Consider the following 125,083-nt stretch of genomic DNA (forward strand, 5'->3'; position numbering starts at 1 on the left):
GGTAGCAGGCAGCATTGTAGAGCATCAGAGCCAAACAAAATGGCTTAATATTTAGCAGGAGTGTAGACCACAACAAGGATAATTTCAACTCTCCCTATGATGCAATTATCAAAAGCACACATCTATCTCTGCTCTTTTACTGTCAGACTTTGTGTCTCTGGACTTAACTTTGCACCCGGTGCCACCAAAACAATTACCTTTTTCCCTAAGTTTTGCACTCCCGAAGGTCAGTGGCAAAATAGGTGAACAGATTTGGACTGCTGATTTCATACAGGCTACTTAAAAGAGACCAAGGCAGAAAAGGCTACCTAAGCACCACACCGAGGGTGTGGTAGGAGAGGTTAAAGTACAAGCTGCCTTTCCTGAAAGCCTGTTCTCTCACCAACTGATGTAATTTCCCCTGATAGCTGGAGCATTAGCCCTCTCTTCAGTTTAAAAATGAGTCCCCGAGGAGCCTAAATTAAAGATGCCCATACAAAAGTGCAGGGCCTGACCTCTCACAGCTGCACCGGGGCTAATAGTGATTCATTGTGCTGCTCCGTGTTACAGTCCAAGGGCAGAACAAGGGGGCAGGGGAGGGCTACGGAGGCATTTCAGGCTCCTGGTTAGCTCATTCATAGACATCTGGTGTCCCGCCTCCTCCTCACGCTTCGGTGCATCCCACCCCTATTGTAAAGAAAATCCACTTCTTTAGAGATCTGAGCTGCTTGGGCTGGACAAAGACCAAAATTAAATCCGCAGCTGCCCAGGAAGAGGCTTTCTCTGTCAGGGGTTATTATCGAGGATATCTGATGAGAGAGCGGAGCGGGGAACTCCCCTCACCTCTGTCAGTTCCAGTTACAGGTTTGGATGGATGCGTGCGCACATATTTGTCTTCCTTCACATAAATAACACGGGCCACTCTGCAGCTGATGTGGACTGTTGTGCCTCCACTGACCCAGTTTAGCTCCAGAGCTTTATGAGAGGTATGTGACCCACTGCACTCACCACGTTTGGCTGGACTCCGTTAGCAGCCTGCAGGAAACACTCAGTGTCACAGGGCAGTGAGGCCAAAATACCCTCATGGCAGCTCCTTCGCCCTCAATGAAGCTGCATCAAGGGTAAATTTAAATTGACAAAGGCCAGGTCCTATTCTCAGTTACCCTAGAGAGAACCTGGAATTGCACCACTAGTTCCCAAGGAGTTATTCTGGGTCTACAGGGGCACAAGCATGAGCAGAATCTGGCACTAAGTTTAAAGGAGCAAAACAAAGAGAGGTTTATGCAAAAAGGAACAGCAGCAGGTGGCACATATAGGTTATATAGCCTCAGGTTTTGAAAGGAAAAGAAACATAAAGTTAATAGAAAACCTTTGTGGCTACTAAATATGTTTTATTCTTGAATCCCCTGTAGAACTGATCAGTCCCACAACTTACAAAAATAGATGCAACAGGTGTTAGTTTGAAGTCTTTTGTGCTTCATATTAAGGGCACTCATGAAAAGTTTATTGTCACTGAAACCTGGAGGAGAAAGCAGGATTACTGTGGAAAAAATTCTGCCCCGCTACACTAGAGCACATCTGAAGCCATTCGACCAGGGGAATTTTAATCTACATCTCAAAAGCTTTGCATATCTGATCACCATTCCTGCTATCTCTGTCTAAATAGCCTCATGCTGGCAACCTGACCTATTCAGTTGGTGGCTGCTCCTTCTGTTCTCTACATCTCGTTTGGAAGAAGATGAGAGTTGTTATCTGATTTTCTCTTGATTCCATTCTTTAATCTGATGTGTTTCCCGTGTTTTCTTGGGCACATCAACTAAATTGCAGCTCTTTAAGACAGCCAAAGACAAGTTGCCGCCTTGGGACTGACTAGCCTGGCTGCAGCATGGGGGTGTGGACATTATGCAAAGAGCAAGATAGGGAGCTGAGAGTGGGATTTCACAGCTGCTGTGGGGAACTGGATGACTGAATCCCATTAGGGTTGCAGCAAGGTTTGGCAACCTTGCTCTTCCTGGCCTCCTTTGAAGAAGGCTCAGCACAAAGCTGAAGTTTAAATTTTGCATGAAGCAAGAGGCACTTTCACTCCCACAGGAGTGAGTACTGCTCATTGCTATTGCAGTAGCTGAGCTGGAGGCTGTGGAAGGATCCCCAGGCACAACTCCCATTACCTTACATAAGGATATAAAGGACTATAAGGAAAAATAAGGAGAATTTCAAGCATTGTCAGAAGATATTATCAGTGTCGGAAATCTGTCCAAATCTGTCCAGGCAAATCAGCTAGAAAGGTAACTGCAATATATCCCTGTACTTCAGAAGACTTGTACATGTTTATACTATATTTAAGAAATACTATAAATCATAAATTATACTATATTTATAAAAGTGATCAGTGTTCTTCAGAGATCCACAGGCACTTCAGCAAATGCTGTGTGAATTACTCATGTGATCTCTTCAGTCACCACAGAAAGCTTGGTCAGCAGAAGCTGGCTTCACTATGCATCGCTAGGGCAGCAAATGGGAAATTCTGCCCCAGTTTGAGAATACTATGGGATTTGGGACAGCAGTAGGCAGTTAATCATCATGTTTAGCCCAAAGATGGGCACTTCCAGACCTGTTCTACACAACATCTTCAGTAATAAAAGTTCTTGACCAATTATGGAATTGTTTTACCTTTAAACTACATTTACTTTGCCAGACCGATGAGAAAGGGCTCTGATGTCTCAACAGACAGGGGCTTCAGCGTTACATCTTGTCCTAAGGGTGCCACAGTTGTGGCATCGTGTCCTAAGGCTGCCATCCGCTGCTGGAGCAGCGCAGGAGGGTGACCAGGCAGCGATGGAGCTCTGCACCCTGCTGAGCCCAAGTGCCCTGGGAAGGTCTCCCACACAGCTGCTTACTCACATTTAGACACAGAACATTGTTAGAGCATCGCAGCAACATGCTGTTTTCTTGTCATTTGTAAGCATGCAAGAGTTTCTTTGATAAGTAAAAAACCTACTTTAAAATGGTTTAATCTTGACTTTGAAAAGAGAAAATTGAGTTGAACTGCCTTGAAATAGAGTGTTTTTACCAAATACTCCTATTGAAAGGAGCAGAAGAAAGCAGGGCAAGGACAGACCCCACAGATCCCTACTGAGGGTTAATATAAGGCAGAGCAATATTAAGATTCTCCACAAGACCAGGACTCATATTAAAGAAAACAATTGTTTTAAATAAACTTACTGGTAGAACCTGCATTAGAGAACTGCCAAAACACCCAACCTTTTTTCTCAATAACTGCAAAGAAGACTCAAAAATACAGACAGACAGAGGTTTCATTGTCAGAAATGTGCAAATAATATAAAAATGTACAAGAAGAATTTCAGCTACACCTAAAATGTTGCTATTTTTGAAAGCAGCTTAATTGGTGGTCTTTCACTGCACTTAAGATCTTTCCCTGGAGGGAATTTTCTTTAACTGCAAGGACTCACTCTGCCACACTGTACTGGAAACAATATGAGAAAAGGATTTCTTCCAGTGGTAAAAGCATTTCAGCGAGCACACTGATGAGGAATGTCTGGGATTTAAATACAGGGAAACCCAGAGCTGACAGCCTGGAACAGAGGGAGATGTAACAAGGCAACTAAAAAAAAAAAAAAAAAAAAAAAAAAAAAGAAAAAAAAAGAGTTAATTACAAACATGTGTAAAGCATAAGGCAAGAAAAAGAAAACAGGGAAAGAATGGCAAGGATCCCATGGCAAAGTGACCGGTGGTGAGCTGTCATGCCCAAAGCCACAGGATGAGGCCTGCAGCATTTATTGCTCACTGGAAGTAATTTTTCAAGTCAAGGAGCAATACTTCTTTAAGAAGGGTAACTGAAGGGTAACTGAAGCCCTCTTAAAACAAAAGTATCATTGAAGAGAGACTAATAAATCACCCAGTGACTAGATTTTTTTCATTTGTAGTGAAGAACTCCTGTCTCAAACTAGGTCGCTGTGTCAAGCCCGCCCCTGTGGTATTAACAAAGCACTTCAGGATGTGTTTATCTCTACTAAGTACAAACTTCAGAGGGACCTAAGCACTTCAAACTGGGTGTCAGCACTTTGGCTAGGAGTTTTGACTTACTGCCGGGAGAGTTAGCTGCTAGCCTGAGCCTCCAGCCCCCCTTTGTCCGTACAAACCCATAGTAAACCCCTGCTTCTGCTTTCTGGATGCAGACTGGAAGAGAGGGAAGGAAAGAAGCTCCTCTGGGTTCCTCTGCCCAAATGCATAGTTAACCCCAGTCCCAAGCATAGGCTTTTGCCCAAACGCTTTAGGTATAGAAGAAGTTTGGGCTCACACTCAAGATACAGTAGAGCTGCACCCTCCAAAACTCTCTTCCTTTTTGCAGGCAGCAGTAATGAAGTTGGCAGGATTCATGTGGTGATGTACATTTGCTTGTTGCATTCTTGATTCCTTTTTGCAGGAATCAAGTGCAGATCTCTAGAGTCAGCCACCATCTCAAGACAAATTTACCTCTAGATTTTGTCCAGCAAATGTTGAAATCAAGGCTGCCTCTAAGTAATTCAGGCAAAAATAACAAACACTGAACTTCACTTGCTATAGTACATCTTTTCTCAGTTCTCTTTTGCCAACACAAGAAAGCACACCTAGTCTTGAATGTGGATTGTGCAGTGAAGACTGTAAGCACTTAGATTTATTTCAGTGCTCTTCAGGAGGAGGATAACTTTTTGTTATGGTGACATGAGAGAAGTTGAAAGGAACAGTAAACAGCACTCCAAAAACTCTTCTTAATAGATGTGTTTCTTTTTATAGTTCAAATAATTTCACAAAGAGGGATTTAGCTCTGTGCAACCATTTGAAACAGAAGCTCTGTTACTGAATTAATTTTATAGGTAAAGTAGTAAATTATACTAGTTCTAATGACTGTGAAATAGTAAACCTAAGGAAACTGAAGAGCTCTGTGAAGGCAAGAGAAAGCAAATCAGGATCTGAACAAAGGACAAAGTAGTAGGACTTAGATTAAGCCTTTACTCTAACTGTTTGAGGTTTGGGGCAGACCTTCACATGTACAAGCGCTGCATCACTGAGCCTCAATAAGTAGAGAGTCAGTATGAGTTCTGCAAGGGGCAGGTCCCTAAGATGTCATATGAGACACACAGTTCTCTGCCGAAAGTATTTGCAGAGCATCCACTACAACAGCAAGATTACATGTGAGTAGTGATCCCCCAGACCAGATGAACAAATAATGAAACCTGTATGCAACCCCTCACCCTACCCTTGGTTGTTCCTGTAGACTTTGGTGAAAGTACACCACTTCTAGAGAATTCAAACATGTGATTTCTGTCTTGCATTATGGAGCTGCCAGCACTTCTGGAGCACTTAGCTGCAATGCTTGAAGTCCTTGATCTTATTCCTTGACCTGAACCAAAAATTATTTTTAAGGGTTATATTTAAGAAATAATACCACTATCTATTGCCAACTGCATTGTAAGTATTCCCTGTCCATACTGAAAGAATGGAGAGAAGAAATAGAAGATTCTTTGCCTTGGGAAGATTTATAAACCAATAAAGTTCCCAAAGCACTGGAAAATGTATCATGGGGCTGGAGGCTGGAAAGCAGTACAAATCTATTCTAGTTAGTACTTGCAAATTTTGTTTTGTAACTGAATTCTTTACCTTCCCCTATCCCTGTCCCACACACAACCACTCCAATGACTAAGGAAATCAACAGAGAAAGACCAGTGTCCATGGACCTTGGATTTTATTGCATGAAAGATGCGATTCCACAGAAGACAGGGAGGGGAAGATGTAGAAACACCTAAAGTTAACATAAAAATATAACAGGTGCTGTGGTTGCCACCAGCCACCTTGGACTGGTGGATCTCTCTGCTGTGCCTTACTGCTTTTGCACACCTTGTCTTTCTCCCTCTTCTTTCTTGATCAGCACCTTTGGGCAGGGCGGTTCATGTCTTTGGGCAGGGAGTTTACAGTGGACACAGGGAGCAGTGACACAAAGGACAACTGTAGCCTGCAGCCTCACTTCCTACAGCTCCACAGCTGAATTTTTCCCTGTGTTGTTACCGGATAACTCAAATGTGCATGTGTGATAATACACTCTGAATGGTGTACAATGTCTCATGGCCTGACTTAATCAAAAGAGGTTCCTCTGAACCCAAAGGAAGCCATGAGGAGTCATCCCACTGTTTCTACAGCTGCTGCAGCTTTAAAACCCCAATGACTTAGGGAGGAGGTACAGGGCTGTTTCCAGTAGTGTCCCCAACCTTTAGTCACTGGGAGGCTGTGACATTCTTCTGGAATGCTGTAATGCAGTTTGATCACCGAACACATTCAACTACAGAGGTACTTTTCATGGCTCTAAGAGGTTATTATCACCTCAGTTAATTATCTGTAAGGATTCAGACTCTGGCAAACCTTAATTATCCTTCCATCAATCTCATGCTCACAAAAGCTTAGTAGGGCTATTTTTAGCAGTAAAAATATCTCCTTCCTGAATGGAAAAGCTGCTCTTTTACTTGCATATCTTATTTTTAAATGTTAAACACATTAGACAGAACCAAGAGGTTTTTTTTCCTCTCTTAGAAACCATCCTAAGAATGTGTAATCCTTAATGGATGTGCTAAAAACAATACCATCTTCAGACCTGAATGTATGATGTTAGAAATCTGGTATGGGGACGAGGCAAAAATTATCAGAATGGGGTGCTTGAAGTCCACATTTAATCCTACAAAATATGTGACTGGGAGAGTGGTTTGGTGCCCAGAGCATTCCAGTGGACAGGTGCCTAAATAAGTCTTCTCATCCAGCTCCTGTTAGGATAGGGTTTGAACCTCTGGGCAATGGCATTATATGCTTGATGTAGGAATAACAACAGCTTCATTCATTCAGAGCACTACGTTCATCGTCCCTTTTGTTTCTAGCTCTGAGGGTTGTGATGGGATCTCTCAAGGCATCAGCTGAACATGTACCAGCATAGCTACTCTGCCTGAAACTCCAGGGGGCTGGAAACAACATTATCGAGGAGGCTGTCCCTCAGTGAGGTGTTTACTCTGGAGCTTAATGATGAGCATTGGACTGTCTCAGTTGTTAGTCTTTTGAACAGAAATAGCCAGTAAACGTGCCCTGAGGCCCAGCCTGCTTCCCCGACACCATAAACCACATTTGTTTAAACCATAAACCATATAAGCCAGTACTATTGTCTCTGATAATGTTCTTATGCTGCTGTGTCCAGACCCTGAGAAGGGAACTTGAAAAATGAAAGACTTGCTCAGTATGGGAAGATCTGTTAGCTAGTAGGTATTCTGGTAAGCAATTCTGATGCACTCATAGGAAAGGAGATGATTTTTTGAGCTTGAGGTACTGGAAATCGTTGCTGGGTATGTTACACATTTTTCTCTGTGCCTTTGGGTGAATTGCTTTGGCCTTAATTTTGTACCAGGAAAGAAAAGAGGAGTGTAGCTACTGACTTCAGTGGGATGTGGATCAGGACCCTTGTCGCTCTGTAATTTTTAAGTTTCCCATCTGTGTGAAAATTTTCTTTTAAAACCTCACTGTTTCAATTTACAGACTTTGAGCACTCCACAGAGGTTGTCTAAGGGAAGCTTCCCAGGCTGCACAGATTGGAAGTATCCTGCTGCCCTTCCCAGGTCTCTGGCTCACAAGCACACCATCTTGCAGGTTTGATCTCACTCCCTTGCAAGAGCATTTTGAGTTTCCAGGGCAGGGAAGTACTCATCAGTAAGGTTTTTTGGCCTAACTGACACCAAAGTGTGAACTATGCAAACACACTCTGAGAACTGCAATATTTTGGTTTTATGCCACTAACAAGGATGTCCGTTATCTATGTTTAGATCACGTTTCTTGCAGTGCTCTCTCTAAACAAGTGGCTCTGCAGTGGCTCTCATCTCATCTGGTTTTGCTTGTGACTTCAAATTATTACTGCAAATCAGTTATAATGTAAGCATAATATTCTGCATCTCCACGCTATGTATATCCTGATGTGAAGTTTAGTGACAAGAGAGAAAAGAGGGGAAAAGAAAACATTATCAAAACTTTGTTTGAAAGTCAGAGCAATAAAAAAAACCCTGAAAGTTTCAAGGTAACCCTGATTCTTTCTCCACTTGTTATGTTTTCCATCCTTACTCATAACTCTAGGATTCCTTCCCAACCCCAACCTAAGCAATATTGACAGGAAGGGATTATCCGCTGGAATTTGACATATTTATATCTAGAGAGTGCCAAAGGAAAGTCTTTCTGAGTGGAACAAAGCCGTTCTTATTTGAACTAGCTTCTTCCTCTAGAATTGTAGACGGACATCAGGGTGAGGCCCAGGAGTTAATTGTGTGATAAGTATTTTCTCAAAACTATTTTTTTCTAAATAGTATACGCAGTAAAATGAGAAATTGCTTCTTTGGCTTTTATTCCTCTCACAGTGAAACTGGAATCACTTGAGAAAAGATTTGTCCCCTTGATGCTAAGCACAGCACCAAGATGCTAAGCACAGCATCAAGAAAATATTTTGAGATGTATTATTTGCATATCCGTGGCAGCCAAGGGAACACCTGCTCCATAAGCTCCAATATAAAAAAAAAAGCAGAGTTCAGGGGTCTCTTTGTCTGAGGTCTAGCAAGCTACAACTGTGATGCTGTATTAACTCTGAATAGCTCTGGGCTTTAGTATTTGCATTATAAATGCAGGAATTATCGAGCTCTGCTCACATAAAGAGATTTGCAAGTTCTTTCACTTTCTGAGTGCATGAGCAAGCACTGACTCCAGAGAAGTTACATTATATTGCAATAAATTGTATACTAGACACTCTGGAGAGGTTTTGATATGTGAGCAAGCAGAAAATACACTTCTTGCTTTGGTGTCCAAGACAGAATTGCCCTTTGAGCATCCCCAGTCAGTGTTAGACCAAGTGGGTTCTTGGGCAAAGGAATCGCTTTGTTTGCTGTTTGACCATCTCATGCCTGGATTTACAAATAATTGTGCACAAAGTCCTGAGAGTAAATATTCTAACTCTGATCTCTGGCATTGGTGCATTTCTGCTTATGGCTGGCAGATGGTGACAATGATTGAAATGCACACAGAAAGGCCAGGGCAGCAGCAATGTGCAAGCACTCAGAGGACCAACAGGGATTATTATTATCTCACAGTGCTAAGTATCACATACAGCTGATATTAAACCCCAAACAGCTCCAGCTTCCCCTTACCTAAACATTTATAAACCAAGCAGGCGATGACACAATAGGGTAATAAAGCAGGAGAGCATTAAACACGGCACACGGGCGGGTGCCGCGGAGGGACCTGGGGAGGGAAGTGGAGGGGCACCTGGCGCCTGTCCTTTGCCAGCCGAAGGCGCCAGGCCGGGCATCTTCCCGGCCCCTGCCCAGAGGAGGAATTCCAGAGGCTCGGACGGGCGGGAGCAGAGCCCGCCCGCCGCCACCGGGGGGCGCCCGCCGCCCTGTGCGGGGCCGGAGGTGGTTCGCCCTTCACTTCATCCCCCCTTTCCCTTCAATCCTCCCTCCACTTTTCCAAGGTCTAAATAGGCCCGGTTGTTCAGTCTCTTCTCTTGGAACATCTTACCTTCGATCATCTCCATTTTTCTCTTGGAGGGTCTCTCCAGCCCAACCACTCCTTTCCTGCAGCACTTCAAACTGGACAGAGATTGCCCTTGGCGGTGCCAAGCCGGGCAGATGTTTTTGGGCTGCGGTGGTGCTTGTACATCTCAGACAGACTTTTTTCCCATGGTCATTAAACTTCTCGGCAGCTTTGTTTACAGTACCAGCTATGTCAAATAAGATGGTAAAAAGACTAAATCACTAATCCATGTTTTAATGAAACCTCTAACACACACATTTAGGCCACCAGACCACCCTTCTTGGTTATTTCACTTGAGGCAGTGGTTGAAACCCCGCTGGGAGAAGTCCAGGCAGCAGCACAAGATTTATCTCCACCACATTTGCAAACATAGCTATTTGGGCAAGCCCTTTCAAGAGTGATCAAGTCCACAGTGCCTCAGTGTAATGGTTCCTCCCTTCAGGAGAGATGAAAATGAAGGCAGACGTTAATGAACCGGCTCGATCAATACCTCATCAATCAGGTGGACAGTTTCAGTTGAAATTTGTTACTGAAACAGCACATTACTGATGAACTAATAATATAAAGGAACATTAGCAATGCATTGTCTTGCTTGAGACCTTCTCTACTGCTTTATTACAAAGTGTAAGAACAACAGGAAAGAGCAGCACTAGGACTGCATGTGCTCTGTGAGCATTTAGGAGGGAATTAGAAAATGTTTGTATTGGATTAAAATGTCAAGCCAGATAAAAAAGCTGAACTTCCAGCCTGCCAAGGGATCCTTGTCTCTGTGCCTGCCTCCAGACATGTCATTATTTATGGAGAATTATTATTAAGTAATTTCAATAGCTTGCCAGAAAAATTAAGTTACTGGAAGTGTAAATATTAATTTTTTAATCTTTGAGATCAAATACAGCCCAGCTGCACTGCTGGCTTTACAGCCTAAGTTCCATTGTCATGCAGCTACTACCCTTTAAAGTCACTTTGTGCCCTTCGCCAGCTTGTTGTCAACATATTGTATCAAACACCTTTAGATGCAAGGGCATGGGTGCTCACCTGCCTTGTTGAGCATATGTATTTTAATAACAATTAGCTATTTCTGTGACTTCAGCCTAAGGAATTGCCAGGATATGAGGATGCCCATACTCCTGAAAACTTTTGAAAGGCAGACATCCATCATGAACCTGGTATCAGTTTATGGGCCTTACAATCCAGCATTCAAAGCTAAGCAAAAGGAGCAGCTTTGGAAAGATTGCACAGGTTCTTGCTGTACATTGTTTCTGTTCTACACGCTTTGGGCATGGAGAAAGTCTTACCAAGGCCTTGCTGGTGGTGTCTGACATGGCACTCATTCATTGCCTAGATCATGTATTTCACACCTCACAACCACCATCTTGGGCTTCCAAGCCCAGTAGTCAACATTGCCACGTTGATCTGACTCAAGCCCCGTTTTCAAGCCTAGGCTTGTAACCATAAGAGGTAAGAGCACCTCCACATTCCCCCATGGCAGCTGAGACCAAATATAGGGCTGCAGCACATCTGCTGCTTCCCCAAGCCCTTTCCTGTACCCCACTGGAAGCATCCTGGGAAACACAACAGTAAGTAAGCAGCGATCAAAAAAAGGTGCAAAGAATATTCCAAATGTTTATTATGTATTAAAAATACTGCAAATAAGCCATACAGTTCATTTCACAGTAACCTAAACAACATTGTTCAAGAACTCGAGAAGTCAACAAAGAACAGTGCAGTTCCAACAGTGACAACAATGGTTACCTTAATGCCATGGGTCCCTCTTCCTTTTCTGTTCGCAGTGGGAACAACACTAGATATGGTTAAAGTATCTCATTTACCTAGGAGAACTCCTTTTTACTGGTGCTGTTCCCACAAGCACATTACTTCTGGGAGGTGCCATTTCTAGGAATTCTTCATCTAACACAGTCAAGGATCTATCTAGTGCAGGGTGAGGTGGGCACAATGCCCATGACCTATTTCCAAGGTATCCATGTGCACACTCCTTTACCAATTCTTTGGAAAAGTTCAAAAGTAAACTTGAAATATTAGAAATCCTCTCCAAAAAGACAGAAACCCAAAAAACCTCCATGACAAAGGGGTTTTTAAAAGAGCATCTAGAGAGTTATGACACTTTCTCCTCACTCTTGGCCATCTCCTAGAAGGATCCTTTGCTACCAATGCCCCAGCCTGATGACAAAAATGGTGACAAGAATCAGGCACCAAGTCCTGAATACGTAACAAGAGTTCAGGTCACTGTCAGCTGTGTGAAAACTTGGAAACGTATATGCCATAGAAGCAATTCTGCTGATTTCATGGTGATTTTCCTTCTCGCGTGTTTTGGAGTGTATTATTTTTGTTGTTACATGCTTGTTATATATGGAACACAACGGGTGGAATTTTGGTCCTTCTCTCTCCTCATTCAAATTTGTGATCATTTTTACAGAGAAATCCTGTATCAAAGACCAAATTAGGCCTTCCCAGGAAAGACACTGTACCCTCTTGAAATTAATCCCATCCTTCAGATGTCCCTTCCAAGCACCGGTCTTCTGCACCAGCAGCTGAAGATGCTGGCAAAGAAGCCTGTTATCACAAAGAATCAACCTCTCCAGTCATGTGGTGGAACCCATCTCTTAGGCCTTAGCCCCAGGCAATGCCACTTACCTCAGACTTGTGTTAGCTCCTTGGTACAGATTAAGGATTCACAGAAATCTAGTACAGCTCAGCTGACACCTGGTAAACTGGACACATGGCTGAGTCCCCAGCTCCAGAAACAGATGAGGTGCTTCAAACGTGCTCCCCACTTAAGTTTACCACAGTAAACAGTTAAAGACAGGGTGTAGTTTTGCTCATTTGTTTCTGAAGCCAAAACATACCAGTAAAATCCTCAGTGTGTACAGCAGTGTGTACAGAGCAGCTGTAGCCCTTCTGTGTGGGATATCTGGTGTCATAGCGTGAAACACCTTCATGCCATTAGATATGTGCCCATGCTAACGAGGCTGTAAAGCCTTAGTTACACCATTACAGTTACAGCGGTACAACTTTATAGAGAAGACGAGCCCTTAGAAACTCAACCCCCAACTAACCCATGTTTTCTTAAAACAGAATTTAAGGAGCAAACAAACAAACAAACAACAAAAACCCCCAAAACACTACACAGAAGAGATATAAAGGAAATAAGCAGAACTGTCTCTATTATTATTCTCATTCTCTTTGGAGGTATCAAATTGCTTTTAAAAAGAGTAAAAAATGGGGCATACAAAAGCTATTTTCCTTAATCCATTATGTGCCCGAGAAGCACTGCTGCCTAAACTTTTTCATGTATTTTTTCTACTTTCACAAACAACCTTTCCAGATCATTCCTCAGGTCATCTATTGAGCTTTTCACAGACTCTAAGTTGTTCTCATTACTTTCTATTTTCACTGAGTAGGCGACTAAACTATCCACTGCAGTTCTTATCATTTTCAAATCAGAATCAACCTGGCTAACAGAAGATCTCAGTTCATCTACAGAGCCTTCCACAGAAGAAAACTTTTCAAGGTAGCCTTGAGAATGTGCTTGACCTGCCTGAAGATTTCCTTGATCCAGCAAAGTACTAATTTGCTTCTGGACATCCTGGAGAGCACCGGAGGATGGCAGGTCACTGATACTTTTCCTTAAGTTTTCCACGTCATTGTACAGCGAGGTCTGTGCTTCACCGAGACTTTTCAGAACATCTGTGACTGAAGTTACATCCGTATTTGAGAGACCCTGAAGGGTACTAATGCTTTGTTGTAGGGTACTGAGTTTATTCTCATATTCTGCCTCCTTAGAAAAGAAAGATTGCAACTTTTCACTGCTTTGAGCAACAACAGAAGTTAGAGACTCCAGGCTGTCTTCTATATGCCTCAAGCGAGACTCCAGTCCTTCACTGTTCTTCCCAAAAGTTTCTAATGCTCTCCTGAAGAGTTCATTATCTTCCCATTTGTTGAGGTCAGCTTTAACTTGCAGTAAATCTTCATCAAGTCTTTTAATGTCACTAGGGAGCTGCATAATTGAATCCTCAGCTCTCAGAACTTTCTCTTGTAAAGCTTTTAATGAAAGGTGCTCAGTGTCCGCAGCCTCTTTGAACTTCTCATGTTCTTGTTTGAGGTTGACTAGCTCTTTCACTTCAGTATACACATCAGACTCCATGGAGTCTATTGTACTCTTCAAGGTCTCTATGTCCTTTTCTTTGATTTTCATGGATGCTTGCATCTCATCAAAAGCATCTTTTAGCACCTTAATTTCATGTTTATACACATCTGCCTGTTCTAGTGAACCAACCTTTGTTTTCATATTGTTGATTTCATCTTGGCTCCTTTGCTGGACTTCAGTGAATACAGCAATGTTATCATTTATAGACTTTGTTAGCTCTGTTAGTCTCTCTTCCACTGTGTTTTCCAGAGATGTGAAGTCTCGTTCCCTTGCATCCTTCACCATGTGGATGCCATCAGACAAGTCTTTCAAAATTTCATTTTGCAGCTTCTGAAGCACTTCACTGATCCGGTTTATTTCACTCTCCCCTTGTTTAACAGCCTTCTCGGTAACCTCCTGCTTCTGCTGCACAATTTTCATCATGGATTCAAATTCTCCAAATGTGGTTTGAAGAGAATGTACCTAAAACACAAATACACCCAGTTAATACCTGTAATTTCATCCTTTCCCTTTTTGTCCAAGATCCTTATAGCCCTTGTTACCAAATGAAATGATCAACTTGCAATCCTTCACGCTCCCTACCTGAAGTGACCCTATGGCATACAGGTATGGGAGGCATAACAAGTCCGGCTTCTAGAGCCTTACAGCTCTATCATAGATACATGTCTTCTTTTGAGGATCCCTGGCCTCACTGACCTGTCACAGATGATCCAGCAAATCCATGTCAGTGAAAAAGGAATTCAAGTCTCCAGACTTTGCATAAAGACCACAAGTCCATAAGGGAGGAAAGGGAGGGGGGAAAAAAAAGCCAAAAGAACATCTGGCATCAGCTTCTGAATATAGAAAAGCTGGGATTACACTTTATCAGGCAATAATAGCAAAGTCCAATTCCTGACCACGAAAAAGGAGTTTCACAGTAGACAAGAAAGAGAGACAGGAAAAATTAGGGGGAAAAGGGAGCTGGGATGGACTGAGGAATGGGAGCAGTAATCATGACATTTTACCGCTCCTAGACACCAATGGCGACACAATAGATCTTTCTTGTTAAGTATTTTTTAAGATAAAAAAATTAGAAAGGCTTTAATGTTCTAAATACTTAGTACTTCATTATTCTCACTCCTGCATACACCCACATGCTCTCAGTGAACAGGGCTCATGCATGTACACAGGCAGAGAACAAAGGCATAGCAGCTGCCAAGGGGCCTGCCTTGCATCTAGCTCAGGTTAACAGAAAGTTGCTACCACCGGATCAGGTAGGCTATTAAACTTCCCAATTACAAAAACTACCTTTACAAGTGGTTTTAGTAGCAGGAAGAGGGAGAACGTCAAGGGGTGAGTGGCCACCACATTCATTTCCTTTCGCATTTAAAGGTAAGATCCAGGCCAGAGGACACATTACTTCATTTTGAGGCCAAGCAGAGTATCAGTCTTAAGACTGATGGGTGTGTGGGTTGTACCTTTTTCAACTTTGTAAAGCAACATAAAAACTCCCACTGGCTGCAACAGGAATCCATCACACAGAAGATACCTCGAGGCTTTGGCAGGATGGCAAGTGCTGAGTAATGCATGTTGCCTTGCCTCACGCTACTCCCTGTGTCTAAGGGGTATATTAATCAGTCGTGCCACATGCACTGCCATGTTTACTGATTAGATACACAGCTGGAGGGGTGGTTTTATTTTATAAATAGAAGTATATTTTATATGGTCATAGAAAGAAATATACAGAGCTGTCTTTTTTTTCTTTGCAACTGAAGGAAGCTCCAGCAGTTCCCAGTCTGACTCTGAACCTAGAAATTATTTTCAAAAGACCTAACAGACTTCCTAACTAGAAATTAAGTTATTTTTATGTATTTTTGCAAAGCCCTGGCCAAATCCTCTTTAGTTTTCATGGAAGTCTACACTGTGTAAGGATTGTAGAGTTTGCCATGAGATTTGCCCTTGCTTCAACAGATCACTCCAGTTTGAGGAATGCCCATAAAGGTGACTTCTTTTTTCCACACTCTTCTGTAAAAAGGTTTCTAACGATTTTACATTCCCCACCCTGGTATTCTCTAGTGCTCCCATACCAAACTAGAAATGAGCTAAGGGGGAGGGGTGGAGAAGGTAGTACTGCTATACACATTGCAGCTGGGCACCAGCCATTAGACTGATTTACCAACATCATTTTCATTACATCTTAGTTGTCATTCTGATTCTTTCCACAAAGAGGTTTTTCTGTATCACTATAAATGGACTTTAGAAATCTTACAGGAGGGCACAGGAAAATTCTCCCCCTCGTATGACAGAATTTATTTTCTTTGATGCGCTCCAACTAAATCACCAAATTTGTATTTGCAAGTAACTATCTTCAACCATCAGTCTAAAAAAAGGCATCAGAAATAGCCAGAACGCTCCACAGGGCCAGGTCTCTGCTGCTATATGACTGACAGAGACAGATCCCATCGCTCCACAGTGGAAGTACTTTATACCTGCTCCTCCACTGCCTTCAGGCAATGCTCATGGTGTAAAAGTTGAAGCTATTCTCCTACACTTCCAGCTGGACCAGCCACTTGGAGATCAGTGAGCTCTGATATAATTAAATTGGTTTTCAAATTAAACCAGCTTCTAATCTGACCTGTCCTAACCAAGAGCCACCAGGGCCCAAAGCAAACCCCTTGCACAAGAGAGGTAAAACTCACAACTCCAAAGCAGGAGTTCATATTCACTACGCAGTGGTTTGTGTGTGCACCCGCAGGTGAGTTTGCCTTTTTGCCACACCTGGCTGGTAAGGTTTGATGCCATAGCCCTTGAAATATTTAACATCGACATAATGGGACATAAAAATGTACCTACAGCTAATGACTGTGTCTTCTCTAACTGGTCATATTGTCTTGTGTTTAAACACAAAACGACCTTGGCCTCTCTGAGAATGGTGCTATGTTAAAGACTAAACTTCCACATCATTTCCTTTCTCCTCGATGTGTAAAGCAGATGAGTTTACATAATGCTTACTCCTGACAGGAGCTCCCTGCAGTCAAAGACTGAAGGGCAAAGCCACACAGCAACCTGCACTGACCACATTCTGCAAGTACAACACAGGATTCTACACCTTTGTAAAGCAATGAAATACAGCCTGGTCTCCTCTCCTTCAAGTACATTCTTCTGTAAAGACAACACCAAACCACAGCAAGCAAAGCTTTCAAGGTCACATCGAAACTCTGTGTGACCTCTTTCGCCCACCTTTAATTCTTGCACTACTGTATGTCTAACATCAGCCACCTGCTTTACACAGGCAAGTAAGTTTCAGTTCTCCTTGAAACCAACTATTTATAAACTTCCTAGAATATAGGAAGTTTATAAATGTACCTATATTTATAGTATATACTCTCCTAGAATATGTAACACGTACCTATGATTTTCTGCAATGACATGGAGATGGAAGGCAGCAAATTGTACCCATTCCTTTGCTTGGAAGGGCTTATATATTGCACATACATCTGGGTTCTATATTCACATATTGTAGTTTTACATCTTGTAATCGCAATTTCTTCCTTCCTACTAACAGTCCATAAAAATGCCTTAAAAACTAGTAAAAAGCAACCTTTGCTAGTTCCAATCATGGCCCTGTCAACAGCGAGCAAAACCCCCAGGATTTAAAATTAGCTTCAGAAACAGCACTATAGCCCTGAATTTTAAAACCCCTTTCCCCCCTTCACACAAGTTTTCCTTTTCCTTCTTGTTGTATGGGAGAGGAAACACCAAGACTGACCCTACAGTCTCCACGTGAGCAGGCTGCTGTGCTTGTGGAAGTACTACCGAAGAGGATCTCTGCCAGTGCCTGCCCCCTCTCCCTGTCCCCCCATCACCAGCCCAGGCCCAAGCTCGCAGGGAACACAGGGAATCTGTATGGTTTGCCATGAAGAGAGCAGTCAAGCTGAGACAAGAATTTCCTTTTCTTTGATCTGACTCAGTCATAACTTTACATACTGCCTTCCAACCAATTTAACTACTCCCTAGACAGGAGCTTGGTTGCGTGTTGATGATATGCATTCATAGATGCCATTTTTAAAGGCTTTAGGCACCCTAAGATGTACTCAGATGGACAGTGCTATTTGTGAAACTCCAGCTGAGAGGCTAGTCAGGGCCTGAGTGAAAAAAATGAGAAGGGAAATGAGCATTTATTTCACTTCGCTTGAGCCACACCCTGTGCCAACAACTTCACAGCTCTTCCAGGGTCCTGGACTGCCTTGGACACTGCGTCTCACTCCCTCGGTCGGAGACAGCAGCAGGAACGTGGGAGGCAGGGTACAGCAGAAGCAGCGCTTCTGGCACAGCCTCTGCTGTTCGGTGAAGCTGACATGGGTTTTGTTTTCTAGAGAGTATGGAGACATCGAGACAGGACCCTGCCGCGTCTGACGGCGCTGCCACATCGGCACATACACCTGGCCGCTCGATGCGGCAGCTGGGTTAAATGACTTTCGGGCCTCGGAGATACAGAATTACGGGCCGCAGGCTCTCTCGGAACGGCAGGTCTCCACCGCTGCCAACACGTAAGCGTGCGGACTGCATTCCATAAAATGGCTTCAGGCCCTGGAAAAGCGAGCTGGGGGCTGCGGCCACTGCCGCGGGGTCCCGTCCCGCCCCGTCCCGCCCAGCTCCGCCGCCTGGCAGGGATTCCTCGCTGCACTGAGGCCACGTTTGCAGGCACGGGGGAAACCGCGGCCCTGACTCCATCTGCCCCTCTGATGCCATGAGAGCATCTTTGAGGGAGCACAGAAGGCGAGAGGAGGGTGGGGGGGGCGGGGGGGAAGCGGGACAGATTTGCTTTCCCGCAAGCCGAGCCATCCGACAGAGGCACAGCTCCTTGTAAGGGGCGAACCCCACGTCCTGCCCCCCGCCCCGCTGAGCAGCACCGAGCGCCCAGACGGTGCCCGGCCTCCCTCCCGCCCGCCCCCGGCGGTGCCCGGCGCCGCGCTACCTTCTGCACCACGGCGTCCAGAGTGCCGGCCAGCTCCTGCCGCTGCCGGACCGAGGCCTCCATCTCCCGGGCGCTCCGCCCGACCTCCTCCCGCAGCTGCTGCACGTACCAGCCGGCGGGCAGAGCGGCTCCCAGCACTACCGCGGCGCCCAGCAGCAGCGCCCAACCGCGGCGGGGGCCGGCGCCGGAGCGGCCCCCCCCGCCGGCCCTGCCGCCCCGGCCGTGCCCCGCCGCCGCCGGCTTCTTCGCCGCCGGCTCCTCGGCGCCGCCGGGCTGCGCGCCCTTCTCGTTGGCGGCGGCGGGCGGGCTGCCCCCCTTCGCGCCCCGGTGCTTGGCGGCCGACATGGCGGGACGCCGCCGCCGTCGTGCGGAGAGCGGGAGCAGCGGGAGCGGGCGAGGGAGGGAGGGAGGATGGAGGGAAGGCGGGGGCGCCGGCCCGGGCAGCGCCGCACTCCCCGCCCCGCCCCGGCCCCCGCCCCGGGGAGCCGCCACGCACACGGGGATGGGCTGCGGGCCGGGCCGGGGGGCGGACGTGGCGCACACGGGGCCCGGAGGAGGCAGCGGGACGGGGGAGCGGCGGGTGGATAGAGGGGCGGCCCCCGCCCCACCCCGCAGTGACAGAGCCTCTGTCGGCCGCGACACCCGGCGCGGGGCTCTGGGAGCGGGGTGCTCCGGGAGCGGGGTGCGCCAAGGCCTCCACTCTCGCAGCCTCCGGCCCCCGGGTGTCCCCCAGCCCAGCCCAGCTTGGTCCCGCTGCTAGTTTTTAGCCCTGCGTGTAGTGTTGGTTGCGTTCCGCCGACGCAACTTGTGTACTGCTGGGTTATGATTTGGGCTGCAATGACTGCAGCAACTCCGGAGTGACTTGAGAGCAAGGCGTGGAGAAAAAGTTCTTTTCTCCATCCGCAACCCTTCCATCCCCCATCCCCCTTCTAGTGGCTGTAGAGCAGAGACTTGGCATGGGGCTGGTCCCTGGGGCTCCCAGCAGCTGCCCTGGCTGGCAGGACCGCTCCTGGCCCGACACCAGCGCCCATCGCTCACGGACGGCTTTGTCCGAAAGGGAGAAGAGGCTCAGCACCGCGAGTGCCCGCGGAGCCGTTCCGCTCCGAGCGTGCTCCTTTTCCTCCCCACGCCTACAGGAGCCCGCTGCCTTCATCTTCCCGACGGAGCAAGTCCCGGCACGGGACAGGATAGGGAAGGCTGAGCAGGCCTTCTCCCTGAGCCGCTGGCTCCAGCTGGAGCCGCCCCGTGTGCGCAGCACGGGGCCCCGCTTGTCTTCTTCATGCTCTCCGTTTTTCTCCTGCGAATAAAGAGGCAGAGGGAGGTGAAAGCTGAGTGATTTGGACATGCCGGCAAGAAAAGGAGAGTAGGGAAGGAGAGAGTGGGGCAGAGCAGAGGGATAAGGTGTTGGTGCAGGAAACAGTTTATTGTGCGTTATATTAATCAGCAGTCAGTTCGGGGGGGATGCATCTCATCGTGTTGCTGAGGATCCTTATGCAAGGGAGCTGGGTGGGCTTGAACCCGCAATTTTAGGGCACTGGTAACAGAGGTATGGGTATGGGTATTTTGCGTGGTGAAAAGGGGAGAACGTGCACTACACCTCTCTTCAGGTGAAATGGAGATATCATATGGGAATTACTTTGAAACGTCTTTTGAAAATCCCACAGATTTTCCAGCATCACAAAGAGCTGCTTAAACCCTTTTGAGAAACTGAGTAGTTGTGTCTTAAACTGTTATCATAGACTTGCTTGATTGTGGAAACTTGAAAAATACAACCGAAGTCCCCTTCTGCTGTCTGTCTACTGCTTTGGACCAGACTATAAAACAGGTGTTAGCACAGAAAAACTTAACTGTTTCAAAATTGCATCTTGAATTCATCAGTGTTGTCCTTTAGCCCAAACTGGCTAATGTAGTGACTATCGTGTAATAGGCATCTGACTGCTCTGCCAGATCACTGATGAGTTTTAGGATGTTTTGGGTCTAGACCCTTAATCACTGATGGCTTACAGGGAAAGATTTTTTTGTGACCTTTTATGTAAAGTTGTCCACACATGCACAGTGCAGGGCCAAGGTGCATCACTTCATCTGATTATTGTAACTAGGTTACAATTCTGTAAGTGAGTCTTAATTTTTACAAGAAAAGACTGGGACATATTTTCTTTTAACCTTAATAGGTAAATTGCAGGCAATAGCAATACAGATTTTTTAATATACTAGCTGATGGAGTAGATTGCACTTGCATTTGCTTGGCCTTCTTCAGTTCTTTAGTCCCTGTGCTGATGTCTCATTCACTGTTCTCTCTGAAACAGGAAGCCAGATTTATCCTCCTGTTCAGAAACTCTGTCTCATAAAGTGCCTGAAAATTCAAAGGAAGATGCATATCGGAAGTTGCTATTTTAGAGTTAATAGAAGATGACTTGCAATTATGTGGAGTCTGCATGTTGCTGGAAGCTTCCGTGAAGCACACGAATCCAGGACTCTGGACCTAAGACAGTGCTGTAACAGCATCCAATGTAACAGAGTTTGTACTGGAGAATCCTAAAATTCTAAAGCCTAAAAGCCTAAAAACTTGAGGCGCTAATGTATTTGTTTCTCTATTTGATTACAGCAAGAAATTAAATCAAGTTTTGTCTTGGAAGACCTTTTCTTGGTCTTTCCTTTAATTACAGTACATTCTTTATATAGAGAGATTACATATAGATATATATATATAAAACTTTAGGCTGAGTATTATTTAGAAACAGGAAATCTTAAAGCTAGCAGGATGACAGCCCCTGATGGCAGCCCGGCCATGGAAATACAGTTCCATTCAATACTTCTGCCAAGGCCTAGGGTGAACTGAACTGTTTGGTCTGTACACGGTGTTCTAATCAGTAACTACCAGAATGCGTTATAAGATGAGAATTTATAGTGAATTGTCTCAGGTATTTTGTCAGCACAATTCTGTCAAATGCACAGACCTGAGACCAAAAGTCAGTAGCTGTAGAGGATGTTGGAGTGACTGCAGGTTATGGCCACTACAACAGAACTGGGTTAACTGATTGCCCTGACCCTTACAAGTAACAGAGAGCTTGCATGGGGTCAGGAGTTGTCTTAAATACATCCCAGAGGTGGCTGGAGCTGATAAGAAGGGGCTTGCACTAAAAGAGATGAGGACCCCTCAGAATACTCGTCTTGCTCAATAGCATGAGAGCAGAAATCTTCAGCAGCAAACAGAGCAGCCTGGGAGGGCTACAATAGCAGAGTTTCCACAGTAAAGATCTAGCCACAGCCTTAGTTGTTTCACACTTTATGAGAAGGGGGATATTGGATTTCTATTTAGAAAGGGCCTAGAAAGGCCAGGATTTGTAGCAGTACCCTAAGACCCAGGATTTTAGCTCCGAAGCCGTTTATTTCAGAGTTTACTATAAGAACTGAGCCATATGGACTGCATCAGAGACAATAATCAAGAGGATGACCAATGTTAAGTATCAAGGGATGTAAATCTCTTTCAGGTAGTAAGGCAGCGTAAGTAACTCATACCATTTCTCCTTCTCCCACTTGGCAGTGACAAGGAAGATGTTAGTGATGTACTACCCAAGGCTTTTCTGAACATGGAATCAATACAAACTATTTCTGACCAAGAATACTATTCTACAAATAGCTTCTCATTGTATTTGACACAGTGGGCAAAACTCTTTATTTCCTATGTACAGAAAGACAGACAACTAGTGCTGAGGGGAGTGTGCAGTAGGAATTTGCTGAGGTGGTAAAGTTGCTAGACACTGCAGATTGGTGTGGTTGGGGAATTTACTGATATACCTTTTTCTCTCAAAAGTGCCAATATTCTGTTTTGCCTCTGTGTGAATTTAAAGCTAAATATTTCAGTGGGGAGAAGCAGCAATTCTGTTTACCTACAGTTATTTCTCCTTGGAATACAGGAAACTCCACAGAAGAACAAGCTGATAAAGCATCCTTACACCTGCCTTGTAGTCTTTTTGTCTTGTCCTTGAGCCTATTATCAAATCTGGGCCTGATGATCTCAGCCAACCCAGAGTCTTAACATCCATCTGTTAGCACTAAAGCCAGTCTGCCTGGCTCAGTTATTAGGATTAGGGCAAAATATCTTGTGACTTCAAGTTATGTTCTCAACTTAGTTGTCATGGGACCTGGCATAAACAATAACATACCTTGCCCTTGCCCTTTCCTCCCACTCTAACCACCAGTTAGCCACATACTGGGACATTTCTGACCTGCAGGGCCAAATGCAGCTGCACGTCTTACCCACTCAGTAGCTGTGTTGCTGTTTGTTGGACAAAGTGGTGCATTAATTGTAGGCTTTACTGTCTTTTAGTAGTGACAGTAAGGAAAGGTTATGAACCAACCTGCTGCAAAGCCTGAGCACAAACTAGTCCTTCATTTCAATTAACAGTGCTTCTGTAGTGAAAGGCCAAGAATTAAAGTCAACTTGAGACACTAGTCAAAATTCCAAATTTGTACCTTTGTTGTGGTTTAATTCCATCTGGCAACAAAGCACCACACAGGTGCTCACTCTCACCCCCCAGTCCCCATCCAGTGGGATAAGGGAGAGAATCAGAAAGTGAGAAAGCTTGTGGGTTGAGATAGAAGCAGTTTAATAATGGAAATAAATCAAAATAATAATAAATTGTAATGAAAAGGAAAATAACAAAGAGAGAGAAATAAAACCCAAGAAAGGCAATTGATGCAAATAAAAACAGTTTCTCACCACCAACTGACAAGTGGCCAGCCAGTCCCCAAGCTGTGCCCCTCTGCCAACCTTCCCCCTGGTTTTATCGCTGACCATGATGCCATATGGTACGGAATATCCCTTGGGTCAGTTGGGGTCAGCTGTCCTGGCTTTGTCCCCTCTCAACTTCTTGTGCACCCCCAGCCTCCTCGCTGGTGGGGTGTGGAGAGAGGCAGAAAAGGCCTTGACACTCTGGAAGCACCGCTCAGCAGTAACTAAAACATACCTGTGTTATCAATACTGTTTTCAGCACAAATCCAAAACACAGCTCCATACCAGCTACTGTGAAGAAAATTAACTACCCCAGCCAAATCCAGCACATACATGCATGTGCTATAGAAGACACAAGGACATTAATCCTCTTAATTGAGCAGAACAAATTTAAAGGCTGTACAGTTATTTTCCTGCCTGACATTGTGGACACTCAGACAATGAGAAATGAGTGTCATTTCCCGGTGGAGAAAATCTCTACAGTAGATAATCTACTTCAAGATCCATATACTGGCCTATAGCTTCAGTGCCTCTGGATCAAGAAGGAATTGAAACCAAAAAGGAGGTTAAGTGCTGAGTACTGCAGTGTCTAACTTATTCTTGGCCTTTGGACTGGAATCTCAAAGCACGTCCTTGGTGCCTCTGCTATGCATGCAGATGTACCTCTCTGATAGCTAGATGGATAGAGAGAGATAGAGAGACAGAGAGATAGACAGAGCAAGCTATGCACTTAAGAGTGGGCTCCAAAACAGCTGATATGCTGAGGGAGAAGGACACTGCTACAGCTGGAAAAAAAGAAGTTGTTTTAAAGCCATCTCTTTCTGTAATCCCATCTCTTATTCCATGATTTAGGTGGTATCCCTGATATACTTTTTCTTTAAAGTTACTCTTTCATAGAAGAAGCTAGTTTACTTTGTGAGGCTGAGGCACCTCTTTCGTTTCTGTGCAAGCTAGGCCACTGAGCATCAGAGGTTTCCACAATTGCCAGTGCACACAGACAGCACACAAAATGGACCCTGAGTCACTGGCCGTGGTGTTTCCGCAAGTACTATTTGTGAAGTTTTAATTTATAAATTAAATAAATTAAGTTAATTAATAAAGCTGCTTCAGCAGCCATCACAGCAAGGACTTGAGTTTTCCCCATCTTTCAAATTGCATTTAAGCAAAAATGGATGTAAAAAATAATAATAATATCCTTGGAAGTGATAACAGTCTTGTACAAGTAAGTCTTCATCACAGTCTTCTCCAAAGCCCTTTTGATCTTCTTTCAGACTGTCGTTGCCATGTGACATCCACAAAGTGGGGCAAAGTGGGGCAAACACAGTTATTTAAAACATCGTCTTCTTTACAGAAGCTATCGGATTAGGCTGTTCGAGTTAATCCCATTTAACGTCTCTGGAGGCCCGGCTTAGAGCGGCAGGGCTGACAGGTGCTCCGCATCGCTGGGAGCAAGTGCTCCCACTCCAGCAGGGCACTTGGCACTTGCATAGCCAAACTCCATTCCCTGCTTTCAGCCCTCGCTTTTATACCCGAGGCGAATGGGATCTACAGGGGGCTTTGGTCTACAGTGGGTGAATACAACGCCTATTCCATATAGGCCACTACGTATGCTAAAGGTTATTTGCAGGAAGGGGAGCTCTGTCTTCAGGATGAGCGAGGCTCGAGTTAGTGAGCTCTTGCCTCAGAGATGACTTCCAGTGTTTTGCCCTCGGTGCTTCCTGGTGGGTGAGGCAGTGGTGGCACGTAGCTCCTGTGACAGGAAGAGATGATGACCCTGACAGGTACTGCTGGCCCGGTGGGTACGTGAAGCTGCCCAGTGCATGAGGTCAGTGCAGCAGTGAGCAAAGTATTTATAATGACCGTGCTGTACTGCCCCATGCTGCGTTCCTCAGCGGGCGCTCAGCAGGCCTCCAACATCGCAGCCATGAGCCAGGCGGGTGAGTAAACTCGTCCCGAGTGGCTCCTCTGAAACTGAGGGGGCGGGGGTGGCAGTGGGGGGACAAGATGGCGGGGGGGGGCACCTCACAACGCCCCCATCGAGAGACTACGGAGACCAGGGCAGGAAAGCAAACTTAACGCTTCTTCAGCAGTGCAGTGAACAGAGATGGGCAAACTCGCCCTGAGGCTGCCCCGTTACCCGCCGAGCACAGGCGCCGTGCCCCGCACCCCCCGACTCTGCGGCTGTCCCCGTCCCTGAGGCGGCGGGGGGGCGGGGCTGGCGCGGGAAGGGGCGGGGCCCTCCCGGGCCGACGGGGCCCTTCCGTAAACACCACCCAGCTCTTCCCCTGCCTCCCCCCGTGCGCCGGCACGGCCCATTGCCAGCGCGGGGGAGTCCGCGGGAGCGTCTTCTCGTGTCACCTCATGTTTCTCCATGCTTAGTGCCTGGGCCTGGGCAGAACGAAGAGACGTGGATAGTTTCTGCCGGGATAGGAGGAGGTTGACTTACGTCCCTTAGGCTAGCTCACCGCTGGCAGGCAGGAAGAGGTGGCGCGCCTCCCCCCCGCCGCTGGCAACGATGGGCGTGCCCGAGGAAGACACTAATAGTCCGGGCTGGGTCTTTAAACCCGGGGGGGCTGTTCGGGGCCCCGGTGAGCGCCGCGCAGGACGGCCAGGAGGGACGGCGGGCAGCGACCGACCGGGGTGAGCAGGGCATGGCAGGGCAGAGCTGCGCCGGCCGGCGGCCGTGCCACGCGGTGGGGTGTCCGGGCACGCACGGGCGCTGAGCCGCGGGGTGAGCCCGGGTCAGTGCTGGCCCGGGGGCTGCCGCCCACCTGTGCCGTGCGGGTGACTGGGGGCGGCGGGCTGGCCACTCGCTCTGCTGCCCCTGTAGGGCACCCGCTGCAGCAGGTGGGTCCCGCAGTTCCTGCCCTGGGTCGGTAGTGCTCCTTTTGTCCCGTGTCTCATGGGCTTTCACCGTCCGCTGGTGCCAGCCGGCACAGGGCACATCCGCGGGGTTCCCCTCGTGCAGCCCCGGTCCGAGGGGCAAGGGCCCCCGGCATCTCCCCGGGACACGGGACACTAGGGGCGGGCGGCCGGCGTCGCCTTCGCTGGGGCTGACAGAGAGTTCTCGCTCTCCGCTTCTACCCTCCCCCCCCCGGGCCTGCCCTTGGAAACGTTGTTTGTTTTGGTCGGCGAGTGCCAAACTCCTGCCTCTGGTAACTATTAAAAACATGGGGCCGGGGGAGGAGACAGGCAGTGAAACAGATGGAGGAAGAGGAGGAGCCGCCGGCTCCCCTCGGTGTCGCTCCCCCCGTCCCGCGCAGGGAGCGGAGCGGGCAGGGCAGACACGGGCTCCTCTCGGGGCTGCGGGCAGGGCTCGGGGACACGAACTCATCCCGCTCTTACCGACAGTTTTTAAGCCTTCCTGAAGAGAAGTCGCTGTTCAAAGGGAAGAGCTGCGGAACTAAAAAGCTAGAGGGGAGAAATGCCGGCTGTAAGCTGTGGAAAAACAAGCAAGTAACTCTTAACAAAGACTCTTTTCTGCTCCTGTGCCGCAAGTGCTGGCAAAGGTGGAGCCAGTGAAAGGGAAACTCGAGCCCAGATGAGATTCAGTCGGTGCCAGGTTGAAGACAGTAAGAATGTAAGCCCAGTAGGATAAACAAAGTTAAGACCTTTATAGTGGTAAAACTAGACTGTGCACTCGTAAGTCCCTGCGTCCATTCACACTTTCTTTGAACAAAGCAGGGCTGTGGAAAACCTTTTCTTGAAGATGGCATCTGAAGGAAAAAACCCAAACTGTTCCAAACAGTCTTTCCCCCCCCCCCAGGTGCTTCATAAAGTAACTTCTCATGCAATCCTTCGGGAATGAAAAGTGTATGTCCTCAATCAAGGATTTTGCAGTCTTGATTGGTTCTAAGTGATCAGTTGGGTGAAGTGGTGACCATATGAGAGCAGGATGCCTTCAAGCATCTACAATTTTGTATTCATTGTATTTTTAGTAAAAGAATAATTCACAACTGTCTAAACAGCAGCAGAAACATGAGAATTTAGTTCTTCATTGTTAACTAGAATCTTGGTGTTGCTGCATTTAGAAGATACTTTTAGCTTGGTCTCCCATTTAGAGTTTATCATTAAAAAACCTGCAATATAGTAATGAAGGCCTCTGTGAAGATACCCAACCTAATAAGAATGTAAACATCAGTAACTTTTAATGCAGAAGAGTAAAGCAGGTTGAAAACGCAGGCTGATCCTTTTAATAGAATAGGTAGGATATTAAGCTTTGCATTAAAACAACAGCCTAATATGTAATACCTAATGAACAACTCAAAAAAAAAAGTATTGTCTATTCAAGATGGTGAGTTACAAAGAGATATTAAAAGGCTAAAGAGCTTTTTGAAGTATTTTACATGGCCATTATACTATTTTAAACTTAAAATTACTTATGAAGTTGGCCATTACTAATTCATGAGAAGCTCTGTGCTGCCTACAAAAGTATAAGGAAAATCAACTCTTCCAGTGTATGCTATAAAGAAAGGACTGACTCAGTTGTCTTTTGTTGTAACTAATTAGAAATGCCTTTTTTGGTTTGTACTTGCCTTTGATATGCTCAACAGCTCTATTTTGCCTAAGTGCTTTAGCTGTTAGGCAGCATATAGAAAAAAAAAAACTACAGTTGGCATGTCCAGATTCTGCTTGTATATTCATGTATGTTTAGTTTGGTGTGTTTATCTTTTAAGCTTAGAATTTAGCAATAATGTTCTGAATTTGCAGCATACACCCATTCTTCCTTCCCATTGTGTTTGAGGCATCCTCCTATGAAATGTATTTACTGTGGCAAAAGATTGCAATAATTTTTGTGTGTCATCCCCTATTGCAGTGTTGAAACTTCTTATTTGAGTTAATCCTTCTGAATTCTGTCAGCTCTGCTATCTGCATGTGTGTGTGTATTGTATATGTATATATATACATACATATATACATATATTGTATATGCAGATATGGTCCTGTACATCAAGATATGTCTTGGGCCTCTTTGAAATGCAAGTATTTATTGCCAAAAAAAATCCTTTTCTGGGACTAGTGTGTAAGGGCTTAATGTATGTAGACTTCTAATTTCTACCTTAACCATTTGCCCTTCTTGGGAATCAAGATTTGAGTGGAAGATGGCAATGCTGACTTGCCTTCATGGCTGGTTTAGTACTTCTCTTAGGAGCACCTTGTAAATCTGAATATTTGTTACCATTATTCCAGTTTTAGGAAGTTCTTGGAATGATGATGTATAAATTGTGTGAGAATTCGGGGGTTTTAATGGTCATTTAACTTCTTCCATGTACTTAACACCGGGACTGAAGCAGTAGACTCATCTTGAAGTGCTCATACTAGGCGAGTGATTTACAAGACTCTTTGTGCCAGTTCACTGCTACCAACGTTAATCAAATCTTTCGATGGACCACATGCAACATTAACCTTTTGGAGGTTAGTTATTTATGTGTAAATAAAGGGGTGTTATACGTGATTGAAGCCTGGAAATATTGTGTTCTCATACTGATCCAGAAAAAAATAGTGGGAGGGTAGAGTGAACTTTGCAGGCTCTGTGGGGTTACTGAGTGATTCCACATCAAGAACCTGGAGTGTGTTCGACAGATGGGTTACTTGTCACAGCTAGTCTCTGGTCAGCACTGACTTTGAGATCTGTAACACACATTTTAATTGAAGGAATAGTCCCTCTTCTGTAGCATTAACTAGTGATGACTCATTTCTAATTGTAACATAATACAATTCCCAAGCCAAAATATCTCAGCCTCCTGGGTTTTTTAGGTTCCCTCGCAACTCTGTCTTGTTTGGTCAGTCCTGTTTTAAATACGTCCTTGTTTTCAGTTGGTTGGTAGAAATTACAGAATTGCTGTTCTAATAAGAGTTATGATGTTAAGGATCACAGGTAATGCTTCAAGTCTCGAATGCACGACCTCTGTGTCCTAGGCTGTCCTCTGTATCCTACTGGCTTCTCCAGCAGGGTAATAAACTATTAGCTGTATTCTTGCTAACAGGATCAATTCTTTTCACAAAGAAACAGCAAGAAGTATGACATAAATAAGGGGCTCAAGTGCATCCTCTTTCCTCTTGGGAGAGGAGGAAGAGTAAACATGCACTTAAGAATTGTTAATCATCTCAATTAACAGGGAAGTGCTCATCAGTGTAATAGCTTGTCAAGTTACAAAGGCCTGTTCAGGATGAGCTGGTACCCAAAAAGTCAAATGCTCTAAGCTGTAACTAGGTGCCAGCATGAAGAGATCTTCATTCTTACTACCTTTTGTCTATCCCAGGACCCCACAATATGTTGACTCACATAAGTACACACAAAGATCATCCTTTTATTGCCAAAAGTGGCTTTTTCCAAGTTCAGCAGATGCAGAGTGCAGTATTCTCTGCTACTGGAGTTGATGCAGTTTAATCATAAATGAAATTATATTAGTTAAATTTGCTGGTGGAAGCCATTGTTGGCTATGTCTCTTCATAAAGTTTACTACAGAATGCTTCCTGGCCATAATTAGAGATGGACAGCTACTTTTGGTATCTGGGCCAAATTCCTTTGGTAGTAATTACATATGACTTCCAGCTTCTCATTTTAATAATATAATGAATATATTTTTTGCTTCCTGTCATACAGCTATTAATCATCTGTATGACACTGTGCAACTGTCCAAATTTTCTGCAGTTGCAGATTATATGCCTGAAAGGCAGTTTCTTTACATAGACAGAAGGACTATGAAGTGTTACACTTCACTGGTGGTTGTCTATGCTAAATATAACGTTAGAGGCTCAGAGTTGCCATTTGACTGAAAACAGAAAACTTATCCACCCTCACCCCTAGGAGGAGTGCTTTTTGTATCTGTGCCATTGTTGATCTTATTCTGAGCACAGACCCACCTAAAGCAGCAGGCCAGACCTCCAGCTACACCCTGTCAGAAATGTAGTATTCTAAATTACTTGCAAATTCTCCCCCTGCAACTTCTGTGTTTGCTTCACAAATGTTACACTCGGTGCTGTCTGTTTGTGGAAGGAAGCTCATTGCTAAACATCACTTGGTGAAGTCAGATAGGGGATGGTAACATCATGAGATGCCTTTATGGACATTGAAAACTTAGAAAATTCTTGCAACAAGCAGTTTCAGGGGTTACTGTGGGGAGTCTTTAATTTTTTTAAATATAACCAATTTACAGACTATCTCTAACATAATCATTAAGGTATAAACAGCTGAAGGTACAAAACTTTCTTACAGAACAGGTACAGTTTGCTGATAGCTGTAGGACTATGCATGTCAAGCCAGATCCTTTCTGTAACAGCTGTAACACATTCACAATATAGTGATGAGCATCTGACTGTTTTGAAAAACAAACAAAAAATGAAGTGTTGGTTTTATGGGAATTGTATTTGTCTTTCCAGGTCTCGTTTACTGTTGCAGCTAAAGGGAATCAGAATGCCTCTCAATGATGACCAGAACAGTGATTCAGACTCTTCACGCCTCTCGGAAAGCACAGCAGCTTCCAGCGACTCGGAATATTCAAGGCAGAGCTTTAACAGTGATTCTTCCAGCAAACCCAGTTCCCCAGCGTGTAAGCCTATTTCAACCTTAGCTGCATTGTGCATAGACCAATAAGGCTAACTTATCTTGTTTCTCTTTGCTGTCATGGGTAGAACCTGGGATTCTGAATCTGTTTAAGAGTATTAAGAGAAAGGCACGGCTTTCTCTCTGCTGTGAAGCAGTGCATCTCCTTGTGTGTGGAACACCACCAGCAGCAGTATCCATGGGGGTCTCCCTGGGCACTCCTACCCTTCAGAAAGTGTAAGAAAAGTGTGCCACCGTGAACATCCTATTCTTGAGCTAACCTTGACTTTGATAGCAGTCTCCCACTCAAACAGATATTGTGTTGTGCAAAGGGTGGGTTTCCTCTGTTTGATCCCTGTGCTTAAAAATTAATTCTGTAACTTACAGATTTGTAATACTATATCAAGTTATATGAATTAATCTCTAATTGACATTTTTCTTTCATAAATATTAGAATCAAATGGAAAACGTACATTTGCACAAAGAAGATAATTTGAGTAATGATAAATAAAACCTTGGTTAAGATGTGGTTCATGTTTGTGTCTGTAAGCATTCTCAGACCATGCAAACTTTTTACATCTGTGTAAGTGAATCTTACATTAAAACAAGTCTTGTTAGTGGAGCTGCAATTGGCAGCAATTGCCTCTTTGTTACCAGTCTTCCAAATACTAAAGTTAAGTGATAGAATTTTGGGGTTTAGAAACTTTGGGAATTTGCCCTTGCTTTCCAATGTAGTGTTTGTTTTGTCGTTACTGCTTGTTTGTAAAAAATGAGTGTAACTTAGGTTCCACAGAAGGTGAAAGATCTGCTGATCATAAGTGAGGGGTTCTTCAGAACCTTCAGAACCTTCTCAACAGGCAATAAAACCGCAAAATAGCCATTATGTGCTGAGAATTATAATGGACATCTGATATCTGTTATCGACCATTCTTTTGATCTGGTAGATTTTACACAACAGTTAATAGGAAATTTGTGGAATGCAAGATCCTGTTTTAAAGGGGAAATAAAGATACCTTAGTTCAAATGTGTAAATACGAAATTGCTTCACAAAATGTTTTGAGGTTTTTGTGGTGTTACCCCTACACACACCCCTGATAAGCTGGGAGTTTCCTGAATTAGTGTTTTAAGAAGATATAAAGACCTGGTAATCTTAGGTCGTTTCTTCTTGAGTCCTAGATTTCAATTAGCAAGCAGTAAAATTTCTGTGTTTCAGTATTTTTCAATTGCACTTATCAACTACAGATACTTGGCTTGAATTGATCCTGTTTATTCCAGCAGCAAGCCCTCCCAAGGTTATTACATTTGATGAACTGATGGCAGCTACAAGAAATTTGTCAAACTGGACTCTAGCTCATGAAATTGCTGTAAATGCAAATTTTTGCATAAAACATGAAGACTTCCCACAAAACAGGTAGGAGCCTGAATTTTGCAAAAAGCAGCATTGGTATTGGGAAGAGAAATGAAGGGAGCATGTTCTGGGAGCTGTGATCCACAGCCCAAGGAAGATGTGGTTGCAGGGCATAATATCTGGTGAGGTGTTTCCCAACAAGTGAAGCATCTAAAATAGTTACCAAGGATGAAAGCTAATTGGGAGTCTTTTCTGTATCTAATTGCCTTACTCCACAGCTTTGCAGGCACGGTGAAACAAATTGTACACAAGGCATTTTGGGATCATTTGGAATCGGAACTGAACGAAGATCCTCCAGAATATGAACATGCTATCAAGCTCTTTGAGGAAATTAAGGAGGTAATCCTCCTTCTCCATGTTGTTTTGTCAGCTTAGGTCTGAGATCTCTTAGTTCACTGAAGGGTCTGCTTAACTTAGTCAAGCCAACACCTTCAAGTTCTTCCTTTTAGGATAAGCCATGGCTTGCATTTGATAGTATATTTATATTAACCAGGAATATGTCCACAAACACACAGTGGCGTGTTCACTCAGCTTTCTCTGCATGATGAGGAGTTGAAAATGATCTCTTTTCACAAAGCTTCACATCTCTGCTAGCCTATTTCCAGAAACATACTGTGAGCTTAGGGCATGAGCAGAACTATAAACATGACTGCACCTGCCTACTTAGACTTCATTGTTTGATTATCACACAGGTAAGCATACAAACCTTCAATCCTGGCACAATGCTAAATCTTCCAGAATTTTGAGTTAGTAAATGTTTGTTTTACAGGGCAGCCTCCCAGCTTTTGAAGGAGTCTAGTTGTGCACTTGCTTTCTGTTTTACTGACTCTGAGCATTTTTGGAGAACTGTACTGTGATCCTTTTAACAGTCCTTTTACCCCTGCTACCTTAGATAATGTTCAGTCTTAAAATGTGGGGTTATAGTCTACATATACTTGACATTAGTATTAAAATCCCACTTTCGTGTGTTTACTAAGTGGTTTGGTTTTTATTAATAAGCTTTTCCTTTTTCTTTCCCTCTCTAATTTAGATTCTTCTTTCCTTCCTGACTCCTGGAGCAAACAGGATTCACAATCAAATTTGTGAAGTTCTAGATACGGATCTTATAAGACAGCAGGCAGAACATAATGCTGTTGATATTCCTGGGCTAGCCAACTATATCATCAACACTATGGGAAAGTTGTGTGCTCCAGTAAGAGACAACGATATAAAACAGTTAAAGGCAACTGACAATATCGTAGAATTACTGAGGTTGGTATTGGGGTGAGGTTTGAGGGCTTTCTAGAGGAAAAACCTCTTCCCTCAAAGAGTTCTGGGCAGTGGAAATGGGGGGTAAAGCCTTAACAAGTGTTAAATTGTGTCAGTTTACATAACACCTGTTCTGACACCGTGGCCAGATTGTGTATCTTACTTTGTAATGAAAGGGGTAGGATACCTCTATGAAATTAGGCAGCTCTGAATATCTAAGCCAACAACTCTTGCAATAATCTGTGCTTCAGAAACTTTTTTTTCTGTCTTGTTCATCCTTACAAAATGAAAGCAGCACATTTGTACTGTTCCTTCTTGAAGTGGTTGTTGCATTCTTTCTCTGTCAGGCCAAACTTCAGGTAAAAGCTCTTTAGTTAAGATCTTATTACTTGAATTTGAGTAAAACATTTGCATAAAAGGGCATAAACCACTGTACTGCTCCTTGGGTACATGGAAATATTAAGAGTAAATGCTGGTTGTTCTTCTGTGGATGTATAAGGACCAGAGCAACTGGTTCAGAAGGATTGTTTATCTTGGTGCAATCAGGGTGACTAAAAGGTTAAAATCTCTTCGTTTGGACTGAAATTGATGTAGTTCCTGAAAACCTTTCTCTTACAGGATTGTAGAATTTAGTGATGCTACATTTGTCCTGTCTCTGTAACTTAGACCAATCCCTATATACACTGCTCCTTCATGTATTCCAGATGATAGGTAACATCTGTTACTCTGAAATACCAATGAAGGAGTTTACTTCTCTTAGAAGTTAAAGTGCCAATGTACACATACTTCACATGTGCTGGTTAAAATCAATAGACTAAATTAAACTCTGAGATTTTAAATTCTTCCTTTCAGACAAATATTCCATGTTTTGGATCTGATGAAAGTGGATATGGCAAACTACACAATTAAAAGCCTTAGGCCATACCTCTGGCATAATTTGGTGGACTATGAAAGAACAAAATTCCAGGAAATTCTTGAAGAAACACCAAGTATGTATTGTGCTATATTTAATTCAAACTTTTCTCTAAAAAGAGGACCATTTAAAGACATGCTGTGGAAATCTATAAGTTGCAGTTAACTTAGAGGAAAACTTCACTTTCTTGTCTCTAAGTAATGCAAAAATTTTTTGACAAGCAAGCTACCACTGGGTGATTGTTTAACTTGCTATAATGTTTATTTATCTGTAGTCTGGGGCACTTTCAGACAAACTTATATTTGCCAAACTGGTTGATATCTGAAAAACAAACAGTGACTCTTGCTGTCTGGATGCAGAAGCCCTACATAAGGATGAGACTTTTCTCTCTTTCATGCACGGCAATTTTGTTGTTAGTCTGAAGTAAACGTATAAAACCAGTTAGCATGTCTGAAAATTGGATGGGGTAGGATCAAGTTTTTTAATAAACAAAAGGCAGGCTCTGAACGAAACTTCTTGGATGATGCAAAGTCAACTTGATCCACTATTGTAGGTTTTGTGTCATATGGTTAAACAGTGTTCAGAAATACATCTTCCAAGAAGAATAAGTAAGCTTGCTAAAATCTGGAGCAGGGGCTTCTAAAATGCACTGAGCTCCAGACAGGGCCTGCTGTGTTTGTGTACACAGCCTGAGGAAAAACTCTATTAATAGCAAATTAAATGCTTTAAAGAGTTCTATTTCCCTTCACCTCTACTTTTCTGTCCTATGTCCCAACTTAAGTGGCCTCTGAAAAACAATGCTTTGGGACCTCAAACTTTGATACTTTTTCTACCTAAAAATCTTGTTTGAAATCTAATATATTATTGCTGGGTTTCTACAAACTAGCTAGAGTATTCAGGTGACCAGTGGAACATGATCAGTGGAAAAAAAGTGAGGGAGGGAATTGACTGAGCTGTTGACTATATTTGAGTCTTCAGAAGTTCAATTCTCTTATGTGTGCAACTCTCTTTTTTTCTCAAGGTAGTGCTTATTTTGATGAAGGCATGCAGTAAATCTGTGCTATTTGCAATACTTAGGTGCCCTGAATCTCACAACAGAATGGATAAAGGAGTCTATAGAAGATGAATTGTCATCTATTTCTGATGAGTCTTCATCGTCCCCTGGTGCTGACAGTAGTTCAAAACCAATTATTAGTCCTACACTGGTGCTAAACAACGGCTACTTGAAACTGTTACAATGGGATTATTGCAAAACAATTCCAGAGGTAAGTGTATTTTGGTGTCTACAGATTTCCAGCTATATGAAATAATTGGTGTAAATAATAATTTGCACTCTTGCTCTCCTTAAATTTCTGCACAGTAAATTTGAAATTTGGAGATTATATGCTACTCCAGTTTCTGAAATTTGAGACAGGCAAGTCAACAACTAGAAAAGAACAAGGTAAAGGTTGTTTTCCCTCTCTCCAGTCATAGCTCACCAGCTCCAACCTAAGAGCAGTCTTGGCTGTGGTCAAAGGCTGGGCCTTATAGTCATGGTACTTGGCTCTCTGTATCTTTAAAAGAACTGACTGTAGCATCCTGTTTTCCTAACAGCAGCAGGAATTCATGGGATTGCTCTTTAGAACAGAATAAGTAAAAACTTGAAGCCCTCTAAAGCAGATATTTATCCTTTCTCATGTTTCAAGAACCAGTGTTCAGTTTTTCCCTCCAAGTCCTGATTACTGACCTCTGCAACTTTCCATAACTTTCCATAAAGCTAGTGTGAAATTTGTCATCAGTCAGGGCTAAAATTTGCATTTGCAGGGAGGGCTTTAGCTACACTTAGGATGGCCTGGCAGAGAATTTACTAAATACGTGGGGATGCTCTTGATGCTCTCAGTCCATGGATAGAATGGAAGCCACCTTATTCTTAACCTTTCTGTGAACGGTTTTGAATAAGAGATGCACACAGGTGTCCTCTGGTGGATCTAATTTGCCAGACTATGAAGTTGCTACCAGCTACAGTTGGATGTTAATGTCCTTGCTGCTCAGTGGAGGGATATGATTAGGATGAACTTTTTTTAACCTAAAATAAGTCACTCCAGTCACATCTCGCTGTGGGAATTACTTATGTTCTTGGTATGATTAACTGGCTTTTTGCCTGTAGCAGGTTATAATATCATTTGCAGAACCTGCTCTGGTGGTTGTCAAGCACAGTTGTTCATCATTATCCGTCAGTTACAAATCCTGGCATTTTTCAAAGGACAGAAATCCAGAAGACTATTCTGTTTGTAACCCTGGTCACTGCAATGTCCTCTGGATCCTCTGAGCAGTCCACATCGTGGGCTGAATTGCTGGTTGCAGGCTTATCAGCAGTGGTGAGGGATGACATGCAATGGCCTCAGTTTCCTCTGCACTGAAGGCATTACTTTTCTTCCCACCACAGGGTTACTTCTGGTATTGTATATAATGCCACTTCATACTATACTACATATTTAGGGTATCTCACCTGCTGTCTCTTCTGGCTTTGCATATTTGTGATTAAAAAGAGTAATGCTTCATGACTACATCCTAGATCTGTCCTTTTCCTGTCTCTCTCCCTCATTGTTCCTAAATGAGTATTATTGTTTCAATTCCAGACTCTAATAACAGATGAAGTTCGTCTTCAGGAGTTGAGAGAAAAGCTCAATCAATTAAAAATCATAGCCTGTATTTCTCTCATAACAAACAATATGGTGGGTGCAGCAATTGTAGATGTGCCTGATTTTGCAGACCAACTGAAAAGGATCTCTCTTCCTCTTCTTGAAGGCATGAACAAGAAGTAAGGCCTTGTTTTTATCACTCTTATTTTTTTAACAGGAAATAGTTGGAAACAATTCTGATGTCATAGCTTGTTATTAGTAGGAAGATACCAAATTTTAATAATTGATGTATTCCCTTTATAATGTAAGTCCACTGTATGTTAGACACATGTTTTCAAAGTTAGATTTTAATAATCTTAATCTTGATGTTGGTGTACAGAATTTGGAGCCTAGTAATAAACTTCATTCATATACTCCTAATATTGGAGAGACTGTGGCAATACATTCACTAAATTGTCTTGCCAATTGCTTCAAACTTGTAGATAGTTCAAGTTACTTGGTTGCCTATTTCTGCTGCTGCTTGCACTACAAGCAAGTCTGATGTTATAAAATAGTTTTCCACTCTGCTTTTTCTCATGAAATGCTATGCACGTGGCCCAGAAAAACACCCAGGCACAAGGGGAAAGTGAACTGGTGCCACTGCTTGCACATTTGGTATTATTTTTCCCCACTATTTGGATCACAATTGGGTCCTTATTTTATTTTCCACATAGAGATTTTCCTATATCTGTAGATGTACATAAATCTGCAACGATAAAAGATAACTTTTCAAAATTCTCTCATTGCAGAGAGCAAGTTGAAAATAAAATGCAAAGGAGACAACTGAGGTCACCTTACAAGCTATGCCACAGAAACTGCAGAAGTTAATGCTTTTCTGTTTCTTCCAGATCTTTTGATTTGAAGGAGGCTCTGAATGCTATTGGTGTCCAGATTTGCAGCAAAGTGAACAAGTCTCTAACTGAGAGAGGTCTTCCCACTCTTAGTGAGGAAATGCAGAGTAATTTAATGGGTCAAATCGCTCATATTGTTGAGAAGAATAATCCTGTCTGTTCCTTGATTGGTTAGTAAGATACTACATAACTGTGTGTTAACTTACTCCCAGCAAGCTTAATCAGCTGTCTAGCTATCTTAAAAGTACTTTCTTACTGCAGTAAAATACTGACTCAACTAAGACTAAGGAAATGTTGTTCACCTATAGATGCTGTTCTTGGTGTGCTGCAGAGCATTTCTAGTCGCAGCTAGAAATAATTCTAAAAGTGCTTGTACAGACAAGCTTTGAGAGCCTGGTATTTTGGAGAAGAATTTGGGAAAATGAATGCTATTCAGTATCCTTTCTGTCTGTACTGGATTTAACTAATATGGAATAGACTCAAAGGAAAAAAACCCACTAGGTTTAATGTAACTTGCTGCAGTAGATTTATGCTGCATCCACCTTGTAGTAGTCAAATTTAAGAAGCTTTCAGTATTGTTTCCCACGGCACCATAGTCTTGGGAAAGAGTTATTGCTTACATTGTTGGATTTTTTTTGCTGTGCTGATGTGCTTACAAAGCAACTATGGCTTCATCTTGCGTTTACATTTGTTCTGAGCATACTTTCTATTCCATTTCAGACAAACGAATCCAGCTCTTCTTGAGAAGCTTGCTTGCTCTTCCAGGTGTCCAGAAGTGTATGCCTACTATGCCAGGAGGCCTTTCTGTAATTCAGGCAGAGATGGAGTTTGTTGGATCTCAGTATGCAAGCATTGTAAACTTCAATAAAAAAGTGTATGGACCATTCTATGCAAACATACTTAGAAAACTACTTTTTCCTGAGGCACCAATAGAGAAAGCAGAAGCAGAAACAGCTGGCAATTAAAAAATGTACCCTTTTTTTTATTTTCCAAGACAGTGGGGAAGTCAGATCTCTAAGAACAGCCTACGCCGGTGACTGTTGATGAAAAAGGTCTTGTAAAATGTATAAAGATAGTTTCTGAGATTCACTGTAAAAAAATTAATTTCAAGGTCATATATATATATATATTTTAAGAGAAAAAAGTTTGTTTAATGGATTGTCACTTGTAATAACCAGCGAATTATTAATTTTCATGGCAAACATTTATTAGGATTTGCAGTGGGAAAAAGCTGGCAAAGTACTTACTGTTTTGCCACCAATAAAACAATGTTGTTTTTCAACTCAAATATATTTACATATAGCAGTGCATATTATGCAATGACAAAACAACTGTAGATAAAATGTACTGTGCTTACATTGTATTTTTGTAGAGTAACGTCAAAGACAACAATTATGTTTCTGAAAATACTTCGAAGAAGAAAGTATAGCATAACTGCTTCAACCAAACCCAGGTTCATACTAGGCCAAGTTTGGGTACTCCTGCAGTTACTGGAACCAGAACTTTGCCTCTGTTACATTAAGGAATGCCAGTGTTATAAGGTGTTTGCAGTATAGCAGTTACAGAAGCAGCATTCACCACTTCAAGTAGGAATCATTGAGAACTTCTCAACTGTAATTGAGGTTAACGATAAACACATAAGAAACATGATGTTGGGGGGGTGGAGTAAATTTCTGTATATAATGTTTATAAGCATTTTGTTTATTCAGTGGAGGTCATACAGATCTTTAATATGTGTATGTACTGACCTTTGATCTTAATGGGTGGGTATTAAGTATTTTTAAGTTAGGTCTTTCTGACCTTTATTCCCAGAAGCACTTAAGGCTGACCTTACAATGTACCACAGAGCACCTCCCCCTTTTATGCCCTCATCCAACAGAATATTAGTCTTTCACAACAGATTCTTAGGTCTGAAAGCAAGAACCCAAATAAACAGTCATTCTTGAAAATGTGATTAGATTCACTTTTATGGAGTCTCTGAGAAATGCTGCTGTTTTCTTCAAATTCCTTTGGAATAGGCCCCAATACTTAGTTCCCATTTAAGGCATTGGGAATCTTGCATACAGAAAATTAATAGGCTTGAAATTGAGAAATGTGGAAGTGAACTTCTCCAAGTTTACACAGGCTTTATTTTGCATATTTCAGATTACTGGGATTAGACACTGCTGGAATACATAATATAGACATGTTCTTGTCTATGAAATTGAATAATTTACTTGAAAATGATATTTTAATATATTACCATATAATAGTCCTTTTAAGATGTCATATATAAAAAACCTCAGTGTGGTACAGGTTATAGCTTGTTTTTAATATTTTATATTACAATCTATTTTTTATGAAGAGACAAAAAAATAACCTGTAAAAGCTTAATGTGTCACACAGATTGTATGTGTACATTACTATGTCTATCATAGAGGTCTAAAAAAAGCTGGGCATTATTAGCACTGTGGTTTTGTAGTCTGTTTTTACAGGATTCTGTACCCTTTATAGTAAGGGAAATTAATTCTAGTCAGTTGTTTCTCAGTGTCCAAGGACTTTGGTCACATGTACATGATATGGAAAACTTTCTTCAAAATGCCTTTTTAGAAAAATTTCAATAGTGCACTTCTGTTCTAACCCTTGTAAAAACATTGCACAAAATAAAGATGAATACATATTTTAAAGGGAACTGTCTCCTGGAAAACCTGAGAGAAAGGAACTCTTAGAATATAATAATTGTGCCACTAGTTAAGTCAGGCTTGCTCACATGAATATGGAATTTTGATATGCAATTCACGATCACCAAGAGAAAAATGCATTTCAAAAGCAGTTAGGGGGAATTAAATCTTAGCGATTTGCTACATCTTGAGAAATACCTAAATGATTCTGAGCTTAGTCAAAAGAGGATTTTGTAACATTTGAAGATGATTGCTAATGCGATTATGAACTTTTTATCATAATACTTCATATACATTGTATTGTACAAATTAATATCAAACTATAGATCTTTAAGGAACTGGGAAAGCTGTCGTACTAGTTTTTACCAGTAAATACTCAAAAAGTAGGGTTCATCTGTGGGTTTTGGTGATTAAGATAACTTGCAAAGGGCATTTTATAGCATGGCCTATGTTTCAAGTGATTGTTTAATGTTTTTTAATGTTTCAAACATGAACATTGCATCTGTTTAATGTCATATGTTGCATGCTGTTTACGCTGCTGTGGCTGAAATGCACTTGCCTCTGCTCTGAAGTTGTTCTTGTGAAACAAGATGCCATTCTGTAGCAGCTTTCTTTGTTAAAAAAACAAATATTTGAGGGTTTGGATGTATTAAATTTTGTTTGTGATACCATCAGTGGTGAAAAGTTATTTATATAAATTTTCTTAAATGCTGTGGATTGTTAAATGCCAAAGGTAAATGACTGCACTAATAATATGTTGTGACCCTTTTTCTGTAGCTTCTCGGGAGTGGCTCAAAGGTAGAGGAGTGACTTTAATCCAGCTGCACAAATAACATTCAAAACAGCAGCTTGCTTAAATCTGACTAATTGGAAGAAGAATGTATTTGGTTTGCATGGCAAAGATGGAGGGGTTGGGCTACAGGGGTGGCTTCTGTGAGAAGCTACTAGAAGCTTTCCCTGTGCCTGACAGAAGACTTGCCACGTACTAAACAAATTTTCCAGACTGACTGTGCACTTTAGGCAGGAAACCAAATAGAATTGGTCTGAAATACTGCCTTTATGTTTAACCTGCGCCTTTATGTCCGAGATGCACAGAGTGCAGACCCAACTCCGTAAATGTTACTCACGTGGAAACTGAGCCAGAGCAGATGTGCGTAAGCACTGTTTTCACACTGCTTTTAAAGCATACTTAGCAATTACTGTATGTGAACTGGCAAAAACTTACTGCCACAGGAACCTGCAGAAATCACTGATGTTTCTCGTTAATCTGAAACTGGGAAAGATGAGTAGTCCCCTATCTGGGATTTTGGTTTCTCTGTAGCACTGGAGAGAGAAAGCAAAAGAGCTTGTAGGTGATCCAGCTACAGCATTCAACATTAAGATCAGAAAAAAGGCAATAATAATGATGATAATAATAATAATGCTTATGCCTCGTGTTGCTTTACATGATAAAAATTGCAAGAAATGAGTTTGTACCCCAACTGCTCTGTGTTCCTCCGGCCCTGCCGCCTCCTGGATCCCCGGCTGCAGCGCCGCGGGGGGCGGTGGCTGGCTCAGGGATTCAGGGAGGACCCCTCCCAACGCTGCCAGGCGCTAAAGCCCCGCGGGAGGAGCCCGGGCACTGGGAGGGGGGGGTCTGGAGAGCCCTCACTGCTTTCAGGCATCGCCCTGCCCGGGCTCCGCGGGGTCGGAACCTTCGGGCGCGGCGCCGGTGCGCGGGGGGACGCACTGAGGAGGAGCGCCGCGGTCCGTGGGTGGCGGGCGGCGATGGAGGCGCTAGGTCTGGGGGCGCTCAGCCCGGAACAGGCGGCGGCCCCGGTCAACACGGTGGAGGTCAGCGCGGGGGGGCGGGGGAAGGGGCGGCGGGCGCTCCCGGAGCGCGGCTGGGCCGGGCCGGGGTGAGGTGGGGTGAGGGGGAAGGAGCCCGCCTGCCCGCGGTGCGGGACCTGCGCTCGGCTGCTGAGGTGCCGCCCCGTCCTCAGCCTCTGCCCGGCCCGTGTCCTACAAACGCGGGCACGGAGGTTTCAGCCCTTTAAATCCAGCTGATTGTCTCACGTGGGCACAGAGAGGAGAGGAGGGCCGAATTTCGAGTCCCTTTGGTTCCACGGGGCTTTTCCTGTAGGAAGAGCACTCCAGGCGTGGAGCCTCCGTGTCCAGGGTGCCTGGCGCTGTGTTTTGCCATGAATTCCTCTACGTGCTCCTGCACCGTGAGCTACAGTGTCACACCACAGCCACGCCGTGGCCGCGTGCTCCTAAATGCTGAGTGTCGGAATTATGAGGTGTTGATGCTCTGTGGATATTACATGTAGTCTCTGCAGGAGCGGAGTGATGCGACCTCAGTCTATGCTGTCTGGGTATCTCTCCTCCCAAGTCTGGGATGGGCTCCCCATGCCGTGGTGAGAGAAGATGGGGCTGATTTAAAGAGGTGTTCCCTGTGATCATTAAAGAATAGAAATAGGGGAAAGTTTGTAGGAACCTTAGCACTCGTCAGCCTTGCTGAATCTTTGTAGGAGTCAGGGTTCTGGTGGGTTTTACGGAAACTTGTGTCTACAAGTGCTGCTCCCAGGACTGAGGTTCTTGCTTGTATTTTTTAAAGTAAAAGTCATAGGAAGTCTTCCCTTCCTAGGAATATAATTTACAGTGTTGACAAAAAAAATGCTAGTTGATCTTAAATGAGGACATAGTAGTAAGGAATTTTCTAAGAAATATATATTCTCACAGAAGTTGCCCTTGGAAAAGGCAGTGTGCTGAATAAATATTATTCAGTGCATCCTGAGTAAATATTGCATAGCACATATGGCTTACTAAGATGATCCAGGTCATTTTTATCCATTTATGTTGGCTTTAGAGAGTCTTCTTTTTTTTTTTCCTAAGTGGATCTGATTTGAAGTAATATTAGTGACTAAAACCCAACAATAATAATAAAACAGACACCTCAAGCATCTGAGGTGTTTGGTTACTCTTTGGAAAGATATTTCAAACTGTTTTTTGTTTTCAGGAAAAATGGAGACTTCTTCCAGCATTTCTAAAGGTTAGTGATACACTCATTTTGTGGCATGAGTGCTTCACCTCCATTCTAACTTTACATTTCCCTCTTCTAGCTTTTGCTGTTTTTCGCTATTCCCAGAATATCTGTCCTCACCTTTTCTGTGGATTTCACAATTATTATTATTTTTTTAGTTCTCTGCAGTTATGGATAAACTCATTCCATAGATCGGTTTCCTTGTTAATTTACTGATTATTTTGTGGACACATCCTCTTAGAGCTTTGCATATTTATATGGCTGTTCTCAATGAACAGAGTATATGTGTAATGGTTCCAGATTATTTTACTGTTTTACTGGCACTCAGAGACCCTATTCATGGTCTTTACACAAGACTGTGGTGTCAGGTTCATGGCCGTGTTTGTCATAGGCAGTGTATAACCACAGATGTGGATTCTGCAAGGCTTGAACACGTTTGTCATCTGAAAGAATTTAGCACAGATCCCAAAGTACCTACAAATGCCTATATCTTAATTTCTACCCTGTACAATTAACGTTATTGAAGCTAATTTTATTTGCTTCATGCATGTATTTTTCAGGTGAAAGGTCTGGTAAAACAGCACATAGACTCATTCAACTATTTCATCAACGTAGAGGTATGTGCTTACCTGGTGGGAAGAGAGGAGCTTGCAGTACTCAGAAAAGGCACATGGTTCTATTTTATTTTTTTTCCCCTCCAGATAAAGAAAATCATGAAGGCCAATGAAAAAGTTACAAGTGATGCTGACCCAATGTGGTACCTGAAGTAAGCATGAAATGATTTCCATATGAGTAGCAGCGTGCATACTATCTCCTGGGTTTGTTGTTGGTTATAAAATGTTTGTAGGCACTTGTGTAGGTATAAATCAGAGAGTATATTCCGTGGCTTATCTCTTATTTGATGCAATGAACAATGAGAGACTTAAAGAAGACTCATGTGAAACAGACTTAATAACCAGCTGTTAACAATACCTTATGTCACCATTATTCTGTAGTTCAGTAATCTCAGATGACAGGTTGGAGTTTCTCTTTGTCTATTTGCAAAGGTAACTTGGGGTTTACTGCATATGCAGGTTAAATTTTAACTAAGTAGACCACAACTCAAATACAATGAGTTACTTTGGGAAGAATCATTGCTCATGATTAATCAGCCTGTACATCAGAAGTTACATCAAAGCAACTTCATTTTTCAGTTTATGTAAAATTTTGCTCCCTTCAGGTTGCCTGAAAAACATTTGGCTCATATTGAAACTGTTTGTATTACAGGTACCTCAATATCTATGTAGGTACTCCAGATGTGGAAGAAAGCTTCAATGTGACACGACCTGTATCACCTCATGAGGTATTAATGTTTGCATCTGTCTTGTTTGTTTGTTTGATCTTGGGAGTGTCTTGGATAGTAGCTGCATATCATTTTATTTTGAGTATGTGCATGCTACGTTAGGTGATACAGTGCCTGCCACCATCACTGTAGAAAGAAGCCTCAGCAATTTAAACATCATGTAATAAAGTTTTTTGATTTAGTTTTTTAATTGTATTTTTTTCTGACAGGTGAATATAGCTGTATTCTGTAGTTCATAGTAGGTGAATTTGAGTGGGTTTCCATGAAAGTAATGAAAAGTACTTCGCTTGCTTAATCTTGTGGCACTCCTTATGGCAAAGCTTAAGTCCGCACACTACAATGTAGTGGTCTTTGATATATTTATTAACTTCTTTTTAATATTAGCCTTGCTGCTGTCTACACCGTAAGTCACTTCAGTCTCCCTTTCCCTTGTGGTCTTCTTTGGGAACATAGATCTGATTTTTTGCTCATATGTTTTAAGTCTGGGTCAGAAAACAAATGTGGAAACTTTGAGCAGAAACAGATGAAAGTTGATAAAATTATTAGAAGCTGCAGAAAAACATTAGCCTTATGGGGAGTATATTTAATTTCTTTGCACTGCTATAAGCATGTAGGTTAGCAAATGGAATAAAGATGCATGTTGGAGAACAAATGCTGCTCTGTCTGAAATCAGAAAGTGTGTTGGTTTTGACTAACAGGATATAAGGTAGCTTCTGTATGTGCAAGAAAACCATAAACTAACATAAACTTTGGACCTTTTAGGATTGTTTTCAGGTATCTAGAGCCTTTCAGTTCTCTTGAGAGATTGCTCAGGAACACAGTATTTCTCTCCAGATACTGTGCTTTGAGATTTATACCACTGCAGCAGAGGTGGTGACAACCTCTTTTTGGCCTCAAAATGGGAACTGAGCTTGGAACTTGCTCTCATTTACCGGCATACAGCCTGTTGTTAACCTCATAAATCAGCTCATGTATCAGATGCTTTTTTCCTTGCTATATCCACTTGATACTTGAAGTTGAATTGTTTGGGGCTTTTTTTAATGTAATCTCAACTACCATGGAATACATTCTGTACTTTGGAGGAGTTCTGTAAAAACAAGTTGTTTAGTGGCTGCTGCAGGATCTGTCTCCAGTGACCTGACTCAGATCTCGTTGGTTCAATGGAAAGCTTTTAGGGCCAGTAACTCAGCCATTGACAGTGCAGTCAGATGTAACACATGACAGTTCATGCATCTCACAAATGTGTAGCTAATGTTAAATCAGTAGATATGAATGTGCACAAAATGCAATGGGGAAGATTTATATGAATGAAATTGCATGCAAAATATTATTTGTGGCCAACAACTCATATCCAAGAACCCAGGTATTACAATGCTTGATTACTTTAGAACTAAAGTGACTGTACATGCAGAAGAAGGCAAAATAAATGCTTCATAGATCAGATTGACCTTGAGTTTAGAATAACCTACTCTTGCATCTCAGATACATCCTCATTGATACCTAATGTAGTGCATCTCTTTATTTTTCAGAGTGCTATCCACACATGAAGGCCATAGTTATTTTCTTAAATAGGATGCTGTTTAGGTCAGGTCAGAGGTACAATTTAAAAAAAAAAGAGCATTGGATACGTATGAGTGCGCCTTTACATTTTGCTTTTGAAGGCTTTTAAAATTCCTTCCCAAAGACACCTAAAATGATCAGATTTTCATAAGGGTCTGAGTCTGTATCAAGTCAGGCCTATCTTTTACCTTGAGGTGTCTGTAGTAAGAAGGAAGGTGATACAAAAATGCAAGTGGTGGAATATTACATTGTAGTTCATAGTTCATATTTTATGTCTCATGTTAAAAAAGCCCACACAGAATCCCAAGGCCTTTTTTTTTCCCCTAAGTAGTACTAATGAGGCTGTCTAACTCTCCCTCTCTTGCAGTCCTTATGGGAGTTTCATGGACTATTCATGCAGATGAATTTAAAGTAATTAGAAAATGGAAATATTCTCAGTTACTTTTAAATTTGATGAAGTTGCTGTGAGCGCTGTGGGACCTAGTTTCTTGCAAGTCACAGTTTGAAAACTGCTGGTGTGCTCAGTATTTTATTACTAGAGAAGTGGTTTACTTCTTAATATGGAGAGAAGGAGCATCCAGTTTGCGATGATTCTTGGGGCATATTTTTCCATACAGTTGCATCTTCAATGCACAGCACAGTCTTAGTTGCCTTTTATTACTGCATAATCAACACACTGAAGGACTACAGAACCATAAATGTGCAAGTCTGAACACTGATAAACCTATAATCCTGGAGCTGAAAGGTATAAAATACGCAGTGAGGTCATGAATGACCTGCTGTGAGTGCTCTGTTGTGTTCAGCAAATGCAATAAGGCTGGTCTTGCATGAAGATATACAATACCTTAAGGGCTGACAACAGAGTCTTAGAGTGAGACTGGGGATCAGAAAGATCAGATTAGAAATGACTGAGCCTTGAGCTATATAATGTCCTAGATATGTATATCCTGCTTCTCTTGCTCTCTGAGGAATTTGCAAACAGATTCTGCGAATCTTTGCAGGAAGTGATTCTCTACTGAGCCTTCTGTAAGTCATCTTTAGAAATGGTACTATATAGTGACATTTGCTCATTCCATGGTGTCTCTCTTACTCTTCCATTCTGTCAAAATTCATATGACAGCACAATTCTTCACCTGTTGAGAGTCTTCATATAGAAATGTCCCTGAGCTGAGCACTGTTCAGACACAGTATGGTTTTTGTGCTGATTAGACCTGTTTGTTTAATTAAGCAGTTTGGAAGTCATGCTCTGCGGTGCTGTCTTCTGAAGACACAGATCTACTGGCTGCTTTTGAAACATCATACTAGTTGTGTTTGGATTTTCTTGGGTTTTGTTTTAAATAAGAGAGTCTGTCAAACATAGTTCAGGTTCATGATCTTGGTCAAGCTTTGCTTTGCTTGATTTCTTTGTGAGGACTTAGAGGACACAGGACAAACACGGGATGTTTTAAAAGAGATTCTTCAGCTTGTAAGTCAACAAATAACAGTATGACTGTTCTCCTTTTAGTGCCGCCTGAGAGACATGACCTATTCTGCCCCCATTACCGTGGATATTGAATATACACGAGGTAGCCAGAGGATCATCCGCAATGCGTTACCCATTGGCAGGTAAGATACCGTATACTGAGCTTCTGGTATTAGTTTTCCTTTAGTGCCATGCTGGGAAGAGTTTTTACTGCAAAATACATGTAGGCTAACCTTACTTCCTTGTTAAAAGAATCACTGAGCAGGCAAATCTTGATAAACAGCTGTAGAGGATGTGATTTTTAGGTTCTAAGATTTTGTTTTGCAAAAACGTCTGATAGTCTGTCTCCTTCCAAAGATGTTGTCTATGATTCTATTGATATAAAACCAAGGAGGGAAATGCCTGAAAGAGTACTGGAGGTGCAAGTTGCATTATTGTAAAATGAAATCAAGCATGTTTGCTTTATAGGCAAATTACTCAGTCTTCCGTACTTAATATGTAGAGATACATCTGTGGAAGTTGGATGGTAAAATCAGTAAAGCAAGCATTAGTCCTGCTGTACAATGTTAAGCTCTCATTTAAAATTGGTTTAGTTAAAAACTACAGTTATGTCATCGGAGTGGTTTTAAGGGCATACATGCAAGAAGTCTTTTTGCTGTTAAAAACTGTTAATACCCAGTTATTATTTCCATGGGAAATAATTTTCCTCATCTGTCCCTAGTATTATGCTGGTTTCCTTTTGCCAGGTGAGTATATACAATGCTTGTTTGACATACAGTTCACACTGGGACAGGAAAGCTGTATGTTCTTTACACTCTTATTTCCATTGTTTGGCAGAGTCACTGATAACCTGTGTGTTTTAGAAACAAAACAAATTTAAAAAAGAAAGCAAAAAAGGCAGTATCTTTGGACCTTTGTGCCTTTAAAAAGGAAAATTTCATTTGAATGCTTAGTAGCATTCCAAATTTTCTGTACTTTTATGCACAGTAACTCCATAACTTTATTTTCCTTTTTTTAGTTTTCTTCCTGATAACTTCTGATATTTAAAAAAAAATTAAAATATCCCCAGAAAGAGAATAAATTGCTATTCTCTGTAATGTAGCAGCAAAATATTTTATTGTGTGCAAATGAAATAAATAAGATACTTTAAGACATCTGTTTCATTGGAGTTTTCAGTAATGGCATGTGAGTACTCCGTTTTGCAGTACCTTGTACTAACTGGTTCCTGCTTCTGATATAAGTAGCCAATGCACTGTTTGTGACAAAAGATTTTGCTTGTTATATGAAACTTATTATCTCTAGGAAATACTTTCTCAGTGAAATGATTGGAGCAAGTAGGTTATCTGCATAGAGCACTGTAGTGACAAGATAGCTTTTTATATTCTGCAAAAATAAAAAATTTGAGTTCATCAATTTTTTTGTAATGTATAAGAATATGAATATAGCAAAGAAATCAAAATAATTTATAAGATTTGAGTACAAGAAATGTAGCCTAATCTTATATTTTATTGAAGTAAAATTGAATTAATTATCTCAGAGATTGTAAATAGTAGAACTCATGAGTAAATTTTGTCAACATATGTCTTAGAAAAAAACACCTGGAACATAGATCTTATAAAGGCTGTCCAAGGAGTGAAATTCTGTAAGGTGGAATGAAAGTCAGCTTTTTTGTAGAAGAGACTAAAGGGCATAGAGGTCTTTTGGTAGACGTAGTGATAAACTGTTTTTATCTTTTGCAAAATACAGCTTTCTCTTTGGAAGTAAACTATGATCTCTTTCAAAAGTTTTAATGAAAATCTGAGAGTGGAAAGGTATGTTATGAAGCTGACTATAAAAGTACACTTTTTAATAATAATAATGGCAAAATCATTGCTAGTTAGTTGTTGAATAAGCCAAATTGAAAGTGAACATTCCCAATTCCCTGATTTATCTCAGGGTGATAGAATAATTTGGGTTGAAAGAGACCTCTAGTACAGGCTCCTGCTCAGAAGGGGGTCAGCTCTGTGATCAAACTGGGTTGCTCAGTGCTTTATCCTGTCAGGTCTTCATGACCTCCATGAATGGAGACTTCCCAGCTTCCCTGTACAGCTTTTCCACTGCTTGACTGCCCTCATGGTGAAGAAGTTTAGCCTCATATCCAGTCTGTGCATCTTTAGTTTCTCTTCTTTTTTAATTCCCTAAGCATTAAATTAGTTTTTCATTTCTTGGAATATTTTTCCACCACATGTTGCGTCACAAAATGCTTGCTGCAGACTTCTGTGCTAAGACACCAGAGAAATCAAAGCTACTACTGGGGAAACTTCATGCTTAGGTTATGTATTAGAGGCACTATCTGTCTGCAGCCAGAAGGTGTCATTCCTATATGGGAAATAAGATATGAACTGGCTTTATCTAATTAAAGCTGGATCTGCAGGGGCATGTTCTTTACTGCAGCCTGTTTTCGGAGACCAGGAGTTTTTGCATGAGTTATCGTTGGCCTTGGTGACTCTGCTTGTCACAATGCCTGTAGTAGCTGCAGAACCTTTAAGTAGGAAGTCTGTGGTTTCTGCTAGTTGGTGTCCAGGTCTCTTTTCAATTACATGTTCAATGAAGTAAGGTGGGTTTAAAGGAAAAACCTGTTGGTTATATCATGCATGTGTTCTAATTACCTTAAACATGTTTTCTCCAGTTTGTTCAGCGTGATTTTAGTTCTGAATTTGACTCTTCTCTTTTACTCTGAATCTAGAGTAAAATTGTAACTGGTTTTCTTGCAGAATGCCTATAATGCTGCGTAGCTCCAATTGTGTTCTTACTGGGAAAACTCCAGCAGAATTTGCCAAACTTAATGAATGTCCTTTAGATCCAGGTACATTTTCACTCATGTTCTTTTTTTTTTTTTTTTTTGCTGTCTGTGTTTTTAGTTTTAAATTATTTTCAGCAAAAAAATACCTCTTTAGTACGTTTCCTGCCACCATGAAGTCATTGCAGAAACTTCTCAAGTGTATGCTTGTAACGAACAGAAATCATCAGGCTTTTGAAAATAGTAAGACATGGTTGAGAACATGGATAGTTTGTATTTGTAGATGAAGTTTTCAACCACAAAAACAATATACAAAAACTTTTAATATTGTATTTTGAATTTTGTATATAGTATTTTATAGTGATTTGTGATATGGGAACAGAGATGGAGTTCATTCATGAAATCTAAGTGGATCAGGGAAGAGTGGAGTATAATGGTGTCCTCCAGAGGGGGAACTCTTCATTTGCTGCCTTTTGTAAATCAAGAATAAAGTGTTACATGGTAATATTTGATATGTACAGAGGAGATGAAGGTTTGATTTTTATCTGCTACTTTTGAAGCATGCACTGGACCTGTGCTGGGTTTGCTAAGGTACAGTGACGTGTGCTAGAGGAGCATTAATAGATACAGTTTAAGAGAGGAATCTAACATGGCTCATGTGCAGATTCCTTATATTGTCTTAGATACAACAAGGGTATTAAAATACATTTTTAAAAGTAATACAAAAGAGGTTTCTCCCTGGAGTGCTAAAGAGAGCAAGTCAATAATTATGGAAGACTTATTCTCCTTATTTGATGTCCTTATGATATACTCTTCTGACAGGCAGTATTTTTACCTAATTTATCAAACTAACAATTCTGTTATGTCTTTCAATAATTATGATTACGTTACAGTTTGGAGGTTTTTTACAGCTTTACTGTGCCTGTGCCTGTGCCTGTGGGTTCTGTTTGTCTGAGTACTTCCCAAATGAAGTCTTAGATCTCAAATACTATATATGAGCCTACCAAAAGTCCTGTTTTGTCTAGTGAAACGTATTTGTAGTAGTCATAAGTTCCACACCAAGCTTGTTCATTACTCCTTTAAGGGAGAATTTACTCTTCTGTTTTGCACTTTGTGTATTTACGGTTTACTTTTTAATAATTTATATTCAAAGACATATTGAAGGAGGCAAGTAAGGCACAATGGTACTGACATGTCAAGTCTTTCTTTTCTGTTGCCTAGGTGGCTATTTCATTGTTAAAGGTGTAGAGAAAGTCATTCTTATTCAAGAACAGTTATCCAAAAACAGGATCATTGTGGAAGCTGATAGAAAGGGCACAGTTGGCGCTTCTGTTACCAGGTATGGTAAATGCCTGCAATTACATAGAGGTAAACTCAAAGCTTTAGAACTTCATTGTTGTAGTTGAAATAGCTGTGTAGGTTTCTTCCATGTATAGTTGAACAGGAAAAAGATGTAGATATTCAATGTCCCTCTTTTGCTACTGTCATTTTGTATGCTAAACATCAATCCCAAAATCACTTAGTGCGGTATTCCCACAAAAATCAGTGAGAGTTGCTCATGTGCTTCAGGATTCACCCCAGATTAGGAAAAGCAAGTTTGAATTTTTAACATAAAGTGCACTTCCTAATTGATGGTGTTTGGTCTCATTTTGCAGCAAGTAACATGAAGTTGCTGCAGTGGAAATTGGATGTAACCTTTTGTCTACCTCTCTGCATCAAATTGACATAAAAACTTTTAAAGGCAAAGGCAGTGGAGAAGGAAACAAATATTTTTGTACTGCAAAAATTACTGAAAATAGCAAGGTAGTTTAAATTTGGCCTTTTCTCAGTGATTAAGTTTTATATTTTGTTTGCCTTCTGGTTGGTTTCTTTTTAAGCTGCATCTGGTATAATATGGTGCTTGTCACTCGAATGTGAGGGCTGTTTTTTCTTCTCCAGAGGCCTCTCACACATCTCTCCTAACTACTTTACTGTTTCACAGTAAGCCTAGATGAGGTTAACATACAACAAAGTACTGTTACCTCATTACTGTTGTTGCAGCGGTACGTGTGCGCAGTTTGACCTTGCTGGTTACATCAAAATTGATGATAAAAGCATGCAAAGATGATTTTGAAAAGTGCAGGCTTCTACTTACCTAACTCAGATATTCCAAATAGTCCCCATCACAGGTGATAATACTCTATTTCTTTGGAAATACAGGCTGATGTCTGGCTGTTTTAATATAATTTTTTAAAGAGGAGAGAGTGGGATTAATTCAGCTGAAAGATTGTTCAAGCCTGCTAAGTTTTCTATAAAAGATTTTAGGAGTCAGTGCAAACATTCTGTTGGACATAATACTATTTTTTTTAACTTCAGTTCCACTCATGAGAAGAAGAGCAGAACAAATATGATTGTGAAACAAGGAAGATTTTATCTGAGGCATAACACTCTATCCGAAGATATTCCCATTGCTATCATATTTAAGGTAATACAGCTGTTAGTTTGGGGGAAAAAAAAAGAGAAGGCAGAAAAAAGCTGTGCCGCAGCTCAAGAAGGAAGATCAGCAGCAGCTCTCAAGTTAACATGTACAGAAGGACTTGGCAGGGCTTAGAGATTGGAATTTTTTTCCCCTGGAAAGTCATCTTTATTGTACAGCAAAAAGGAGAAAAAGTGCTGCGTTTTTCTGCGAGGAGAGCACTGCTGTGCCAAGACAAACGCCTGCCACCCCCTCACTGCCTTGTAAGGTGCCTCTGTTGCTGCAGAAGGTCAGAAGGGTTTTGGTTTGTTACGATTTATGTTGCAAGCTCATGTTAAGGGTCTTTGGTTTTGGTTCCAGCCTGTTCCCAGCTGTGACTTGTGTAGTGGTGAGTAGTTAAACACCTTTGGTTTGGATTCAGGGATATGGCATAGCCATGAGCTCATTTATACACGACTCCCAGTCATAACTGTAAACAAAACTGATAGCCTGTGGGGCAGTCCTGCAATTCTTAGACTTATTCCTAAATCCAATAAGATGACTAGAGTGGCTGCATTTCCTGAGCAGTTTACTTCACCTGTGAAGCCCTGCCTCGATCCCAATACCTCAGAATCCCTGCCTTTTCAGGGAGACTCACCAGTATCTTCAGGGCAGTGAATGCATGGACAGGCATTGTAGCTTTGAGGTGATTTCTGGTGGGACTGACAAAGGGCTGTGAGAGGCATCCTTTTCTAATTCTGGGCAAGAACTGAGGAGTATTGCCCCTCCAGCTGAGCTGGTGACAAGGCTGTGCCTTGACCCTGATTGCCTGTGAAACTGCCAGAACTGCTTTCTTTCACTCTCTGCTTCTCCCTTTCATTTTAATTCACTCAAGGGTGCACACACTGAATGTGTGATCAGTGTGACATAACGATGACTTTTCCCTAGCTGCCCAGCAGGGCCAGGAGCAGGCTGGTAGCTCATCTGTCTGTGGAATCAAATGCATAGACTGCAGCCATGGAGGTTTTGGGTGGACATGCGCTGTCCGGCTGCTGGAGAAAACAGGAGGGCATGGCTCATGGGACTTGTCCTGCCAACAGCTGGGAACTCCTTCCTGTCCTGTGATGCTCTGCTACTGCCTATGGGTTTGCAGCCTGATACACTGCGTGTGCAGAAGGAAATTGGGCAGCAGCCTTAGTGTCACTGTTCGCAGGGAAGGTGGCTTGGGGCACAAAAATGCTGCTGCTTGGATCTAGGAAAAGCCCTCTTTTTGTCTTCACTGTAGTGTTTTACAGCACAGGTTTGTAGAGGTAGTATCAGCTCGAGAAAATGATTTGCCAGGAGAGGGCAGTACGTGCTCACGGCATCCGAACAGTCTGTGCCCGCAGCGCTGATATGTTGGCATCGGCAAGTACAGGCTTGTCAATGTGACCACAGCTCTTGGGCTGGGTGAGAGTTGTAAGAATCGGTTTTCATGTAGGAAGTGATTTGGTACTAGAAAATAGTTTAATAATTGAGTTTAGACTTGAGAAATAAATATCTGTTATCTCTGATGAAGCAAATCTCTTCAAGTTGGAGGATGTTTTAGTGACAGTGTTAAAGGAGGTTGAGAAGTTATTTATGGGCATAAATGCATGTAAAAGTGCCAGAATTAAGTTAAAAACTTTTGTGTTTCATCGAAGTGTTAATGTGGCTCTTAATCCATTTGCTTCAGTACCAAACAGCTGGATTCCACCTTCACTTACAGACTTTTATTATATTTTGTCACCTCGTGCTGGTACAGACAAATACCTGCCCACGTAGAGTAACTGGTCTGGGTTATTAAGTCTGAGGAGATTGTTGTTGGGTTATTTTTCTAAAGCAGGATTTTTCTGACTATTTGATCACCTTCTGACAGTGCTTGCTATAATTATCTATATAGGTATCTTTTACATTTTAAATAATCTTGCATAGTTTTTTATTTATTGAATAAGAGGTTACAGTTTTTAGGAGCTCTTGGCTGTACTGCTTTTTAATTGTTTATGTTGATTTAATGAAGTAGCAAATTAGCTGAGTGTTCCATTCTTGACTGGTACTTAACTGTTCTCATGAGCAGTCATTTTCCTTACCTTTCCTTTAATGACATGAAATTCATGGATCTTCTATCCACTTTCTGTGAGTCTCCAGCTGGAACCTATAGCAGTCACCAGTCTCTGATCTTTTTTTCTTGGGCATTGCTGTGTTGTGGTATTGCTTTGTTCTATTTAACTACTAAAAGCAAGGTTACAAACACAATAGCCCTGAAACTGGAGAATCCCTAAGTTAGGGATCCCCATCCAACCTCAGCTCTCTCTTATTGGCAGTTTTGTAAACAAGAGATTTGTTGGAAAACCTAGGAAAATAATTCCTTTCTGCTGACACCAAGCCTTGGGCATAAAGCATGTGTCTTGTTTTACTAGTAGATGTTCTGCTTCTTGTCATGTAGAGATCCACATCTGCAAGGGGCAGAGTTAAGCTGCACAGACAATCTTAAGTGCTGAAGTTTTGATTACCTTTGAATCCTTGCCTTTTACTGTAGCCAGCTGCATGTATAATTTCTAATTAAAAATAAACTAAGAAAGCAGTGGCAAATACTTACTGCTCTGCATTTCCTCCCAGACCAGCATGCAGGCTCCAAACAAGTTCCACAGACCTCGTGGTTTGACTAAGAAAACAAATAGTTATTGGTAGAGGGCTGCTATGCAGCGCATGGGCCACCTAGAGGGGACAGTGTTGTCAGGGACTCCCTGAGAGTCAGTGGGAGAAAGCTGAGCAATTTTGAATTGTCTCTCTAGTCCCAATAGCTTTAATTGACCTGGTGTTGCTGCAAATCACTTAAGAAATAGATCAGGTGAAGAAAACCATTGTAATATTAGAGAAAAGAAAGCAAGTATTGGAGATCTGTCATCTACTGTGGATTTAAAGCTACTGCAACTGTAAAGTGGAGGTGTACTAATATATCCCTTAGACATATTTGTCAAAAACAAGGGCTGTGAAATACAGAACATTACAAACATCACCTACTGACAGAGCTGACACCTAAAATTCCTAAAGAGCTCCCTAGGCTGCAGCATAAGATCACCCTCATGTTCCAGGCATAAAGTCAGGGAAGACTTAAGGCAAGACCTGAACATATTATTCCCTGGCCTTTCTTTTGGTGAGGAAGCTGTGGGGAGGAGTGGAAATAGAGTGGATCTAAAGGTCCCTTGATCTGGATAGGTAGGGGGACTGGATCATGTAGGGTCACCCTGAAGGAGACGTCTGCCTTGCAGTTCATCTTTATCCATAACTGCAAGCCCGAATGACCTTGTTCTGCTGCTTTGATTTTCTGCCATCCAGACCTGTAAGGATCTTCGGGTTTGGCACATTCAAATGTTTTACAGCCAGTTGTGCCAAACTCATATAAGTTGTGGTTTTGTGAAGTTTAGCACATTGACCACAACTAACTGAAATTTGATAGGCTACAAAAGGCATAGTGTCTGTTCTAGGACAGACTTGGAGTATCTGCTCTTCACATGTGGAGTTGCTAGAGATTTGTAGCTGTGCTAGCTTAAACAATCTTCCTTAACCTTTCTTCTTAGAAGTGACAAAAGCATTTGTGCAGTCCCTATATATGTAAATGCAGTCTTTGGTTTGAAGTAGTGATATAAATTGGACAATTTTGTCCCCAAAGTATGTATTCATTGAGATTTGAAAGGGCTGTTAACTGCCTTGTAATGGGAAACAGACACAGCTAATTTGCTTCCTGCTTACTTTGTAACACTTCTTCATTAGTTAATATAAATACACAACCGCAGTGCTATTTAGGATGTCCTGAGTTGACTTGCAACCCGGGGAGACCTTTGTTTTAGCTGTGCCAGTTGTGCACAGCTCCTGGGGCTGTGTGAACTGTGCATAGTGGCTTTTTGAATATGTCAGGCTGTGAGGTACACATGCTTTACCTGGGGGGCTTGAGCAGTTTTAGGTAGCAGTGAGCATTAGGGGACATGTGGAATATTTGTGTAGTATGTAAGGGTGTTTCTATCCTGAAAAACGTCAGGCTTACGGGTGAGATGGTTTTGCAGGGAGCTCACTACACTGCAGCGAGTTAGAGCTTTTTGAAGGTAAGGACTGTTTTTCTTTTGTGTTCACGATCTTGATTTGGTAGACTTGAGTGAGTCCTGGGAGCTGAAGTAAGTGAAGGTTGCATGCTGCACCAAAACTGGTGAGAGAAGGAAGAGAATTGTAAGTAACCTAGAGGGACTTGAATGTTGAATTTTACGACCTGAGTCACTAGATGAAGAATCTTTAGTTCATGTTGGAGCTATAAGGAGCTGCTCTAGGACCTGCGGCAAAAGATTTGAATAGCAGGTCGAGTTTCATTTTTACAAACCTGTGTTAGTCCTGGAGCTGTTTAGTTGCAGCTCTAGAGGAACAGCTGAATGGTGGTCTTACTGGATCTGCAGGATTATGAGTTCCCATGTCTGTAGTTTCATAGCTCGTATCTTCTGAATTATGAAAGCTCCAGACCAATTCTGTCTGTGATTTCAACCTTGAACTTCCCTGACATCTTTTTAATCCAGTCATCTGCCTGTCTCCATTCTGTAATTTAGCCTGATGGACTGCAGAACTACATTCTAGGGAAGTGCCATGGAAACGCCTAGACATCATCATTAAGACACCAGCTGGGGGAGGAAGAGCTGGGCTCACACTCTCTCATGTACGCTCTCCTGTGTACGTGTGTGTGCACACACAAATATTGATGTGCACACGTTTTGGTCAGTGGGAAGCTCTCTAGTCCTAGGAAGTGATTGGCCCCATTTGGACCACTTTCCCACTTGAACTCAGGATGATCTGAATGTTCTGAGTGCTTGCTTTGACCTGTCTGTTTTATGTCCATTGATGACTAGCCTTGAACCATGCTCTTCAGCAGCCTGCTACCATCTCCCTCCTCATCCTTTAGCTGCCACTGTCAACTTATCCCTTTACAATGACTCCTTCTCCCCTCCCCTGTAAAATTATCCCTTTGTGGCATTGCCTTCCAATCAAAAAGAAACAAGACATCTTGTCTCCTGGTTTGCTTTTATGTTAATTCCCTTTCCCTCAGCTTTGTCCTGGGACCATAAGTGCTTTAAGCTTAGGGCCCATTCCTACCTTGCACGTCCTCAGTGTTTCTGTAACACAAGCAACAACCAAGGAATATTTTGTTGCTGACCTAATGAGGTTACAGGCTAGTTCTGAAATACCTTTTTTGGTTTGGTTTTTTAGTTGTTGGGTTTTTTGGGTTTGGTTTTTTTTTTTTAGAAGTGTAACATCAGGGCCAAATTTACTGAAAAACTAAGTGTTAACATTACAAACTGTCTGATAGCAGCATGGGCCTGTTGCTTGCCCCGTTAGTTTTGCAGGTAGGTGTATTTTTGCATGCAAGTTTGCTCAGGATTGTTGAGATTATAGAGGAGAATAAATAGGTTTACTTTTAGGCTGTCATATCAGCACATCATCTTCAATCATTTGCCTAAGTTTTTAGTCATTACTCATAAATTAATTTCTCCCCATTTGCACATATCTAACAATACAACATATATTGTTTGGTGGCAGATCCTAGCCTTTCCCACTCAGAAATTCAGAATTCTCAAGTGAATTTGCTGCTACAAAGTTCAGCTAGAAAATCTATGCTGGTATAATGAAACATCCTATTCTCATCTTTTGATCAGCGAATCATGAAGTTAGAAAAAATTATCAATCCTCTTTAATTTACTGTGGCTTTCTGTTTTTTAGTGGAAAAAAGAGCATAGTAAAAATGAAGATTGACTTTTTTTTCCACTTGTTTTTTTCACTTATTTTATGGCACAATCTGGTTGCCATCCCATAGTTAACCTGAGGGACAGAAATAGGGTGATGTCGGCTTGCAGTCGATGTGCTTTAGATAAATACATTCGTGGTACATGTGCCTAGAATGGCACAAGAATTTTGTTCTTCTGTAGGCTAAGTGCAATAATTTTATGAATCCAGTTGTCATTCCTAAACTAGTTTGCTGGTCAGCTATTAAGTCCTAGACACATGGAAAAACTACTGTTGTGAAGCTTCCATGCTTTTGTAGACTTTCTTATGAGTCTAGCTCTCGGGTAATGAAGGATTTTGTTAACTTCTCTGCTGAGGTTTTTTAACTACTGTGTGACCTTATTTAAAAGGGTAAGGAAGTGTAATAATACTTGAAAAACAGAGATCTCAACTGCAGTAATATCACATGGGCAAATGCTGGTTCTGAAAAGAGCTTTGAGATCAGAGGGGTAACTACTCAGTGGGAACAAACTGTGATGAAACACGCTTACCCAGTGAAGTAATGGTGTCTTGATTTGGCACTCAGCTCTGTCTGAGATGGTGGAATTGTGATCTGTGCTTTGCACTAAAAGAGGAGTGTCCTTACTCTGTTATGAGCGTATGGTATTTTTTCACTCCTTTTAATTTCTAATAAACCACAAGGTGAAAAGACAAAGTTTGAGTTTAAAGGAACTTCAGCCAATCACTTTGTTGAAAAAGAAAGAAGTGAAAGAAAAAAGAAAAAAAGGAAGCTGGATACTTCACAATTAGAGCAACAGTTTTGCAAGGGAATAGCATTAGCTAGGTGTTAAGCAAAGTGACACTCAATGAAGGCAAAAAGAAGAGAAGGTATTTCTGCGTTTTTGAGGAGAATGTGACTTTTTGGGATACTGCCAGTTTTTAATGAGAACCAGAATACTAGGATCTACATAGGCCATTATTTACAATGGTCTTTGTGGCAGGCAGTTTGGAGAATAATGTGAATGCAAACGTAACTTCCTCACAAAGTTCTGAGAAACATATTATAACTCAGCCAGAAGAGGTTTAGTGAGATTATTCCATTTCTTGGTATGGCAGTGCTCCAGGCAAATGTGTGAAGGGGGGAGCTTTAGCACCATCTGGAATCCACAAAAGCCTTCACTGCTGGCTGCCACCTTGAAACACTTACTGATAGAGAGATTTTTCTAAACCTGTTAAGAGCTTTCTTAGTTTATTAAGCTCTTTTCCGCGGTATAAAGTCTAACAAGGTGTCCAAGGATCAGTGAAATAACAGAATGTCTTTCAAGTGGAATTGTGAAGTCATCTTCTAAATGCAGAGAGCTGCAAAGGAGGCAAATTGTAAACATTTCTCAAATATGATGTGCTACATCACAGTCAGCTGAGTTTGCAGAATTGCTTGTGGTAAGAGACTGTGTGTACTCTTTCAACAAATTTCATCTTCCTTTCTTTATTCTGACTTGGTTTTCATTGTTGCACACATTGGGTTGTTATTACCTAGTTTGTTTTTTTTCTTAAGAAAAAAACCATAGAATTTAACTCCTATCAGTGAAGGAAAAAAATGGCTCCCCAAAAAGTCTGTGTTCCTGCTGCTTATCAAGATTTCCATTTAACTTTCTTCCATAGCTAGAATATGTGCTGCCAGTGCCAGATGGCACAGTTTCTTAGAGAAGAGCTAGCTCTTGCTTAGTAGTAATGCAGACAAACAATACCAAATTAGCATAAGCAAATGTCAGTGAGTTAACATAAAGCCTTGTTATTTCTGTCTTTTCTTCTTTTCCTAGGCCATGGGTGTTGAGAGTGACCAGGAGATTGTACAGATGATTGGCACAGAGGAACATGTGATGGCTGCATTTGCTCCTAGCCTGGAAGAATGCCAAAAAGCTCAGATCTTTACACAGATGCAGGTGTGTCTTTTCACATGGCCAGAGGCCATAAAAATCCAAAGACAGTGGGTATTGACCACTTTGCTGTGTCAGCAGTGGACATACACTTTTGTTTTAAGGTTTGTTTTGGGGGGTTATTTTAAGCTGTGGCTTTTTAAGGGGTCAGGACTTGTCAAACATGAGACTTTACTCTCATTACTTAACTGGGGAAAAAAAAGTCAAAGTCAAGAAAGGCTTTGTTTTCAGAAGCTTGGTATTATGTTTTAATGACCTAAGCCTATATATGACAAGTAGCAATGTCCATAAAATTAGGGTTTTTTTCTGAGGACTATGCCCATTTTTAAATAGGAATTGCACACCCCATTTCTCAGAAGCCCTATTAATGTGGGTATGACCATTTCATTATGAGTAGATGTTCTCCTCCAATTTTAATCTCTTGCATGAAGCCCGTAATAGTAGCCACCCTCTGTCCTGCTAAAGACTTACCAGAGTTCTCTTAGCTCATGTACTTTTTTAAGTAGCTGGAACATGGGCCATTTTTCTGGGAGCGTTTCCATCATGTACATACTAATCTGCTAGAAGAAGCTTTTGAAGATTAATCTTACTTTGCTCTTTTGTTGTAAACTTTGACAAATCTTTCACTGTGTGACGCTGAGTGTTGTAAAGTGAACATCTTTCTGGTTTTCTTCTTCTGGGGCTTTTGAGGGTCAGAGGTAGCTTAAAGAGCTCCTAATTCAGAGTCAGAAGAGTGAAACGGTGATGCTGGAGGAACACAGATGAATGTGAAGCATCCAGGAGGGTAGAAAAGCAGAAATACAGAAGTTATTCTGTGCCAGAAATGTCAGATGAAATTAATAGAGAGTTAGCTATTTGCGGAGGAAGATAAGAGATGGAAAGGATAGTCTGTCATTTAGTAGAGAGGGTAATTCTTTCGCACAGCTTCATGGCTTCACTTCCAGGCAGGACCTTCCTGTGTGGGCTTGGGTAGTTTCTTGACTCTGAATTCTGCAGATTGATTGACAACTGGTAAGAGTAAGAATCCATTAATCACTGTAGAGTACTCCAGAGACAGACGTGGATGCCACACAGTAGCTTTTGTGGATATTAAACAGTGAGTGCTACCTCATGGTTTAATGTCTGAATGAAACTTAGCAAGTACACAAAAGAACCGGAGGTTAAAATTCTAATAAATTAACTAGATGTCTTTTGCATTTATAGAAATCTTTTTTCTGTATCTCTACAATATTCTTTCTTTAATATTGTAGTATTTATGTATTTTCACCACTTTCCGTTCCAAATGTCATCAACCTATGATAAACATGTTGTCTATTTAATTATAGTAAATTGCGTGAATTTTTTTTATTAGCATCACTTACATCTTTGTTGGTTTGCAGGTTGCTTGGAGTTTGTATCATCTGTGGCTGGTGGGATTGCACATGTTGAGGAATAGATACAGATCTCCATATGTGTATATTTGTGTAGGTTACAATTCTGATATTAACTGAGGTTAATTCTGTTTCTTGACAGGCATTGAAGTACATTGGAAACAAAGTAAGAAGGCAAAGGATGTGGGGAGGCCCAAAGAAAACAAAGATGGAAGAAGCCCGAGAACTGTTGGCTTCAACTATTCTGACCCATGTTCTTGTATGTAACGTTCTAGTTTTTTTCTAAACTGGGATACGGTTGTGTAATTATTTATGCTTTGTTGGCAGAGAAAAATGTCTTTGATGTCTTTGTAGCTGAGATAAAGTAAATCATCCTCAAAATAAAGGGGACGACTTGGATTGAGTCAAAGAAATCTTTATGAAATCCTGTACCATTGAACTACTTATCATACTGTGCATTTTTTTTTCTGCACTGCCAGGCAGTATCGGCTGTTAGTTCAGGACCTTCGTGTCATGACCTATACCTTTATTCTGATTTACTTTCATTTGCTATCTGTTTCAAAGTCACTAATGGGGGTTTTTTTTGCATTTTTTAAGAAAATAAAGCTCACAAATCCCTTTTGTAACTCCTCAATCAGCCCAGATTACCAGTGATTTAAATGGATGTGTTTGTCTGAATAAGAACTAAGGAATTGATCTTGAAGCATTGGTGTATTTTTGTTTTGTTGAGGGTTTTTTTGATTTTTTTTTTTGCTTACAGGTGAAAGAATTCAATTTTCGTGCCAAGTGCATATACACAGCAGTGATGGTACGCAGAGTAATTTTGGCTCAAGGAGAAAATAAAGTAGATGACAGAGACTACTATGGAAATAAACGTTTGGAGTTAGCAGGGCAGGTGAGTTTTTGCTTCAGAGCAAAGTGTTGTTTTGGGGTTTTGTTATTTGCTTTTAAAAATGCAGGATAGGGAACATTTGTGTCTTCTCAGTTGAAGTGTTTTTCCTCTCATTTTATTTTTGCTGGCTTTTCTGTGTTGACTCACAGATATGCTTCCCCGATTGAGACTAATAAATTATATCCTCGCTTCTGTATTGCCTCTTTATACCAGATAAAAGGACAGAGCAGTGCAAACAAGGCATCACTTCTAGTTCTGTTGTAACACTGTTAGTGCTAAGAAGACAGCATTAAGATCCATCTTCCAGTGTTCCCCTCTAAGCAGCTGGGTAAGGGAATAAACTGGGAACAAGGAGGTGCCTGCATGCCAGGTCCAGGCTGTCCCATTGTGGAGAACCCAGCTTGTGTAGCAGCTCACAGAACAGCCACTCAAGCCTCCTGTAATTTGGAGCCCATAAGATTGCTTATTTGTTGTCAGCTGCTTTTCTGGCCTCTAGAGTAGCATGAATTAACAAAGTAAGTGGTTCGAGGTTAACTGGAGCAACTGATGAAAGTGGATTGTGTGGACTTCTCTGCTTGCAGAATTTTGGCACTGAAAGTGGTGGAATCAGTAACAAATGGCTGTGAAGGAGGGGAGTGGTTTGAGGTCTCTGACTGGCACCATTCTTCTGCAGAGAGGGTGGCAGTTCTCAGCTATTGGCCAAACTACATTCCCCTAATGCAGTGGGAATTTGCTTATCAGATGAAGGAACTGCATGGATTTTTCCTTGCCATGTGTGGTTATTTGGTTAAACAGTTTGTATTAGGATTGGACTTACTTGCTGTGCTCGGTGTTAATGTAAGTTGGAGTTTTGATATAATCCCTATTTGTTGATCATGATCAGAAATTCAGACCATATACTAAATGCACCAGATTGCAGAAACTCTGCATCTCTGCTGCCCACACCATTTGTATTGGGTTTTCTGTTGCAGCACATGTAAAAATATCTGTTCCTTTTTGTTCATATCCCATGAAAATTCTCATTTTATTGTACTTTTTAAGATGTGTGCTTGCATGTTGTCTCACACTCTTCCTTCCCCCCCTGCCCTGTCCTCCATGCACACATGTGAACACACACACACAGAGCGTGCAGTCATTTTAGAGTAAGAAACATGTGCTTTGCTTCCTAGTTTTCTGAAGAAACTAAGATGACACTCTTGAATGCGTTCCAAGCACAAATATAAAGGAAAAAAGTCTTCCTAAGCTGTTAGGAAAAGAAATTCATTCTTCAAATTAGTATGTTTACTGTAAATCAAATTTTTAATCTTCTGCTAAGGCCGAATATATTTCTAAAGTGTAAGGGGTAGTAAGTGGATATTAGGGCAATATTCTAATGGGATAAATATTTTAAGCTGTAATGGATTTATTTGGTGTCAGGTGTAATGTTGTTGCTGTAGTTCAGTATGACTGTAATCAATAAAATTAGTTGTTGCTTTGTCATTGTATTGTTCTTACTTAACTGGATTAAAGGATTAAAGGAGTTTTTCCCTGAGATTTTTAGAGGCAGAAAGTAGAGCAGGTAAAAAAGTTTTCTGAAAGCTGTAAGAAGAATGCCTCTGCTCACACAGGTGTTAACAACCAAAATAGTTTTCAATTAACTGGGAAGAGGTTTTAAATGTAGAGGGTCATCATAACAAAGCCAATATGTTTCTTTTCTACATCGAGGGGAACTATTCAGGGGTTGTAACACTTGATTAAGAGTAGTTTTTTCTCTCTTGTAGTATTTTAAATTCTCGTTTCAAGCTGAACACTTGAATTCCTCTTTGCCACGTTATTGGTGAAATATTAATTTGATTGGATTACAGACTAAAAAGTGTGGAGATTTTTTGCCAGTTTCTAAATGTTTATGTTTAGCTAAAGTTTCTGTGGATAAAATGGTTGGTGGTGGTTTGTTTGTTTTGGGCTTTTTTTTTTTTTTTTAATGCCAACATGTTCCTGGCATAAAAAATCCTTTTGATTTACAATTTGAATAAAGAAAAAAAAAAAAGAAAGTATTCCCATGCGAGAAGAAAAACATAGCGGTCTAAACAATGTAAAGACATAAAAGGCATTGTGTTTATAAAAATGTGTGAAAACAATAGCTGCTAATTTCACACCCCATGGGACAAGAGAATACGAAATGTGCTTTAGCTTTAGATAACAGAGTTGTATCCACTCGCCAAGCTGGTTTACAGAGCTTTCTCTTAGTCTTTCTGCCACTAGAGGCTCGGTAGGCCAGGTGCCAGCTGAGGTGTTAGCAAAACCTACCGATTTCAGGCTTAATCTTTTCACCTACCTTTTCTCTTTCCTTAATGTGTTCATTATTTGCTAAGCATTACTCTGTTCTTTGTCCTCATTTTTTTTTGTTTCTAATGCAGCTTGCTTTGTATGGGTGAGATATGGAACAGCACCAAAATCCGGCACCCTGGAAAGCAAGGGATTTCTACCCTGTGACAAAAGAATACCGCCTTGACTTCAGAGATTGCCTAATCCCAGCTGTTCTGATAATATAATTAAGGCTGCCTAATGTCTTTAATTTTGCAACCAGTTTGTGTGAAAGGGAGAATTTGGCACTCTAAAGGCTTAAACGCTAAATAGCAATCTCAAGGCGCCTAATTAGAATTCTCTGACATTAAGCTAATTGCTGAAACTGTATTTCAGCAGCTTAACTTCTTTATTAATTTTTCTTAGGATTTTCAATGAAAATCAATTGATGAGCTGTCAGTATTTTTTTTCCTTAAATATAATTTGCTCTTTCGTGCTCCTTTCTGAAGCAGGCTGAAAGGCCTTGGACTAACTATGAAATCCACTGAATATTATCAGTGGCATTCCATCCTTTTTCTTTAATCTCTTGCTCTTGACCTAGATAATGTGGTTATTGTGAGATTCTTCTTTGCCAGATAGTCAGAGCTCTTACAGAGCAAGAATTTGTGAGTGAAATTGGCAAAGTATGACACTTTTCAGACTAGCAAATAGTGGCAAGTTGATGTACTTGGGGTGTAACTCGCATTATTAGTTGAGGGAACGGGAAGGATAGTGTGGCTTTATAATCCTGATGGCATACGGAATTATGACATTTTTGCAATTTTGTGATCAAGGAATCAAATATTTAGACACTTTCTGAGTGATTTTTAAGTGTTCCATTAAATGTGTTGTCAAATGTTTAAAGCTTGCTCAAACTTGTGGAGATCAAATGGATGCCATGGTTTATTTCAAAGGAGTCTAGTTCTTATTTAACAAGACTAACAGACATCTTAAAACTGTGCAGGTTCCTTCCTTTTACTTTTTCCTTACTTTTGAAATGCTTCCCTCATAGTCTAGTTTTTGGAGACTTCAGTGAGTTCTCCTTCCTAATACAATGCTTCATAAAAGATGCTTTTATTTCTGATGGAAATCTTACTTAAATTAACTGTGATATCGCAGATGAGTTGCAAGTGACTGGATTTCTTTTGACAGTGGTGACAGTATAACTTTGTAACTGTTAAGGGTATTATAAACATCAGAAGGGAAAGAAGGTCTGGGACAACTTCCTTTCGTGCCAACATCAGCACTAAAACACCCATTTTCCAGGCAAAATGGCTCTGTTCAGAGTGACAATAGAATTCCATTTTTGTCAAGGGTTAGTATACGGTGTGTATTGTCATTGGTTTTACAATTTAAGTGTTTCTTGTGTCTTAAAAAGTAGACTGTGAAAGATAATCCAGTCTTGCTCTCTGAGAAAGCCAGTGGGAGCGTTTTGTTGCAAATCAAGGGTCTGTCTTGAGCTTCCCGGTGTTATTTGCTGCACTTATATTCTTAACTGCATTTGTGATGCCAATTATAGCTTATAATTTAAGTTAGCTGCTTTACAGTGTCATTTGCCAAATGCTTTGGTCAGCCCAGCTGGGGAATGTAGGTAGAGGAAAGCAAATGAAAGCTAGTGGACAATCCCAATGATAGAGGACTGAATGGTTTGCTTCCTTGTCTCCAAAAGATGAGGAACGGTGGTGACTATGTCTGACAGAGACAGTTACAGTTCAGTTTAATTCTGCATATACAGAAATTAAATGGTACAATTGATTCCAGAATGTCTTAGCTGTGATGGATGAATACATGGGTTGTTCAAGGCTACGATGTATTTGTATGCTGGAAACTACCCTTTCTGGCTTTGGTAGCTACTGCGTTTTTAGTTCTTCTGGCACTTGGGGCTGCTGCAGAGTTGAGTCCCAGGACAGGACTGCTAGGCTTTCGAATTTACCCTGTTTGTTTGCAAAGCTAAGCGTTGTGAACACTTAAAATGTATCATGTAATGCAGATTTCAGTGTTTTGAAAAGCTGTTAGTGTCTGCAAGGAGAGGCTGAGCAAACTGAAGAAGCAAAGCAAATTGGAGAGTGAAAAAAGTCAGATCAAAAACTTTGGTAGCCTTTTCTTTTCATGGCTATTTTAACAACTAAAAGTTATTAATATACATATACAGGAAATAATTGGTTTTAAAAGCAACACTTTTGAACGGTTCTCTTGCTGGATTGTTTTATTTTAACTGACAAGAAGGATAAAGGTAGAAGTATTAAATGTGTTTCCCCTCCCTTTCTCCATTTCCCTTAATCCAGCTGTTTTGTATTTCCAGCTTCTTTCTCTTCTATTTGAAGATTTGTTCAAAAAATTTAACTCTGAACTGAAGAAGATTGCTGACCAGGTAATCCCCAAGCAACGTGCAGCTCAGTTTGATGTTGTGAAGCATATGCGTCAAGACCAGATCACCAATGGCATGGTCAATGCCATCTCCACAGTAAGTGGTTTTGTTCTCATTTTGGTATGTTTTTCACCCTAGTGAAAAACATTATGGAAATGTGCAAATTCTCTTCTGATGAATCTACTGGTTTTTGTTTGAAGAGGGCATCTATTTAACATCCTTTATAGATTAAAGTTACAAAACTCTGTCATGGGCAGGGCTTTTGGAATTCACTGAAGAATAAATAATCATCAAGCCACTTTTATTTCAAAGTGATGTTTTTGTGTTTGTGAAGGAATGGTAGAAACAAGCAAATTTAGAATAGTGATCATTGTATTTATCCAATGTGCTGTCTTTTAGGTTCTACTTGACTATGGTGTGTTTTTTTTATTATTTTATGGATTTAGCTAGGGTCTGGTTACATCATTTGTCCACAAGATGGTTGGAAAACAGCGTGAAAACAAACGGAACCAACCAACCAACCAAAAACAAATAAACAAAATAAAAAACCAAACAGCACCAAAACCCAACCCCAAAAAAACCCCACACCAAACAAACCAAAAATCACTACCTTAAATTTAAGCTCTTTAAGGGCAGTGCCTTTTTATTTTAAAGTTGCTACTGTGAACAAATTTTCAACTTACAGGTTAGTACTTCTCTGCTAATGATACTGAACTATTTAACAGGGAAATCTGCTGCATGCCATAGTATTGAAAAAAAAAACCCTGATAATTAGCCTTTAAATATTTTTCTTAGTTGGATTTCAGCCTGTGTCTGCCTTCTGCTGGAATGGATATTTTCGTTCATGCCAGTGGACAAGAACAATAATAGTTACTTACTTTGTATTTTACCTCAGGCATCTGCTAGAGCAATTTGTGAGATTGTTCCTGAAACCTGTCTACTCGCTTGTAAATTACTTTGAAATCCATGATTTTTTAAAAGAAATTAGATTAGACTTAAGTATTTTAAGAGCTGGTAAAAATTGTGGAACCTAATTTTTAATCTTTGGAGCTCTTGAGAGGGCTTTTCTGCCTAGCATGAAATTAAAGTTTTTCTTTTTTGGTTCTTGTGAACAAAATTAACTCCACGAATTGCATCCAAAGCCACCAGCAGTCTGTAACTTACAAATCCTGGTGTTAAAGCTTATCACTGTTTAATTTTATGAGTGCCCCAAATATAGTTAAATCTCTACAGTGCACGTAACAAAAACAATTGACAGATTTGTTTCTCTAAATGCTGGAGCTTTCTTCTAGCTGGTGCCAGTTTTTCCATTTGGACTGACAGAGATAAATCTGCAAATATTCAATACATATTCAGTAAAGTCTTCCTTCTTCCACTGTCTTTGGACTTTTTTTTACTGCCACATAGGCAGTTAAACACCATCTGCTCTTAAGCATTGAAAAATAATTTATCAGGAACAATGCCCAGTGCACACTATTCAAGAGATTAAGCAAATACTGTAAAAATCATTCTTGGAAATGACAATCTCCAATCTCACCAAAATGCTTCGATGATATTCTCCAAGAGCATGAAATAACTCGGCGGATTCATAATTACACCAGTAGCATGCAAAAGAATTCAGAGCCCTGCTGCATCAACTACGGTGGTGTTCAGTGATATTTCCTGCAGGTTGTCTTCTTACCCTGGAAAATACCTATCCTGATAGAAATTTCAGCATCTGAAGAATCACCTGATGCTACTGAGGGAGCAACTTCCTGTTCACAGGAGTTCTTGATAGGGAGTTCTCAACTGAGGGTGGTCTCACAACTGCCCTGGGCCCATTTTGGTTTGGGATTTTTGGCAACTTTGGAAGGATTCAGCACAAAGAATTTTTTGTAATGTTTCTTCAGGCACCATTTTTACTTCCTTTTTCCTCCAGTCTTTTTGATTTTAGATTCTTATAGGCAGTGAAGAATAAATCACATGCTAATTGAAACTACAGATGCAATAATTTCTAGTGTGAGGAAGAAAATTCTCATTTATTTTGGTCTTCCAAATTCCATATTCTCATAATTCCTAGTCTTTAAAGAATGAAATGATCAGTGAGTGAACCCTTCCCAAGAATGCTGAGGAGATGAACAGGTTTCTTTTGACTGCCTTACCGTTGGGCATTTTGTCTTCCCATTTTCTGTTACAAATTTGAGACTATTTGATAGTCTCTTCAGTAGAAGAAAATAGCAAAATCAGTTGTATCGATGGTGTTTTCTCACTGTTCATCACTAAATGGGATTGTGCTGTTAATGTGTAAATAAAGAAGCCAAGCAAATCACCCTCTAAAAGGCTTTTGGTGTAGTATAGCAAGCAAGCTTCAAATTATTTGTTAGTATTGGGTAGCTGAGTTTGTCAAAAAGGCTACAGGAATTAGCAGAAGGCAGTCTCTGGGGAAATGTTATCTTTGGACTGGCCAGTAACATGGTGCCTGGAGTAAGTAGTTATATTTCAGACAGAAACTTTCTGTACCCAATGACTCAGGTGCTGAGAACTGTATCTGATGTAGATGTCATGAAGGCAAAAATTGTAGTGCCAAATTTCAAGATTACAGTAGAGATTATTAAATCTGCTTGGCATTGAAACATATTTGTGTCCTAGAACGTTGTCTGAACTTTCTTTTCCTAATTAAAACCGCAAGTGATAGTACTTGTGACAGTCCTGAAACATGAAAACTCTGGTATATGCATGGATCTTGCATTTCATACTTGGTGTAATCCTACCAGGGAAGTTGGATAGACCTACTCCACACACACACGCACACACACACACACACACACACACACAAACTCTTCTGTGAGAAGACACATCAGTGAGCCTTTTTTCTCTGGATTCTAAAAACAAAAGACTTCAAGAAAGTACAGAGGGCTTTGATGTCAGACTTCTCTAGCATAAATGCCTGTGCTTCCTACAAAAATAACAAATCACGAAAAAGGCAAAAGTGGAAGCTGGTGGGATCTATTGTAAAAGTGTTACTTCACTCAAAAGACCTTTTTTTACAAAAAAAACCCCAACAAACTATAAAATGAGAACAGAAAATAATTCATTTTAGCTAAATTTGAGTATGGATTTATCTATAAGGGACAGATGAAGAAGAATCTGTGTGTGATTGACTATATAATAGCAAAAGTATCGTCTCATCTGAAACAGCAGTTCTTTTGTTTCAACTTTTTTTTAATGCTTAGTACAGATACACTGTGACTAGGAGTTTATATGCAGAAAGGTAATTAGAAAGTTGTTTTATATAAATGGGCAACATTTGCTTTGCAAAGCTCCTCAGATATCTATCTGTCTAGATACTGGAAAAATTCAAGACAGGGATAAACTGAAATAATTTTTTTAAAACACTTATTTTTTTTTTCTACAGGGAAATTGGTCTCTAAAGAGATTCAAAATGGACCGCCAGGGTGTGACACAAGTATTGTCCCGCTTGTCTTATATATCTGCTCTGGGAATGATGACTAGAATCTCTTCTCAGTTTGAAAAGACAAGGAAAGTGAGTGGTCCTCGATCATTACAACCATCTCAGTGGGGGATGCTCTGCCCTTCTGACACTCCTGAAGGAGAGGTGAGGAATTGCTATTTTGCTTTCTGTGTTTCTTATCCTGAGGAATGGAGACACCTGTTTATTTTGAAGCAGGTGATCCTCCATCAGAGGAAGAATTCTGATGAGGAGGTTTCTGGAGGGGTAGATTATCCTCAGCCTGAAAATACAACTTGTCTATCTTCTGACAACCCTCTTTACATCCTGGTCTTCCTTACTATATTGCCTTCTTTCTCCAGAGTGGGTTGTCTGGAAACAGTTCTGAAATCATTTAGCTATATGAGAACAACATGAGGACCCCCCCAATTTTGCTGCAGAACTACTTGTTCTCTTTTGATCAGAGCAGAAGGAGGGGAGTCCTAAACTCCTGTCCCTTTGTTCTGTAATAAAAGTTCTGTTTTGAAGTTGCAGCATCAACCTGCAATTTTTCTAGAAACATGTACCATTATTTCTTTAGCCATTAGCTTGAGGAACAAAACCACCTTTGTATATTTTACATTAAAGATATCATCCAGTTATTTGAGCCAAACAATTGATGCTGACAGTCTTTGGTTTGTTTTCCTTTTTTTCTCTTTTTTTTTTTTTTTTTTGAATATACTGGAGAGGGGGGAACTCTGAACTTTCTGTGTTAGTATGTAGTCAATATGAACAAGTCTCATTAAGCAGCTGAAATATAATTGCACTGTATAACATATTTGGATCTTTTTTCATTTAAAAGCATCAATGTTTGTGTCAGAACTTACAGAATATTTGGAAAATTGATAGATAGACTGATTTTGTATTTCAATTATGCTGCTGAGTAGCTGTTGCTTTGAAGAGAGAAATACAGCATTATACATGTTTGGATAACTTAAGAACTACAACTTCAGTGCCTATATTTTTTATTATTTTTATTATTTTGTAAATGCTAAAACACTGGAATAGAAGGAATAAAATATGTGTGATGTGTTGCTTTTTTCTTTTTTTTTAGGCTTGTGGTTTGGTTAAAAATCTTGCCCTCATGACTCATATTACTACAGATATGGAAGATGGCCCAATTATTAAATTAGCCAGTAATCTTGGAGTTGAAGATGTCAACTTGCTCTGTGGTGAAGAACTTTCATATCCAAATGTGTTCCTTGTTTTCCTTAATGGTATGTTACTTCTCAGCAGTCTTGACTCTGATTTGTTGCTGACGGAGAGTTAGGCTTCGGAAACCCTCCAGCAATTTTTGGATCACCGTAGATGCCGTTTTCCACGTGCGAATAATTTCCTCTAAATATTTCCTCTAAATATTGGGCAAAGTAGACAGGCCAGATCACGACACTTAGTTGCATGAAGTTGGGTCTTCAGAACTCTGGCTGTAGATGTCTGTAGCTGAGAAATTGAAGCTTTTTTCAAATTTTAGCCCTGTTTTTAAGCCCACTTGCAGAAATATGTACATTTGACTACAGATTTTTTTGTTTCTTCAGACACTGACCAAGGGTGGTGCCATTCTTAAAGTACTTTTAAAAGAAAATAACTGCTACATTTGTAATACATTTATAAATTCAGAGCTTCATTTACAGAAAGTGTTTAGTAATCTGTAGTCTCTATTTGTTTTTATATATATTCATGCACTTTAAAGTGCCTTTAAGAACAGAAGCATCTATTGCTTGCAAAGTTTAGCAATGCTATTCTCTTTAAAATCACCTTTTAAGGGACATGTTGCTTTGTGAATGATTAGAAAAAATTAGACTTTGGAAAACAGGCCTCTCTTCTTTGTTAAAGGGATGATTTGGCACATGTGCTTTGCGTCTGCACGTTTGTGTTTCTTTTACAACTGATCTTGTAGTGTTTCAAAAACAACAGGTACTATGATATTAGATTTCAAAGTACTGACATTTTTATAACTACAACTGTGATTTAAAAATAGCCTTTTGTCAACAGCATCCACTTCCAGGGACTAATACGTAATGTCTGTCACCATGAGTAAGTTCTCCACTTACCTTTGAATTAAGCAGAATTTGTTCTTCAATCCTGCCTTTTCCCAATAACATAAAAGCAGCACTTGACCAAACTGCATTCCTTTGCTCTGCTTTTCTATAGCAGTATGTTAAAGATAAGATTCAGTCAAACCACATGTACCCTCTTCTGTCTTGTTTTATGGTCCAAAGGAGAGTGCAGAGCCAAAATATTGTACTCTTCCTTCACAAGCTCAGTCTGTGATATGGAACAAGATAGTGTTTTGTCAAATGTAGATGAAGTAATACTAAGTGAGGCAAAACAAGTTACTGTTCAATCTACTAGTTTGTGAGTTTAATCCATAATAAAATTTCAGACTTGTGAATGGATTACTTGATCCTGACTTAAACCTGTGACCTAAGAGGGCAGAAAATCTGTTAAGTACAAATCCTTTAAGCTATAGAGACCTTTGTATTGTCTTATAAACTCCCCGAACTGTCATCCTTTGTCTTCTCTTTTGAAGTTTTGTTTAAAATGTGACCATGCTTATGTTTATATATTGAGATTACTTTGGTCAGGTGACTCTCTAACTGAATTTTACTCTCTTGTTTGTTCATCATGCATCAAAATACTTGAGTATGAGCTAGAGTGCCCTGCTAAGATAGCTAAGTTGAGCAAAGTACCTGAAGGAGAAATTATGGTGATGTTGTGAGTGATCATATATATCAAAAATACCAGGATTTTCTAAAATTTCTAACAAGGCAGCAGGACAGTTCCTTGGTCTGTTCTTGGAGACTTTGGATCTGTCTCAGTACAGGTGAAATTGCAGACTTCAGAATTGTTGTTTATTTGTATGCCAACTGGTGAATGGCCACCGGAGCAGAAACATATTAGAAGAAAGCTGGATGAAGCACATAATTTGGTTTCTCAAGCTATTTGGAGATGTGCAGGTAGATGACTTGTGAAATTCTGACAATTTTTTACTTAGAGGAAAAAAGAGCCAATTCTTATACAAGTAAGCAAAGAGAAATTGTACGGCAACTCTTATTATTTGCAAGAAGCAGGAAGTACTTCTATGCATGCTACACATGATCAGAATTTGTAAATAGAATTTTAGATATGCAAAGGATGCACCAGGTATTTATTCTCTTTCTGAATAGGTAACATCCTTGGTGTCATACGTGATCATCAGAAATTAGTCAACACATTTCGGATAATGCGTCGAGCGGGTTATATCAATGAATTCGTTTCCATCTCTACCAATCTGTCTGACAGATGTGTCTACATTTCCTCTGATGGGGGCAGATTGTGCAGGTAAACATCCCATCGGAATTATCTCACTACTGAACTTACTGTAGGCACTGTTTTATGCACTGTACAGATACAAGCAAATTCAGTAACACTTGAGCATCTTTTTTCTCCTTAAATTGCCCTCTTTCAAAACAGACAGGTCTGAAAATGTGCTATATAGTCAAGCAACTTATAAAACAACGAAGTCCAAATATATCCATTTTACCTGTAAACAAAAGTCAAACCAAAATGTTTCTTCTGTCTTCTTAAAAAAAAAAAAAAAAAGAGGGGAAGTAAAATCAATCTGACTGACAACTCCGGTAATGTTCAGTGTCCTTGGAGGAACATTTTGTAACTTCCTGTAAAGTGAGAAACAAGCAGCCACTCGTCTGATATACCATGAATGTCATATCACATTTTAGACTGAGAAGCTGCCCTTTGTCTTCAAGGGCAAAACTTCTGGTGCAAAACTTCCTCAGGCATGTATACTTGTTTGCTGTAATACGAAGAAGTATGTCTCACAATTTTGGGTTATTTCATTGCTTACCCTTAAGTAGGTAGGGAATTCAGTAAGCCTGTAAGAAAGGTTACCACCTTGAGATACTTGTGGTCTTTATTAGATAGAAAGAGTGCCTGAGTAACAGTCGTGTCACGGAGGAAAGCAAAAAGGAATTGGCTGGCTAAAATGAGAAGGAGGCAGAAGATCATGTTGATTTATAGTAGCAGCTAGAGACCCCAGTCAGATTATGACAGCACTGTGCTAGGTTATTTACAAGTAAAACATCTCCAGGCCCAAGTAATCAGCCTAAAGAACAAGGCATAAAAGTTGAACAAAGCAGAGATTGGGAGAGGCAGAATGAGTTAATGAATATATACGTATTTTAACATGGACTAGCTGTGTGCGTATTTTGTATGTTCTTTAACGAAGCAGTAGTCACAACTGCAGGTGGCATTCCACCTTATCCATTAATTGAATCTCAGAGCATGCTGAATACAGTTTGAGGCATGCTAGAGGCTCTGAACTAATAAATGTACAAACCATCAATTTATCATACCGGGTCAAGAGATCCAGGGTAGGGGCGTATTCAGTGGCAGAGAAGTCATTTTCCAGTCAGGGTTCATATCAGCCATTCTGTAGTTTTGGAGATGCAGCAAAGCTTACAATGTGTAATATAAAGATAAGGGAAATCATGTAGATTTTCAGGAGTTTACCAAGTTTACTTTGTGGCACCCCTCACCCTGCAATTGTTCAAATACCCCTATTAACCATTTTAAAGTGCTTATGAGTCTTCTAACCTTATTTAGACTTTAGAGGGGACTCCACAAGTATCTTGTAGCTATTTGCTGCTCTTTATAAAAGCAACTTGTCCAAATAGCAACAGCCCTTGAGGTTTCATTCTTGCATGCCATCCTTTGTGTCAATGTTTTTGTTTGGTAAAGAAGCCTTCAGAGATCCATGTGCTGTTGAAATTTATGGATTCATCTGAGATCACCCTTAGTAAATGCCTGTACTTTACACCATGTAGGTAACCACAAAATGCATTCTCACATGTGGACACTTGAGCACTAACTGTTCACTCAGTGTTCTGTGAAGTCCGTGCAGTAGCCACAGTACTTAATGCCATTCTTAGCTTTGTAGATTTGGAAATCTCTAGTCTTTAAAGCTGTCATCATCTGTAGATAAAACTTAAAAAAAGGTTAGTTTAAAGATTTAAAGGGGAAAAAACCAGCTTCTACCTCAACATTGAAATCTTCATTTTTCTGGTACTCTTTTTAAGTACTTCATAGACAATATGTCAAACCAAGGTCTGAATAAATACTGATTGTATTTATGGGGATTTATGAGTTAAAGATGAATAAATTTTAAAAGTAATTTATATAATAGGTTGTGCATAGGTTTTTAATAGAAGTGTAAATTAAGTTACTTGCCTAAGTATTTGCAATGACAATCTTTTTTTATTTGCAGACCTTACATAATTGTCAAGAAGCAAAAACCTGCAGTTACAAACAAGCATATGGAAGAACTGGCTCAGGGATACAGGTACACAACTCAAGTAGACCATATTCATCTTCAATAAGTAAATACTGTGTGGAAATACTTCAGCCAGTCAATATTTCACAATTTTAGGGTTAGCTATGAAGAGAACAAGTCTACTCTCCTCTATATTAATCATTGCTGTAATGGAGATTTTCTGTTTAAGTCAAATTAAGTCTGCTCTTCTTATTTTGTTACTGCTATGAAATTTGGTGATTATACAGAATAAACACTTTTGACAGCCTCATCTTTCTGGAAGTGGAAGACCTGAGGCAGTGTCATCCTTCTCCTGACTGAAAAATCAAATACCTGGAGGGAATATCAACTTGACCATCCTAAAACAGGCACATTCAGAATTAGTTTTAGAAGTTCTTTAAAATTCTTAGTTTGTGTGTTTGAAAAAACCACGCACAAAAGTATTTAAATTTAGCTCTAACTAAATTTCATGAAACCATCACAAAAACTTGCATGATTACCCCTATATTTTCTTACATTTATAGAGATGATGAGTGCATACAGGAAGATTTCATTGCTTGTTCAAATAAGTAACATTCGTCAGTCAGACTGTGTGAAGCAGTGAATGGGCAACAGGATTACTTTAAAAATACATTTTTCTTTTAATATGTAATATGCACAGAAATTTCCTGTAGAAGTATTTATCTGGTTTAACTTTACATATTACATTTCTTTAATATATTTACTATGATTTTATGTTTGCAGAAATATAAGACAGTACTTCTAGTGTAATTTTTAATTTATCTGTAGGAATTTTGAAGACTTCTTGCACGAAGGCCTCGTTGAATATTTGGATGTGAATGAAGAAAATGATTGTAACATTGCACTATATGAAAATACAATTACTAAGTAAGTAAGTATGCATTCAGACACTGACACAGGAAAAACTTTCATAGGGTGACCCTCTGAAATGCAAGCATATAAATAATGTTACTGTTTTCACATGTACACACTGCTCCCTGCGAGTGGTTGAAACCACTCCAGGTGAAAGCTAAAGAAAGTCTGTTCACACACATCCTAAATTATCTACAGGATAGTTACAATAAATGATTTTGGTTTTGGGAGATCTGTTCCTGCCAGTAACTCCTAAAACTGTGGAATAGTTCAAGATTTATCCTTTTTTTCTTTGAATATGGCTTCTTTTTTTTTTCATTCTAATCATTGGGCTGCTCATCATAAGTAATTTTATACAAGAGGTACCCAGAAAGCAAACGGTTCCACATGTTAAATGATTATCTTAGCATGTCACGATCATTGTTTGGAAATTTCTCTTACATCTGTACAGCAACTCTAGACAGCCACCTTACAAGAAAAGAGATAAGGGAATGAGACCTTCCCTTTGACTGTTGGATGTATAATAGGCCCTGATAAAAATGTCTCTCTCATTCTGTGTATTCTTTACCACATGTGTTAAAAACATTTTTGGTATGTGATTTTCATTCAGAAAGATTTCCAGATTTGTTGTGTTTTCCACATACCTGAAGGACCTGGTGGGTTTTTTTCCCCTCTGATTGTGATTAAAGAGCCCAGGTTAAAGGAAGAATTTTTAAAGTATTTTTAAGTCCTATCTTTTTAATTATTCTTTTAATGTTTCTCTGACAATATCCTGTAAACTGAAGGCTGTGTATGAGATGTTAGAACTTATCTCCTTAAATGTTTGATCAGTAGATTTATGCAGAAAATACATTTTTCAAATAATCTGTCCTGGTCAAGTACTCCTGGAAGCCAGTGGGAATATATCATTGATTTCAGTGGAGGTGGATGAGACCTTCAGTTATCTTTAACCTTTGCCAGATGAAATGCATTAACTCTGCTAATTAAATTGCGTTGCTCCTGCCCAGGCTTATGAAGACTTTATCACTTTAAGAACTTACTCTTGCATGCTCTTGACTGACTTCTATATACATGAGTAAAGATATATGAATAAAGCACACACAATTGCTGTCGTTTGTGCCAAAATTAAATAATTTCCACAGAGCACCAGAGCGGAAAAATTTAAGTTACAGGACACCTGACTCAGCTTGGAAGGTTAATGGGAGTGTATCCCATGAAATCACTGCTTAGGCAAAAATAAGAGAAGACAGTGAACTCCAGTGGACTAGTGTGAGGAAATGACTCCAAAACAACTGGCAAAAAGTTGGGAGATTCTTGTATTGTCCATTTTGAGTTTAGCTTCAATGCTTGTGGCTAACGTGCCATAAGTATCTGAGTTGCATCGTATGAGCGCATTACTCCTTGTGTTTGGTAGTGATATTCCCTACATCCTAAGTAGTTGATTTGTCCTCCCTTTCCCCAGATGACTGTTGCATTTGAAACGGCAGGACCTTGTGGTACAACTTGTCTCCACTATTGTGAAGTATCCCGTTAACATTCCTGCTTTTGTAATGTAGACTTTTTTTAGCTACAGTATCCTCTCTTTACTTTTCCAATCTAATTAGGGGGATTTTCTTTGAAGGATTTGACTCTATTTAATGCATTCAATTTCTTCCTTACACATCTGTAACTCTGATTTTCAAACTCACAAGGTTGCCTTCCTTTCTTGGGCCCTTTTCCAGCAGTGGCATTTTTGTCCTGCAGAAATTCAACTGCTCTGTAAAGTTTGAAGGTCTCTCATTACCACTGTGGAATACTTCATAAGATACCAGAATCTGCGTGTGTTGCATCATCTTTGGTTGAAATAGGATTGACCTCAATGGAAAAAGACTTATGTTGAATATCCTGTCTGAAATATGTAGTTCCATGCACTTGTACTTTCTGAAGAGATTGTTGAACTTCATATCAGTAAGTCTTAATTAAGCCTCTTGTTTTATTGTTCGAGAAGTGTCAGCAGGTCTGTGAAGTTCTACAGAATGGGGGAGCAGTCTCTGCTTTTAAGTTTGCTACTGGCTTTTGAGACCATTTTGCTATTACTTGACTGCAGTTGGGATTCTACCATTTTTTCTTAAGACAGGCTTTAGTTAACATGGCTGCTTTTTATCAAGTGAAAGAAAATAGTGACTATTCTCTGCCTAGCAGGTGATTTTTAGGTTGCTCAGGCATATTTGTGATTTATAAAGATTTCTAGGACTGATAGAGGGTTTCGTTGGCTTACTTCTCAGGGTTTCCAGATTTTTTTTTTTCACTTTTCAGATGGCATTTTTTTTCCAGTAGTACATACATTGTTTATGTAAGTTCCTGCTGGCACTTGTCTTAGACCTGCATGTACTTGTGGGTAATTCCTCAGCCTTTGTGAGCTTATAGTGCTGTCATAATAGAGATTTTGCCAGTCATTTCCTTTGCAAGGTTTCAAAGTTTAGTAAAAAAATGAATGTGTTTAAAAAATTAAAAGGAAGTCTTCCAAAAATCTTCCAAGAGAAGTCAAACATTAAAGATGGGATTTTCAGAATGCACTGGGTTTAGATGTGTGGGAGAAGCAATGTATGCCTAAACCCAAGCTCTGTGTAATAAATCCAGGACATGAAAGATAGGCTTTGAATAGGTTTGGTTATAATTATCTGTGTTTCATAATTCCCCATTTCCTAGTTACTTATCTTGATTTAAATTCATATCTGCTGCAGCCAAGTTTTATTGTACACTTCATCCTTAGTTATTAGTCACTCCACTTGCATCCCAATGCTTGCTATGATTTAATTGTCTTTATTGAGCATGGACTTTCTCCCGTGAACCTCATGCCAGATAGAACAAATTTTGTCATCTCTCAGTCTTTACTCCTTTACCCTTGTCTTTTTACTTCTCATCTCTACTGTCTTTTAACAATACAATCACTTCCAAAACATTTGCAGAGCTTTTCAAATAGTGTTTCATTATGCCGTATCAGCTGTGGCACTAGGTCTGGTTTGGACACAGATGTTTTCCCTTTAACTGATGCTATATAACTAACCTTGGAAAACCAAAACTACACTTCTAGTGTTTTTCAATACCTCACTCTGTCTTGCTCTTCATTCCTCCATCTCCCCAGCAGATTTCTGGATCTCTGAGGTTAGTAATCTAACAGGGAAGATTCTCATTACATGAGGAGACATTCCTTAAGGCGTTTTAGGTCTTACTGTATAAACTGATATTTTATTGTCTTACTGAGCTCTCTCAGATTGTTGTTATCTGGAGGCTTTTTTTCCATGATGGAATAAACCCTCAATTATTTGTCCTTCATTTCTTTTCATATGGAAACACTTAAAGTCAGAAGAAAGTTGCTGTTGGTTTTTTTTTTAAATAAAAATAAAAATCCCATAGTGAATCCATATCTTAAGGTCCTACTGACTTACATGTTCCTGAACAGAATTGGAAGTATTATGAGATTAAATTCAATAAATTCTACTTGTTTGTTCACAAGCCTGCCATAATCAGTACTCTTTCTTTTAAGGGATACAACGCATTTGGAGATTGAGCCTTTCACACTTCTTGGTGTCTGTGCTGGGCTGATTCCATATCCTCACCACAACCAGTCCCCGAGAAACACTTATCAATGTGCCATGGGGAAACAAGCCATGGGTAAGACTTTATTTTTTATTCCTTTTTGAAGTGTTATATAGTTTTTGAAGCTATGTAGCAAAAGTGACAAACAGAGAAATTGTTAACGTAAAAGCTATGCTAGAAGAAGTAAAAGAGCACTTCTTTACCTTTGAGGAAAAAAGAGTTTACCTCTGAAAGTTGGAAAAATTAAAATGAAAAAAATGCCAGTCAGTTTTACTTATTGAAGACCATATCTGCAGATCTTAAGACTTAAAATAAAAATCGGATAAACTGGGACACCTGCTTTTTTTGTTGGATTTTACTGATGATCATCATGACTTTGGAGTTTTCGGCATAGCTGCAGGATTGGAATTTTTTCTCTTTATGCTGTGATGTACTGTGTGTTTCCACACAAAAAGATTTAAAAAGTGTACTCACAAAGAGAGACAGAGCAGAGATTGAGGAGCATTTCCCTGAATAGTTGAGTAGGTGACCTAAAAATAAATATATAAATAGTTAATATTGACATCAGAGAATAAGAAGAATTGAAATGTGAAAGAGAGTGATTAGTTACTTGAGCACTTTCTGCAGCTGTAGTTTAGATTTTGGACTTTTTCTGTTTTGCATGAAGAGGGCAACTAGTGCCTCAGCAAAGTGACTGAAACAAAATTAATTTCCTCTCATGTAATCTGACAGTGTCGTATCTGGTCACTCAAACCCAACTGTTCTGTAAATTTGCTGTTGTGGGTAATTGACACCAGGTAAGTTCTAATCCTTCCTTTAAAACACAGCTAAAGTAGCATTAAAGTGTCCAAGTAGTACGGCCCATAATCAAGCCAGAGCAAGTCCCACAAAGGACCTGAGCAGTCCTACATCGTTCACACAGCTGTATTCAGACTAGTGCTGTACTTGCCGCTTTCATGTCTCGTATTGATGGCTTGCTTGCAAGTTGAGAGCTACAGTAGCACAACTTTGTGTCATGAAGAAACTAACACTTCAGTTGGGTTTACTAAACCTTTTGTTTTGTTCTGTGTGTTCAAAACTGAAACACTGCACCTTTTGTGAGGCTTCTTCAGCATAATTAATAGCAAAGTAACTGCCTTATGCTGAACTATCATGTTCAGTGCATCAAAACAGCAGAAAATAGCAACAGATGTATGTTCTCCCTTTAAATTAAAAAAAAAAAGGGAGGAGGGGGGGAAGAGGAGCAATGCAATCCTTTTCCTTACAGTTCTCCCCTGTCCCATTATCTTTCCCCCACCCCCGAGTCTCTATTTTATGACTATTAGTCTCAGAAGGTTTGGTTAGTTACCACACACAGTTAAGCAGGATCAGTGTGTACAGAAAGCCAATTCAGTATCTGTGGAGTTCTTTTGTAGTTTTCTGTGTGAAGGTTTTTTTCCCCGTTTTGTTTTGAGTGTCATTTGCAATTCATTGTCTGTGTTTTCTGAGGTTGGTGTATTCAGCTGCTTTGACCCTAGGTCTTGCACATTTAGCTCCTTGGATACAATCCTCTGACGTTCCTGCTGACGCGAGGAACACAAAAGCCATTGAATATCTTGAGCAATAAAAAAAGCCTTTGTTTCAGTTTGTTATGACAAAACACCTGACTGAAAGAATAAGCAGCTAGATAAAAGTATGTTTTAAAAGTTGGCACATGACTTGAGCTATATTTTGCTCTGTCTGAAGTATCTGCAAACACCTGAAGCTTTTTTAATAACTGTTTTAATAAAAGCCACCATAAGTGGCAATATATAGGGGCAGAAAAGATTTTCTCTACACTTACTGACCAAATGAGATCTAGGGGATATTCCTGAAACATTGCACATACTTTTTTCTCTTATTTTTATGAAGAGATGCTTCAAACCCTCACCTTTAAGTAACCATCCACCTTTTGTGCTTTCTTTCCCCACACTGAAATTGCAGAGCAGGTCTTGGTCCAACATGTGGAAATTGATATGTGAGACCTCTGTGTCACTCCCTCAGCTGTCAAAACCTGGGGGAATGGAAGGAACCCTGGGGTTCAGACTGGGAAAAGAGAGCCTTGAGCTTCTCAACACTGACCCACCCCCTCTGACTACATCACAGGGCTGTGCCAGCAGCTTTGGACAGTCTTTGCTCTTTTTTGAGCAACATTAAGCCAGGGAAAGGTGTGAAAGCACAAGTAAATGGAGAGTGGACATCAGAGCTTGCAATAGGGTCTGAAATCTGGTATCCCTGACAAGTCCTAAAATATTAATTTTTCTTTAGGGTAGCATTAAATGTCCTGAAAAATACCTCCCTTTCATGGGTAGATGAGTGATCGTCTTGGATGCGCTTAGTGAGAAAACTGGATTTCAGTAATATTAAATTGAAATTAAATCCCTCACTTATAGCATAGATAATTTATCATATGTTGCAGGTTGAACTGTAAGACTGAGGGGAAGCTAGGTGGCAAATACAACAGCAGCTTCAAGGACCTCAGTTGAGTGTTGACATTTCAGTACAAGGTTAACAGTTGTAGCTTAAAATCTCAGAAGTATTTAAGATTAAAATACAAGATGCTGTACTGTTTGCATTCCACGTGCTGCTAAAATAATGCTTAAGAGAATCAAGGGCTTCTACAGTTAGGGAAATAGTTTTAAATTGATATTTTTAATTCCATAGAAAAATAGAAGGTTTTACACACTACCTCTGTGACTGTGAAGTGTTGTGATATTACAAAAAAAAAACAAAACCTCTTACTGTATCATGTACATTCTGCTTTGCTTCTGTGAAGTAATAGAACCCTTTATATACGGCTTTGCCTTATGCAGAATGTGTTAAAATTGAGTGGAGAAGAATAATGTGCTTCAAGGAACTGAGGGCTGGTGGTTTTTTGGTCTTTGACACTTGTGAAAGGTTTGTTGATGGACTGAGAGCCAGAGTCCTCCCAGATTTTGTATGGCTATCCTATAGGCAGAGAATCTAAACAACCTCCAAGCAAAAACAGCTGTTGCTGGTCATCACAGCTGGATCTGGGTGCATTGTGGCCACAGCTCTGTTCTGCCACTGCTCTTTGAGGAGTGTTTGTGCCCTGTGACAGTCTCATTTTGACATCTCTCCCTGGTAGCAGGCACAGACGTGCTGAGGCAGAAATCAGCCAAACTACTTCCCCCCATTTACCCGTAATCTTTTTAACTTACTTCTTAATTTTTATACAGTAAAAGGAGAATTACTAATGTTTAACATCCAGATCATTTAGTACATGTACTGTGAAAATCTTTCTGAGCAGAGTTGGAGCTCCCTCCACAAGGTTTACTACAGCATTTAAAAACTGTACTTCTTCCTCTCTTGGTTTGTGCTCATATAGAAGGACAGAATAGTAGAAAATCCGTGGTGAAAACAGGGAAAACACAGAAATACAGCAATTCTTTTCTTGGCATGTGCAGTAATAGCCCTTTTGGCTCAAGTAGGTTGATTTCTGTATCCTTGTTAATTGTGACTGTACAGTTTAATGTTGCTGTAAGTAATACACCAGAGAATTGGATTAACACTCATTTTAGCTGGCTGTTTGTTCTGGTGTGTTCCCAAAACTTTCTGCATCAGAATAACAATGCCTCATTTATGCTAAATATCAGTAGATAGCATTTTTATAGTGATTACCTCACACTGAAGAATGATCAAACAATACTTTAAAAGAAAGAAAAAGTCTGACAGGAAATGGAAAAAAAGGAAGGAATGCACACGTGCATTCAGAATATATCAAGTATTGAGAAAAGCAAAAAAATTATCTTTGTTGTATTCAGGTCAACCTTGTGTGTTTTGCTTTAACCAGGGCTAATTACCAATGAAAAAAATTGGTTCTTGCTGTTGGGATAATTATAAATGCAAGTCATTGTGAGCAGGGTTTGTTATGGTGAACTTTAATTATACTTTACTTTTCCTTGGCTGTTTGGCTGGAGCAAACAAGGGCTCTGTTCTCTCAGAGAGAAAACAGAAATAAAGCTGGTGACTTCCTTCGTTTCAGTGCCCACACAGAGGTCTCGTCCCAACACACCAGTCCTCAGAAGAGAGCTGCTGCTTTATTTTAAATAAGCAGATTGTGGTTTAAGGCTGTGGTTTGTTAGCCCAGTTTAGAGAGAACATTATTTGTATAACCATTAAATCCTAGCAATTAGGAATAATATATAACATGCTTTTTTGGCTAATTTATTTCACTTGTACTCTTGAATCACTCTCTAACTAGTTTCTTTCCTGCTAGGATATCTGTCATAGATATATATATTTATGTTTTCCATTTGATATGGTATTTGACTCCTAAAGAATTGCCTGAATACAGTTTATTACTGAGTCTCAAAATCTCAGTAATGTCAGTCTCTCCTGTCTCCTGAACAGTAGCAGTTCTCTTAGACTTATCTGAACCTCTGGTAAAAATATGGGCTTTGAAATATGTGACACATCTGCAGAGAAATAATTTGCATTACCTGAAATATGTAAAGGTGTCATCTGAAATCCTTGGTTTGTAGGAGACTTACACAGATTGTTACTGGGCTGTAAAGGACAAGTTTAGCTATCTGGTGCTCCAGACTTCATCATGTCGTAGCATCCCCAACCAGTGAACCATAGCAGGTGCCACATATAACCATCTCAAAGGAGAGAAGAATTGCAAGAATTTCAAAAGTGAGGTTTGGCATGACTTGCTCTGGAAAAGATTTTTCTCAACATCAGGAAAACGTACCTATCTTTGAAACATTTAAGATGAGCTTTACAGTAGACAACCTATACTGAAAGCACACAAATTATTCATTCTAGATGCAGAGGGGAAAATGGTTTAAACCTTTAAGTTCTTGATTTGGAAGTAGATTTTCCTGTCTGTATACTGGGAAAACCAGGGTTTTTTAATCAAAGTACAGTGAAAACAGTGTCTAATTGAATTCTAAGAGAATATTAGAAATAGTAGAGCCTTCAGATAGTGGGGTGACTGCAAAGATATTCAGTGTTGATGAATCCGGGCCCTACCAACTTGTGTCTTACTGGAGACAAAAAATACTGTTTAAGGATGATTAATTTTCTTATCCAAGACAAAGACAGAAAAGCAACTACTGAAAAGCAAGAAACAAGTAAAGCCTGTCAACTCTACCAAATTTTTCTTGTCATTTGAAAAAGCTGTTCCTGTGGCTTCAAATCTACTTTCCAGAACTAAAAAAAAACCAGGTGTGGAAGAACCTGCTGTAACAGTTCATTTTCAAACAGTATCTGTTGAGCTGTGTCTCCATTCTTATCCTTGGGAAGGATAGACCTGTTGTGGCTTAGGAGAGAGAACTTAGTAGCAAGGACAGGATAGATAAATCTTTGGAAATGCCCATAATGCTGCCTGGTTTTAGAGATTTGATTTTCTAGACATTTTATGTAAATACAGGCATTTGGAAATTGCAAGTAGATGCATATGAAATGTGAAGCTGACTTCCCCTATGGGCAGATTTGTGTTCAGATGTGCTCTTCTTCAGATGTGAACTCTTCGTTATACACTGGCTACTTTGACCTTTCCAAGAAAGCAGCCAGACTCTGAAATTGCAGGAGAAAATAGAAAAGCCTTTGAAAGACTTACATTCTAAGCACAAGTACTGCAGAATATTTAGCGCTTAAAACTTTAAAACAACTTCTCAGACTATAATTTCTTAATTGCTCAGAGACATAGCATAGTTGTGGTACAGCAAACTCTAATAACATACGATTGCCTTAACTTTTGTTCTGCTACACAACGGTTTATGTTTCCCTGCTGGGTGTTAATTATTTTTTCCTCAGATTTCAGAAGACGTTTTGGCAGTCTGATGGGACAGGGCCAAAAATTTCAGTCTCAAGCTGGGAGGTCTATACAAAGGGTTGAATTCTGAACTGTAAATTTAAAATTAATTTCATGTAAAAAGACAAATATATTATGAGTGAACTTCTACTGTAGTCCTTTTAGCAATGATGCTTCTAACTTCAGAAAGTAAATCAGTCTTGGCTACTGCTAATGGTATGCTTTGTTCATGCTTTGTCACATTCTAACACAGGCTACTGTTGAACTAATTATTGCCCAGAAAAAGGAAGGAAATATGATGTGGAAGATGCAGAACTTGATCTACAGTTTTCTTGAACTCAGTGATAGTCTTTCTATTGATTCTCATGAAATTTTGGATCAGGTCTCTGAAACACAAGTTCAACTCCACAAAAAAAACCCCCACTTGTGGATATGAGAACAATAAAAGCAAACTTCCTACTTGCAGTATTTGGTGTCATGATTTAAAAAAAGTCTTATTTGCATTCAGTCAAATGGCTTTTATTTTTTTGTTGTTGTTATTCTTTCTGATGCTTAGGTTTTCCCTTTTCAAGAAAAACTAAATAATTCTTTCTGGAAGCTTAAATGAAGAAACTACTTACATGTTTATTTAAATATAATAATGTAAAGTTGTTTTGATTTGGTCTCTTTTATAATTTTTTCCCCTTCTTTTCTTGAAGAATTTCTGTGTGCTTTTAGTTAATTTGCATTTAGGTAATTTTTTGGCCAAAACATTTCTAGAAAACTCACTAATGTTCACATACTCTTGTTTTTCTCTTACATGCAGGTACTATTGGATACAATCAAAGAAACAGGATAGATACTCTTATGTATCTCCTAGCCTATCCACAAAAGCCAATGGTAAAAACAAAAACAATAGAACTGATAGATTTTGAGAAACTGCCTGCTGGACAGAATGCCACAGTGGCTGTGATGAGCTACAGTGGTTACGATATTGAAGATGCTCTTGTCTTAAATAAGGCCTCTTTGGACAGAGGTAAGAACCATCACTTCTTTCCCACTTCTCTAGTGTGTGCTCTAATACATATTCTAATAAACTTGTTGTCTTGTAGTGCTATCCTGTAATAACTCTTATTGCAGTTCTAAGCATTAGATTTCCAGTTCAGAAACTGAATTCCAAAACTCTTTCAAATGCTTTTGTTTGTTTTCTGTGTGAATAGTGATTGTAATTCCATGCTTGCAGTAGTGCAGTGAAGTTGCCGACACTCAAATAGACTTCTGAGGCCAGATATTATAAGAAAAAATTACTAACTTCTGACCTCAAATAAAAAAGCGTAAATACTTAGCTTACAAAAAACATAAGGTATTAGTTAGTCTGTTCTGTTGGGCTTGCTTTTTAGATGGTTACCTGAACCTTTGTTCTTTACTAACAGAGAGGTCTCATTATTTTCTCCAGTAACGTAAGCAATAGACGAAATTAGACTTGTGAATATATTTAGGAAAGGAATAGAACCCGAGGCAGTTTGTGTTGTTGTGAGCTTGGTGCTCTGAAGGAGCAATTGCAGTATTGCCTACTTTCTAAAAGAAAATAATAGTATTGTCCAAAGCAAAGTAATTCAGCATTTATTCAGAGTTAAACTAACAACCCGCTTCCTTAAAAAAATATCAACTCTGCATCACAGTGTATTTTAAGTAAATGTACATAAGCACCAAAAAGAAGGTTAACTGAAACCCATGTGTGCTCTCTCTCCACACTTTTTCAGGGCTTTATGTTAATGCTGCTGGGGGTTGGAGAAGCGTTGCCTGAAAACTTAGTCTCTCTTCTCTCTCTTTTCTAAATAAATTCCTTTGAGAGCAGACCCAGTGCAGTGATCAAATTGGTTTTAGTTTCGGGTGGCCAAAATCAGATTCTTCCATCACTTCATTCCCCCCCCTCCAGTTCCCTTCCTCCTAGTTGCTAGGCAGCAATAATAGTATTCCTAGACATGTATCTTTGGCATTAATGTCTGCTGCATTTAATTTATGCCTTCTTTTCTAAAACAACAACAGACATGATTTAAAACTGAATGTTTTCTGGTAGACTGGTAACATTTACAGGGAGAGCTGTGGTGCTTGTCAGGAGTTGCTTGACATAATCTAAAAATATAGATGTACTGTATGTGGCCATAACCATCTTTCAAATAAACTGAATTAACACAGAATTACTAGAAAGCCTTGCTCTTGGTTGTCTGTAATTCTAAATGTGATTAAAGTCTTTGGTATCATAATTAGTTGCTGTACTTGGAGAGAAATTCCAGAGATGCTACTTTTCTCATCTGAAGCCAAAACCCCCTTATTTTATAACAATATATGTAATTCAGAATTCTTTCACTTGGGGAAAAAACAAGTGAGTAATGGGATGATTATGTTAAACACTCAATCAGTACTTTCCTGGTAGACTAACTTGTGTCAGCCACAAACATGAGTAAAAGTTCAAGTTTCTTAGAACTCATGAAAGGAAGAGGTGCTATTTTTGTCCTGTTACAGTCTCTTCTCCTATGTTTGGTCTCACTGGGGACCGCCAAAGGTAAGAGAAATGATGTGTGCATGTGTGTGCAGAGATACAGAAGCAGATGAGCACAATTCAAAATAGGACTGTAGTCCAGTGTCTAAAAAAAGTAGCATATGTGGTCTGATGTTTAAATTGTTAACCACTAGGTATCCAGGTACAATGTTATGCATATTCAAGCCAATGAGTAATCTAACTAATTAAAAAATATTTTATATTCTGTAGCTCAGTAGGTGGATCAGCCTTCTTGTTTGTGTTACATTTTAGGTTTTGGAAGGTGTCTTGTGTACAAGAATGCCAAGTGTACACTGAAGCGCTACACAAACCAGACATTTGACAAAGTTATGGGTCCAATGTTGGATGCAGCTACCCGGAAACCAATCTGGCGCCACGAAATTTTAGATGCTGATGGTATCTGCTCTCCAGGTATGTCAAACTGCGTGTTCATTCATGGCATGTTCAGAATCTTAGTAGAAATTAATGCTCTGTTACTATTTCTTGTGCACCTGGTTTTACACTTAGTGTTTTGGGGTTTTGTCGTGAAGGTTGACAGTATTGTAATGGAAAATAAGAAAAAGGTCCTGAAAGCAGTGTGGTACCAGTCATTGGGGGGGTGGTTTCTGCATTAGAAAAGGAAGCTTTATATTTAAGTAGAAGAGTCTTTAACAGTGAGAATCTGTTGAAGCATTAGAGCTTGTATTCTTATATCCCCAAACTGGCAAACTTTTAGTACTGTAGGTTTTGCAAGTTGTCTCTCATGTTCTGTTGTTTGTTTAAGCATATAAATGGATTCCTTGCTACTTTGATTTCATGCATCAAAATTTCCTAGCATGCTGTCGGTTAATGAAGTTGTTTGAGGAATTAAAACCGTGTGGTTTTAACACTTTAGAAAGATGTTTGGAGAGAGATAAGAAAATAAATACAACTACATTTACATAGGAGGATAGGTGTATAACTTTCCAATGGTAATGGATTTGAGAAGGAATCCTCCCATACTGTCATCCTTCAGTTAGAATATGGCTAAATAGATCTGCTGAGATCCAATAAGAAAGGTGTTGTAAAAGGCACTAAACTTAATTCCATTATAGCTACACTATTGGGTCAATTTTGCTCTTTAGCACATCACAATGGAGCTTTCAAAGTTAATTAAGAAAAAAAAAGGCAAGAATCTTCTGAAGTATTAGGGTAGATAGGACTGGGTTGGACTCCAGACTGAGACTGTTGTCAGCATGTGGGTAAAAACCTATTTGAGATGTTTCATATGGACAGAAGAGGCACATACTGAAGTTTAGTGTAATTTTGTGAAGAAAATGGGAGGTAGGTAAGTACTTGGTGTGAAGTTGTTGTCACTGGGCATGTTACTGATTTGTTTTCTATGTGAGGGGCAGGATAAGGGAATGGAGTGGGAAAAAGCTATGTATGACACCAGAATGAATAGAAATATGTAAATGCAGGGAGAGATTGATGTCAGAAATTTAGATGAGAATTTCTAAAATTTGTTCATTAAAGTGTTGCTTGTTAATATTCTCCATACTTAAAACAGATGACTTCAGGTATTTTTTGTGCAGTCTTTTGACCAGGGTATGTTGAATAGCTGTTCTCTCAGTGCACCCAGCATGCAAGCTGTTCTGTTTTGGTTTACTAAAGAAAGCTAGTTTAATGATTCCCTTACCATACAATATTTAGTAAAATAACATGGCATACTTCCTGGGCATGTTCCTCCCAGTTTGTTTTGCAGCTTACAATTTTTTTTAAAGCTTAAAATGTATATCTAACACAGGTAACCAGATAGGGTTTCATGGTGCTTTTTTTCTTGATCTTTGTAGGTGAAAAAGTAGAAAATAAGCAAGTCCTTGTGAACAAATCTATGCCAACTGTGACCCAGACACCTCTGGAAGGAAGTGGTGTGCCTCAGCAACCACAGTACAAAGATGTGCCAGTAACGTATGTTGCAACATAACTTGATAGTTGGGGAAGATACATGGAGGAAAAGTATCTGGGAAAATACTAACTTCTAGAAAACTCAAAGGAATAAACTTCCCTCTGCAAATTAGATCGAGTTCTCTAGGCCTTGATTTTTCAGGGCCTTGGTTATTCTCAGAAGTGTGTGGCCACTTACTTACTCACTAATAAGTTAGATTCTGACACTTGGAACACTGGAATTGTGAAGAGAGGGAGAAACTCTCCTGAAGATGGATGCACAGAGAGAGGTATCCGTGAGTAGGTTTGCAGGAGAAAGTGAGGAGAGAGGTAAAATAGTGGAAGAGGGGAGAGATGTCACTCATGATGAAATGACGGAGAAACGGGAGAAAAGTAGGATGAGTGGGAGGACAGAGAACATGTGTGTACTTAGGGAGGTGGCACATGTCCTCCATACTGGCTCCCACAGAAAATGGCCAGCGCTGACTGGTGCTCAGCCTTTGCCTTGCCAGGCAGGAGGCCGGGAGATGGAAGTCTTCCTGTCTCAAGGGCTGACAGTCTGCTTATTATGGCCATTCCAATTGGAAAAACACCAGTGAATGGGAAAGAACAATCAGTAAGAGGTTTTCCTATCTTGTCCTGAAAGAACCAGAAAGGGCTTCTGAGGTGTGAGATTAAAATTTTGCATTAAATGTAAAAATAAATAAATAATGAAAGGCTTGTCACTGTTTTGTCAGGAATAGCCTTGACAGTTTGGTAAATTAGCAGAGAGAAAGGCAAGCAAGTGGTGCCCAGATCAGAAAGGCAGAAATCGCTTTGCTGTACATTTTTTTTGTTTCATAAACAATAGAAAACTCTAGGTTTACTACACGAGCTTATTACTAAGAAGTGAGGAAACAATATAATTTTGTTCTTAAATATTCAAGGTGTATTTCTTAAACTCCCTTCTTCAATTATAACTCTATATTTAGCATTTTTTTGTTTAACTGAAGATCAAGAAATTTAAAATATATAAGGAAGCTTTTGCTGTCAAGAAGTGCCCATGTGACAAAAAAATATACCTTGTTCTTTACAGGCTCAGCTTAATTCTCCCTTAGTTTCTGTTGTATCTCTTGAACCTTTTATTTTCCAGAAACATACTGTACTCTGGAACTTACATGTAAATTTATATATGGGTAGCAAAGATTTTATATATATATATATATATATATATATACACGTAAAAGTTCCAAGATTACAGTTTGGCCAGAAGCTTACCAATACACAGATAGTTGTTTGCAACTTGTGTTTGGTTCATCGAAGTAAAACTAATGTTTTTGGCTTCTTCTACTAGCTACAAAGGCGCCACTGACTCTTACATTGAAAAAGTAATGATTTCATCAAATGCAGAGGATGCTTTCTTGATCAAAATGTTGCTGAGGCAAACTAGACGTCCAGAAATTGGAGATAAATTTAGCAGTCGTCATGGGCAGAAAGGTAAGCTACACATTTAATAAAAATAAATTCATGTCGAGTGTGCCCACTATACATACACAGTATCATCATCGATGTTTTCATTGATTGGTTCAGATCATCCTCTCTGAATCTCAAAGGGTTGAGAGGTGTGAGAGGGGTGTTAAGAAAGAAATGACTGAAAACAATCTGACTATGACTGATTTAAAAACATGCTTTAATCTGATTGGTCTTAGTGTGGGGACAGGTTTTGACATGTTCTCATCTCTCTGTACACTTGGAAAAATCTAGATTTTTAGTATTTGCAGCATGACTTTCTGCCTTACAGTATGTGCTGTGCTCTTACCTGAATGTTCTAATCTTGTTACATTTTTAGGTCTTATTTTGGTTTGAGAAGATTGATTGGTCTCTTGTCAAATGTGGTGGGGAGGTAAAGAGTTTGATATTACCAAATCCTTTTCACTGCAGCACATACACCCCTTGTGATCCTGCCTTAATAACTACTGCAATAAAAACTTACTTCCTTGCTTTGACTTCTGAGGAACTGGAAGCAGAACATTGAGTGTGAAGCACACTAGCCTCTGACATTTAGTGAGATAAGTATCTTCTAGCCTGTGTGGAGAGCAGAGGGAAGGAACTGAGGAAATAACGGGACATGGTTTAGATTTGAAACTCTAATACTTAAAACTAGTTGTAGGTAATGAACTTTGCAGAAATACATCAAATTGCAGTACTAGCTAAGGGGCGTCTTGCAAACCAGCTGCCCTTTTGTGAGCAGTGTTCTCTTTGTCGGAAGACACATGGGAGAGAGTGTTTTTTGTTAGGAGGAACTCCCCGAAAGCATCCCTTTCAGCACCTTGTGACACAGTCCCACTCCTCTCCCAGCATCATGTTGGGTTTGATCTCCAATTGATTCACCAATTCATTTGTTATGATCCTGTATTCTTGGAGCAGAACCAAAGAACTGTGTGAGCAAATATGCCCTGGAGTCAGCAGAGATCTGGTACTTGCCAACGTCCATATGTAGATCTGAGGCAATGATAAGAGATGAAACTGCAGCATATGTCACTAGTAGACAGACCGTATGCAGCTCTGGAGCTCTCTTAAATGAAGCTTAAACAGAATCACCTCCAGCATATTTAGTGCTTGCGTGATTGAAAGAGGTATGAAGAGTGGTTGCTTACAACTGACCCCAGGCACAAGCAAGAAGTGATTCCTATGGAATGTGACATTTTTATAATGTTCCATGCCACTGTTCACTTCTTTACTCATGTCTGTAGCCCGAAGTCAAACTTGAACTCCTTTATGACTTTCCAGGGCTATGGAAGTACATAAGCATCAGTGGCAATGAGATGGCCAGGTGTAACTGAAGTGAAAGACTGTATCTCTGTCATGAGATGCAGAGCTAACCACAGTAATCCACATTTCTACAGTCTCCAGGTTAGGTGATCAGGACATCTACCCAGAGCAAACTTGTCAATTAGAAGAGATAAAATGGGTGCAGAAGGCAGTAGTTGATCACAATGTCAGCTGTTACCAGGTGTTGCCTCAAATTTGTGTGTTATCTATAAGACTAGTGAACGCAGTTTTTCTCCACCTCTCTCCAAGGTCACCTGTACTTCACAGTGTCTTTCCACAGACCCACAAAACTGGTTCTTGAAACTCTGTATTCTCAAGAAATACTTCCATTGTTTCTGTTGTCATTAAGAAATAGAAACTCTTCTGATGCACATTGAAACATTTCTCCTGATTGTATTTTTAAGATGGCTTTTGATCTAAAAGTAGGAAGTTATTCTCACTGAGTGTCCAAGTGATTTGGAAACCAGTACTGTTGAAGGTTTCAAAAAATTAAAAAAGCAGCAGTACATTCTTGACTTTCCTTATAAAATTCAGTCTAGTTCTTAGCCTTATAGGATAGTTTCAGTAGGTGAGGAGAGAAAGATCATTAGCTTCAGAGGCAAACAGAAAGAGCTGAACAGTTGCAATGATTCAACTGCCCTATTCCTTCCTTTTCTCAGGGAGGGTCCTCCTTCAGGAAGATTTTGTGTAGAGTCTCTTAAGTACTTCTTTAGTCTGATGCACAGTGCAGTGCTTAAAAGCCTATGGCTGCTGTTAGAGCAAAGCCTATTTCTTGATATATTTTGAGCTTCACCTAATTAGACCTTTCTCCTTAGAAGTGATAAGCAGCATTTTATCAGCAAGTTATTATATAACAATACAGTTGGTACTCTGCAGGACAATTTTTCTTACTAGAATTAAAAAAATGCCAAATCCCTACAAATTATATTAAAGAAGCTGCTTGGTTAATCATGATAAATATGTATGGGGATTTGCATGAAAAAATTAAGCAGGTTAGGTTTTTCTCCTCATTTGGGCTATTGATGTGCACCTATTGAAAGAATTAGTTGAACAGAATTTAAATGGAACTGATTTTCATATCTCTGAAAAAATTAAGAGAAAGGATGCTCCACAAATCTAGAACCATCAGAGAAGAGAAAGTGGAAGAATGACAGAAGGAAACAGAATTGTGTCAGGCAGGCTGCAGTATTTCTTTAGGGTGCAGAGGGCCTTCCATACCACTAAATGTACAATAAGGCATTTCACAGTCTAGAGCAAACCAATACCTGTGGAAATCCCATGGTCATGAAAAACAATATCCTAAATGCTGCAGGGAACTTTGAGAGCACCCATGATTAGTCTGACATTGCATCAGGAACATTGCAGCTGTTGTGTTACAGAGTTTGCAGGCATGTGCTTGTAGCTGTGCAGTACATCAGTCTGTAGCAATCCTGTGTGAGCAGGGGAGTGATCATATTCTGAATTATTACATTCTACTAGGACACATAGCCTTCCTGGTAGTAAACCTCCCAGTTCACTGGCTTGTATTGTGTTATGGGAAAAGATGTTACAGTAAATGGGAGAAAGGAGAAATAAAGATAAGATACCTTTGATAGATACTAAGAAAAAATACTGACAAGAACGGTTCCCTGTTTTGCGACTTAAGTATACAACAAAGAACCAAATACTGACGATGACAAAACTGGAGAAAAGGTATGAAAAGGAAAGAAAAAAATCTCCTTTGGTAGCTGTTTAAAATTATATCTAGTATCAGCCTTCTCTGACATCAAACCGGGGAAGGATCAGTCATAACAGAAGAATATAGACAATCATGAAACAGAAATCATAGTATTAACAGTTTAACTTTTTCCATTGAGAGAATTTTTAATTAGCCCTGGATTCTTCTCTCATCTTTGTCTGAATGCAGGTGATTACCACTCCAAGTTTAATTTATGAGTGTTAGCTTTAAGCCTGTTATAGGGCCATTTAAACCCATGATGAGCTTAAACTAACAAGTACCATGGTTCAGTGAGAAGGAGAGAAAGCATATTTCTATCTGCATTGTTAATCTTTTTTGTGAAATATTTTTATTTTCTAGAAGGAATGCATGAAGATGATATTTGATTTTATGGAATCGTAGTAGTAGTATTTTGAAAAAAATATGTGCAAAACAAGAGATTACACAAACCATGTCTCAAGTTTTTTTATGGTCTTTTTCCTGTATTCCAAATTGATTTGTATTTCAAAGCTGTGCTTTGTCACTGGGGCAGAAGGAAGCAGAGTAAGGGAATTAGAAGGTGTCTGGGATACAACAGATTAAATCTCACAAACCAGCTTTAGCCTTTTGTTACAGAAAAGCCTTTCGTTAAATATGTAGGTAGATTTTGTAGGCCTCTGTAATAATACAGATCTATGTCACTGCCTCTGTGTTTGCTACCTTCTTTGTGTCCTCTCACATGCCAACATGGTATTGGCAAGGGTCACCACTTCTGGCATGTCCACCACACCCTCTTTTCGCACAAGTCTGTGCTTTAAGTACACGCCTTCCAAACTGCCTTTAAAAAGTTGCCTTTCCTTCAAGGCCTGTCAAGAAAGAAGTATATGGGGAGAAGGAAAAAAAAACCAAAACAAATGAAGCCACCATGTTGTGTTCTGAAATGCAAATATTTTGCTCTATTTCAATATTCGTCTTCAAACTGGATGTTGCTGGAAGATCTTTGGGACTGGGACTGTCCCTGTAGTCTGTACAGTCTTTAAGCTTCTGCCATTTCACAAATAAACAGCTACCTACCAGAGACGATTTATCCTGAGCTGCAGGACTTTGTTTTAACTATATTGCATCACATATTTTCCAGAAGGATAAAGAAACCTTTTTTGTTAATTATTTTGTTGTTTTAATCTTGTATTCTTCAAGCAAAGTCACTTTTCAAAGCACAGAAGGCTAAAGAGTTGTTAAGCTAAAGAAACTTCATCTGAGTTCCATACAAACTAAATTATTATATTTCCAGATTTCCTCTTGCTTTGCTACAAGTCACAATGAGGAAAAAGTTGGGCTCCTTTGATGTGAAAAAAGCAATATAACACTTCTCTGAAAGAACATTTCTCAGTCTCTCATGTGAAAAAGGATTAACACCTCCAACAAAGGTCCTGTAGATCACAGAACTAAGCAGCAATACTGAACAGTATTCCTGAGGAGTGGAAAAACTGTATTTAAGCAAGAGATTGTTTGAACTGGCAAACAGAAGCTTTTTAATAGCTGAAGATCTAAGATAAAGGATTAAACCTTTCTGAAGTATCTGCACTTAAACAACTCTAAAGACAAGGAAGCAAGTTTAAATTCATGAAAGATGGTCTTTGTTTTCCTAAATGAACCATGTTCTTTAGTGTCAAAACAAAATCCATTCACAGCATTGTCAACTACATAAACTTCATGACAATACTACTTATCTAACAAAGTCGGACCTTGCTTCCTTTCTGAAATTTTTTGCTAGTTTGAGCATCTGCCTTCTGCCTGCCCAATTTCATAGTTGAGAACAACTTATCTTTCTCCTTTTAGTGGGCACTTGTGCAGTGTGTATAGGCAGAACATGTAAAATAAGATGTTAGTTTTAAATGGCTACTTGTGTCATTTTCCCCCATGTTACAAGTCAGACTTAGCACTTTATCTCTAATAGAACATCAGTGGGTTTATAGTAATTAAATGGTTGAAGTGGCATTAAGAAGAATTTGCTGTTATCGACTGCAGGAATGTGTGATGATTAGTAGTTATTAGGCATCAGGAAAGGAAGGGATTTCTTAGCTTATTTTTATCTTCAGAAGTTGAATATGAGAAAATTTAAGAATGCTATTAAAACTTCTCATGCCATTTTTTCTATTTATTTTTAACAAAACCACTGCTTGGCTTGCTGTCTTAAGAAGAAAATCACAGCATTTTTTTTATCTCAAGCAGCAAACAGGTAACCTTCTGACCTTTTCAGTAAATCCTCAACTGAACCTCTGAAATTAGGGTGATTTAGCGTTTTATGGCACAGAATAAAAATCTCTAATTCTGTTTCCAAATAGTGTATCCTGAACACACATTTTATTAAGCTCCTGACTCATTCAGCCATGTGTATTTTGTAAAGTTCCTATGGTTATTGTTTTACAATAGCTGCTTCCAGAAGCATTGTAAGGGTTTCAATTAATCAGCTCTTTGTGTGCTTCAGACTATGCAAATTTATCACATCAGACCATTCAGCAGCTCATGGGAAAGCAGTGTACAAACTGTATTGTCTTCTAGCACCTCCTCTCATTTAGAGTGATGTTTTTAATAAGAAAACTAATCAAGTTTACTTATGCATTATTTATCTGTTAATTTTAATTCTGTTCTTTACCTCTTATGTCAAATGGGATGTAGCAAGTGATATGATAGATCAGTGAATGATTCAATATTGAACAAAGCTGATGCAATGCAGCACTTTTTTCTTCTAGACTTGTTTTATGCTTAGTTAGCCAACACAGTATGTAATTAGAGAGTTTTGAAGCAGCTGTACTTTTTTTGTTTAGCCTTACTAATTTTTGCAGATCTGTTTGTCACTTGTCCATAATATACAACGCTGTGTTACAGCTACAACTTCGCTTAATTATGTGACGTAGTCTTATTTCTCAGGAGTATTCCCAAATTCTGGCAGATCTGGTAAACCAAAAATAGATGCTTTTCAAGTTAGTTTTAGTTCTTTTGACACCATGTCATTAGAATAAGTAAACAAGTGCATTTAGTAATGCGCTTCTTTTTATCTTGCTGATAGAAGCTGGTATTACTGCTGCTTCTATTCACTTGGTCTCCTTTGCTCTCTAATGTCCCTCCTGCTGGTAGTAATTAGTTTTCTATATTAGGTTGTTTTGACTTATTTGATGATTTTTTTTTTCATTTGGCATGTGTGTGTATAGAAGGCATCTTATCATAGCCCGGTGAAAAACTTTCCCATACTGTTGTGTTTTGTCCCTGCCCCCTTCCATCCACCCCCCTTCCCCCTCTGCTAAACTGGGGTTTTACAAGTCTGGGTATGTTCGTGGCTGTCAGCAAACTGTAAAACCAACCACATGAAAGGTAGCGATTCTGGAAACCCAAGTTTCTCCTGATTAGGAAAAGAAACTCTTAAAGGACAAAAGTACAGGGGTGAGGGGATCTTTATGCTCTGTCAGGGCCTTGTGGAGGTACATGGGTTTGAGATGCTGTCGGCATTGATGCTGATAACATGTGTGGGGCTGGGGGCCATCATGCATAGTCAGGGGGCTGTCATTTACTGGCTGGCATACAATAGCATTGAAAAACGCTGCCAATGGCTGTTTTATACTTGCATGTTAAACCACTGTAGATGTCTGATTTAGGTTTATTCTAATTTAAACTGTTACCCTTGCATTAAGCTGCCATGCTTATTAATGCAATTTTTTTTCTTTTTGATGTTGTAAAAATTTCATAGCATTTTCACTGATTTTCCCTCTTAAGGTGACATTATGAAATTGATGTGCAAAGTTTTTTTCTAGAATTTAATTTGTTTTTCGGTTGAAAAGAAATGAGATGTTGCAAGCTGCTAGATGCTTTTTTGCTCAAACATATAACCTTCTAGTTAATCCACATTAAAAAAAAAATTTGTTTTTTTACTTTGTCTACAGCCTTTTCTGGTTGTTAATATTTGATTATTGTACTAGATGAGTCTCCAGAATGTATAGGTGAGAGGCAATTCAGGCCCACTGCAGTATAGCACTTAGTCTCAAATTGTATTGCTCAATTTCAGATGCAGCGTATAAAAACTGTGAGAGGAAGGGAAGTAAATGAAAGTCAGTTATTTTGTATGTTCTCTGTGAATGCTGGGGATCAATTTTCATGTGATGTCTAAATCAGTAACAGTTAAGAAATACTAGCCTGTAGTAAAGCCACAGAGCAAAATTGCCTACTAGTTTTAGCACGCCCTATTTATGAATGTTGTATGAGGAGTACTTGGGCATCTCAGTTGTGAAATGCAGTTCATACTTGAACAGGGCAATATTTGGAACTTGAGGCTGTCTTAAATCCAGCCTCTTCTTTTCTCTTTACTGTTTTATTAGCCAGTTGCAAGTGATAATTCCACTTACGTGGATTAATTCACTTGATCGCTTTTTTTGCAGCTGTTGGCTTGCCTGGTACTCCCCTGCTGCAAACCCGGCTCAGTGATCAGGCATGAAAAAGAGTAGCAAATTCAGGAGCTTAAAGTGCAGACCTGCAAGCATTAGCCTCTCGAAGAGCTTCTGAAGGCAAGCGATCACAAAATAAAACCAGGTTTACATTTTAAAATGAATTGAAGTTATTTGCTTCTAGAAGTAGTGTTGTGCGTAGGAAAGGTACCTTTCAGCTTTTTTAACAGTTTTTTATGAGTAAAAATGAACTTTCTTAAAACATAGGGGAGAAAGAAGCTTCTCTCTGTCCTCTAAATACACATAGACATGCTATAGATCTGTTAAAAACTCAGCGATTTCTTAAAATACAGAAGCTTAGAATTGAGGCTTTTTAACTTTCCCTTTTCTCTTTCTTCTTTTTTTTTTCTCCCTCTGTAAAACAGAAAACTTTATAAATGGCCTAGTGAGCTTCACATTGCTGGATTCTGTCTAAATATTTTGTTTTTAACTTCTAAGCTCATTATGCCGTCTTTGTGTTAACTTGTATTAAAATCTGTCAGCTATGACTGGTCTCATAACCACAGTCAGCGGACCAGAATAAGTTAATTATTTACTTGTGTCACTAGTGCTCTTCATCTAATGAAATGCACAGCTGTGTTAGATCTGCAGTTGGGTGTGTAGGTCCTATTGTTACACAAGTCAGCGGAGGGTAGAAGCCGCTATGATGGAGAGCCCTCAGTTCTTTCTGCTGTTCTGCCTTTCTGTGTCGATTTCATGGATCTTTTATCATTCACTTTCACACAAAACAAACAACACAGTGGCTGTCTGCTATGGGAACCAGCTTGGCATATAAAAGGTTTTCAGAGCCTAAAGTAATTTTAAGTTAGCTAAGATTTAATTTTTGGCTTACAGGTGCCATGAAGTCCAGATGCAACCTAATGCTTTCTTAGAAGTAAATGCAAATAAGACAAAATGTATGCACCATATTACATACACAAGAAAGTATGTATAAAATTTTAAGACAAAACAAAAAGCTGTGCACACAAGAGATAGGGTGTTGGTGTGTTGTTTTGAGTTGGTTTGCTTTTTTTTTTTTTTTTTTTCATTTTCAGCAAATGATTGCTGCTTGGCAAGGGCGGGATGGAAGGATGTTATTGATTTATCACAGTAGAACAATGAAAATTAGATTCAGTAGGTTTAAAAACTAAATACAACAGCACGCACACACACCCCTTTGCCCCAGACTTTCCAATCCTTTTTTTTCTGCTCCCTTCCCCCACACTTACCATTCTCATTCCATTAACTACTGTCCCATACACCTATCCCTGTCTTGCTTGGACAGTGGAAGAGGAGCTCCCTCCTGAGCAGACGCCAATATCCCCCTGTGAACTGGCTGGTCGGGGGATGCCTTTTTAGGGATGTAACCAGTACCCTCAGTCTTCCAGGAGCCCCCTCCACTCCAGGACTGTTCCCAAAGTGTGCTCTGGCACAGTTGCAGTAGGCTGATCTCAAATAGCCTGCAGACTTTTTCAGCTCTAGGGGCTTCTGGAAGAAATTGTCCAGCTGAAACAGTAGCTTTGGTTCAAAGGAGTATGGGCTTAAGCAGCTGCATTTTAGCACCTGAATTTGAATGTCAAATCTCTTGATCATTTATAATTGCAATGCACTGATCTGTAGAATTCACTGTAGAAACAGTTGTAAGGGTTGTAAGGAAAATCTTGGGATGCATGATAGACCATTTTAAATGAGTTTGTGAGTTTCTGTTTACTCTTTCCTCAATAGTTCTAGAGTATGGAGGATTTTCTTTGTTTTACATCCAGTACTGATAGAGACTAAAAAAAGCTTCCAAAACTTTTAAAGGAACAATTTGTGTTCATGGACTGACAAAATCAAAACAGTCTGTGGAGTGGATTGTACTTTGTAATTCTCAAAAGCAGTCTTTGCTCAGCAATTGAATGCTACCTGAAAAAATCTTTGTTGTTTTTTTTATGTTATTTTCCCCTGCTTATCTCTTCTCAGTCATTGTCAAAGTCCCAACTTGATATGTTTTTATTGACAGAATTTAGCAAAGATACATCTGATAAACAAATTTCAAATCAATAATAATTTTGTATGTCCAAAGACATATTGTAAGAGGCCACCTTTCATAATTTTTTTCCCAGGAAACTATAGCATCAGCTTTAAAAAACAGATCTCCCTTGAGGTGTTCCAGTCTGGCTGGACAGAAGTTTCTGATTGCCTCTGAAAACTGGACCTAAACTTTCTTTCCTAATTTGCTAACTCACAAATCACTGAGAGCTTTATGTAAGCATATGCTAATTTTGCGATTCCTGTGACAAGGGCTCTCTTCTAGTCTGCAGGTTGGGAGCACTGGTCACGGTAATGAATCTGGGTAAAAAGTGATCCATGAGAAAGAGAGGAGGAGGAAAACACTAAAGAAAATCTGGTGATGAGCGTCAGCCCTGCTGGTGGTTTGCTGTTTTGTGAATTGAAATGTTTTCTCTTCTGCAGGGGTGTGTGGACTGATTGTTCCTCAGGAAGACATGCCATTTTGTGATACAGGAATCTGTCCAGATATCATAATGAACCCTCATGGCTTCCCATCGCGTATGACGGTCAGTGGTTATGTTACAATTAAAGAGACAGTGTCGCCCAATAGGGAAAGAGAAGGAGGTTAGCCAGAAGAGACAAAAAAGCTTGAAGCATGATTTCACTGAGAGTATTCTCCAGTCATCATGCCACACGCTTGCTCTCCTATAAGTATCCAGCCCTCTGTTTTCACATTTTGAAACATCTGACCGTAAAAGGAGTAGGGATGCAGGCTGTTTGTGCATCATTCTCATTTGGTTCTGTATCAAGCTAAGAGGAATGCAACTGAATACTTCACTTGCACCCTTTCTGTTTGAAAATTTCTTCCTCTCCCTCCTCCTTCCCTATTGCCTGTGCCCACTAAGTTGGCTGGGTCTGACTGTGAGGTGAAGGTTGAAGAGGAGTTTCGATAACAGTTCTAGACCTATATATCTATATATCTAGACTTATTACATTATACCTGCCTCACTGGAACTGATGCACGTCTTGCACCTGTGCTGCAGGGTCACACTAAATACCTCACCACCTGGCCTTTATAGGGGACCTCACTGATTACTTGGTACAGCCTCTGATCTTTATTCCTTTGTTGGCGTCTTCCCTTCTGTTCCCCCTGCTGCACTGCAGCGTGTCAGTCTCTAAGGCCGTTTCCTACAGCAGACGGCCACGCTGGAGGATGCCCATTTTCCAGACAAGTGAAAAAAGTGGAACTGCCTGACTCTGGATCTTAAGAGGTGTTCCCAGACCCTGCCATGAGTCCAGTTTTCCCCCTTCACACAAGTTCTTCCTTGTTCTTGGGTTTCTTCCACTCCTCTTGTTGCCTGTAGTGACCCAGGCTGCCATGTCGGTCACTTTGCCTGACAAACTCATGCTGTGACCTGTCCAGCATTGTGCCCATACTAATGACCAGGCTGTTAACTCTGCTTTTCTTTGCACAGGTAGGAAAGTTAATTGAACTCCTAGCTGGAAAGGCTGGGGTCCTCGACGGCAGATTTCACTATGGAACAGCTTTTGGCGGCAGTAAAGTTAAGGATGTGTGTGAAGATCTTATTCGCCATGGTTATAACTACCTAGGGAAGGACTACGTAACATCTGGTATCACTGGGTAAGAATCTGCTCTATAGATTTAGATTTTTCAGGAGAGGTGGGAAATCCTGTTGGGACACATCTGAAAAATCTTCTTATGTCTCAGAGCAGGCACTTTCTCTTACTTGCAAACTGCTCTGTGAGATGGAGAAAAGAGGATGAAGAATGGCATGAGTTTATTTTTTCTTAGAAGTATTTTGTGGTTCCGCATGTTAAGAATTACTGGTGTGTGTGTTGCATAATGGGAATGGCCCTTGTGGTACATATGAAAATTTCCCAGTTTTTACTGCCTGACAAAAAAGCTAAAATCAAGGTTTTCTTTCTGACGGATTGTAAGAAATTTCAGGTTTCTGTTGGCAGAAAGTCTTATATGCTTGGAATGAGATAAGTATTTTCATGTTGACTTTAATAATGCTGTAAATATGGATTTGGAGGCAAGCATCTGTTCCTTGGGAATATTTTGTGTGCGCTCTTTTTTTTTTTTCCTTCTTTTTTTTTCTTTTTCTTCTTTCAATTATACAATGTTTCAGTCTGGCATAATACTCTAGTCTGGAAACTTCCTGCTGTGTTGATCAGACTGGCTTCTGAGAACAGAGTTCAAAGAACGTAAGATAGTTTAGGAACAGGAAAAGGCCATATGGCTTCACATGCCTGCCCTTCCAAAATGTATCTTAATCCTACCTTCCTGCTATTTTTATTATCCTTTCAGTCCCCTTCTTCTCGAGGAAGGAGTTTAGGTCTCTTTTGCAAGTTTTTTTTATACACTTTTTATTTTAATTGCCTTTCCTACCAACTTATTCCATATGTTGCTTCTCTTTTTGTTTCAAAGATATGATTTTGTTTTCCTTATTCACTCTATATTCCATAAATTGTATATTGAATATTCTGCTGTTGAAACACTTTCTATTGATGTATCATGGTAGCTTTTAAAAAAATCTGACTAATCATGTTTCCTAGGGAGAATAAAATCATTTAGCTCTAAAAATCCCCCATCCTAAAACTTCAACTTTGTAGTGCCCTATTTAGAGACTTTGCTTAAGGATACTGATATTTTTTTCCAAGCAAATTTCACAGGCTTAATCTGTTTGTTATGAAATTTGAAGGCAGATTTCATAACAATGCAAAAGTTTACAAATTTCAGATGTCTAGTTAACTTTTATTATTTTCTTCAATAATCAGCTTTTGGAATAACACTGCGTAATGTCAGTAATGACTCTGGAAGGGAGGTGCAATACTGTTGTCTCCTGCTTGTTTTTACATTGTACAGACATTTATTTCTTTTTTTAATTGAACCAGTGGCCAAACTGAGTCTGTCTGTGTTAAATCATTCCTAGTTCTGAAGGTGGTAGTTGGGCTGAATGTGGTAGCTGGGAAATAACTGAGTTGCTTTCTGATCTTTAGGCGCTTACACAGTTCTTACAGTTGGGGGTGTTTTTAACACAGAAATCTTTAGCCATTACTCCAGCTCATAGAATGGAGTAACACCCTCTATTGCTTACAGATGTTCCCAAGCTGATGCAAGTGCCTAAACACGATCCTCAAGAGCCCTTTACTCGGCTCATCTGAGCCCCCAGTGCCAGCCAGGGCAGCGGTTTTTGTCCTGTGGGTGCTGAGCAGGGCTGAAGGGACAGCTGTGCTCATGCACAGGCTCTCCAGGAGGGCTTTCACCCATCTGGATCTTTGGTTGTGCAAGGGGTGGAGTGCAGGGAGAATTAGTGGATGAGCACTGTCAGGCTCATAGTGCACCAGTGCTAAGCTATTCTTGCAAATGCAAATTTCTTAAAGTATTCCCACAAAAAGGGTGTTTTGAGCATTTATGCTGCATATATTTGTTTACATATATGCTTACCTTTGTGAAGGAGTGTAAATAGAAATACCCTAAGTCACTCTTCAGTGTCTGATACATTTACAGTCTGTGTTGGTTACTGATGACACTGTTAAAACAGCCTTGTACAGGGAGAGGAGGGACTTACCATGGTACAGCTGAGACAGGCACCTGCAGCTGTAGCAGTATGTCTGCCCAGCACAGGACCAGAGTTCAGGAGCTTGTTCCTCTCTGGAGAGGATACAGCAGCATATGGTGTTGGAAGTGTTCAGAAGGGTTCCCTGGGAGTGGAGTTCACACTAATTGCCCAAAAAGCCCAAACACATTTTTGTAGGACTCGTGATTTCCAAATTGTTTTGAATTTCTCCTATGCACGACACTCTTGTCTCTCTTAAGTTGATGTGTGATAACTGTGAATATTGGTTTTCTTTTGATTTTTATTCTTTCAGGGAACCTTTGGAAGCATATATCTATTTTGGCCCTGTGTATTACCAGAAACTAAAGCACATGGTGTTGGATAAAATGCATGCAAGAGCTCGAGGACCCAGAGCAGTGCTCACCAGGTATTGTTACAGGCTAAGCACAAAATTCTTGTGTACATTCAGAAGTGTGTCCAGCTGACTGAAGCATATAAAACAAAGTTTGTTTACCTTCTCATACTTGACACAAAATGCTATGACCTGTTATTACACTGTTGCAGACTAAAAACTCTCATAGTAGTTTGTGGCAGGAGTTTGTTTTGAATGTCCAGAATGTGTGGCCCAAAACTAAGTCTGCTTCTCAAACTTGTTAGCAGTTGTTAAAAATACCACCTGCTGAATCACAGTACACACTGTGGCCCCTTCCTGTCAGATTGCCTGTATCACAGGTATCTTAGAAGGTTTGTTTTTTCTTTAATTTTGTACTTTTACGAAATCAGTTATGAGTAGAAGGAAGAAATTTTTTTTCTAATATTTCAGCACCCTTTGGTAAACAGCAGGTTAATATTGATGCAGCCCCTGTCTTCACCTGTCAAGACAAAGTAAATGGATTGGCCCTAGTGTAGTGCAAGCAAGCATTAGAATAATGTGCAGCCCTGGTTTACTGTACTTTGCCTTGCAGACTCTTCCATTCAATTCTAAAACTGAATTTAGACTTGTATATGCCAGTTCGCCGTTATCCCTGCTGGAGAATAGGGATTTACTTGTGCCATTTCACACAAGTAAATGGCAAAAGTTACAGAGATTCCAATAGTGAACCTCCATTTTTATTTGCCCAGTTATAGACATGTCCTCAGTTCCTTTGCACTAAGCCTGAACTTGGTTTTCTCTCCAGCAAAATGATTGCTTACCATGTTGGTGTCTTCTGGTGTCAAATTTTGAAGTCAAGCAGGTATACTCTGAGTAATAGGTAATATAAGCTCCTGAAGGTGGAGTGGACCCTTTGGGGAATTTGAAGCCTCCTGCTTTTACTGGTGCTACTTACTTTTTCTTCTGAAAACCAAGCTCTGTGGCTGCTTGCACTCACGTTCTAAATTGCTGATACTCCTTACTCACAAAAAAGAATTTAGTGGCACAGGCTTTGGGGATGCTTCTAGTGGGTCATTTAGTTCACCTCTCTTCATCACGGTAGGATTACTTGCCAAAACTTGCCAGAAAATTTATTTCCAGCTAATCTTGAATATTCTAGCAAAGACTATTCCAAATGTCCTTTGCCGTTCTTTCTATACTATTATGTACACCATTATACCTCACCTGCTTGCATGGTGGTACTCTTTGACCAGTCAAAATTTGTACTGATTCTGAGAGTAGAAATCTTTGTACTGTTTTTAAGATGTAAGCACAGCCGTGTCTGTCCTGCCTTTACTCTTCCCTATAACAATCATCATTCGTATTCTTTAATTCTTAATTTATTTTTATGCCTCTTATCATATGCATGGATCCACTTCTCTTGCTCTGTCTGTCTGCACAATAAGTTAGCAAGTCTGTCCTCTTAATGGGTGCAGCTTCTACCTGTTGATGTGCTATTAGAGAATGGAGGTGCAGGCCTCTGCTGTATTTGATACAGAGGTGTCTTTCTCTTTTGCTTTTCACTGCATATTTCCTATGCCTTTTTGCTTTCCAACCTCACGCTGTCTGTAGGACAAACTGAAGTTGTCTCGCATTTTCCGTGGAAGTAAATATCAGGGAAAGAAATCATGACAAGTGTTCATAATTCTTGTCTGAACTTTTCTATCAATCACACTGAGAAAAGCAAGTGTAGCACAACCATTATTTCTTACCACAACTGCTTACTTATATGAACATAAATGATATTCCCAAATAATAGGCTATCTGCCCCATTTTCTCTTCTTCAGCGTGTTAGGCATCTTATTGGTGCTTCACATGAAAATTAAAACTGTCTGTCTTAGCTAACAGTGCACAGGGTTTACTGGACCTCCTGGCTTACCCAAATCCCTTGATCTGCTTTTGTACTGTTTCCCCAACTTGTCAGCTGTTTAGAGGTACTGAATTTAAATGAAACCTAAATTCCAAGTCAGCGTAATGTTTATATGTAAAGATGAAAGTGGTGTTATTTCCCCCACCCCTTACTTTCTGCAAATTCTTTGTTCCAGTCAGTAGCATCATACTGTGTAACTCCAGCTCTTTATCTGACTTTCAGGAAAGCTAGTGGATGCTCAATTTATGCTGCCTCTTGACTAGTCTTTTAGGAATTTTCTTTTTTCTCCTCAACTAATTAAACATTTGTTATTGCTACTGCCTCTGCGGAGAAAGTCTGCTTTGCCAGCTTTCATACTCACTATTGTTTTATCATCCATTGCACTTCCTGGAGAGTAGATTGCATCTAACATTCTTTTTTGATTTCAGAAGTAATCCTGTAACAGCTTCCAATGTGGAATTTGGCTGTCACTGTCTTGAAAAGCATTTTATTATATATCAAATGTACCTTAACTGACAGAGCAAAGCTATATTTCCATCTGGAATAAGGCAGAAGACTTGAGCTTCTTGAACATCACTGATTCTAGCTATTGTCCTGATTAAAACAAGACTTTGTAGAATTGCAAAGCAACACTTTTTGTCAGCGCAGTCAAAACCCACAAGGATGTTGCCCCTGAATTGGTACTTGTTAAATGAACCGCAATACTTAATTTCAATGCCATGAGTAGTTTACAATTAATTTATAACATAGTTCTATATATGGTGTTGCCCAGATACCCAGTCCTGCTAAATCTTTTTAATAAATAAGCTGCTTTTAGTTTTTCTTACAAGAGAGCAATATAAGCTTTCTACATGTATGGTTGTTCTGATGGGCATTGTCAGAGCCAGTTCCTGTCATACTGCAGGGAAGCAATGTGATGACACTGGTCAGGGCTCCTCTCTGTGCTCTGGGGCTGGGAGAGGACAGTACTCCCTCCTGCTTCTGGCAGTGTTTTTTAGGTAATACTCCACTTCTTGGACATCAGTGTTTCAGCCAACTACTCCATTTTGAATTAGCCACTGGTTTTCCCTAACAGGCACAAGGGAGATCTGCTGGGACCTACAAGGCCTACTTTTATTCATGGGGGTAGACTTATTTCTCCCCACTGGCCAATGAAATAAGGAATAAGACCATTAAGCTGAACCCACTGTTCTTGCAGAAAATCCAGAATTAGTGCAAATGAATTCTAAATGTGCTTAAAAACACTGAAGTTAATTGTTTTATGCTTTTTTCTAAAGGCAGCAGTTAAGTAGAATGAAGATCACTTGGCCTTATTTTTTATTTAAAGAGTCACTGTGTTTTATTTAGCATTTAAGGATTTTAAGAACTTACCCTTTTTTCTTAATATTAAAAATACCTCTTTTTAATTATATTCCCAATTTTGTTTTCAAGAGTCTGCTTTGTTTTCTGATGTTATATTTAGAATAAAGAAAGAAGTCAGTTGCCCAGGGCAACACCTGCAGTGTACGTGTGTATAGAGGGAAAGAGGAAGCTCAAATGCTTTATAAATACTGTTTAAACATAACCAACAACTTTTGGTTGTGAGGAATTTTCAAACTCATGTGAGCTGGAAGAAGAATCTAATAGACTTAGGAAGTAGAAGATAGACTTCTTTCAAAGGCCCAGTCTCAATATTGAAATTTTTGATACTTCAGAAAAAATATTTTTTAGGTAGGAAGGTTTTTGTTTTCTTTTCTTTTAATGAGGTCATACTGACAGTGGGAGTGAAACATAAAAAAGCTTAAGGTTCAAGTTGGTTTTTTTGGGGGGGCCTTTTTGTATTTTTTTAATGGGATTTTATCAGCCTTAGAAATCTTCATCCTGTATCTGTTGGAAAACCCACGGCATATCAACCCATGGAGCTGAGGCACCATAGTTTTTCAAGAGGTTTTATCCTCCCACAGTTGGATTGAGGCTTTATTTGGGCTCACGTTTTTAAAGCTGTTTTGCCATTTTATCCTGTGGAACAGCACCGGGTGAAACTTCTAAAAGTAGGCTTATGCATTAAATAATATTGTAAAAGTCAGTTTGTAAAAAGAAGTCGGGCACTTCTAGCACTGTAGCAAATGCCTGTATCATTGGAGGTCCAAACTGCTTTTAAAATCTGCCTCTTGGGACTTCAGAAGAGAAACTGCATTCACCACAGGGTTAGTCCTTTAAAACACATCTGAACAGTGATGGTGCCATCCTCTGGGGAGGGGGCCCTGCAGAGTTTAATCAGGATGTAAACAACTTCTATCCATTCTCCCAACAGTGGGAAAAACAGAAGGTTATATGAATGAAAAGGATGATTTCAATTACAAGCAGATTAGTTTTAAAGTTCCAGTGTGGTCGAAGTAAGAGAAACTACTTCTCCCTAAAAACAAATACAACTTATATCTTTAGAAGATATTTTGGTCTGGTAATTAGATGTATTTTTTACTTGTTACAAAAGATTATTAGATATTGAAAACTTTTATAAATCCATTTCTCTGAGTTGCAATAAGTTGGCAAAGCCTTTTTTTTAGTGTCTTCAAAAATTCAGTTGTTTGAAATAATATTAACAAAATATACTCCAAAAGTTACAGGCCAGATCTGTCATTGAATATTCTGGGTGAAGTGCAGTGCTACAGGCATTGGAAACAGCCCGGAAACAGGAGGTTTCATTGAGCAGTTAAACCTCAGTAACATTTTTTTAAATTTCTTCTCCTTGCTGTCATGTTTCAGGAAATATATGAAGATTGAAATATTTAATAAATATATAATAAATGTGTTTAATATAATAGTGCTTCAGGAATTTAGGATTGGTTTTGCCTCATAGTTTGCTCTGATATTTACAACTTAAGTGTCACAGCATTATGCTAGTACATGAGAGTAGAACTGATACTGTACAAAATTGCAGTATGACAAACAAGGTGTTAAAAGTTTTGACTGTGTCCAACAAAAAAATGGCTTAAGCAGTCTTAATGTTAAATAATATATTGTACCTTACCTTTTTACCTCAAGATCTTTAGTGTGTACTTACATTGCTTTGTTAAAACTTTCCTCTAGCACTATAAGGACAGGGAATCTTCCCAAACAATAAATAAGAGTTTGACTTGTGTTGAGGAACTATAAAACCAGGAACCTATACAATACAAAAATCAGTCTATTAGCCATCAGACATGAAAAAAAAAAAAACAAACCCAAACTAGATAAATGCTACTTAAAAAATAAAAAGAGTAGGATTTCATAATGAGTTAACAATATGTGTACTACTTGTTTGCTGATTTATTTTGGTATTCTCTCCCAGATCAGAAACATTTTTATTTTAAGAATTTAGGTTTAGCTGTAGTTCAGCTGAAACATTAGGTTGATGATTGATTTGTTAGCTGGTGAATATTGATTCATTATTCAGCTACGAACTATACTGAATATCTCATCAAAAAAGAATGCCAGATCTGTGTCCTGATTGTCTTGGCTACTGTTCTACCTCTTGTTCTCACTGACTCAGCTGCATTCTGTGAGGTGAAGAGTTGTGGCCTGATGCTGCAGTTGCTGTTCACAGAACTAAACTACATCATATTGCTGGTGCGGGAGCAACACATTTGTGAGATCAGCAGCTCTGGTTTGTAGACCGCAGTTGTCCATTGATCTTGTACTCTTCCTGCAGTTTGAAGACTTTCATTCCTAGAGTGATAGAATGTATGTTCTGGAATACTTACTACGTTTTTTCAAATATTTATTTCAAAGGCAACCCACTGAAGGCCGATCCCGTGATGGTGGTTTACGTCTTGGGGAGATGGAACGGGATTGTTTGATAGGTTATGGAGCCAGCATGCTTCTATTGGAGAGACTGATGATTTCAAGTGATGCCTTTGAAGTGGATGTTTGTGGACAGTGTGGCTTGCTGGGGTACTCTGGCTGGTAAGTTGTCAAGTGCTACACAGTAAATATGCCTCTGTGCAACAGAACTTTCTCCTTGGTCATAGTGCTTCTCCGTTTTCAAGTGCTCACATACACCAATTAACAGTCCTATGCATCTTAATCGCAGGAGTGTCAATGTTCTAAATTGGTATTTGGAAGATTGTTGACAGGAGATGGTTCTTTGTTGTGGTCTGATTGAAGTTAGTACTAGTTTGAGTGTGTAATCAATGGCCCAGGGATCTCTTCTGTTGTGGGAGCACAGGTATTCCCATCCACAGCCGTGGATCCAGCTGTGCTTGTGGGAAATGTTCCTTTCAGTCTGTCTGCTGACTTCCATCCCATCCTTGCAAGGGATTATCAAATACCCAATTATATCATCTGTTTTTCATAAAGGGGAAAATCACTGTGTCAATGTACTTGACATTTCTGCCATCAGAAATGAGGTGACTAGCTAGGCTGGTTGCACACCTTCTTAGTACAATCACTTGTCAAACCTCACAAGGCTGAAGAGAGACGGTGGGCACACAATAATAGGAGAAGAAAGCAACATCCCCTTCTTTCTTGTTCTCTAGCTGTGGAGTTCATCATACCATGCATGTGCTCTGTCCCTCCCAAATGCCTTTTGCTTTGTAGTCTTGTAAAACAAGGAGTTCCTCTTCGAAGCATCAGACAAGTGCACCAGTCCCATGTTGGAACTTGAGAGACAAGCATCTGTTTGAAAATTCAGATGGCTTTGCCCACCTGCATTGTCCCTAAGCAGCTTCTCTCTAGACTAGCTAATGGTTTTGCTGTCTTAATCTGAGACCTAAACCAGTACTGAGTTTGTCTCCAGCAGTCAAACTTTTTTCATGTAAGGGAAGCATAAAACTGGATGTCAAAGCTGTGTGGAGCTCATGATTTGTAGCATTGTATGCTTTGCTTTAGCCATCTTTTCTCTTCAGGAGTTTTGAGATGCTAGATTTAAAGTTGCCTTGTAGCATGCTGAAAATACACCACTATTATGAGAAGATAGGCAAACTTCTGGTTATGTTCTTTAGAGGTGAGGGAAACATTTTCTTTAGGTTGGTTTTGTTTTAGCCAGGCAGAAAAACAGACTTATGAGACTGATGGGAATTTGAGATACAACGTTCTTGGAAGCTTTTTGAAAACAGGTGACCTGGAATCCCATGATTAAGGGAGGAAAAAATAAATGGTGTGAGTTCAATTTACAAGTCACTCTAATGTTTAGGGCAGGGAAAGATAGAGAGTTTGAAAGAGCAGGAGAAAGATTGATTTCTAAACACCTCAAAAGAACATTCTTGGAAACTTGCCACATCTTGGATATCAATATCAATCTATTGGGAGAGGCAGGAAATCGGACTTTATTCACTTTAGTGCTTCAAGAGTGATTTTTCCATGATATAATGAAGTAGGAAAGTAAGGTGTGTTCTCAGTTTGTAGGTGTGTAAAAGTGACAGCTACTGTTTCTGCCCTCGATCAGACCGTTCTTCTAAGCGTGTGGCTTCTGGCCAGAAATCAAGCACCATATTTGTCTGCTAACAGCAGCAGTTCTGCTCCTTGTGGAGCAGAAGTTCAGACAGAGGTGGGTAAACACATGTGTAATCCAGAGGCGAGATGAGACTTACTCTGTGCATCCTGTCGTGGTTGGTGATTTTTAGTTGGGCGTGGCCCTGCTGGCTTTTGTGCAGTAACTCTTTTTGAGAGTCCTGTTTTGCTTGAGTGTGTGTTCACTGCATCTAAGAACTGAGGCCTTTTTCTGATCCAGGTCTCTTAAAACCACTACAATGCAAATAATAGTGGAAGGAAATTGTGTGAAAGGAGGGACATGCCGTAAGTCAAACAACCAACCACTTCTAACAGTGTAAAGTGTTGCCTTAAAAAGAAACTTGCATGCAGATACAGCTCAATTATTTTTTTAATAAGACCTTGACTTTCAGAGCAGTCCTTGAAGATTTTCAGAGCCCACAGGAAGTGAGGGTGCCTTGAAGAAAATTAGGAATTTGAACCTTAGGAGTAATATTACATTTTATTTTTAAGGTGTTGTCAATACATTTTATTTTTTTTTTGAAGTTTGTAGCAAAGCTTAGTAACGTCTTAAATAACTGTGAAAGAAACTACTGTCTCAGACAGAGCCAGACATTCTTGCAATCTGATTCTGTGAAAAGCTGTCTGATGTGTGAGAGTAATCAATAAGAGAAAGTTTCTGCTAAATTATATGCTGTGTCTACCAGTAGCTGAAGCAAGTGGCCCTATAATGAGCATCACAGTAGAGACCAAGTCATTAAGAGAAACTTCCAAACAGGCCTTTTCAGTGACTCTGGCATTAATAAGACATTGCTGCAAGAAACCTTTTAGAAACATTGTTTGGTGGCTAGCATTAAGAGTGCATATCTTAAGGAAGATGAGCCTTTCCTCTCAGACAAGGACTAGCCACTGGTTATGTTTTTCTGCAAGACAGTAATGGCAGATCAGTGTTAGGGCCTGAACTGGTATTTTTGCAGAGGAAGGAGGCTGTTGTGGCAGTGTCAGAATTTGTCCCTGTAGAAAATGCAGTTGAAACTTACTATGATGTACTGGTTTTATGCAAATTTTCCAACTTTGCTGTTGTACAGATGCTCAGGGGCAGAACTCCACTGAATGCAACGAGCAGAATTTGGTCCTTTTTTAATGATACTTTGAGGAGTTACTCTGACTGTGAGCATTTTAACAAATACATGAAGAAAAATTTTGTTCCTGGTTCAGATTCAGCCTTGATACAGTTGCCTTTTCCTAACCAGTTTAGTATCAGTTCTAGTACCAAATGGTCTTTCAAGTACTTGTTTCTGTGATCTCTGTTTGACAGAGTTTTGTGCTTACTGCACCTTAAACTTTCTGGGTTGTCTCCATCAAAGTACAATGCAGGCCCAGAATGGTGTAGTGAGTAGTCTGTGCTCCTCAGTCTCTAGGAGCTCTAATCAGATGCCAAACATCTCACAGCAGAAGAGTTGTATCTCGTCAGGCTTCCAAAGCTTGCAAAGCTGTTCCTGTTGAGAACAACTGCTTGCTTGTTGTCATCGGAGAACAGCTCCTGTTTAGATCACTTCCTCCCACCATAAAAATATACCTATCCCTATAAATATGGACTGGGAGAACAGTCCAGCAATAAACCTGCAGTTGAGGTCTATTCTGTTTTAAAGGCCTGCTAACGTTTCCCTTACCTAACAGTGTCTACAGGAGAGAGCATGTTCCAGGGAAACACCTAATTCAGTCTATTACCTTCTTACTGCCTATAGTCAGATTTAGACAAAGCTAAAGCAATTACTGGGAATAAATAAAGCTTAATTCCTCATCACAAACTGCAGAAATGTAATTTAGACTTCTGTACCATTGGTTAAAAGTTTTCTTGGTTTAAAAAAAAAAGAAAAAAAAAACATGTGAAAGTCAAGGCAACTACAGTTTTTTTGGAAAATAACCAGCTCTTTGACATGCTCTTAAAGTCTGTTTGTACAAGAACTAGCAGACTCTGAAAAAGTAACTGGAAGACTAATGCCAACCCTCACAACCAAGAACTTTACCATTGGACCTGACCCCACTGACTTCCACATACTCTAGGTCAGGTTGTTCACTGGTAACAGAAACAAGACTAAGCACTGGCTTTATTGTAGATGCTGACTCTCAGCCTCATTCTGTACCTCAGAAGCTTGTAGAAATTTTGCTAATTCTTCCTTAATTGGATCTTCAGACTATTATGACTTTATACCAGGAATATGAATTTGAAACACAGGAACAAAAGAAGAGTTTTTTTAGACCATTAGCAAGTACTTAGTCACTCTCCCTTGCCAAAGAACTGGGTTTTGCAACTCTCCAAAACCAAAAGATGGAATACACAGAAGAATGAGGAACTAGGGAGACTGGAAAATTATATTTATAAGAAATATATTTAATTTTCTTTGTGTATACACAGAGTAAGAAATTAAATAGTTTAAACAGTTTCTACCACCACTGAACTTGAGTCCCAATACTGTAAAGATGGCTGAGTGACTAGCCTATATATTCCTTATGTAGTCAAGTTTATATGACAAAACATCCCTTTCCTCCAGAATTTTAAGATCATTATTTGAGCAAAGAGCACAAAGGATGTGTGTTAAAGCAGTTATACTGGTTTTCTAACTTGACTAAAGCTTTGGCTATTCACACAGATGTAAGATGAGAGGTGCCTCTTTTCTGGAAAGTGAAATTATTTGAGATATTATAGGATGGAATTGCGTATAAAGAACCTTCTTTCTTCCTGCATCTTCTTTTTGTGACCTATATATGACAGAAACCAGACCATTAACCATTTTTTCAGAAACACTTAGCTTTGTTCACCTCCTTTCTGTCGTTAAGCAGTGCTGAATTTGTGTTGACAGTTATGTGAGTGGTGAAGAAGTAGAAGTCAGTCCTGCTCAGCTCCTGAGCATTGTGATTGTCCTCCAAGAAAAGTGCAAGTTTAACACTAAGCTCCTATTGACTTCAGTCAGATTATTTAAGGGCTTAAAGTTATGACTTACTTAAGTGCTAAAATGTGTCTCAAGCACTTTGCACTTCCTAGGACTGAGGCCACTGTTTAAATGCAGGTGGACAAAGAAACCAGTGGCTAATGGCAATTGTTTCCTGCAGAAATTCATTTATGGACCAACTCTGACTTTCTTTTTATTTGTTTCCCTAGGTGCCACTACTGCAAATCGTCGTGTCATGTGTCTTCCCTGCGCATACCTTATGCCTGTAAACTTTTATTCCAAGAACTGCAATCAATGAACATCATACCTAGGCTAAAACTAGCTAAGTACAATGAATGAACAAGATGAAAAAGATACCTTAAGAATTGAAATCCAGCATATACAACTGGGAGGTTTTTTGGTGAACAGGAATAACTCTAAAACCTGAGTGGGTAGAAGGGAGGTGCAAGACAGTAAGAAATCTTTCTTATGTATCCTCCCCATTTTTAAATTGACATGAAAGAGTCTGTCAGCAAAATACACTAGGAGCAGTTCCAAAAGCCTTGATTAGTCGTGAACAGGACATGTGGGAATTGTGGAATAAGACCATGATCCAGCAAAGCATTTGGATGATTTCAGACAATCCCATGCTTGCTTTTGAAAAGTTCTTTGCTGGACTAGGGCTCAATCTGAGCTAAATACACATCTTATTCATAGAGGTTAAAAATGTTTTCCAGACCAGTGTAATATGAAAGATTAATAAACATTTTAAATAATACTGGCTGAATATGTTGATAGTTGTGTGAGGATGGTAAAGCCTTGTAATGTCTACACCACTTTCCTCTTCCTATAGCGTTTTGTTAAAGCGTTGAAATTTTCTTAAGTAGTGTCAAGCTTAGAGAAATTAAACTGCTTTCTCAGGAACTTGATATCAGACATTTTGAGTGAAATTTCAATGTGCAGGTGCATTTCTATGCAAGCAGTGGTGTGATTGTGCAGGTAATTTGCTTTCAGCTGAATGTACTCAATTTGCATGAAGTTCAAGGGAGGAGGTGACTGCACACATAGCAAGTGCATAATACAGCTTACAGATACCCATTCAGTTTCTGCTGAGTGTAGTAGATTTGATAATACGCTGGCTCAAAGTCCTGAAAAGATGGGCTGCAAACACTAGTAATGATGTATGCTGTCATAGGACTGTAGAACTTTCTTAATATATGGGCATAACTACTTTTTAAGAACAAAACTAAGCATACGAAGAACAAGAAATCCTTCACGGACAGTGAAGCAGGTTTGAATGACCTGAAAGGATTTAGAAAGGGAACAGCTGAATTTTTTCATGAGATCTAAGGCCTAGAACTAAAGCAGTGGATGAACTAAGAGTAACTTAGTACCCTAAACTCACTTGAGCCCTTACTCAGCAAAGCAGGCTGTTAACTCTTTAAGCAAAGGAGTAGTCCCACTGAAGTCCACATGAGGTCTGTGCATGTTCACGTGCTTCGGTGCAAAGCAGCACTCTGGATCAGTGAGGATACAGAACACTGCCTGTCATCTGAAAGTCCTGAGTTGCTCTTTGTCTCCTCATATGGCTGAATTGTGCGTGCTGATCCTGCTGATCCTGTTGATCCTGACACTGTTCATGCAGTCATGTTGCTGCTGTTCTCTTAGCTGCTTAAGGAGCACAGATGAGCATCAGCCTGAGTAGCCTTGCTTTTTAAGCTTCCACCAAAATGCTTGAAATAGTAGTTTTGTGTTTCAGCTTAAAAATCAAGTCTGAAGAAATAGATTCTACTTTTCTTCTCTTTTTTTCTTTTTTTTTTCCTTTTTATTTGCAACTGGACTAATGGCAACACGGATGTCAACACAGCACATTTGGATTGGAAAAGCTCTTGAAGCACTTCTACCAGAATCTGAATAGCTCAGGGTTATTTACAAAGAGTTGTAAAAGAGTGACTGCTTCGAACTAGAGGAAGAGGTTAACCAAAAACCCCAACCAAATGAACAACCTGTGCTTTGGTGCCTGAGACGGCCCAGCTGCCGCTCGGGAGCACCAGCAGAGGGAGTGAGCCTCTAAGGCTACGTGCTGGCCTGCACCAGGGAAACCTCGCTGAGGATTCTTGCTTGCTGGTCCTCTCTTAAGTGGTCTCCCACGTTGGGTGGCTGGAGCTACAGGACATGAAAGACTGTGCAGTGTGAACAATTACACCTGTGAAAATTTAAGCAGATACAGCAGAGATAGAGGAGGAGCAAAGGAGTGTGCTCATGAGTAACCCCTTTGAGAGAACAGGTCTGTGTGTGGAATTGAGGGGGAACCTTGCAGCTGGTTTACCTCAAGCCGGTGAAAGCATGGGAATGAATGGTTTTGTGAGGCTGAAGGAAATCCTCTGTAATAGCTGAAGTTTAGGAAGAAAGGGGCAACTTTAAGAATGATGGATCCAGTAGAACGTAGAAATGAGACATGTCTGGCAGTAAATGGGGATCACCCACTATCAACTAATCTTATAATAACTACATCAGTTCGATTTACACATCACTGCTGCCTAACCTAAGCCTGTACATACACAGGAGGCTTATTTGAGTGCAAATTTGAGTTGAAACTCTGATTTTTAAGTTTTATCTTTCTCTAAGACGCTGCCTAAGTTCCCTCATAATAGACACCTGCAAATAATCTCATGGCAGTGGAATAAGCATTACAAAACCAGCAGCAGAAACAGAACAAACCACTATGGATTCCTAGAATATGGTTGGTCAAAGTGGCAATTGAAGGAAGGAATCTTACTGCAGTCAGGAAAAATCACATTGCATGGACTGATGAGGTAAAATACATTCTCAGAACCCCAGAGCTGTCACACTACTTTCCTCTGGTGAGCCTCATCTTTGCAGCCCTTTGAATTATCTTCCCAGACAACCTCCCCTCCCCCCCTTTTTATACCATGAATGCCTTCACAAAGAGGTCTTATGTCAGCTCGCGGCTGTACGGCCGTAGCTACACTTGCCCAAATCAACCCTGCCATGACTCTGTCTAACTGCTGAATTACATACAATATTCTGAACAACACTTGGCAAAATCTGAAGGCTCTAGCATAAGGAGCTGTGGCCAGAAAACTACCATGAAGTTTTAATTCCATTGCAACTTCTTTATTCCCTGTATATAGTGTCCAGGACAAGCTTTCTAGAAATGCTATTCGGCGTGAAGGTCACGAGCGTTAGTCCCAGCTGAAATGCTGAATACAGCCCACTTTCTGATATGAGCTAGAGGTGTGTACTGCAATAGAAAAGATACCTAACTCCATATGGTATGTTTAAGTTGCCATTTACTTTGCAGATAAAGGATTAGAAGCTGTGTACCCTGTTGAATACTGTGCATGTCCAGCCCTACTGTTTGGCTGTGAGAAACGGAATGAAGCCGAGGCTGGGCTGCAGGATGCAATGGGGCAGAGCAAAGTACAGGGCTTTTGGCCTGTTCTGGAACTGTGAGCAAGGTAGGTCAGTTGTTTAGGGTTCAGGAAAACAGCTTCACTTCAAATCATTTACATAACCCTTACTAGTTTTTTACTTTTTTTTTCTTTAAGGTAAATGTATCTAAACATAGAAACTAGAAAGACAAACTATAAAGAAAAATGAAACCAGACTGGCCAATTTTGGCTTTTAAAGAGGATATATTATGAAATTTGGGCATACTGAGATGTAATAATTTTAAGGTGTGGAAAGTAAAGAGCTCCCACTAAGCATAATTTGGTTTGTTTGCAATGTCCGTATCTTCATTACAAAGAAGCTTCAGTGTGCAGCAAAGAGAGCTTTTAATTCTTTGGACTTCTGACTTGTTACTTAAACAGAGAGGAAAACCAAGGAAAAATACAGACCCATGATGATGAGAAATCACTGTCTTTTCTCATGTTTTCTAATGGTAAAAAGAAAAATATCTGTGGTTTATAGCAAAATGGGAGTACATCATAATTAAAAGCCTATGAAGACTGGAGCATATTTCACTGGTTAGTGATAACAATGTAATGAATTGTGCTGTGTGTCTGAAAATGGATTTGGAAGCCCTGCTCAGACCACACCTGTAAAGCCTGATGGCAAGAATAGCTGACATCACACAGCTGTAAAACCAAACTACAGGGGCTGAAAATGTATCTGTACTTTCTCTGCCTTGAGGCTCCTGAGGACAAGGATGGCCCTAATGTGATGGAGCACAAGCCTTGAAACAACCTACCTGGCTTGCAGCCCTCCCACGTGACCCACAGGACCCTCTTCAGCCGTGTCCCAGCACAGGCACCTCTGGAGCTGTGGCACTGAGCTGGCTGAACGCTCCTGAGAGCCCCCTCCAGCCAGGCCTCTCCTCCCGTTGGAGCTGAGGATTGTTTTACAGCCCGTTGCCATTTCAGCAGGACCACGGGGCACTTGATGAATTCCCGCCTCTGAAGAGGACGTGACTTGCCCAGGGCCACAGAAAGACTGTGCCAGAACTGGGATCAGGGCTCCACGGTCCCCAGGTGCCAGACACGTGCTTGCCTTAAAACTGAGCACTTCATCAAACCGTAAAATCCAGCCAGATGGTGACTCTTTGCTATTATCTGGATCAGTGCTGGGAGGCTTAACGTGTGCAAGGCACGGTGAGGATGCGGATTCCAGTTTCTGTGTCTAAGGCTCAGAAGCCCAGAAAATGGATCCATTATTTAGACCTAAATCGTGCTAGAAACTTGAACATATTTGAACGCAAGTTCTGACTTCAGTCCATTCTCCTCATGAAGTGTTTCCATCTCAGCATGGACCCACCAGTTTCAGTGGGTGAGCTCTTTCTCTGGAAAGTTCTTTCAGTGGAGTTCTTTCTTTGGGAAGGGGTAGAGAAGTGCAGGAGTAAGGACAACTGCTTTGTTGGTCTTACTCTGTCCTGGATATGTGGCCCCAGTCAGACTCTGTGCTTTCAGGTAGCAAAGACTGCATTAATTCAGTTTTGCATCTCAGCAGTTATTGAAGAACTCACCATGTGAGTCTAGGAGGCAACATACACCCTCCTTGCCTTCCATACATATGAAAATACATCCCAGAACACGAGAACTCTCAGTTAAACGCTCCAAACCAAGGTCAGAGCCAATACAGAGAATTTTTAAAGATCCAGTTTTTAAAAAGCAGTTTATATGGCTTTATTCCTGTCTCAAAATCAACAGCAAAGATTTTGTGGTCCACCCAGCAAATGGACTTAGGTCTTTGTTCCGTCTTCCAAAAAATCCTTCCAAGCTCACGAGCTGCCCATTGCTCTTTGCATATCGCTGCTAGGGAAAAAAAGAAAAAAAAAAAATCAACAGCTATTATTTCTTCTAATTGCAGTTACCCCTTTACTTGTTTATGTCCTGGGGCAGGTACCTCTAAGGTGGTTCCAGTGACCATGTATTTTTTCCAATAACTTGGTTGTGCATGTCCTTGTCCCCTCCTCCCAGTCAGTATATAAGCAGAACGTTAGTTCCAAATCAAAAGCAATTCCCTGCTGGTAACTGCAGCAGAGCCTTTGTCTTTCGCTAGCATGAGTTTTGGGGAGCTACTGTGACCTATGCATATGCTTTACCATTCCAGACGGTGCAGGGTAGTTATTGTCTACTCAACAGTAAAACATTATAAACAGAAAAATAACTCAAAAACTAAGAAAGGAATCGGTGTGCTATATAGTAAAGTTCTAATTTCTTGCTAAAATTGTGTTCTAATAATGGAAACAGTTTTCCCTTGAACTCCTAGTGAATTGCAAACAAACTGCATTCAGGCCTCCCCCTGCCAGTCAGAGGCAGGCACTGAAGGTAATTCTCCGTGCTCCAGGCGGATCAAAAGAAGCTTATTATCAGTCTATCATCTAAAAGGATATGACAGCTTCACATCCAGTTGTTCGGCAGCTGAGATGCTGTCTGGAATGGATCTTTTCTGTATCTGTTGTCTGTAACAGCTTTTAGGGCTGGCTCTTCTTCCAACACACAGTACAAATCCTCTGGTAACTGGTACCAGCCACACACAACAAAAGCCTGCTAAATCTGGTGCAAGCTCGGAAATCGATGACTGCTTGCCCTTTTCTCATACTCAAGTCAGCAAGTGTCTCCCAGACTGAGCATTCTGGGCAGCAGCCCTTGGGACAGGGGTTCTCGACTCCCCTGGGTACTGATACTACACAGAAGAGTGAATTCCCTTCCTCCATGCAGACTGACCAGTGACCAGTGTGAACAAGATATTTCCACTGATTCATTTTGGCAACACTGGCACTGCACTGCTTCATAAACCTGAGAAAACTCAGGCTGAGCAAAGTTCCTTTCACAAGCATTAATAAGAGGAGATAGTTTAAGGCTGACCTTTGCTCATCTTCAACAAAACTTGGCTTCAGACATGTCTACAGTTACAGCAAGCCAGCCACAATTCAGGTTACTTTTCTTTCAAGCTAAAAGGAAGGTGCCCCCTGCCCAGTGCATGTGCAATCCATCATTTGCATGCCTCTGCTCTTCTGCTGCTTTTCTCCCACATACCTGCATCTGTGCCTGCCTTAGCCACTTTCGTGTGGTGCTTGTGTCAGTTAAAGCCTTTTGAAGGAATCGGTGCACGTGTTTACATAGGCAGCCTTTTGATGTTCCTCTTCCAGTTCCTGCATCTGTCAGCATCATGTTCCCCAAGCATATACACAGAGTTGATTCCAGAAGTCATCTGTCAGCTTACTCCGTATCCTGTCCTTCACCTATACGAATAGCTTCCTCAGGGGTGTTAATATATGTAAAATAAAGTTAACATTTCCTGTTCTGGTAATAAAGATGAGTAAGTGGGAAAGAGAAGCCAACACAGAAACAAGATCCTTCTCTGTTTCTTCCACGGGATTTGCCCAGTAGATGAAGATAGCAGAAACAGAGGAATAGGGCTGGGAAGGAGGATGGACAGAAGCATGGGTTCATACTGAGAGGAGGCTGCTGGCGCAGGCAAGAAAATATGGAAGCGTTCACAGACCACAACCGCTGCTAAAATAATGAAGTGTCACTGTGTGTTTGGCTGTTGCCAGCAATCTTACAGCCTGTGCAGAGATACATTGGTTCCAGAGGGATCCCCTGAGTCACTGAAGTCAGATCCCTGCTATTGCAGAGAACCATTTTACGTGACTCCTTTCACAAGCAATTTACATCCGTTCCTAAAATTAATGCAGGCTCTTGTCCCTGATAGTCTATGGAAAAACTCCTGTAGAACTTCAGCCTAAAGTTGCCTTTAAATAGAATTAGCTAAATTAATAGATAACAGTTTATACTTTTTTGTTCCTGTGCCAGTAGTTTTCTTCTGTTGAAAATGTTTTTCTTGGTTTTTTCCCGCAAAATATTTGTTACAGTTTCATACAGGTATTCAGAGTCTAGTACCAGCATAAGAGGCTTTTTATGGCAAAAAAAGTTTGTGTGGTTAGAGCCTACTGGCACAGTCAACTGCAGAGTGGGAGACGAGAAACGTGCTTTTCTGAAAGATCTCAAATTATCTGGGTGATAAATTGATATGAACTGTCATACTTCCACTCTGCTCTGCTTTGCTAAACCATCAAAAGAAACTCACTATCAGTTGGTCACCTAAAAGGGTATGTCAGCTTTGCCTCCAGTTGTTCAGCAACCTGTAATGTGTCTTCTGTTCCCTTGATGACCCTGCTCTTCCCTCCATGCACCAGGACAAGTTTGTATTCTTCTCACAGTCCCTCTCCACTAAAAATATATCATCTGATGCAGTGTAGGGTTAATGTCTGTATATTTTATGGCTTGTGGATGATCTATGTAGGCAAGAACTTGGAGTGAAAATTCCCAATTGTGTACTTTTTGCATCCTTGTTGAGACCTGCCCATTGTATCAAATCGAATCCTGCAGCATATATGTTAAAAAAAAAAAAAAAAACAAAACCAAACCAGACTGGTGACTTGCAATGCTTCCATCTGAAAACCACCAGCCTGCAGCACAGGAGATGCTCCATGCTTTCAGAAGAATCAAGCATGTGATTCTTTTTAAACAGGTAAGCAAAGCCCAAACAAGAAATAATAATGGAGATGTGGAAGTGCACCGAGGCGATCTGAGACACCGAGGGGGAATTAGGTAAGCAGGAAGGCAACATCATCGACATATTCCACAAGAATGTGGGGACAGGAACTAACCTGGAAAGGCAGGGGGTAAACACATTGCAACAGTACCTCTGGTCTAACAGAAGTGCTACTGCCCACACATCATCCCCCATAGCAAACATGGCAAAGAACAGCCCAAGCCTCTAGATATCCAGGCTGCACTAAATCCCACTCTTCTCATCACCCCCAGAAAGAACATAACTCTGTGTTCACAAATCCTGTATTTTTATTTTGCTCATCCCTGGAACATCAACAACACGGGAGCAGCTCTCT

General features: G+C 40.2%; 3 protein-coding genes across 8 annotated transcripts; 2 read left to right on the plus strand and 1 right to left on the minus strand.

Annotated features, from left to right (window-relative positions):
* Positions 1-11,182: 11,182 nt before the first annotated feature.
* Positions 11,183-19,233, minus strand: CKAP4 (cytoskeleton associated protein 4). Its single transcript, XM_027715232.2, has 2 exons — positions 18,702-19,233; positions 11,183-14,206 (listed from the first exon to the last, which is right to left on the minus strand). Exons 1-2 carry the CDS (start codon positions 19,044-19,046, stop codon positions 12,875-12,877), a joined length of 1,677 nt encoding a protein of 558 aa, XP_027571033.1. The 5' UTR covers positions 19,047-19,233; the 3' UTR covers positions 11,183-12,874.
* A 6,640-nt stretch (positions 19,234-25,873) lies between these two features.
* Positions 25,874-41,396, plus strand: TCP11L2 (t-complex 11 like 2). Of its 6 annotated transcripts, none has more exons than XM_027715173.2 (11): positions 25,997-26,076; positions 28,731-28,851; positions 30,820-30,989; positions 32,258-32,393; positions 32,609-32,729; positions 33,421-33,641; positions 34,491-34,627; positions 35,629-35,816; positions 37,170-37,351; positions 38,060-38,232; positions 38,783-41,396. In XM_027715173.2, exons 3-11 carry the CDS (start codon positions 30,854-30,856, stop codon positions 39,025-39,027), a joined length of 1,539 nt encoding a protein of 512 aa, XP_027570974.1. In that variant the 5' UTR covers positions 25,997-26,076; positions 28,731-28,851; positions 30,820-30,853; the 3' UTR covers positions 39,028-41,396. The 6 variants fall into 6 exon arrangements, with proteins under 6 accessions (XP_027570972.1, XP_027570973.1, XP_027570974.1 ...); XM_027715174.2 differs by having other exon boundaries at positions 26,000-26,076; positions 28,728-28,851; XM_027715171.2 differs by lacking the exon at positions 28,731-28,851 and having other exon boundaries at positions 25,874-26,076.
* A 1,060-nt stretch (positions 41,397-42,456) lies between these two features.
* POLR3B (RNA polymerase III subunit B) lies at positions 42,457-117,484 on the plus strand. The gene is made up of 28 exons (XM_027715229.2): positions 42,457-42,555; positions 43,721-43,753; positions 44,305-44,361; positions 44,446-44,510; positions 45,011-45,086; positions 48,151-48,251; positions 50,862-50,953; positions 52,109-52,226; positions 53,243-53,351; positions 60,920-61,042; positions 62,549-62,665; positions 63,167-63,301; positions 67,923-68,084; positions 71,383-71,583; positions 72,530-72,692; positions 74,643-74,796; positions 76,739-76,813; positions 77,573-77,671; positions 81,183-81,310; positions 87,841-88,050; positions 89,830-89,988; positions 91,389-91,506; positions 92,816-92,958; positions 102,919-103,022; positions 103,932-104,098; positions 106,354-106,467; positions 112,073-112,246; positions 116,934-117,484. The coding sequence occupies exons 1-28, from the start codon at positions 42,490-42,492 to the stop codon at positions 117,061-117,063; spliced, it is 3,393 nt and encodes a 1,130-aa protein (XP_027571030.1). The 5' UTR covers positions 42,457-42,489; the 3' UTR covers positions 117,064-117,484.
* Positions 117,485-125,083: the final 7,599 nt, after the last annotated feature.

The sequence above is a fragment of the Pipra filicauda genome, unplaced genomic scaffold, assembly GCF_003945595.2.
Source record: "Pipra filicauda isolate LSUMZ 115617 unplaced genomic scaffold, ASM394559v2 scaffold313_size859762_pilon, whole genome shotgun sequence".
In the NCBI taxonomy this organism is placed as follows: Eukaryota; Metazoa; Chordata; class Aves; order Passeriformes; family Pipridae; genus Pipra; species Pipra filicauda.

What these genes read in the sequence shown, in the direction of transcription:
- CKAP4 (XM_027715232.2), bottom strand. Translation starts at nt 19,046, where the DNA reads ATGTCGGCCGCCAAGCACCGGGGCGCGAAGGGGGGCAGCCCGCCCGCC. An exon ending in TGGACGCCGTGGTGCAGAAG is followed by an intron (nt 14,207 to 18,701) that starts GTAGCGCGGCGC and finishes TTTGTGTTTTAG; the next exon opens with GTACATTCTCTTCAAACCAC.
- TCP11L2 (XM_027715171.2), top strand. Translation starts at nt 25,952, where the DNA reads ATGGGCGTGCCCGAGGAAGACACTAATAGTCCGGGCTGGGTCTTTAAA. An exon ending in CAAACCCAGTTCCCCAGCGT is followed by an intron (nt 30,990 to 32,257) that starts GTAAGCCTATTT and finishes TGTTTATTCCAG; the next exon opens with CAGCAAGCCCTCCCAAGGTT. An exon ending in ATTGCAAAACAATTCCAGAG is followed by an intron (nt 35,817 to 37,169) that starts GTAAGTGTATTT and finishes TTTCAATTCCAG; the next exon opens with ACTCTAATAACAGATGAAGT.
- POLR3B (XM_027715229.2), top strand. Translation starts at nt 42,490, where the DNA reads ATGGAGGCGCTAGGTCTGGGGGCGCTCAGCCCGGAACAGGCGGCGGCC. An exon ending in TTCTTCCAGCATTTCTAAAG is followed by an intron (nt 43,754 to 44,304) that starts GTTAGTGATACA and finishes TGTATTTTTCAG; the next exon opens with GTGAAAGGTCTGGTAAAACA. An exon ending in AGATCTTTACACAGATGCAG is followed by an intron (nt 61,043 to 62,548) that starts GTGTGTCTTTTC and finishes GTTTCTTGACAG; the next exon opens with GCATTGAAGTACATTGGAAA.